Source organism: Odontesthes bonariensis, chromosome 16 (assembly GCF_027942865.1).
Source record: "Odontesthes bonariensis isolate fOdoBon6 chromosome 16, fOdoBon6.hap1, whole genome shotgun sequence".
In the NCBI taxonomy this organism is placed as follows: Eukaryota; Metazoa; Chordata; class Actinopteri; order Atheriniformes; family Atherinopsidae; genus Odontesthes; species Odontesthes bonariensis.
In genome coordinates, this window is record NC_134521.1 from 5,088 (window position 1) to 149,266 (window position 144,179).

A 144,179-nucleotide genomic window follows, 5' to 3' on the forward strand; every position below is an offset into this window, starting at 1 on the left:
ATCCGGGGTTTTAGCCCCTTATCCTAACCCTCTAACCCTAACCCTAACCCTAACCCTAACCCTAACCCTAACCCTACCCCTAACCCTAACCCCTAACCCTAACCCTAACCCTAACCCTAACCCTAACCCTTACCCCCTTACCCTAACCCTAACCCTAACCCTAACCCTAACCCTAGATTACTTACACCTAACCCTAACACCCTTACCCCTAACCCCTAACCCTAACCCTAACCCTAATGGCAGGGGGGTGACATTCGGGGTTTTGTCCCCTTACCCAACAATGGGGACGGACATAGGGGAGTGCTTGTGTACGTTATACTTACCTGGAACCGGAAAAAAAGACCTGGAAAGGAGAAAACAAAGTTAAATTAAATTTGACATGCCTTGGTGGTCCTGTGGACTCTGGGAATTGGGTCTAGTCAGCTGGTCTACTACTGCCGTACCAAACAGCAGTAGACCAGCTGGATACACCCAATCCCCAGAGTCCACAGGACCACCAGGTCACGACCAAAGAGTCCAAATGGTTGCACAATCATATGTGTGGGTTTCCCACACAAAGTGTCCGAAATACAGCATTGTCAGCCTTTCTTTCACACGCCATGCCCACTTACTGTACGAAAGTGCCGTCGGACCTTATATGGTTGGACAGATAAGGCCCTCAGCTATCCGTAGACGTTGGTTTCATGTCTCTAGCACATTCCTATCAAAAGATATGAACTTAACATCCTAACAACATTACACAGGCACGATTTTGGCAAAAAACAATTCCACCAAGTGCATTCCCATTTTTCAATTCAATTCATTTTTATTTTTATAGTGCCAAATACAACAAATGTCATCTCTAGGCACTTAGTAAGTCCAATTCAAGCCAATTGGAATTCAATTCATTAATAATAATCATAGTTCATAAAATAATCCAATTCGTTCATATAGAACCAATTCAAAAACAATTTCCTAGCTAAGAAAACCAACAGATTGCACTGAAAACTATTCCCATGCATGTCAGAGTCCTGTGTGTGTGTGTAAATGTGAGTGCGAGTGATGCATCTCTTCCAGTGAGGATCTTGGTGGAGAGCCTACACAGGTGGAGCTCATTGCCTCATCAGGGTGCTGGGAATAAAGGAGCTGCAGAGCCTTCACTCAGTAACTCCACCGGCAGTCTCTCTGGCCGGCTGTTGTACTTTACCTGTTACAAGTTATTGACTATAATCACTGTTTATGCTACTGAATCACAACTTTTTGGACAAAATAGCTTACAACCTTTCCACCAAATGCGGTCCCATGCATTTCCTATGGAAAATACATTTTATCATGAGCATTTTGTTAAAAAACCATGTCTCCAAAATAGGTACCAATCGACTCCAAATGGCCTGAAACGTGCTCCTAACAACATTCCCAAGGGTCGCTTTTGGCTGTGGGACTTATTGAAAAAAAATTAAAGCCACACTACGCTCATTTCAATGGGGAAACGGTTTATGTTGAATAACTCCCGAACGGAAGGTCCTAGAGATTTGGAAAGTTGATCCGTCCCACATAATTCAGCCATGGGCTTTCCAATGGTACCCCCCACGAGTCTCTACGACATTCACTTCCGGAGTTATGGGCCAATCAGTGACAAGAATGTTAAAACGTCTATATCTCCGGAACGGAAGGTCCAAAACCTTATTCATTGGTACTGTGAGATTCAGCGGGCCCACAAATGGGGGGGTAGCCGAAGTTTCGATGCTGTGAATCACTGTTAAGGGTACTGAATCACCACGTCAAAGGTGGCGCTCAGCGACTACATTTTGCGTCATAACTCCCGAACGAAAGCTCGTAGAGACTCGGAAGTGACTTCCGTCAGACATAATTTGACCCTTCTGAACACGCCTGACTTGTCCCCAGGTCTCTACGACCTTCCGTTCAGGAGATATAGGCGTTTTAACGTGATTGGCTAATAACTCCGGACCGGAAGTTCCCACCCCTTATTCATTGGTACTGCTAGATAGAGCGTCCCCGAAAATGGGGGGGTAGCCAAAGTTTCGGAGCTATGAATCACTGTTAAGGGTTCCGAATTAGACCCTCTGAAGTGGCACTCTTGCCTTATCCTAACCCTAACCCCTAACCCTAACCCTAACCCTAACCCTAACCCTAACCCTAACCCTAACCCTTACCCTTACCCTAACCCTAACCCTAACCCTAACCCTAACCCTAACCCCTTACCCTAACCCTAACCCTAACCCTTACCCTAACCCTTACCCTAACCCTAACCCTAACCCTAACCCCTTACCCTAACCCTAACCCTAACCCTAACCCTACCAAACCGTGAGTATCGTTGGATGCCTCGGGGGGAACTATCGAGACAGAATTCTCATACCTTACCCTTACCCTAACCCAATGCCTAACCCTAACCGGACATAGGGGAGTGCTTGTGTACGTAATACTTACCTGGAACTAGGGTTTTTCACTGTGGGACTTGGTAAAAAATTTGGGAAATTTACCAAGTATTTTGTCAAAAATCATGCGTCCAAAATAGGTACCAATTGACTCCAAATGGCCTGAAACGTGCTCCTAACAACTTTCCCCAGGGTCCTTTTTGGCTGTGGGACTTAGGAACTTTTCGAGAAAATCGAGTTCCACTCATTTCAATGGCGAAACGGTTTTTGCCGATTATCTCGGGAACGAAAGGTCGTAGAGACTCGGAGATGACTTCCGTCAGACATAATTCGACCCTTGTGAACACGCCTGACTTGTCCCCATGTCTCTACGACCTTCCCTTCCGGAGATATAAGGAAAACAAAGTTGTTTCCGGGCGTAGCTCCACCCCCTTGACTCCGCCCCCAATGGTTATTGTTTCAGTGGATAGCCCTTGTCCTGCTGAATCCGAGGATGTGTGTATCTTGTCTATGCCACCTTCCTATCAGGACTTATTGCCTCTTAAGCTTATGCCGGGGTTCGGCATCCGGGGTTTTAGCCCCTTATCCTAACCCTCTAACCCTAACCCTAACCCTAACCCTAACCCTAACCCTACCCCTAACCCTAACCCCTAACCCTAACCCTAACCCTAACCCTAACCCTAACCCTTACCCCCTTACCCTAACCCTAACCCTAACCCTAACCCTAACCCTAGATTACTTACACCTAACCCTAACACCCTTACCCCTAACCCCTAACCCTAACCCTAACCCTAATGGCAGGGGGGTGACATTCGGGGTTTTGTCCCCTTACCCAACAATGGGGACGGACATAGGGGAGTGCTTGTGTACGTTATACTTACCTGGAACCGGAAAAAAAGACCTGGAAAGGAGAAAACAAAGTTAAATTAAATTTGACATGCCTTGGTGGTCCTGTGGACTCTGGGAATTGGGTCTAGTCAGCTGGTCTACTACTGCCGTACCAAACAGCAGTAGACCAGCTGGATACACCCAATCCCCAGAGTCCACAGGACCACCAGGTCACGACCAAAGAGTCCAAATGGTTGCACAATCATATGTGTGGGTTTCCCACACAAAGTGTCCGAAATACAGCATTGTCAGCCTTTCTTTCACACGCCATGCCCACTTACTGTACGAAAGTGCCGTCGGACCTTATATGGTTGGACAGATAAGGCCCTCAGCTATCCGTAGACGTTGGTTTCATGTCTCTAGCACATTCCTATCAAAAGATATGAACTTAACATCCTAACAACATTACACAGGCACGATTTTGGCAAAAAACAATTCCACCAAGTGCATTCCCATTTTTCAATTCAATTCATTTTTATTTTTATAGTGCCAAATACAACAAATGTCATCTCTAGGCACTTAGTAAGTCCAATTCAAGCCAATTGGAATTCAATTCATTAATAATAATCATAGTTCATAAAATAATCCAATTCGTTCATATAGAACCAATTCAAAAACAATTTCCTAGCTAAGAAAACCAACAGATTGCACTGAAAACTATTCCCATGCATGTCAGAGTCCTGTGTGTGTGTGTAAATGTGAGTGCGAGTGATGCATCTCTTCCAGTGAGGATCTTGGTGGAGAGCCTACACAGGTGGAGCTCATTGCCTCATCAGGGTGCTGGGAATAAAGGAGCTGCAGAGCCTTCACTCAGTAACTCCACCGGCAGTCTCTCTGGCCGGCTGTTGTACTTTACCTGTTACAAGTTATTGACTATAATCACTGTTTATGCTACTGAATCACAACTTTTTGGACAAAATAGCTTACAACCTTTCCACCAAATGCGGTCCCATGCATTTCCTATGGAAAATACATTTTATCATGAGCATTTTGTTAAAAAACCATGTCTCCAAAATAGGTACCAATCGACTCCAAATGGCCTGAAACGTGCTCCTAACAACATTCCCAAGGGTCGCTTTTGGCTGTGGGACTTATTGAAAAAAAATTAAAGCCACACTACGCTCATTTCAATGGGGAAACGGTTTATGTTGAATAACTCCCGAACGGAAGGTCCTAGAGATTTGGAAAGTTGATCCGTCCCACATAATTCAGCCATGGGCTTTCCAATGGTACCCCCCACGAGTCTCTACGACATTCACTTCCGGAGTTATGGGCCAATCAGTGACAAGAATGTTAAAACGTCTATATCTCCGGAACGGAAGGTCCAAAACCTTATTCATTGGTACTGTGAGATTCAGCGGGCCCACAAATGGGGGGGTAGCCGAAGTTTCGATGCTGTGAATCACTGTTAAGGGTACTGAATCACCACGTCAAAGGTGGCGCTCAGCGACTACATTTTGCGTCATAACTCCCGAACGAAAGCTCGTAGAGACTCGGAAGTGACTTCCGTCAGACATAATTTGACCCTTCTGAACACGCCTGACTTGTCCCCAGGTCTCTACGACCTTCCGTTCAGGAGATATAGGCGTTTTAACGTGATTGGCTAATAACTCCGGACCGGAAGTTCCCACCCCTTATTCATTGGTACTGCTAGATAGAGCGTCCCCGAAAATGGGGGGGTAGCCAAAGTTTCGGAGCTATGAATCACTGTTAAGGGTTCCGAATTAGACCCTCTGAAGTGGCACTCTTGCCTTATCCTAACCCTAACCCCTAACCCTAACCCTAACCCTAACCCTAACCCTAACCCTAACCCTAACCCTAACCCTTACCCTAACCCTAACCCTAACCCTAACCCTAACCCTAACCCCTTACCCTAACCCTAACCCTAACCCTTACCCTAACCCTTACCCTAACCCTAACCCTAACCCTAACCCCTTACCCTAACCCTAACCCTAACCCTAACCCTACCAAACCGTGAGTATCGTTGGATGCCTCGGGGGGAACTATCGAGACAGAATTCTCATACCTTACCCTTACCCTAACCCAATGCCTAACCCTAACCGGACATAGGGGAGTGCTTGTGTACGTAATACTTACCTGGAACTAGGGTTTTTCACTGTGGGACTTGGTAAAAAATTTGGGAAATTTACCAAGTATTTTGTCAAAAATCATGCGTCCAAAATAGGTACCAATTGACTCCAAATGGCCTGAAACGTGCTCCTAACAACTTTCCCCAGGGTCCTTTTTGGCTGTGGGACTTAGGAACTTTTCGAGAAAATCGAGTTCCACTCATTTCAATGGCGAAACGGTTTTTGCCGATTATCTCGGGAACGAAAGGTCGTAGAGACTCGGAGATGACTTCCGTCAGACATAATTCGACCCTTGTGAACACGCCTGACTTGTCCCCATGTCTCTACGACCTTCCCTTCCGGAGATATAAGGAAAACAAAGTTGTTTCCGGGCGTAGCTCCACCCCCTTGACTCCGCCCCCAATGGTTATTGTTTCAGTGGATAGCCCTTGTCCTGCTGAATCCGAGGATGTGTGTATCTTGTCTATGCCACCTTCCTATCAGGACTTATTGCCTCTTAAGCTTATGCCGGGGTTCGGCATCCGGGGTTTTAGCCCCTTATCCTAACCCTCTAACCCTAACCCTAACCCTAACCCTAACCCTAACCCTAACCCTAACCCCTAACCCTAACCCCTAACCCTAACCCTAACCCTAACCCTAACCCTAACCCTTACCCCCTTACCCTAACCCTAACCCTAACCCTAACCCTAACCCTAGATTACTTACACCTAACCCTAACACCCTTACCCCTAACCCCTAACCCTAACCCTAACCCTAATGGCAGGGGGGTGACATTCGGGGTTTTGTCCCCTTACCCAACAATGGGGACGGACATAGGGGAGTGCTTGTGTACGTTATACTTACCTGGAACCGGAAAAAAAGACCTGGAAAGGAGAAAACAAAGTTAAATTAAATTTGACATGCCTTGGTGGTCCTGTGGACTCTGGGAATTGGGTCTAGTCAGCTGGTCTACTACTGCCGTACCAAACAGCAGTAGACCAGCTGGATACACCCAATCCCCAGAGTCCACAGGACCACCAGGTCACGACCAAAGAGTCCAAATGGTTGCACAATCATATGTGTGGGTTTCCCACACAAAGTGTCCGAAATACAGCATTGTCAGCCTTTCTTTCACACGCCATGCCCACTTACTGTACGAAAGTGCCGTCGGACCTTATATGGTTGGACAGATAAGGCCCTCAGCTATCCGTAGACGTTGGTTTCATGTCTCTAGCACATTCCTATCAAAAGATATGAACTTAACATCCTAACAACATTACACAGGCACGATTTTGGCAAAAAACAATTCCACCAAGTGCATTCCCATTTTTCAATTCAATTCATTTTTATTTTTATAGTGCCAAATACAACAAATGTCATCTCTAGGCACTTAGTAAGTCCAATTCAAGCCAATTGGAATTCAATTCATTAATAATAATCATAGTTCATAAAATAATCCAATTCGTTCATATAGAACCAATTCAAAAACAATTTCCTAGCTAAGAAAACCAACAGATTGCACTGAAAACTATTCCCATGCATGTCAGAGTCCTGTGTGTGTGTGTAAATGTGAGTGCGAGTGATGCATCTCTTCCAGTGAGGATCTTGGTGGAGAGCCTACACAGGTGGAGCTCATTGCCTCATCAGGGTGCTGGGAATAAAGGAGCTGCAGAGCCTTCACTCAGTAACTCCACCGGCAGTCTCTCTGGCCGGCTGTTGTACTTTACCTGTTACAAGTTATTGACTATAATCACTGTTTATGCTACTGAATCACAACTTTTTGGACAAAATAGCTTACAACCTTTCCACCAAATGCGGTCCCATGCATTTCCTATGGAAAATACATTTTATCATGAGCATTTTGTTAAAAAACCATGTCTCCAAAATAGGTACCAATCGACTCCAAATGGCCTGAAACGTGCTCCTAACAACATTCCCAAGGGTCGCTTTTGGCTGTGGGACTTATTGAAAAAAAATTAAAGCCACACTACGCTCATTTCAATGGGGAAACGGTTTATGTTGAATAACTCCCGAACGGAAGGTCCTAGAGATTTGGAAAGTTGATCCGTCCCACATAATTCAGCCATGGGCTTTCCAATGGTACCCCCCACGAGTCTCTACGACATTCACTTCCGGAGTTATGGGCCAATCAGTGACAAGAATGTTAAAACGTCTATATCTCCGGAACGGAAGGTCCAAAACCTTATTCATTGGTACTGTGAGATTCAGCGGGCCCACAAATGGGGGGGTAGCCGAAGTTTCGATGCTGTGAATCACTGTTAAGGGTACTGAATCACCACGTCAAAGGTGGCGCTCAGCGACTACATTTTGCGTCATAACTCCCGAACGAAAGCTCGTAGAGACTCGGAAGTGACTTCCGTCAGACATAATTTGACCCTTCTGAACACGCCTGACTTGTCCCCAGGTCTCTACGACCTTCCGTTCAGGAGATATAGGCGTTTTAACGTGATTGGCTAATAACTCCGGACCGGAAGTTCCCACCCCTTATTCATTGGTACTGCTAGATAGAGCGTCCCCGAAAATGGGGGGGTAGCCAAAGTTTCGGAGCTATGAATCACTGTTAAGGGTTCCGAATTAGACCCTCTGAAGTGGCACTCTTGCCTTATCCTAACCCTAACCCCTAACCCTAACCCTAACCCTAACCCTAACCCTAACCCTAACCCTAACCCTTACCCTTACCCTAACCCTAACCCTAACCCTAACCCTAACCCTAACCCCTTACCCTAACCCTAACCCTAACCCTTACCCTAACCCTTACCCTAACCCTAACCCTAACCCTAACCCCTTACCCTAACCCTAACCCTAACCCTAACCCTACCAAACCGTGAGTATCGTTGGATGCCTCGGGGGGAACTATCGAGACAGAATTCTCATACCTTACCCTTACCCTAACCCAATGCCTAACCCTAACCGGACATAGGGGAGTGCTTGTGTACGTAATACTTACCTGGAACTAGGGTTTTTCACTGTGGGACTTGGTAAAAAATTTGGGAAATTTACCAAGTATTTTGTCAAAAATCATGCGTCCAAAATAGGTACCAATTGACTCCAAATGGCCTGAAACGTGCTCCTAACAACTTTCCCCAGGGTCCTTTTTGGCTGTGGGACTTAGGAACTTTTCGAGAAAATCGAGTTCCACTCATTTCAATGGCGAAACGGTTTTTGCCGATTATCTCGGGAACGAAAGGTCGTAGAGACTCGGAGATGACTTCCGTCAGACATAATTCGACCCTTGTGAACACGCCTGACTTGTCCCCATGTCTCTACGACCTTCCCTTCCGGAGATATAAGGAAAACAAAGTTGTTTCCGGGCGTAGCTCCACCCCCTTGACTCCGCCCCCAATGGTTATTGTTTCAGTGGATAGCCCTTGTCCTGCTGAATCCGAGGATGTGTGTATCTTGTCTATGCCACCTTCCTATCAGGACTTATTGCCTCTTAAGCTTATGCCGGGGTTCGGCATCCGGGGTTTTAGCCCCTTATCCTAACCCTCTAACCCTAACCCTAACCCTAACCCTAACCCTAACCCTACCCCTAACCCTAACCCCTAACCCTAACCCTAACCCTAACCCTAACCCTAACCCTTACCCCCTTACCCTAACCCTAACCCTAACCCTAACCCTAACCCTAGATTACTTACACCTAACCCTAACACCCTTACCCCTAACCCCTAACCCTAACCCTAACCCTAATGGCAGGGGGGTGACATTCGGGGTTTTGTCCCCTTACCCAACAATGGGGACGGACATAGGGGAGTGCTTGTGTACGTTATACTTACCTGGAACCGGAAAAAAAGACCTGGAAAGGAGAAAACAAAGTTAAATTAAATTTGACATGCCTTGGTGGTCCTGTGGACTCTGGGAATTGGGTCTAGTCAGCTGGTCTACTACTGCCGTACCAAACAGCAGTAGACCAGCTGGATACACCCAATCCCCAGAGTCCACAGGACCACCAGGTCACGACCAAAGAGTCCAAATGGTTGCACAATCATATGTGTGGGTTTCCCACACAAAGTGTCCGAAATACAGCATTGTCAGCCTTTCTTTCACACGCCATGCCCACTTACTGTACGAAAGTGCCGTCGGACCTTATATGGTTGGACAGATAAGGCCCTCAGCTATCCGTAGACGTTGGTTTCATGTCTCTAGCACATTCCTATCAAAAGATATGAACTTAACATCCTAACAACATTACACAGGCACGATTTTGGCAAAAAACAATTCCACCAAGTGCATTCCCATTTTTCAATTCAATTCATTTTTATTTTTATAGTGCCAAATACAACAAATGTCATCTCTAGGCACTTAGTAAGTCCAATTCAAGCCAATTGGAATTCAATTCATTAATAATAATCATAGTTCATAAAATAATCCAATTCGTTCATATAGAACCAATTCAAAAACAATTTCCTAGCTAAGAAAACCAACAGATTGCACTGAAAACTATTCCCATGCATGTCAGAGTCCTGTGTGTGTGTGTAAATGTGAGTGCGAGTGATGCATCTCTTCCAGTGAGGATCTTGGTGGAGAGCCTACACAGGTGGAGCTCATTGCCTCATCAGGGTGCTGGGAATAAAGGAGCTGCAGAGCCTTCACTCAGTAACTCCACCGGCAGTCTCTCTGGCCGGCTGTTGTACTTTACCTGTTACAAGTTATTGACTATAATCACTGTTTATGCTACTGAATCACAACTTTTTGGACAAAATAGCTTACAACCTTTCCACCAAATGCGGTCCCATGCATTTCCTATGGAAAATACATTTTATCATGAGCATTTTGTTAAAAAACCATGTCTCCAAAATAGGTACCAATCGACTCCAAATGGCCTGAAACGTGCTCCTAACAACATTCCCAAGGGTCGCTTTTGGCTGTGGGACTTATTGAAAAAAAATTAAAGCCACACTACGCTCATTTCAATGGGGAAACGGTTTATGTTGAATAACTCCCGAACGGAAGGTCCTAGAGATTTGGAAAGTTGATCCGTCCCACATAATTCAGCCATGGGCTTTCCAATGGTACCCCCCACGAGTCTCTACGACATTCACTTCCGGAGTTATGGGCCAATCAGTGACAAGAATGTTAAAACGTCTATATCTCCGGAACGGAAGGTCCAAAACCTTATTCATTGGTACTGTGAGATTCAGCGGGCCCACAAATGGGGGGGTAGCCGAAGTTTCGATGCTGTGAATCACTGTTAAGGGTACTGAATCACCACGTCAAAGGTGGCGCTCAGCGACTACATTTTGCGTCATAACTCCCGAACGAAAGCTCGTAGAGACTCGGAAGTGACTTCCGTCAGACATAATTTGACCCTTCTGAACACGCCTGACTTGTCCCCAGGTCTCTACGACCTTCCGTTCAGGAGATATAGGCGTTTTAACGTGATTGGCTAATAACTCCGGACCGGAAGTTCCCACCCCTTATTCATTGGTACTGCTAGATAGAGCGTCCCCGAAAATGGGGGGGTAGCCAAAGTTTCGGAGCTATGAATCACTGTTAAGGGTTCCGAATTAGACCCTCTGAAGTGGCACTCTTGCCTTATCCTAACCCTAACCCTAACCCTAACCCTAACCCCTTACCCTAACCCTAACCCTAACCCCTTACCCTAACCCTAACCCTAACCCTAACCCCTTACCCTAACCCTTACCCTAACCCTAACCCTAACCCCTTACCCTAACCCTAACCCTAACCCTAACCCTACCAAACCGTGAGTATCGTTGGATGCCTCGGGGGGAACTATCGAGACAGAATTCTCATACCTTACCCTTACCCTAACCCAATGCCTAACCCTAACCGGACATAGGGGAGTGCTTGTGTACGTAATACTTACCTGGAACTAGGGTTTTTCACTGTGGGACTTGGTAAAAAATTTGGGAAATTTACCAAGTATTTTGTCAAAAATCATGCGTCCAAAATAGGTACCAATTGACTCCAAATGGCCTGAAACGTGCTCCTAACAACTTTCCCCAGGGTCCTTTTTGGCTGTGGGACTTAGGAACTTTTCGAGAAAATCGAGTTCCACTCATTTCAATGGCGAAACGGTTTTTGCCGATTATCTCGGGAACGAAAGGTCGTAGAGACTCGGAGATGACTTCCGTCAGACATAATTCGACCCTTGTGAACACGCCTGACTTGTCCCCATGTCTCTACGACCTTCCCTTCCGGAGATATAAGGAAAACAAAGTTGTTTCCGGGCGTAGCTCCACCCCCTTGACTCCGCCCCCAATGGTTATTGTTTCAGTGGATAGCCCTTGTCCTGCTGAATCCGAGGATGTGTGTATCTTGTCTATGCCACCTTCCTATCAGGACTTATTGCCTCTTAAGCTTATGCCGGGGTTCGGCATCCGGGGTTTTAGCCCCTTATCCTAACCCTAACCCTAACCCTAACCCTAACCCTCTAACCCTAACCCTAACCCTAACCCTAGTTATTTCGAGTGAGCAAATCCATTTTCTGGTTTTCATCCTATATCCTAACCCCTAACCCTAACCCTAACCCTAACCTTAGTGCTTGTGTACGTAATACTTACCTGGAACCAGGGTTTTTGACTATGGGACTTGGTAAAAATTTTGGAAAATTTACCAAGTATTTTGTCAAAAATCATGTCTCGAAAATAGGTACCAATAGACTCCAAATGGCCTGAAACGTGCTCCTAACAACTTTCCCCAGGGTCCTTTTTGGCTGTGGGACTTGGTAGAAAATCGCCTCCCATTCATGAAATGCTCAATTTCCGAAGGTCCCTGGACATGGGCAAGTGAGGTGTCTACAGACTCGGGGGGACCTGCTGAGCACGGGGAACCAACTCCCAGCTCGATACGACCTTCCCAGCCTGACCTGCACTTGGGCCAAAAATGAATGGGAGTCTACGGCAGCCATAGGAAGGGAGGGGCCTAGGACCACCAAACTTGGAGGACACCTGGGGGTTCCCCTGGGGACTATACACACCAAGTTTGGTCTCATGAGCACTTGTACTTTTTGAGTTATTTCGAGTGAGCAAATTTTTCATAGAATGGGAGTCAATGACAGCTACGTCATAGGAATAAGCCACACCCACCAAACTCGGTGGGCATGTAGGTCCCCTCCCACAGTCTCTCTGTGCCAAGTTTGGTCTCCCTACCACTTATACTTTTTGAGTTATTTCGAGTGAGCAAATCCATTTTCTGGTTTTCATCCTATATCCTAACCCTAACCCTAAACCCTAACCCCCTTACCCTAAACAGGGTCTGTATCCCATCCCTAACCCCAACCCTGACCCCAACCTCTCTCCTCCCCCCTACCTTAACCCAGACCCAACTTCCTCCCAGATTCCTACCATGGCTGGGGGTGCGATGTGTCCCCACAGCACACCATCACAAATCACCACTGAACAACTCCTCCCCTTAGTCTACACATTCTCTCACAAGATCACCAATCTCCACCAAATAATAAAATCTCATTTTAAAAGAATACAACATCATTACTCACCCATTAAGAACCACAGGGTCATATCTGCCTTCAGAAAGAACCCCAACCTCCAAAACGTCTTGGTTAAATCAAAATTCAACACTAATCTCCAACCCGTCGTAACCCCAGAGAACCGGCATTTCAAAAACAGAAAATTCATCACCAACCCCTACAGCAAATTGTCATCCCCCCCCAGGTTCATTTTCTCTCAAACATAGTAACATAGTCTACATTATCACCTGTACAACCTGCAATAAACACTACATCGGTGAAACGCAAAATAAACTCATCACCCGCCTTCAACAACACCTCAGAAACATCCGATTAAATATACTCACCACTCCATTAGTCACTCATTTCCAAATCCACACCCCAGACTCGATCATCATCTCCGGCCTCGAAGCGAACATCACCTGGACCCTGGGGCAGAGGAGAAGAGCTGAAAGAATCTGGATCCATAGATCAGGCACCACAGTCCCAACAGGTCTCAACGACACTCCATTACTCCTCCACCTCACACAGTTTCCCAAGGTCGCAGCAGGAATCGAACCTGGTTCCCCCGCATGACAGGCGGTTGCCCTCTCCACTTAGCCACAGATTCCAACAATAACTTACCTTCATCATTCTTCCTTCCCCGATTTTTTATGGACCAGGGACACTCTTCTGGCAGGCCAGTGCAATTAAAATCGTAACCGATAACCCTAACCCTTGTATTTGGCGCTATATAAATAAAAATGAATTGAATTGAAAAGTGGAAAGGGTGTCTGCTTCCCGGACATTTACTGGCAGCTTGTTCCACAAGAGAAGGGCCTGATAACTGAAGGCTCCGCCTCCCAAACTGGCAGCTGGTTCCACAGAGAGGGGCCTGATAAATGAAGGCTCCGCCTCCCAATCTGGCAGCTGGTTCCACAGAGAGGGGCCTGATAACTGAAGGCTCTGCCTCCCAAACTGGCAGCTGGTTCCACAAGAGAAGGGCCTGATAACTGAAGGCTCTGCCTCCCAAACTGGCAGCTGGTTCCACAGAGAGGGGCCTGATAACTGAAGGCTCGGCCTCCCAAACTGGCAGCTGGTTCCACAGAGAGGGGCCGGATAACTGAAGGCTCCGCCTCCCAAACTGGCAGCTGATTCCACAGAGAGGGGCCGGATAACTGAAGGCTCCGCCTCCCAAACTGGCAGCTGATTCCACAGAGAGGGGCCTGATAACTGAAGGCTCGGCCTCCCAAACTGGCAGCTGGTTCCTCAGAGAGGAGCCTGATAACTGAAGGCTTTTCAGAGAATATGTGGGACAGCCCAATAATAAAGAATTACAGTAGTCCAATGTTGAAGTAACAAATGCATGGAGCAGTTTTTCTGCATCACTCTGAGACAAGATGTTCCTGATTTTAACAATATTACGAAGATGAAAAAAGGCAGTCCTAGAAACCTGTTTTATATGCGAGTCAAATGATAAGTTCTGGTCAAAAATAACTCCAAGGTTCTTCACTGTAGAAATAGAAGCCAAGGAAATAACATCTAGAGCATGGGTCTCCAACGCGTCACTACCAGTAGCTCGCCGTCCCTTTCCAAGTAGCTCGCCAAAGGGCCAATGAATCATACATTAATTTGAAAACTTGATTGGTCTCTCGGCAAATCTACTTAAATTAGTGTCCAATCAAAATTCACAGTGTCCCGCCCCTTCCAACACTCCCAATACTTATTTGCCAGTCAGTAGTGATGTGAGAAGGTAGCCTAGAAATCTAGACGCCCCTAGCGACCGCAAATTGAATTTGCTCCCGGGCTGGTGTAGTCAGTTGTGGTCGTTTTGCGAGGCACAAAATCGAAACTTAATCGGGCCAATCAAATCGTGAGGAGCGGGGTCGGAAGCCGGGTGACCTAGTGACGACAGAGGTGCTACGTTTCAGTGTGTAGTTCCAGAGAGAGGTGAACAATGGCTGCGCCCAGCGAACTGTCTTTCGATTTGGCTTTGATAGCGACTCTAGAAGATTTAAATATACATTTTTCTTTGCTAGACGAACAGATAACTGCACTTAAGTTTTTCTTGAAAAAAAAGGACGTTTTCCGAGTTTTGCTCACCGGGTACGGTAAAAGTTTAATTTACCAGCTTGCTCCGTTGGTGGCACGACGCTCTGATTGGTTGTTGCGCCATCCTATTGCGTGGCATTGAGACAACCGTTTATCCCGCCCACACTGCTATCCAGCGTCAATAAAAGCTGTACAGGTCTGGCTGGCTAGGCCAGTGAGAAGGAGTTAAGGGTTAGGGCACAAGCAGATTAAAATGTACCATTTTCACCAAGAGTGGGAGACAGAATCTTTTTTTACCAACGTTAACGACAGGTGTGTGAGTCTGATCTGCGGTGCCAGCGTGTCGGTGGCACTTCCCCTCTATCTCAAAGATGCTGGACAGTCACACAGGTGCAGCCAGCGTTTTAAATGTGTCCAAGTCTTGTGACCTCTTATCAAGGCTTGGACAGGAGTTTGCTGACAGATTCAGTGACTTTGAGAAACTTGAGCCCTGTGTGACATTTATGGCCAACCCTTTCATGAATGTGGACATAAGTGAGATTTCAGGACAGATGGCTGAACTTTTCTGTGTCGATCCTGTGGAAATGGAGGTTATAAACCTTCAAAACAATGTGCAGTTAAAGTCGCAGCAGCATTCACAGCATTTCTGGAGCTTGGTAGAGCCAGATAATTATGAAAATCTTCACCAAACCAGCTCTGAAAATGTCTGCTTTGTTTGGGTCTACATACCTCTGTGAGTCAGCTTTTTCTGACATGAATGTCCTGAAATCAAAGCTCAGAACGAGACTGACCGATGAACATTTAAATGACTCCATAAGAGTGAACTTAAGTGGATACACTCCAGCATACACCTCTCTTGTTGACTCCTTGCAGTGTCAGTCATCTCACTAGCTAAAAAGGCTGAACTTCAATTTTTGTTCTTTATTTTTGATGTTTTAATACAGAATGTGAGATGTGGACAGTAACATATTGTAAATGTTCAGGAAAAGAAGGCTTATTGAGTTTGTTTGTTCAAAATGAGCGATGATAATAAATGTTACAAAACACGAGTAGCTCTCGGCCATTTTTATTTTGTTAAAGTAGCTCTCAGAGGGAAAAAGGTTGGAGACCCCTGATCTAGAGTAACTACATAGCTAGACAATTTCTCCCTGAAGCGCTCAGGTCCAAAGATAACGACTTCAGTTTTGTCTGAATTTAGAAGCAGACAGTTCTGAGTCATCCAGGTCTTTGTCTGTAAGACATGCTTGTAGTCTGACCAACCTATTGGGTTCATCTGGTTGTATAGATAAGTACAACTGGGTATCATCAGCATAGCTATGGAACTTTATGCAATGCTGTCTAATAATGTTACCTAATGGAAGCATGTATAAAGTAAAAAGAATTGGTCCAAGCACAGAATCCTGAGGAACACCATGACTTGTGAGGAAGATTCTTCATTTACAAGAACAAACTGAAATCTATCAGATAAATATGACTTAAACCAGCCTAATGCAGTTCCTTTAATCCCAATAACATGTTCAAGTTTCTGTAATAAGATACTGTGCTCGACCGTATCAAATGCAGCACTGAGATCCAACAGGACAAGCACAGACACAAGTCCGCTATCAGAGGCTAAGAGGAGATCATTGGTAACTTTCAGCAGTGCAGTTTCTGTGCTATGATGCACTCTGAATCCTGACTGAAACTCTTCAAACAGATTATTTCTGTGTAAATGATCACAAAGCTGAGCTGCAACTATTTTTTCAAGAACTTTAGACATAAAAGGAAGATTGGATATAGGTCTATAATGAGCCAACACTTCTGAATCAAGAGTAGGTTTTTTAAGTAAAGGTTTAATTACAGCAACCTTAAAAGGCTGAGGTACATATCCTGTCAACAAAGACAGATTGATCAAATCCAATATGGAAGTGTCAATTAATGGGAAAACCTCCTTGAACAGTCTGGTTGGGATTGGGTCTAAAACACAAGTTGATGGTTTATAAGAGACTATTGCTGTTGTTAGCTCAGAGAGATCAACTGGACTGAAGCCGTCTAAATACAAATCAGGTTCTAAAGATGCTTCTAAAGCTGCTGTACTTGATGATACATCACTGATAATAGTGGGAAGGACTACATCAATCTTCTCTCTGATAGAAACAATTTTATTAATAAAGAAGCTAATGAAATCATCACTGCTGAGAGTTAAAGGAATAAATGGCTCAGCAGAGCTCGGACTCTTTGTCAGACTGGCTACAGTGCTGAAGAGAAACCTGGGATTATTCTTATTCTCTTCTATCAATGATGAATAATAAGCAGTTCTAGCTTTACGAAGGGCTTTCTTATACGTGATTAAACTATCTTTCCAGACTAATTGAGACTCTTCTAAATTAAAGGAACGCCACTGTCTCTCCAGCTTTCTTGCAGTCTGCTTTAAAGCAGCTATACCAAGGAGCCAGCCTCTTCTGACTGATTACCTTCCTTTTCAGAGGGGCAACATTGCCCAGTGCTGTACGCATTGAAACTATAGTGCTGTCAACAAGAGAGTCAAGTGCTGCTGGAGTAAAGTTTAGGTAGTCGTCCTCTGTCATATCTGCACATGGCAGTGAAGAAAAGGATGATGGAATTAATTCTTTAAATCTGGTTACAGCATCCTCTGATAGACACCTTCTATATGTAAATTTCTTCTCAGAAACTGTATAGTCAAGTAATGTAAACTCAAAGGTTATCAGAAAATGGTCAGATAAGACAGGGTTATGAGGGAACACTGTTAACTGTTCACTCTCAATGCCATAAGTCAGCACAAGATCAAGGGTGTGATTAAGGCAGTGAGTCGGTCTGTGAACACTCTGAGAAAATCCAATAGAGTCTAATATAGAATTAAAGTTCATATTCAGGCTGTCATTTTCAACATCTACATGAATATTAAAGTCACCCACTACAATGACTTTATCTGTACTCAGCACTAACTGGGATAAAAACTCTGAGAATTCAGACAGAAACTCAGAATAAGGGCCAGGTGGACGATACACAACAACAAACACAAGAGGTTTCTGGGATTTCCACTTTGCGTGGGAAAAACTGAGAATCAGAGATTCAAAAGAGCTCAAACTAATCTTGGGTCTGGGACTGATGAGTAACCCTGATCTGAAGATAGCTGCCACTCCTCCTCCTCTGCCTGTGGTTCCAGGAACGTGAACATTTAAACAGTCAGAGGGAGTTGCTTCATTAATGCTAACATGATCCTCCTGTTTCAGCCAGGTTTCTGTAAGACAAAATATATCAATATGATGATCACAGAAAAACTCATTCACTAACAGAGACTTCGAAAGGAGAGATCTGATATTCAGCAAACCACATTTAATAGTTTGATGTTTTTGTTCAGTTAAAGTTTTTGTTTTAATAATTTCTTTTTGCACAAGAGGATTTGCTCCTTTTGTGTTAATTGATTGGGGGGGTAGCAGCAGGTGGGAAGCTGCAGAGAAGTGTGTAAGACTACAACTCTGCATCCTGGTCTGAGCCCTGGGTTGTCATGTTTTAGGGTGGCAAATAAATTCATCCATATTTCTAGAAATGAGAGCAGCTCCTTCCAAAGTGGGATGGATGCCGTGTCTCCTCATCAGACCAGGTTTTCTCCAGAAAGATTGCCAATTATCTCTGTAGCCCACGTTGTTTGCTGGACACCATCTAGACAACCAGCGATTGTAGGACGACATGCGGCTAAACATGTCATCACTGGTCAGATTTGGCAGGGGTCCAGAGAAAACTACGCAGTCCCACACTGTTTTGGCAAAATTACACACCGATGCAACATTAATTTTAGTGACCTCCGATTGGCGTAACCAGGTGTCATTAACGCCAACGTGAATAACTATTTTACCATATTTACGTTTATCCTTAGCCAGCAGTTTTAAATAGGACAGTGTTGTGCGTGAACGCGTTCATTGAACACGCTCATTTTTTCGTGAACGTTGAACTGAACGCAACACATTTTTTAATAAAGAACTTGAAAGTGAATGAGTTCACATTATGTGTCATGAACGGCAGACATCACTGTAAATGAACGTTGGAATTTGTTTTCCATTGAAAACTGAGTGACATCTGTTTTCTCTTTTGAAACGCAACGAGAGAAAGTTCCTCCCTCCTGTATTCTCGCTGGTGCCTCTTAAATCATGTATCACCAGACAGAAATGGTTTTGACATTGTGTGCGCAATGCATTGCGGGCAACGTAGTGTCCGGCTGAGAATAGTTGAATAACATACTGGCTTCCGCATGACGTTAACCGTGATGAATTGCAGCAGAGCGGGGTAGGCATAGCAACGCCGCGTAGCAGGCAACAGAGAGAGAGAGAGAGAATTTAAAAAAATGGCTAGTGGAGGTGATGGCACGGAGACAGACACCGATTCTCCTTATGAACATTTAAAACAATTTTACACTCTTGCAAACCAAGACCCCGACGGCATTTCATATTATATATTATTTTTTTAATTAAATGCTGGTAGATTTCATTGCACTAAGTATACAACTGGTCTACTTTGTCTGTACTGCTGCAAGTTTCATCACCTGGTAAGAAACCCACAATTGCAGTGTCATGAGCAAATGTCTAATGAGCAGTTTCAAAGAATATATAGTGATTTCTAGCTCGTAGTGTGAAAAAAAGTATTTATTTGAATATCTCACGAAAAAAGTCAAATGAACTGAACTTTGAATTAGTTCAGAATTAAAATTGTGAACTTTGAACGTGAACTGTTTTGAGCATGTATGAACTGAACTTGAACTAGTTCAGAAAGAGCTGTGAACTGGCACAACACTGAAATAGGATTCTATGTCGCCCGCTCTGGCCCCTGGAATGCATTTGACTATGGCCGCTGGTGTCTCTAATGCCACGTTTCTGACTATAGAGCTGCCAGTTACCAGGGTTTTTTCCTCAGCAGGTGTGTCGCTGAGTGGGGAAAATCAGTTTGAAGCGTGGACAGGTCGATGGTGAACAACGGGCTTGACTTTAGAGCTATGCCTCTTCCTGACAGTCACCCAGCCACCTTGTAATCCCGGCTGCTCAGGTTCTGCTAGAGGGAGGCTAATTGAGCTAGCTAGGCTAGGTGGCTCCGCACTGGCTAAACGGACCTGGCTCGCTATCGGTTGATTTTCAACAGTGCAGAGCCGAGCTTCCAATTCAGATAACCTCGCCTCCAAAACTACAAAAAGACTACATTTGTTACATGTACCATTATCGCTAAAGGAGGCAGAGGAGTAACTAAACATCTGACACACGGAGCAGGTGAAAGCAGGAGAAGGAGGAAGAGAACCGGTAGCCATGCTACGCTAGAGAACCAGACACACCATTAAAAAGTGAGAATAAAGATTAAAGATCTGTAGGAGTGTGTTAGAACAGAACGGTAAGCTATAGAGTTAACTATGCAAAATTGTGTAAGTTATAGATAGAAATAAAGTGATTATCAGTACTCCAAGAGGAGCAAGAAATTCCAAAGTGCACAAGCACGGTAACAGGAAGTGATGCAATACGTCTTACCGCAAAGCTAAGCGTGAACTTTTTCTCTTTACATCATGAATTATTTGTAAAACAACATCTTATTATAATTTTTATACACTGTAACCTTTATAAATTTTATACTGGGCTACACCAATGACACTGTAACATTAAGTGGGATTGTTGTAATGTGACAATGGGTGTTGAGAAAGTGTAATGCTGCCATCTAATGACGGCTTGTTTTTGTTTATGTTGACATTCTGAATAAAACACACAGTCATGAACACATACACACACACTTATAAACACACAAACACACACAGTCATGAACACACACAGTAATAAACATGCAGAGTAAGGGTCTTTTTTCCGTTTTTGCTGCAGTGTTTTTCTTTAAAGTTCATTAAATAAAGTGAATGTGTTAAAGTGTGTGTGTGTGTGTGTGTGTGTTAAAGTGTGTGTGTGTGTGTGTGTTAAAGTGTGTGTGTGTTGGACTCAGTTCACTTCCTGTGAGAGGGGGGGGTGCGAACGACAGATTGAAAACAGACGTCGTCTCTCTCTCTCTCTCCCAGTGTAAATCGAGGTCTCTCCCTTTTTTTTTCTTCCAAGCCGCAGTCTCTCTCTCTCTACACCGTGTGTGAAGCTCTCTCGCCCGTTCTCTCCCTCTGTGACTCAGTCTGGTTTCCATTCGTCGTTAGTCTGGAATGAGGAGAGAGCAAGAGGAGCGAAGAAGAGGAGAAGAAAAGGAGCGAAGAAGAGAAGAAGAAGAGGAGGGAAAAAGAGAAGAAGAGGAGAAGAAGACGACCATCTGAAGGTTTGAACAAACTGAACGTTTGGTAACTGAGTACTAACTTTATTATTAACACTGACCCTAACCTACCTTTACCACTGAACACTAACTCTATCCTTTCCATTTATAAACAACTCTACCTTTACCACTGAACACTAACTCTATCCTTTCCACTGAACACTAACTCTATCCTTTCCACTTATAAACAACTCTACCTTTACCATTGAACACTAACTCTATCCTTTCCACTTATAAACAACTCTACCTTTACCACTGAACACTAACTCTATCCTTTCCACTTATAAACAACTCTACCTTTACCACTGAACACTAACTATATCCTTTCCATTTATAAACAACTCTACCTTTACCATTGAACACTAACTCTATCCTTTCCACTTATAAACAACTCTACCTTTACCACTGAACACTAACTCTATCATTACCCACCAACCTAAAATAATTCTGGCCCTTCCTCCCCCTTTACTTGGCACTGTCATCATAGTTACCATTACACCATGTAATGACGAATCTCACCAGTAGCGTGGATCATATTTTGAGTTTAACTCAGCGCTGTTGTTCTATCAGTTATTCATGTCGCACACAGTTGTGTTTTGGAAACAAATGTTCATCTCATTTACATGTGCCATTTTTTGAAGGTCAGAAATCAGTGACAGCTGTCAATCACCTGGTCTGAAACAATCCAGAGGGAAGAGAGGAGTCGTCATGCAGGGGTGACGGACAGCTGGGACACCTGTGGTGCAGGTGAGTGTGACATCATCTGTTCTTCTTCTGGCTGCTGAATGATTGTAGATAATGAAAGGATGATGATTCCTTGGTGTGATTGATCATAGTTTTCTGAGCTGACATATGATGGAGGATCTACAAAGTGATCTTTCATTATTAGGTCTGTGCAGTCAAACCAGAGTTAGACAGAAAGCACTAAAGCTGGATAGTTTCAGGAGAAAGGAAAGCTGGCACATGTGCTCAGGCATCAGGGCCCAGTGAACACATTTGGCTGAGGAGTACCAGGGTCCTGCCGGCTGTCGGCTCCTGCTGTCGGCTGGAAGCTGACCGTTTCACTGCCAGGTTTCAGTTTTTCTGTGCAGCAGATTGTTCTGGATCTGAAGCTGTGATGCACCTTTGTCCAGATTCTGACCTGAGTGTGTCTGTAAGCATCATCATTAATGTAAACTCTGATCTAAAACGTGCTGCAGTCAGAAGCAAACCTTTTCCACTCCTGGTCTTTCTGTTTTCACCAATGATTTGTAAGCTTTGACAACACTTTGGCCTCAGAGCAGATCCTACAGGGCCGAGAGTTCTGAGGAGAGTCTGTCCGCTGCCCACAGGAAATACCTTCCTGTTTATTTTCTTCTTCTGTGGTTGAATCACATTCCTCCTTTACTCAACCAGATCAACCAGACCTGTGATTGGACGTGATCCCTGGGGATGCACACACACAGAGGAATGTGTGTGTGTGCATCTGTTTGAAACATCAGTAAAGAAACGAGTGGGCTGATTTAACATGAGTCAGCTGTTTCTGTTCAGTGGACTGATTTAACATGAGTCAGCTGTAGAGTCCCCCTACAAGCTTGGAGGTAATCAGAATCAGAATCAGAATCAGAATTCGTTTTTATTGCCATTGTTAGTGAACAGTATTCACTAACTAGGAATTTGCTGCGACGTAAGGTGCAAACATGTAACAGGGATATAATGATAAAAATAAAGAATAGAGAATAAAAATATATGATGTAATAATAATGTACGTTGCTTCATCAGTCAACGTCTTCTTCTGTTTCTTCGGTGCCTCTGCCATGATGACCGTACTGACAATGTTGCGCTAGCTTAGCTTAGCCTTATACCTGGGAGCGTGAGAGGGGTCTATTTGTTTTTGCGGTAGGTGTGCCAGAAAGCAAGTCGAAGTACTTCCGCTCAGCTCCCGGGCCGCTCCAGCAAAGTTACATAGCGCAGTTTTTCCACTCAGACCCCCGAAGGGCATAGGAGACAGGCCAATCGTAATATTAAAACTCATTCTAGCTGCACAATTTTTTTTAAACTGTTATTTTAAGGTAGAAATGTTACATAGTATTGCTTTAACACGAGTCAGCTGTTTCTGCTCAGTGGGCTCATTTAACATGAGTCAGCTGTTTCTGCTCAGTGGGCTCATTTAACATGAGTCAGAAACCTGGTGAATATCAGTTCTGATGATGTCACATATAATGCTTCTCAGATCAATGACAATCAGTGACTTTCAGTGTAAAACTACAAGTCCCATGATGCAGCTGGTTCATGCTTCCCTGTTAAGCTGCACCTTGTTAACAGTAACATTCAGTTTAATGATCTCCTTTCAGTTTGAACAGACTGATTATTCTAACATCTCTCCTCTTGGTCAGCAGCCATGATGGCGCCCATCGGAGGACATTCTGGAAATCTGAACTTTCTGCACTTCCTGTTCGGTGAGTAACAAAAACTTCAGTCAGAGTTTAAAGAAGAAAAGAGAGCCGACTGTTAACCTACTATATACTATATACCTACTAACTAATCCATGTTGTTCTACTGCAGGAGTTCTACTGGTTCATCCTGAAGGGGGCGTGGCCCTGGAGCTGCTGCCTTCATCCTCAGAAGTTCTGCTCCAATCAGAGTCCAACTTCACTGTGGTCAGTTACAGCTAACAGTTCAGGTCCCTTTGTTTAGTCTTCTCAGGTGTGATCAGGTCCCTTTGTTTTGTCTTCTCAGGTGTGCTCAGGTCCCTTTGTTTTGTCTTCTCAGGTGTGCTCAGGTCCCTTTGTTTTGTCTTCGCAGGTGTGCTCAGGTCCCTTTGTTTTGTCTTCTCAGGTGTGATCAGGTCCCTTTGTTTTGTCTTCTCAGGTGTGCTCAGGTCCCTTTGTTTTGTCTTCTCAGGTGTGCTCAGGTCCCTTTGTTTTGTCTTCTCAGGTGTGTTCAGGTCCCTTTGTTTTGTCTTCTCAGGTGTGTTCAGGTCCCTTTGTTTTGTCTTCTTAGGTGTGCTCAGGTCCCTTTGCTTTGTCTTCTTAGGTGTGTTCAGGTCCCTTTGTTTTGTCTTCTCAGCTGTGCTCAGGTCCCTTTGTTTTGTCTTCTCAGCTGTGCTCAGGTCCCTTTGTTTTGTCTTCTCAGGTGCGCTCAGGTCCCTTTGTTTTGTCTTCTCAGGTGTTTTCAGGTCCCTTTGTTTTGTCTTCTCAGGTTTGCTCAGCCTGGAGTCAGGTGACCTGGCGGTTACCAGGGTTACCAGACTCCCAGGTAGATGGGGTAATCAAGCAGAATCGGGGCACCAGCAGCACTTTGCAGCTTTTTAATGTCACCTGGAGGAATTCTGGTCGGTACACCTGTGAGGAGCCGTCAGCCAATCAGAGAAGAGACGTTGATGTCTTCATACCTGGAGAAGGTAAAAGTTCCCCGACTCTTCTCCCCCGTCAGGTCCTGATGAATGGTTTGTTCCATTCAGACCCGGTGGTTGTTTGGTTGGTTGGTGGATTGATTGATGGTTGGTTGGTTGGTTGATTGATTGATGGTTGGTTGATTGATTGATTCTTTGGTTGGTTGGTTGGTTGATTGATTGATTGATTGTTGGTTGGTTGGTTGGTTGGTTGGTTGGTTGATTGATTGTTGGTTGGTTGGTTGATTGATTGATGGTTGGTTGATTGATTGATTCTTTGGTTGGTTGGTTGGTTGGTTGGTTGGTTGATTGATGGTTGGTTGGTTGATTGATTGATTGTTGGTTGGTTGGTTGGTTGGTTGGTTGGTTGGTTGGTTGATTGATGGTTGGTTGGTTGATTGATTGATGGTTGGTTGGTTGGTTGATTGATTGATTGATGGTTGGTTGGTTGATTGATTGATTCTTTGGTTGGTTGGTTGGTTGGTTGATGGTTGGTTGGTTGATTGATTGATTGTTGGTTGGTTGGTTGGTTGGTTGGTTGGTTGGTTGGTTGGTTGATGGTTGGTTGATTGATTGATTGATTGTTGGTTGGTTGATTGATTGTTAGTTGGTTGATTGATTGATGGTTGGTTGGTTGATTGATTGATTCTTTGGTTGGTTGGTTGGTTGGTTGGTTGGTTGGTTGGTTGGTTGATGGTTGGTTGATTGATTGATTGTTGGTTGGTTGATTGATTGTTAGTTGGTTGATTGATTGATGGTTGGTTGGTTGATTGATTGTTGGTTGGTTGGTTGGTTGGTTGGTTGATTGATTCTTTGGTTGGTTGGTTGATTGATTGAGTGTTGGTTGGTTGGTTGGTTGATTGATTGATTCTTTGGTTGGTTGTTTGATTGATTGTTGGTTGGTTGGTTGATGGTTGGTTGGTTGGTTGGTTGATTGATTGATGGTTGGTTGGTTGGTTGGTTGGTTGGTTGATTGATTGTTGGTTGGTTGATTGATTGATGGTTGGTTGGTTGGTTGGTTGGTTGATTGGTTGATTGATGGTTGGTTGATTGGTTGATTGATTGTTGGTTGGTTGATTGGTTGATTGATTGTTGGTTGGTTGATTGATTGATGGTTGGTTGGTTGGTTGGTTGATTGATTCTTTGGTTGGTTGGTTGGTTGGTTGGTTGATTGATTGACGGTTGTTGGTTGGTTGATTGATTGATGGTTGGTTGGTTGATTGGTTGATTGATTGATGGTTGGTTGGTTGGTTGGTTGGTTGGTTGGTGATTTCCTCTCACTTTACCCCGACTCTTTTCCCCACCTCCCCCGTCAGGTCCTGATGAATGGTTTGTTCCATTCAGACCCGGTGTGGTGATTTCCTCTCACTTTACCCCTACTCTTCACCCCCCGTCAGGTCCTGATGAATTGTTCGTTCCATTCAGACCCGGTGTGGTGATTTCCTCTCACTTTACCCCGACTCTTCTCCCCCCGTCAGGTCCTGATGAATGGTTTGTTCCATTCAGACCCGGTGTGGTGATTTCCTCTCACTTTACCCCTACTCTTCACCCCCCGTCAGGTCCTGATGAATTGTTCGTTCCATTCAGACCCGGTGTGGTGATTTCCTCTCACTTTACCCCGACTCTTCTCCCCCCGTCAGGTCCTGATGAATGGTTTGTTCCATTCAGACCAGGTGTGGTGATGAAGGAGGCGGAGGAAGCTACCATCCCGTGTTCGGTGTCCGACCCGCAGCTCGGTGTCGCTCTGTACGAGCGTCCTGGCAGAACGCCGGTCAGCGGGATGATTTATGAACCGGCTCGAGGCTTCACGGGTCGTCTCAACGATACGTCGTATGTGTGCGTGGCCACCAGGGGAGCCGATGAGAGAGAATCCCAGGTGTACTACGTCTTCAGCATCGTTGGTCAGTCCAGCTTCTGTACCTACCAGCTCCTCAGGTGATGGAGGTGGACCTTCCTGTGTCTGTAACCTGTCTCCACCTCCACCTCCCAGCTCCTCAGGTGATGGAGGTGGACCTGTCGGTGTCCAGCAGCGTGTTGAAGCAGGGGGAGCTTCTCACCGTGAACTGCACCGTTAAAGATGCTGAGATGGTCTTCTTCTCTTGGAGCTTCCCCCGCAGACAGGTATGTGTGTCTCCACTAGGGGCTGTGACGAGATCTCGTACTACGATATCTCGTGAGATTAAACTCGACGATATTTCTCGTCACGTTAAAAATCTGTCTTGTGAGATTTGTGAGCCACCAAGCAGCCAGAAGGACGTCGGTAAATACCGGTACGGTACAGTATATACGGTATTACCGTTGAAGATGCCCCCACCACTTTCAAATAGGTTGTTTGGCAGCATTTTGGGTACCCGGCGGAAATGATAAATGGCACTAGAGTGACTGATAAGACACGGACAATATGCAAGCTTTGTATGAAAATAATGCCGTACGCCGCGGCTAACACGAGCACGATGCAGAGACATATACAGCAGCACAGCTCGGGACTCAAACCAGCAACTGCACCTGTGAAGAAAACACTGACAAACGCATGACATCTCGTCTCGTCTCGTCTCGTGAGTGTATCGTCACGGCCCTCGTCTCCACCTGTCTTTCTGAACTGCTGAGTCCACTCTGATGAACGGTTGTGCTGAGCTGAGTTTTTCCTTCAGGAAATCGAACCTCTGACAGACTTCCTGCCCAATCAGATCCGCTCGTTTGTCACCATCACTGCTGCCACAGAGGCAGATGCAGGTAGGAGGCTGCCTGACAGACCACACTGTGGGAGCTAAAGCTTGCTGTTCTGAACCAACATTTATCCGTTACTATGGCAACAAACCAGTGATTTGGTGATTTGATGGGCTGTATTTACGACAGGTGTGTATGTGTGTGCGGTTCAGGACACGGTGCAGGGACACACCGAGGAGAGGAACATCACAATAAGAGTGCTGGGTCAGAACACACCAACACATCTACGTGCATGCACACATCTACGTGCTCACACACATCTACGTGCACACACACATCTACGTGCACACACATGCACACACACACACAGGTAAACAGGTAAACAGGTAAACAGCGTCCCTCTCCCACAGACCGAGGTTACGTCTACATGTGGCCCGCAGGTGAGACCAACGTGTCGTCCCTCCTCCATCATGTGGTGGAGCTGAGCGTGGAGGTCGACGCCCACCCCGCCCCCACCGTCCTCTGGACCAGAGACAACCAGACGGTTGCCTTGGAAACAACCTCCATCACCACCACTCACCTAACAGGCAGCAGGTAGATCAGAGAGAGAAGATCGAGGAGATTGGTTGGTTGCTTGGTTGATTAATTGATTTGTTGATTGGTTGGTTGGTTGATTGGTTGGTTGATTAATTGGTTGGTTGGTTGGTTGGTTGGTTGGTTGGTTGATTGGTTGGTTGGTTGGTTGGTTGATTGCAGGTATTGGAGCACACTTACGCTGGTCCGGTTGCAGATGGATCAGACAGGAAGTTACAAGGCAACTGCTTCCAATGATGATGACTTTAAGGAGGTTGTCTTCGACCTGGAGGTCAAAGGTCAGACTTACAGGATGATTGACAGCTTACCTGCTGTTTTCCCGTGTGTTTTCTTGAGTGTGTGTTTACCTGTGGATGTTTTCATGTGTCTAGCGCCCCCAAAAATCACATCTCTGTCAGAGGTTGGTGGCAATGCTGTTCTCTGTGTCAGCGAGGGAGCTCCGCCCCCCTCTGTCACCTGGTACACCTGTCAGAGCTCACAGAGGTAAACATACACGGACAAAACATGGTGAAAAGCTGCCATGTTACCATAGTAACTGATGGTCAACCTGCCGTAGGTGTAGCAATTTGAGTGACGGTTGGAGGAGCGAATCAAAGGCGTCAGAGGGCGTGGCTCTGCAGGAGAACACCACCAAGGTTACGGAGAGGGGCATCACTCAGGTGAGCAGAAACATCATCAGCATGACGTCAGCAGGTGGGAGGAGCCTGAGACAAATATCATCAGCATGATGTCAGCAGGTGGGAGGAGCCTGAGACAGACCGCTGAACATCTGTGTGTGGAACCTGTGCAGGTACGCAGCGTGCTGACTCTCCAGAGTCTGAGCTCCGTGTCGGCTGTTCGCTGCGAAGCTCGAAACTCTGCAGGAGCACGAGCCCGAGACCTGCGAGTCCTGTCCACCTGTAAGTACTACGGCACTACCACAACATCCTTACAGCTGTACTACCAGAGTACTACTAGTACTACTTACCTTCAAATACAAACTATGGTTGAGTTAAATCTCACCTGGATACGTTGTAGCAGTAATGTTGCTGCAGTATGATTGGCCTCCTGTGTTGACCTGAGCAATGAGGCTGTGAGGACTCCCATCCGTCCTGCTGATGTGCTGGGGCTGATTGGGAGGACTGGTTTGCCCAATCTGAGCCTGGGGCTGATTGGGAGGACTGGTTTCCCCAATCTCAGCCTGGTGGGGCTGATTGGGAGGACTGGTTTGCCCAATCTGAGCCTGTGTCTTGTATTGAACTCCTGTGATATGCCAAATCTCCAGTGATGCTTTTCTGGGATTATCTCCTCGATCCCTGAGATCTTATCCCCCATGCTGGGGACATGTTGTCTGAATATTATCCAATGAATGCAATCTGTTGGTTCCCTTAGCTAGGAAATTGTTTTTGAATTGGCTCTATATGAACAAATTGGATTATTTTATGAATAATTATGATTACAATTAATTGAATTCCAATTGGCTTGAATTGGACTTTATTATCTAAGTGCCTTGAGATGACGTTTGTTGTATTTGGCGCTATATAAATAAAAATGAATTGAATTGAAATGAATGAAGACGGCTTCATTTTGGCACTGTAAGAATGTTGGTGATGCCATTATGTCATTAGTTAAGGTCAGGACCAGAAGATGAACATATATTTTCTTTACAAAATAAATACTAACCCGTCACCACTATGCACTAAATGTAAGAAAGGTATTGGAACATATATTCACTATTTTTGGAAATGCCCTGTTATATCCAGGTTCTGGAAATGTGTAACCAAAGAGATAAGTGTGATTCTAAAGACGAGAATTTGTAAAGATCCTGGGCAGTGTCTATTGGGGATTGCCACCCCCAGACAAAAAAAAATAAAAGGGAAAAAACTCCTGCTCACTAATAAATTACTATTCTTGGGTCGGAAATGTATTCTGCAAAACTGGATTTGTGAAAAACCTCCTACGGTAACTCAGTGGTATAGGGAAGTATTTGGAGTTATTCCAATGGAGAGGTTGAGTGCAAAATTAAGTGGTAACACTGAAAACTTTAAAGCTGTGTGGCGACCTCTGATGGACTACCTGCCCGGTGATCTATGCTCTGACCTTCTTAAAGTAGAGCTTACGTTCAACTGGAAATAGTGCCTGTCAGTTTTATGTATTTAACTATAAAGTTAGTTTTTTTTTTTTTTTTCCACATTTCAGTTTGTAACATAACCACACCAATTCTGTGAAGTGTTTGTTCTGTGTTTGAAAAATGAAAAATAAAGTGTTATATACAAAAAGAAGATGAACACTGGCAGAGAAAGACTTGAAGGAGGAAGATCAGAGGGCTGGAACAGGTGGACACACACTGGATTAGACCAACATGTCTTCTGTGGGTGAAGCAGAAATACTCCACAGCTACTCTCCATCAGTATCTGTCTATGCTCCACCAACAGCTCAGTATCGGTATGCAGAATGAGTAAATGTCTCATCCCGTCTCCAGCTCTCCTGTATCAGGTTGCAGTCCTGGTAGCAGTTCTGGTTCTGGTCATAATCGCTGTTATCTTCCTCATCATCCTCATCGTTCTCTGGAGAAAAGTCAGTATTCAGTATTCAGCGTTGTCATACACCAGTACTTGAACAGTAGAACTTTTATTTTCATGACCCCAGTTCTCTCTTCCTGTTTGTAGAAACCTCGTTATGAAGTTGCCTGGAAAGTGATGGAGTCCACGAGTCCTGATGGACAGCAGTATACATTCCTTGACCCTGCAGACCTGCCCTACAGCTCGGCCTGGGAAATATCACGAGACCATGTAGTACTCGGTAACACAACAACCACACCATGTAATATACAAAGTCATTTCACAATACAATGAGATAAGTAGTACCGAGTAATTCTATAACAACACAGCATAGCACCAGGTACAGTTATAGGTAAAAAGTACACCATAAAACTCCTGTAAACGGAGTGAGAATAAAAGTGATGTTCCAAACATCAACCCAGCTAACTTAATCTGTCTCCGTCTCCAGGTCAGGTGTTGAGTTCAGGTGCAATTGGACGCATCGTCGAAGCAACCGTCTCTGGTTTAGTTCCCTCTCATCCTTCAACTAAAGTGGCTGTGAAGATGGTCAAATGTATGTGTCTATCTATCCTTCAGTGTCTTAGACCCGTATCAGACTGAAAACGTGCATCTTTGTTTGTTGGTGCAGCCAGAAGTGATGCAGTTCAGTCCCTGGTGTCCGAGCTGAAGGTTCTGGTTCATCTGGGTCCCCACCTGAATGTTGTAAACCTGCTGGGAGCCTGCACCAGAGGAGGTACAGACTACGATCCTGATTCAGTTTGATTCTATCCGGATCTGATCCTATTCCAACTTTGCACTCTAAGGCTACATTTACACTGCAAGTCTTGATGCCCAGATCTGATTTTTTTCCCTAAATCCGATTTTTTTTAACGTGTGGTTACACGTACTTTAATAATGTGACTCATATCTGATTCATGCGATTACACTTGCCTATCACCTGAAACATCGCGCATGCCTACTTAAGTGTTTACCAAACTCTACTGCTGAGGCAAATGGACGACGTTGACATAGGTGTGATGCTAGTGTTGCGGTACATGAGAAGTTCGCCCAACATTGGCAGGATTTTAAGGCAGAGAAGGAGGAAAAGGGCCATTATTGCATCCTGTGCACACGCTGCAATTATTGCCTCTTCAGCTGTTCAGAGGAGTGTCTGGGTGCGAGACCGATCCCAGATCCTCGCATATTTAATGACGTGTGGAACGCAATGTGTAAGAATATCCGATCTGCCTGTTTACACGGCGGTCGCATTGTCACACATCCGATTCGTATCTGATAAATTTCCACATATGAAGGAGGCCTGTATCCGATCTCAAAATATCCGAATGCATGCGTCCTTGTCCTATTTACATGGTCAAAAAACATCTGTGTCACATGAGAGCAAAAAATCGGAATTGGGATGGAGTAAAGTACGTTTTGATTGATTTCTTGAGACAGATCTTCCTTCAACAATGTTGGTAAAAGCAATTAGGTGAAGTCCAGCAGACCCTCAGACAATCTGTGCCTCATATGCTCAGACCTGCCAGCCAGAGTTAAAACGAGTCAGCTTCGACAGGAGGACTCCTTCTGGTATATCTTTGGTTCATGATGGACAGAGGTGACGAGGGTCAGGCTGCAGCTGCAAAGATCTGGCCAAACTCAAACAAATCTCTCTGACATGCTAAAGGATGACGTTAATGTCTGGGTTAGGTAGACGTCTAACCCAGCTTTGGGAGTCGGAGGACTGCAGATCAGTTGTAGCTCAAACGAGTGCAATAATGACAGAAAAATCTGAAGTTAGGATTTAGGACTGTTAGGATTGTCATATCACCAAGGACCATTATGGGACAGTCATGCTCAGGGATGGAAGAGAGCAATGCGTCTAGTTAATCTAGAAAGTCACTAGCCCCTTTCACACTGAGGAAGAACCTGCGTTTAATTCGCGAATTTAGCGTGTCCGCTGTTCCTTTCACACTGACGATCCGGGCTGCCGCGTCAACTCGACTCGCCATTCGACCCGCGTCGGACCCTAGTCTTTTTGCCGAGCCGAGTTTGATGTGAAAGCAATTGACGCGGGATGGACGTGGGCGTGGCGTGACGTGAGGAGTTTAAAAGACTGAACGGACAGCTGATTCAGAACAACAGCGACAGGTGAGGACAAGTTTCACTCTGTTTTAGCCTACATCAAGTTCGAGACATTTTGCAAGATGGCCAACTGGGGAGACAAGGAGGTCTGCAAGCTCCTCAGCCTCCGAGCAGAGGACGTTATTTACCGCCACATGTCGGGGACAGTGAAAGATGGACCTCTGCTGGAAGGGCTGGCGAGAAAGATGGGAACTCGGCTTCAGGCGGCACGGATCACCCAATACATCAAGCTTTCACATTGCTAAACGCGGGACGAAGTCACTAGCTGTGAAAACAGCTAGTGAGTTGTCCTGGTGGGTGATATGCGACAGATAAGCCAAGTAGTCGACTTCTTGAAGTGTTTGATGTCAGACGATGACCCAGCGTTTGTACGTGTGAAGTCGGCACACAAAACGTTACTCTTGCCAGTGTTGATTTGAAATCCAACTTTCAAAGCAACTTGTTTGAGGGCGACTGTGAGCTCGCACAGGGACCATTGCATTGAGCCAAGGAGAGCAACATCGTCACCAAAGTCCAGATCCCTTTAAGTGTCGACAGCCTCGCCATTTGATCTTGAAGCTGCCCTAACCAATGACATTACCCATGATGGAGAGAAGACAGAGGAACAGTACCTGGTGTTGGGGTGGAAAAAGTCCAAAGTGTCCAGAGTCGTAGCATCTGTCTGAATACAGAGAAGAAAAATTCACAATGTGTAAAATTACATGACCAGAAATACACTTTGAACTCTTCAGTTTGTATTTTTTTCTTTATACTGTGAATTTCTCCAACCTACTGCTGCACATATCTGCACACATCTGCACATATCTGCACACATCTGCACACATCTGCACATATCTGCACATATCTGCTCCGCTGCGTCACGATGAGTTGAACCTTTGCTCTGATTTCTGTGTTGTTTTTATGGTAAATGAATTCTGAGTTTATTCCACTTCTATCTATCCAGGTCCGGTCTATTTGATCACCGAGTTCTGCCATCATGGAGACCTGGTGAGCTATCTGCAGAGGAACAAACACACCTTTCTGCTGGGCAACACTCCCACCAAGAGGTGAATAACCCTAACCCTAACCCTGAGCTCGAGTTCTCTCTCTCCCCATCAGTGCTCTGACTGAGTGTCTCTCGCCCACAGCGACAGTGATGGAGGCTACATGGACATGAACAAGGAGGAGGGCGGCCAGTCTGTGGCCATGAAGGAGCTCAGCTACGTGGACATTGAACCTGCCGTGTGTGAAACGTCACAGCTGACAGCAGGTGGTGCACCTGTTACTGCTCTGTGTTCCAGTTACAACATGAAGTTGTTTTCTGATGGAAAAAAATAGGATAATGATCATTATCTATTCAATGAACCTATTTGTTACTGATTATCCTTCTCCAGACCACCAGGAGGCAGCATCCCTCCTCCTCAGTGACTCCCCTCTCCTCATCCTCAGCGACCTCGTCAGCTTCTCCTTTCAGATCGCTCAGGCTATGAACTTCCTCTCCTCCAGAAAGGTGAGATGAGTCAGCAGCCACAGATCAATACCCAGCGAATCACTGTAAAAACAAACACAATTACTGTTCAGGTGTTAAAGTCTCTGATGGATCAGTCCAGGTTGGGATGTACGTTCACGGGTCATTTTCAATTTGTTTGTCCGTCATGTTTGATTAAATTCAATTAATTCAAAACAACAATTCCCAACAAAATTCTGAAGAAGTTTTAACGGAAGCATAAACTAGTTCAATACAGGTCTATTTAACCCATAAAATATAAATCCATATGGATCCAATTTATTATAGCTGTGTTCATTCAATGCTAATTACAAAGAATTAGCTGAGGAAACTAACAGAACCAGAACCAGGAAGAAACCTCCATCAGAACCAGAACCAGGAAGGAACCTCCATCAGAACCAGAACCAGGAGGAACCTCCATCAGAACCAGAACCAGGAAGAATCCTCCATCAGAACCAGAACCAGGAAGAAACCTCCATCAGAACCAGAACCAGAACCAGGAAGAATCCTCCATCAGAACCAGAACCAAGAAGAAACCTCCATCAGAACCAGAACCAGAACCAGGAATAATCCTCCATCAGAACCAGAACCAGGAGCAAACCTCCATCAGAACCAGAACCAGGAACAAACCTCCATCAGAACCAGAACCAGGAACAAACCTCCATCGAACGTCAGCAGATGGCCGCCATCTTACCACAGGCAGCTCTCTCGCCGACAACATTGTGTTGATGATGAAACATTCAAGACATAACTTGCTTAATTCTCAAACGTTTAGGTTATTATAAACATCAAAGTAGTAAGCTAATTATAACACTACAGACGAAGTCCATATTTATTTTTTTAAATATCCATCCATCCATCCATCCATCCATCCATCCATCATCTTCCGCTTGTCAAGGGATCGGGTCGTGGGGGCAGCAGCTTGAGCAGAGAAACCCAGACGTCCCTGTCCCCGGCCACTTCCTCCAGCTCTTCTGGGGGGACCCCGAGGCGTTCCCAGGCCAGCCGAGAAACATAGTCTCTCCAACGTGTCCTGGGTCTTCCCCGGGGCCTCCTCCCAGTGGGACGGGCCCAGAACACCTCACCGGGGAGGCGTCCAGGACCAGGAGGCATCCTAACCAGATGCCCCAGGAGGCATCCTAATCAGATGCCCCAGGAGGCATCCTAACCAGATGCCCCAGGAGGCATCCTAACCAGATGCCCCAGGAGGCATCCTAACCAGATGCCCCAGGAGGCATCCTAACCAGATGCCCCAGGAGGCATCCTAACCAGATGCCCCAGGAGGCATCCTAACCAGATGCCCGAGCCACCTCATCTGACTCCTCTCGATTTTTAAAAATAAAACATAAATATTTCACATTTATTTTCCCCATGACTCAACTTTATTTATCCCTTGGGATGACTCCCTCAGGGAAATTCAAGTCCCCAGTAGCTCCAAACACACACATAGGATCTCTATAAATCTAAAATACAGTATAATATAGAATAATTAATATAATATATAATTAATTAATATCGAATAATCTAAAACAAAGTGTAAAAAAGAATATAGGCTATACAAGATATACTAAAGAGAGTTAAAATCAAATAAGTTATAGCACTATGGTTGAGTTATTGCCCATATTGCACTACACTTGTGTTAATTACACATTGTATGCACATAGTCTGACCATAAATAGATAAGATATTGCACAGTAGTGACGTGAATTATTGCACAGATGACCGAATAAATAAAATATCGCACAGGGTCTTTTAGTATGTAAAATTATGGAGATTTCTGCGAGATAAGAGTAATAGCGTCAAGGCAGATCACTTACCGTAACTCAGGTTACCTCAGGTTTGACTGTCTCCCGGACATCTCACCCTGTGGTAAGATGGCCGACTTGTGCGGACGTTCTAAAGTCAGACATAACACATCTAGCCATTCTATACATATCTATGGAAACCTCCATCAGCACCAGAACCAGGAACCATCTGCCTGGACCAGCTGGGGGCTGAGAGGACAGGAAAGAGGGGACAACAAGCAGCGTAACACCAGGCCAGGGACACCTGCTGAGAGAGAGAAACACAAGTTAATGACAACAATGATGTCACATGGACATGGAGAGGTGCATCATGGGAGGAGAGGTGCATCATGGGAGCTCCCCCAGCAGGCTGGGCCTATACAGCTTAATTTAGGATGATGTCTTTAAGACATGCTTGTAGTCTGCCCAACCTATTGGGTTCATCTGGTTTTATAGATAAGTACAGCTGAGTATCATCAGCATAGCAATGGAACTTTAGGCCATGCTGTCTACTAATGTTACCTAATGGAAGCATGTATAAAGTGAAAAGAATCGGTCCAAGCACAGAACCCTGGGGAACTCCATGACTTACTCTGGTGTGTGAGGAAGATTCTTCATTTACAAGAACAAACTGAAATCTATCAGATAAATATGACTTAAACCAGCCTAATGCAGTTCCTTTAATCCCAATAACATGTTCAAGTCTGTGTAATAAGATACTGTGATCGACCGTATCAAATGCAGCACTGAGATCCAACAGGACAAGCACAGACACAAGTCCGCTATCAGAAGCTAAGAGGAGATCATTGGTAACTTTCAGCAGTGCAGTTTCTGTGCTATGATGCACTCAGAAATAATCTGAAGAGTTTCAGTCAGGATTCAGTGTAAATGATCACAAAGCTGAGCTGCAACTATTTTATAAAGAACTTTAGACATAAAAGGGAGATTGGATATAGGTATATAATTAGCTAACAGTTCTGAATCAAGAGTAGATTTTTTAAGTAAAGGTTTAATTACAGCAACCTTAAAAGGCTGAGGTACATATCCTGCAAAGACAGATTGATCAAATCCAATATGGAAGTGTCAATTAATGGGAAAACCTCCTTGAACAGTCTGGTTGGGATTCAGTCTGAACTACATCTAGTATTATCCACATTTATATATGTCTATCTTGATCTATTGTTTTTAGCTCAGAGAGTTAACGGAATACATGGCTCGACAGAGCGATGTTGGGTGTCCCTCATGTTGACATGTCCTTCCCATTTCATGTTTTTTAGTGTGTCCACAGAGACCTGGCAGCAAGAAATGTCCTCGTCTGTGAGGGGAAGCTGGTGAAGATCTGTGACTTTGGTCTAGCTAGAGACCTGCAGAAGGATCATAATTACATTGTGAAAGGAAACGTCAGTCAACATGCTTAATTATCTTTGTTGAGTATTGGACACCAACATGTCCCAATTTTGATGATATCACAAGACCTGATGTTCACCTGCACTGCTGCTTTGATTTCAGAGCTTCCTGCCACTAAAGTGGATGTCTCCAGAGAGCATCTTCCAGAACATTTACAGCTCCCAGAGTGACATCTGGTCATTCGGAGTCCTTCTGTGGGAGATCTTCTCTTTGGGTATCAAAGTCAGGCCAGTTTACACCAACACAGACCAGTTTACATTGAAACAGATCAATTTACAGACCAGTTCACACCAACACAGACTAGTTTACAGACCAGTTCACACCAACATAGACCAGTTCACACCAACACAGACTAGTTTACAGACCAGTTCACACCAACATAGACCAGTTCACACCAACACAGACCAGTTCACACCAACACAGACTAGTTTACAGACCAGTTTACACCAACACAGACTAGTTTACAGACCAGTTCACACCAACACAGACTAGTTTACAGACCAGTTCACACCAACATAGACCAGTTCACACCAACACAGACTAGTTTACAGACCAGTTCACACCAACATAGACCAGTTCACACCAACACAGACTAGTTTACAGACCAGTTCACACCAACATAGACCAGTTCACACCAACACAGACTAGTTTACACCAACACAGGCTAGTTTACAGACCAGTTTACACTTACATAGACCAGTTCACACCAACACAGACTAGTTTACAGACCAGTTTACACCAACACAGATCAGTTTACACACCAGTTTACAGACCAGTTTACACACCAGTTTACACCATCACAGACCAGTTTAAACACCAGTTTACACACCAGTTTACACCAACACAGACCAGTTTAAACAAAAGTTTACACACCAGTTTAAAGACCAGTTTATACACCAGTTTACACCCTCACAGACCAGTTTACAGACCAGTTTACACACCAGTTTACGCCAACACAGACTAGTTTAAACACCAGTTTACACACCAGTTTACACACCAGTTTACACATCAGTTTACGCCAAAACAGACCAGTTTAAACACCAGTTTACACACCAGTTTAAACACCAGTTTACACACCAGTTTACACCATCACAGACCAGTTTACAGACCAGTTTACACACCAGTTTACACACCAGTTTACACCATCACAGACCAGTTTACAGACCAGTTTACACACCAGTTTACACCATCACAGACCAGTTTACACACCAGTTTACACACCAGTTTACATCATGCCTCTGCAGTGTCTCTGTCTTGTGTCGCAGGCGGCAGTCCGTACCCAGACCTCCCCATGACCCGAGAGTTTTACTCTGCGCTGAAGAGGGGACACAGAATGGAACGACCAGAACACGCTCCCCATGACATGTACGACAACACACGTACGAAAACACACATACGAAAACACACATGTACGACAACACACATACGACAACACACACGTACGACAACTCACATGTAGACTACACACATGTAGACAACACACATGTAGACTACACACATGTACGACTACACGCATGTACGACTACACACATGTACGACAACACACATGTAGACTACACACATGTAGACTACACACATGTAGACAACACACATGTACGACTACACACATGTACGACAACACACATGTAGACTACACACATGTAGACTACACACATGTAGACAACACACATGTACGACTACACACATGTACGACTACACACATGTACGACAACACACATGTAGACTACACACATGTAGACTACACACATACAACATTTTTAAACATGTTTTTAACATGTTTTTAACATGTTTAACATGTTTAACATGTTTCTGTCTGCAGATATGACCTGATGAAACAGTGCTGGACAGAAGAACCTCAGTCCAGACCAACTTTCTCCTCACTGGTCATCGCCGTGGGCAACATGTTGACTGATGACTACAAACAGGTAACCAGCAGCTGACGGAGGATCATTATTCTGCTTTATATTCCTGCTCCTCCATCACAAACAGAAACTAAATCCTGTTGTTGTTTGTTAGCATTACCTCCAGCTGACTGAAAACTTCCTGAACGGAGAAAATCCGGCCATTGTTCGATCCAGACGGAGTTTATCCAGAAGTGGTGAAGATCAGGCTGAAGGACAAAAGAACTCAGCAGGTTTAACCTTTGATTCACTGCTTTGGATTCAAGAAGCTGTATTTATCCCCAGTGCTGTGCAACAGTTATGATACAAAGAGAAATAAACTAATATTTATTATAAATATAATAAAAATAATAAATATTTATCCCCTAATGTGCGACAGTTATGATATAAAGAAAAATAAAATAAAGCTAAAATAAAACAACAGAAGTAACTAAATACAATCTGTGCAGTTTAGCAGCCTCAATAAAAAACAAACAAACAAGTGACCCAGAGTTAAAGCCCCCCCCCCCACCTTTATCTTTATATTTTTACATTGCACATTGAGTTTCCTGTGGTATGAAATGCGCTATATAAATAAAGATTGATCGATTGATTGATTGATTGATTGATTGATTGATTGATTGATTATCTCCATAGAACATCTGAACTCTGAGGCTGACCTGGGGGAGGCGGGCCCCTCCCACACCACCCATATCATTCCTGTCAGTGACATCACGGCAGAAAGCAGCGGCGGCGCTGTGCTGGACGCAGAAAGGTGAGAACTTTGTGTCATGTGATCGCTTGGCTGAACACACCTCCAGGATGTTACCATGACGATGATGATGATGGTCTGCCTCCTCCGCAGCCCTCTGATGTCAGATCCTGTCGGCGTCTCGCCGTCTCGTGAGGAATCAGGAGCGCAGGTGACATCATCAGAGAAAGCCGCGTCGTCCTGTGACTGCGAAGAAGAAGAAGAAGAAGAAGAAGAGGAGAGCTGTCTGTGAAGGCCTCAGTGCCTGACAGACAGCCGGAGGGGAGAAAGTGTCAGTACCTGACAGACAGCTGGAGGGGAGAAAGTTTCAGTGCCTGACAGACAGCCGGAGGGGAGAAAGTTTCAGTGCCTGACAGACAGCCGGAGGGCAGTAGTTTCAGTGCCTGACAGACAGCCGGAGAGTCCCGTTAACCCTATACATCCTCACAGACTGTAAGGTTACTTTTCAGTGGCTCTGTGCCCTGAGCACAGACTGTCAGGTTACCTTTCAGAGGCTCGGGGCCCTGAGCACAGACTGTAAGGCTGCCAGAGGCACTGATCATTAATGTTTTACATGTAATCAGCTGTGGATAAACAAACATGAAACAGGTCAAAGATATTTTATAACCTTTTATATCACTCATGTATGAATTTGTATCTGTGTTTATCAAACTGCTGACTCCTGTCAGAACTGAAGTCTTAAATAAAATATATTCAACAGCTTCTCTTACATCACAAACTGTCCTGATGAGCAAAAGATCTGAAATGATCTTATTCTTCCTGTTAGAACCCATCCACTCAGACCACCTTAAGATAAGTTTTGTGTTCAAAGAACAAGTTCCTGTTCGGCTGAAATTAAATGAGCTGCATAAAACAACCTTAAATGTTCCTCCCACGAGCTTCTGCTCATCCTGGTGATACTCTACTGCATCTTTTTGAGTTTTTCTCTGTGAAAACACAGATTTTAGAAACTGGTTTGGATGCTGTGCTGCTGGAAGGACTTCTGCTGGTCACCTGTTATGATGCGTAACCATGGCAATGGGACAGTTGTTAACCTGAACCTGTTGGAGCAGCTAACTGAGCCCCAGTAATGCCTGGAATAAGAGCCCAAATGTTGGTGAGCTGCAGACGAGATGTCCAGGAGACAAAGCAGGAACAAAATGGAAGAAAAGGAGGAAATTTAGATCAGATTTATTGTCATGTAGACACAGGGAAATATACAAAATGTCTCCTCCACATTTAACTCATCCAGGTGTGCACCTGTTGAACACACACTCATGGAGAAAGATGCCAGACACTGGAGCGATGGGCAGCCATTCACAGCACCCGGGAGCATGGGGGTGTGGTGCCTTGCTCAAGGGCACCTTGGCTGTGGCAAGGAGGTGGACTGCCACCCCTCCAGCTGTCAGTTCAACAATCTTTGGGCAGTGAGAATTAGAGTCAAACCGCCAACCTTACGGTTATTGTATGACCCATTCTAACCACGGAGCCACAGCCGCTCAGAAAGAAATTAAAAAAATTTCTTCCCCTGATCATCACGGGAAATGTGAGATCAAATATAATTCCTCCAGTGAGATCTGGTTCGGCCCTGGGGCCTCCTCCCAGTTGGACGTGCCCGAAAAACCACCAAAGGGAGGCGACCAGGAGGCATCCTAACCAGATGAACCACCTCAGCTTAATCCTTCCTATGTGGAGCTCCTCCCCCCGAATGGTGGAGCTCCTTCGGGGGGATGGAGCAAAGATGGAGCAAAGATGGAACAAAGATGGAGCAAAGATGGAACAAAGATGGAACAAATATGGAGCAAAGATGGAGCAAAGATGGAACAAAGATGGAACAAATATGGAGCAAAGATGGAGCAAAGATGGAACAAAGATGGAAAAAAGATGGAGCAAAGATGGAGCAAAGATGGAACAAAGATGGAACAAAGATGGAACAAAGATGGAAAAAAGATGGAGCAAAGATGGAGCAAAGATGGAACAAAGATGGAGCAAAGATGGAACAAAGATGGAGCAAAGATGGAGCAAAGATGGAACAAAGATGGAACAAAGATGGAAAAAAGATGGAGCAAAGATGGAGCAAAGATGGAACAAAGATGGAACAAAGATGGAACAAAGATGGAAAAAAGATGGAGCAAAGATGGAGCAAAGATGGAACAAAGATGGAGCAAAGATGGAACAAAGATGGAGCAAAGATGGAGCAAAGATGGAACAAAGATGGAGCAAAGATGGAACAAAGATGGAGCAAAGATGGAACAAATATGGAGCAAAGATGGAACAAAGATGGAACAAAGATGGAACAAAGATGGAGCAAAGATGGAACAAAGATGGAACAAAGATGGAACAAATATGGAGCAAAGATGGAGCAAAGATGGAGCAAAGATGGAACAAAGATGGAAAAAAGATGGAGCAAAGATGGAGCAAAGATGGAACAAAGATGGAACAAAGATGGAGCAAAGATGGAACAAAGATGGAGCAAAGATGGAACAAAGATGGAACAAAGATGGAACAAAGATGGAACAAATATGGAGCAAAGATGGAACAAAGATGGAGCAAAGATGGAACAAATATGGAGCAAAGATGGAGCAAAGATGGAGCAAAGATGGAACAAAGATGGAAAAAAGATGGAGCAAAGATGGAGCAAAGATGGAACAAAGATGGAACAAAGATGGAGCAAAGATGGAACAAAGATGGAACAAAGATGGAGCAAAGATGGAACAAAGATGGAGCAAAGATGGAGCAGCAGGCTGAAAGCTTCTCCTTCTGACTCAGCTTCACCCCAACGGACCGGAGCAGTGTCCTTATTCCTCCTAAAATCAGTTCAACAGTTGCACAAATACCTCTACAACCATGTTAAAGAAACAACTGTAAGATTCACCCGTTACTCCTCTGATGTTTATGTATTAGGGAAGAAAATAATAATTGGTTAACCAAATATTCTTCCCCACAGACCAACTTCTTCTTTCTCAACAGGGATGGGTTTCTGAAAATGACCCAGTGAGCAGCAGCAGTTTCCTGATGGTTCTTGGACGTTCCCCTAATTTAACATGAATGTCTCAGATTCATCTTGGAGCTTTTCAGGCCAAACATTTGAGTCCTTATAACTTTGGTTAGAAATCCCACTTACAGCTGTAAATATCTGTAAGTCATGAAGAAAAAACCTAAAAACACTTTAGTCAGGATTCTCTATCTGGAGGTCTAAGAATAGAAAAACAAAAAGTGGTTTCAACATCAGCTCCATGATCTCTCACCCTGAGGATACTTCCTTAAACTTGTTTTTACGAGTAGATGAAGGCTGGTCCACATGAGATGCAATTTAAACACAATTTGTGTTTCATATGAAATGTTATGAACCCAAAAAACTTTGAGCAACAATTACAGCAACATCAACAATCTGGGTAATGTCAGAGATGAGCAGAAAGTCAGCTAAAGATACCGGGAGGGTTGATGAGTGACCACAGGTGAGTGATTACCAGGAGGAACGAGACCAGGAGACAAAACCAGGCACCTGAGGACAACTAGGGTTAATGACAAGAAAGAATAATCCATCTAAATCTACACTGGAAAAAATCAAAGTCTTACCAAGTATATTTGTGTCATTTCTAGTCCAAATATCTCATTACACTTAATATAAGACACAATTGCCTGACAAGTTCTATTTCAGCCAGATATAGGGACTTGTTTGAAGACAATACATCTGGAATATCTTGTTAAATGAAAAAGTCTTGAAAACAAATTGTTTTGAGTCACATATCATATGAATAAAGCTTTTTTTTTTCCATTTGAATAGGTTTTTAAGTTAATTTCAAGATCACTTTTAACTCAAAAGTCCCAAATATCACATCTTATTTCAAGAAATCTTGACAAGCCGCTTTTCACTAGTTCCATTGGCAGATTTTTTTTGCTTATTTCAAGCAAAAACGTCTTGTATTTGTTGTTTCTTTTACTTATTTTTGGAGGGGCATTTTTTCCAGTGTAACACTGAGGACTGAAAACTAACAGAACACAAGGAATAAAGCTCAAATAAAATACCGAACAGGAACACAGAACAGAGACTAAACCAAGGAACAATGAAATAACCAGAACAGAGAACAAGAAACCAAAAGACAGAAACATGGAGTAGGGCATGTCAGTAAAAACTCTTTCATGCTCAGCCTCAGGACTCTTTTGAAGTTTGTCATTTCCACGTTAATATAAAAGGTTACAGCTGCCTGTGTTACACTTTGTTCCCTACAAACACCAGTGGGTGTGCAGGGAAAGGTGGATTCATGGTTACACACCAGGTCTGAGTCTGTTTCCTGTTGGGCAAAAGCACTGAAATGTGCTGATTGTTCATAAATCCTGCTTATGTCTGCTTCCTCTGCTCAAACGATGATTTTACTAAACAAAAAAGTTCTTCCTCATTTCTTCACTAAAAGTTAAAAACTAGCCTTATTTGGAAAGCGTTTGAGTATTTTAGAGTGCCTGTAGTAGTTGTTAACTTGGTGAGAGCATATTTTCAGGATATTAGATTGTGCCTCAGTACAGCAGGTTTCACAACAGGTTGGCGGAGGCTAGAAATAGGCATTATGGCAGGGTGTACAATTTCTCCATTAGCATTTACAATGGCGATGGAGATCATAATTAGAGCTTCCAAGTGGGTTGTAGGTGGAGAGAGACGTCGGGATGGCATGCGTCTTACATCAATTAGAGCATACATGGATGATATGATGTTGGTGACTACAACAGTACCATGTATGAAGAGAATACTTGAGAGACTTAATAAAAATCTAAAGTGGGCTGGGATGAAAATCAAACCTATTTAGTCTAGAAATATCTCAATAAGTAGAGGGAAATTAAGTGATAGAAAGTTTGTAATAGATGAAGAAAGCATTCCAATAATAAGGGAAAAGGCAGTAAAGAGTTTAGGCAGGTGGTACCAGGCAGACATGAATGATGGAGAGCGGGCAGTGCAGTTTGGGAAAGATGTTGCTGAGGGACTGGATAGAATAGATAAATCCGAGCTTATCTATTAATCAGAGCAGTTTGGATTGTTTCCTAGGTTGATGTGGGCACTGTCTGTGTATGAGATTCCATTATCTGTTGTAGAAAAAATGGAAAGATTAGTTAGTTTTTACATGAGGAAGTGGCTAGGTGTTCCTAGGTGTTTAAGTACTGTGGCACTGTATGGGAAAGGCATTCTCCAGCTCCCAGTATCTAGTCTAGTAGAGGAGTTTAAATGTGCTAAAGTTAAGACAGAGCTCCTGTTAGCTGGGAGTAAAGATGTGGTAGTTAGTCTCATTGCTGAGGGAGCTGGGTGTAAGTGGACAGAGTGTGAGGAAAATAGTGAAGGAAGTGTCAGATGAGGCAGTAAAGTCCAGTCAGTGGATTCGGATTAGAAGAAGCAATAGCAGCTGGGGGCCCAGCAGGGGGAGCACTTAGGGTAAACTATTGGACTATTGGAAGAAGCAAGGAAGAAATTCAGGATATTTAAGTGGAGGGTGTGGCCCATGTGGTTTGAATCCCATTCCTACTTATCTTTACCTCTTCTATTTCTACTCCCTACCCGAACCAGGGTTTGAATCCGTCCTAGGTTTGAATCCGTCCTACTTATCATTACCTCTTCTATTTCTACCCCCTACCCTGAACCAGGGTTTGCATCCCATTTCTACTTATCTTTACCTCTTCTATTTCTACCCCCTACCCAAACCAGGGTTTGAATCCCCACCCCGCTGTGACTGGTGTGCAGTTGGTGAGAGGCTGAGGTAGCAGCAACCTGACGGAGGAGGAGCTGCTGGTGTTTCAGGAGGAAGTTTCTCCTTCAGTCAGACTCAGTTTGACTTCAGTTTGACTTCAGTCTGAACAGAGAAAGAGAGAGATGGGGCTCCATTCTGTGCTGCTGGTGCTCGCCCTTAGCTGGTGCTGCTCTGCTGCAGGTAAGAAAATAGCTTCTATATGTTTATGTTTATTAATCAGCTGATGAGTGTAAACATAAACAAACAGAGACCTGAGTCACATGATGACATTGGGCCAACAGGAGGCTCATTTGGGGTTCACTGGCTTTATTTGTGTTTGAAGGAAAACAAACTGTGACCATGAAGTGATAATAAATATCAAACTCAGTCATAATTATTCATTATTAACTATTAAACATGAACTGTTTACAAACGAGCATGTGTTAGAAGGACATGACGAGAGTTTTTCAAACTTCTTGTTTCTTACTTATATCCATCCATCCGTCTGTACCCGTTGGTCGGGCCGCGGGGTTCACCTGGACAGACCATCACAGTTCTTAGTTATAATACATATATATTAATTACCGTTTAATTATCAGCTGATCATGAGCTGTTTTTTCAGTTATTCATCAGTTGTGTGTTTGTTGGAATGTTTAAATGTTCAAATGGACCTGAGACGGCACCCTAACCCTCTGACTGTACTGATCAATGATCAATGAGCCGTTTGATTAATAATAAAAATAAATAGATAAATAAATAAATAAAATAAAAAGAAGTTTCAGTGCAATCTGTTGGTTTCTTTAGCTAGGAAATTGTTTTTGAATTGGCTCAATATGAACGAATTGGATTATTTTATGAATAATTATGATTACAATTAATTGAATTCCAATTGGCTTGAATTGGACTTACTATCTAAGTGCCTTGAGATGACATTTGTTGTATTTGGCGCTATATAAATAAAAATGAATTGAATTGAATGGAATTAATGACACCATTCGGTTTTATGGCTCCATCTGTTTCTGAATCAAAGTCAAACTGAGCTTCATTGGTCAGTCAGCGGTTCCAGGGCTGCAGGTTCTGAGTTTAACAAGTTCCTGAAAGAGTGAAACAATCAGAGGCTTCAGCATGAGCCTGCTGATGAAAACACATCAGAAGTATGACTTTCATGTTGCTGGTTAATGCTCTGAACCGGCCCAAGTAGCACTGAGGTACCAGCCGTGGGGTTTCAGGGTGTTCTGGGTGTGATGTTCACAGGAAACTGGGCTGAACTCAGATAAACTGTGTTGGGTTACTCTGAGCTTTCAGGTGATTTCAGCTGAAATCAAAAGTGACCCACCACCATGTAGAGCTGTAGAAAAAATACCTTAAACTTATCTTTTTCTTGAAATGTTATGACTTTTCCTAAAGGGACCCCATCATTAGAAAAAGTCAGACTTTATTTTTGTTTATGTTTCCATGTGGGCTGTACACCACTAGGGTACAAAGATTGTCTTTTGGGTAATTTTTGAATTATAAAAACATTTAAACACCAGAAAAAAGTTCACTGTTTTTTTTTTTACCTTTCAATATAATTAATTCAGAAGTAATTACTTCACATTTATATAATAGCAATAATAAACCTTTATTATGTAAAAGAAAACTGAGAAAACAAGAAAACTGTTGGTCCAACTGACAGTTGGTTTGTGGTAAAAAAAAAAGTGTAATCCTGAAAACTGGTGATTGTCTTTTTGTATTGTGTAACAAAACATACATGATAAAAAATGTATTGAATTGAGTTGAATAGATAAATAACAGGTGGTTTCATCATACAAAATAGATTTTGGATTTAAAATTCAATTAAGTTGCTTTATTTTGGGGCTTTGGTAGGGCGGCTCATTTCTGACCCGTAGGACAAAGTGGAGTAAACACAATGTTAAGACCGCACAAAGGGTTAATGAGCTCATATCTGTTTATTCCACCTAATGACTGGCCAGGAAATGGGGCCATTGATATGCTAATCAGTGAAGAACTGATTTTAATTCTCCAGCCGTAAAATGGACGTAAAATTGGTCTAGTGTCTGTGGTAAATACTCATTTAATGCAACTTTCATTGCCTGATATGTAGCACACTTGGTCTTTTTTTCCGTTAACATTTCCCTTGTTTGATGTTGATATATTTTCAGTGTTTTCTACATCACACCCAACACACACAGCCTTCACTGTGCTTCGATTCCTCCATAAAACTCTGATTAATGGTCCTGAGCATGTGTTTAAAGCAGAATTGTTTGGGGAAACTGTGTGTGAAGCCAGTCTTATCCTCACTTTTAATGTTGTGTTTGATGCATTACCTGATGAAAAATAATGGACAGGGATTAGGGTTCTAAAGGGCTAAATTTTCCAGAAACTTTCCACAGGAACTTTGGTTTGAGAATTTTGGCAATTTCCAAATTGGATCATTTACACATAAACAAAGACTTTTCATTAATGTGGTATAAAATGTGTTCACACATCGGATGGCGTTCGTGGCGTTTTTCTCTAGATTAAGATGACAATAAAAATGGGTCAAAAGCACGAATGCACAGGTTTACAGATAGTTAGCTGAAGAAAATATCTTATAACTGATGATGTGTAAAATCTTGTTTGACTACAGAAAAGCATCTACAGGAGGCAGAAGAAACCACGATAAGATCAGAGCCTCTTTAATTAATCGAAGCTAGCTAGCTTACATTTGGCATATTTGGTTAAATACTTCTTGATTTAATAGTTGCTGGTTAAATATAATACCATCAAATATATCTACCTCCTAATATATTCAAAACGTACTTTATGTAGTCTTTGGTCTCACATATGTGGCTTCACTAGTCTCGGTCTAAGTTCAAAAGAGAACTTTTAGTTACTCAGAGTTCTAGAAATCATCAGTGCACGTGAGGCGTGCACAGTGCATGTGATGGAGGCGTGCACAGTGCATGCAGGGGTGGGACCTCAACAGCCCCACAGTAAGAAGCTGTGATTGAGGAATAGCAAAAATATTCAGCTGTATTTGCATTATTGTTTTAGCCAAGATTATGTTAAAAAAAACATCTTTTACCAACTATATTTAAGTTCCCAACCTTCAGTTTGGAACATTTCCAGTTTATTCCTGTTAATTCCCATAAACTTCTGTTAAATATCAAATCAAATCAAATCAAATCAAATTTATTTATAGCACATTTCATGTACAAACAGTTCAAAGTGCTTTACATAAAATAAAAGCATTGCAGCAGGGAGTGGAAGAAGCATTAAAATACATAAAAGAATATAAAGAGAAACAAACAAAATAATTTAAATGAATTTAAAAACAAGCAACAGTCCAGATAAGTTCAAAGATAGCGTGCAGATTTCATGCATAGACACATGAGAACAGAAATGTTTTTAACCTGGATTTAAAAATGTCTCCATTTGGTGAAAGTTTAATCTCCACTGGCAGTTTGTTCCACTTGTTTGCAGCAGGACAGCTAAATGCTGCTTCTCCAAATACATGCAAAGCTTCCAACTTTGAAGATTGCTGGACACACTTTGTTGGGACATGACACACAACACACACACATGAAGGACAGGTGTGCTATTGTGAAAGATATGAAAGAAATTTTAGATGCTACTCGTACGATTCAAATAAAACTGTCTTGCAAGAACCCAAACAGGTTCTGAGCTGTGGCCCTCAGAACCAGAACCTCCTCTCAGCTGAACCCCGTGAGTCTGTGTTTTGGAAAGGCTTGAGGCCCCAGTTTGTTACTACCACCACAACTACAAACTATAAATACCAGACCAGGGTTCTGGAGGGGATGTAAACACGTTGCCGTGGTAACCAGTTCCTCCTCCACTCCCACAGAGTCCTCGACAAAGAAGAACTAAGACGAGGAAGTGGGAGAAGGGACCCACGCACACACACGTTATCCCTGTGTGTGCCTGTGGTTTCTGGTAGAAAATGTGTTTCCTGACTCTGAGGTTTCATCACTCTGACCCCCCGACATGAAACAACCTCCAACTGCAGAACTTTCTCCTGAAAAGGAGCTGAGAGGGAAGCTAAAACAAAGCTGAAACAGAGCTGAAACAGAGCTGAAACAGAGCTGAAACAGAGCTAAAACAGAGCTGAAACAGAGCTGAAACAGAGCTGAAACAGAGCTAAAACAGAGCTAAAACAGAGCTGAAACAGAGCTGAAACAGAGCTGAAACAGAGCTGAAACAGAGCTGAAACAGAGCTAAAACAGAGCTGAAACAGAGCTGAAACAGAGCTGAAACAGAGCTAAAACAGAGCTGAAACAGAGCTGAAACAGAGCTAAAACAGAGCTAAAACAGAGCTGAAAGAGAGCTAAAACAGAGCTGAAACAGAGCTAAAACAGAGCTGAAACAGAGCTAAAACAGAGCTGAAACAGAGCTGAAACAGAGCTAAAACAGAGCTAAAACAGAGCTGAAACAGAGCTAAAACAGAGCTGAAACAGAGCTGAAACAGAGCTAAAACAGAGCTGAAACAGAGCTGAAACAGAGCTAAAACAGAGCTGAAACAGAGCTGAAACAGAGCTGAAACAGAGCTAAAACAGAGCTAAAACAGAGCTGAAACAAAGCTAAAACAGAGCTGAAACAGAGCTAAAATAGAGCTGAAACAGAGCTGAAACAGAGCTGAAACAGAGCTAAAACAGAGCTAAAACAGAGCTGAAACAGAGCTGAAACAGAGCTAAAACAGAGCTAAAACAGAGCTAAAATAGAGCTGAAACAGAGCTGAAACAGAGCTAAAACAGAGCTGAGAGGGAAGCTAAAACAGAGCTGAAACAGAGCTGAAACAGAGCTGAAACAGAGCTAAAACAGAGCTGAGAGGGAAGCTAAAACAGAGCTGAAACAGAGCTGAAACAGAGCTGAAACAGAGCTGAAACAGAGCTAAGAGGGAAGCTAAAACAGAGCTAAAACAGAGCTGAGGGGGAGGCTGAAACAGAGCTAAAACAGAGCTAAAACAGAGCTAAAACAGAGCTGAGGGGGAGGCTGAAACAGAGCTGAAACAGAGCTAAGAGGGAAGCTAAAACAGAGCTAAAACAGAGCTGAGGGGGAGGCTGAAACAGAGCTAAAACAGAGCTGAGGGGGAGGCTGAAACAGAGCTGAAACAGAGCTGAAACAGAGCTGAAACAGAGCTAAATCCTTTAAATATGACTTAAACCAGCCTGATGCAGTTCATTTAATCCCAATAACATGTTGAAAATACACAGAAATACACAGAAACACACAGAAACTCTCTCTGCACTCCTGCTTTCACTTCCTGTTTTTTTCTATGATTGTGAAACTATGACGACGGCCTCCAACTGTCACATGAAGCTTCACAACAAATCTCTTCCTCTGACTGTTTATCATTATTATCTTTTTTTAACTTTATTTTTCTATCTTTTCAGGTTACAACATCAATACAAAAAAACAAAAAACAAAACAAAACAAGATATGGTCACAATCAGATGTGGCGAAACAATTCAAATACCAGCTATGCGACCCCAAAAACAAAAGAGAAACAACAAAAAGAAGGAAAACAAAAAATAGACATGCACACATCCAAATGATTGCAAAACCTCGTCATATAAACATACATGCGCATATTCACAAAAACAAAACATCAGGGGAACCACGGGGTTGCGAGCAGATCGCCATAAACTATAACATCATGGTCATTGCTTTCCATTACCAGAGTACAGAGTACCCCCTCCTGCCATGTAGGTGTCCCATTTACCCCAGAGGGCATCAGCTTTGCCCCTTTGTAACCTGAGGCTAAAAGTCAATAGTTCCATAGTTTGGATGTCTTTAATTATGACTTTCCACTGATTAACCGTGGGAGGTTCTGTGTTGAGCCATCTTCTTGTTATGGCTTTTTGTATCTGTCTTTCTTTGGTAGTTCCATATCCATGTTACCTGTTTAGGTAAAATGATAAACTGGTCAAATCTAGATTATACTGCAGGACTTCTCTAATTATGTTTTGAACTCCTTCCCAGAAGGATTTAAGAGTGGGACAGCTCCAGAATACATGTGTATGATCTGCCATACCATGTCCACATAGGGTTGCCAACCGTCCCTTGTAAACGGAATCATCCCGTATTTAGAAACAAATGTGCGCGTCCCGTATTGAGCTGAAAAGGGACGCACTTTGTCCCGTATTATCGTGAGAATCAAAAATAGTCCATAAAATGTCAGTGGAATAAATAACATGGCGCTTTATATGAAAATGTAAGGTAACTTCCACTGAATTAATAAAGGTGAGCTCATTGTTGAAATGTCTTGCTCAGAGTTTTACTCCGTAGCATTCAAAGACAAACAGCTCAGAGGAAGTACAGATGGAAAAAGTAGCGTTGAGTTGAGTTGTGCATTAAGTTCATAAGTTCTATTTTTTAAATATGTTTACAAGTCTGTTTGCACTTTTGTTATTGTCTATCTATTGTTTTATATTTATTTCTACAGTTTTAAGTTTAAGACAGATTTCTGTTTAAGAAAGATATTTATTTTATTCAGTTTATTTTGTTATTTTATGATAAAGCACATTTCTGGTTAAACATTTGTTTTCCATGTGTTTATATAACTCAAAAATATGCATTTAATTCAATTCAGGTTCGAGTCAAATAGTTAAAAAATCCTTTTACTTACAAAAAAAGAGCAAAAAAAAAAAAATCACCATGCCAGGAAGGGTGAAGGCAATTGGGTCAGCCGTTCCTGCCAATGAGGTGTCCCTTATTTATTTTTCAAGGAGTTGGCAACCCTATGTCCACATCCTCTCCAGCAAGTAGGTTGTAGTCCAATCATATTTGTCCATTCTTCAGAAGTGATTACAGTTCCCAGTTCTTTCTCCCATTTCGCCTTAATATAGTTTGTTGAGTGGCCTCTTAATTCAGCTGTATATCTGTATAGTTCTCCAATGATCTTTCTGGACAGTTTTGTATTATATGCTTTGATAAACATTTCTGTAATACTTGATACATTTTCCTGTATAAGTCCTTTAATGTTCTTATCAAAGTAATGCCGAAGTTGGAGGTACCTATAGAAATCCTGCCTAGCGAGGCCGTATCTATCTGAGATGGTTTAGAAGTCTATGAAATCCTGGTTTTTAATTAGTAGGCATAATGTGGAGAGTTTTTAATTAGTAGGCATAATGTGGAGAGTTTTTAATTCGTAGGCATAATGTGGAGAGTTTTTAATTAGTAGGCATAATGTGGAGAGTTTTTAATTAGTAGGCATAATGTGGAGAGTTTTTAATTAGTAGGCATAATGTGGAGAGTTTTTAATTCGTAGGCATAATGTGGAGAGTTTTTAATTAGTAGGCATAATGTGGAGAGTTTTTAATTAGTAGGCATAATGTGGAGAGTTTTTAATTCGTAGGCATAATGTGGAGAGTTTTTAATTAGTAGGCATAATGTGGAGAGTCCTTTCCTCGCCCATTGAATGAAGCCTCCATCACCCATACCTGGTTTGAAATCTGGATCGTGGGTTGGCCACACCTCTGACTGTTTATTGATCTGTGCAGCGATCAGTGGCTTTGACAGTCCAGACCCTGGGTAACTGGTTCTGACTGGTTCTGACTGGTTCTGACTGGTTCTGACTGGTTCTGTTGACTTTGAGACATGAGCCCAGCCACAGAACATCCTGAGAGTATGGCTGTGTTCGAAACCGCATACTTCTCCCACTACTCCTACTAACTTTAACTTTTTTTAAGTTCCCGGATGCTTACTAGATTCTCCTAAATGTTGGGTATGCATCATGAGGTCACTACTCATACTCAAACTACCCAAGATGCAACGTAACGTGACGTCGCCGATCGTCATTTCTTGTCAAAACGGCAGTTTCAAGCTAGCCACAACGAGGGTAGGTTCACTTCCTGTTTTCAAAACAAAAGCACCAATTGTATGGTAATGGCTTTCCCTATGATAAAAGGCAACGGGTATTTTATTTTGTGAAAATAACAGGAAGTGCGTTGCTCACTGCGGCTAGCTTTAGTAGCGCCGAATTCGTGGGAACAAAATTGTAAACAGCCGGTATTTTGTCAGGTTTTCAACACGTTGGGGATCTAAACGACTACTTACTCGCCTGAAAGTGTTTCAAATGTTGCTAAAGTTTACAGAGTTTGGAGCTTAAGAGAAATCAGCTTCAGGCCAGCTGATTTCAGCTCGGGCAGGAGCGAAATGCATTGTGGGTAAACGCTCTGCATACTGTCTGATCGATTAGTATGTAGTAGGCGGTTTCGAACACAGCCTATGATCTGTCCAAGGTAGTGATGATTATAAACATGTAGTTTGATTGGCCCAATACAAGGGGGAAATGAGAAGGTTTTGTTGTTTTGTTTTTAGATGCTGTGAAGAATGTGTTTTAGCCAAAAGTCAACTAGGAAATGACAGTAAATTGTTTCACTATAAAGTGTCAATAAAGTGTTTCTGGAACATGTTTCAGGAATGTTTCTTAGTAAAAGATTCATGGTGAGTGTTTATGGAAAGTGTTTCAGGAATATGTTTTTTGATATTTTTACCGAATGGGTGTAATCCCAAACTAGGGTTACACGATTACGGCCAAAGTAATGATCCCTATTAATATCATCAACATCAAGATCACAAATATTTTTCACAATTTTTCACAGATTTGTAGTAAAAAACAACCTTTTACACCTCTTTTCTCTAAACATAACACATCCTTCACACACATTCTGCTACATTTCTGCTTCTTCTCATCAGAATTAAACTGGTAATCCTCATTCAACTAAATTCAGAGCATCTCTTACAAAAATATATCAATAAAACATATTCCAATAGAATAAATCAACAGGGCCCTGCTTTCTACTCCACATTGTGTTTAAATCATCCAAACAGAGTCAGTGCTGGTGCTGGTGCTGGTTCTTGGCTTCCATGCATCTGTCATCCTGCAGTTTGTTTTCAGATGCTTCAGTAACTCTGCAGCTCTCTTTACATACGATCTGTTCTTGGTTAACATCTCTTCTGCTTCCACTGCTCCAGCATTTGGTTTCTGGTTCCACATTCTGCTCTCTGTTCAAACTTCACCAGGAAACTTCTAACAGCTGTGATTGGCTCATGTGGGCAGGTGGTCAGCAGGGACCACTTGGTTTGCTTTTGCTATTGGTTCCATTGGCAGTATCTTTTTTTTATTATTCAAATATTTATTAGTGTTTTAGTTGGTACAAGACAAATACAGTATCACAGACCACATGTTTACATTCTGAAGATGAAAAGAAAAAGTCAGTTGGAACCGGGGCTGCCACATGAAAAACCAAGTGTATGCATGTCCAAAAAAAAAAACCAAAAAAGCATACATCATTAAATACACCTCTCAGGTACCAGTAACAATATTTTCAACACGTTTAACATTTTGTTAGGCTTATTTTCCAATCTAATAACTATTTATAGTGATATATGACCAGAAATGATCCCACACTGATACTAGTTTTGTCCCTATTTTTAAGCTTGTTGAGCATGCATTCATAAGAAGCCATTTTAAGTCATTTTATTAGCCCATTCCTTAATTTTTGGAGCACTTTGTGTTTTCCAGTGGGTTAGAACATTGGCAGCATTTTAAATATCAACTGTTTGATTGTAAAAAGTCAAAATTGAGATTGAGGTCATGTGTACATTGAGAGGAAAGAGAGCAGAGGTGCATCATGGGAGGTCCCAGTCTATAGGAAAGAGGAAACAGAACTAAGACGAGACCCAAAGAAAAACTAATGACTAAAAGCAGCTTGAAAAGAAAACTAAAGACTACAATATAAAATTAATAAAACTTGATAACAAACCAAGAACTCAAGAACAATGAACTGTTTTAGTTTCTGTTTGAGTTCTTAGTTTTACCATGTTTTAGTTTTTCATGTCTTAGTTAAGTTTTAGTTTCAGGTCTTGTTTTTAGTTTTTGCCATGAGATGCCTCCTCAGTGTTTCTCCTGCCATCAGCTTCACTTCCCTCACCTGTTTCCCCTCAGCTGCACTCACTCACCAATCAGCCTCAGTATTTAGTTTCCAGGTTTCCACGTGCACTTTGCCAGATCCTCACCGTCACTCATGGTCTCAAGTCATACTAAGCTAAGTCTGTTGTTTTTGTCATCCGGCTCAGCCGCGCTTTGTGTTAACTTTTATTATTTTTTAAATAATAAATCAGTTTGCGTTCACCTCTGAAGTCCGCATCCGTGTCCTTCTACGCCTCGCAGCCACCCAACGGGACACAAACCCAGAAACCCAAGAAAGTTCTGAAAATACACAAACCCTAAAAACAGCTGCTCAAGTCTTCTGTTACAACATCACAGTTAATTTAACTCGCCTGTCTGACATGAGTTAATCTAACTCACCTGTCTGACACGAGTTAATCTAACTCACCTGTCTGACATGAGTTAATTTAACTCACCTGTCTGACACGAGTTAATCTAACTCACCTGTCTGACACGAGTTAATCTAACTCACCTGTCTGACACGAGTTAATCTAACTCACCTGTCTGACATGAGTTAATTTAACTCACCTGTCTGACACGAGTTAATCTAACTCACCTCTCTGACACGAGTTAATCTAACTCACCTGTCTGACACGAGTTAATCTAACTCACCTGTCTGACAAGTTAATCTAACTCACCCGTCTGACATTAGTTAATCTAACTCACCTGTCTGACACGAGTTAATTTAACTCACCTGTCTGACACGAGTTAATCTAACTCACCTGTCTGACGAGTTAATCTAACTCACCCGTCTGACATTAGTTAATCTAACTCACCTGTCTGACACGAGTTAATCTAACTCACCTGTCTGACGAGTTAATCTAACTCACCTGTCTGACACGAGTTAATCTAACTCACCTGTCTGACGAGTTAATCTAACTCACCTCTCTAACACGAGTTAATCAAACTCACCTGTCTGACACGAGTTAATTTAACTCACCTGTCTGACACGAGTTAATCTAACTCACCTGTCTGACACGAGTTAATTTAACTCACCTGTCTGACACGAGTTAATCTAACTCACCTGTCTGACACGAGTTAATCTAACTCACCTGTCTGACACGAGTTAATTTAACTCACCTGTCTGACACGAGTTAATCTAACTCACCTGTCTGACGAGTTAATCTAACTCACCTCTCTGACACGAGTTAATCTAACTCACCTGTCTGACACGAGTTAATCTAACTCACCTGTCTGACACGAGTTAATTTAACTCACCTGTCTGACACGAGTTAATCTAACTCACCTGTCTGACAGGAGTTAATCTAACTCACCCGTCTGACATTAGTTAATCTAACTCACCTGTCTGACACGAGTTAATTTAACTCACCTGTCTGACACGAGTTAATCTAACTCACCTGTCTGACAGGAGTTAATCTAACTCACCCGTCTGACATTAGTTAATCTAACTCACCTGTCTGACACGAGTTAATCTAACTCACCTGTCTGACGAGTTAATCTAACTCACCTCTCTGACACGAGTTAATCTAACTCACCTGTCTGACACGAGTTAATTTAACTCACCTGTCTGACACGAGTTAATCTAACTCACCTGTCTGACACGAGTTAATTTAACTCACCTGTCTGACACAAGTTAATCTAACTCACCTGTCTGACACGAGTTAATTTAACTCACCTGTCTGACACGAGTTAATCTAACTCACCTGTCTGACACGAGTAAATTTAACTCACCTGTCTGACACGAGTTAATCTAACTCACCTGTCTGACGAGTTAATCTAACTCACCTCTCTGACACGAGTTAATCTAACTCACCTGTCTGACGAGTTAATCTAACTCACCTCTCTGACACGAGTTAATCTAACTCACCTGTCTGACACGAGTTAATTTAACTCACCTGTCTGACACGAGTTAATCTAACTCACCTGTCTGACACGAGTTAATCTAACTCACCTCTCTGACACGAGTTAATCTAACTCACCTGTCTGACACGAGTTAATTTAACTCACCTGTCTGACACGAGTTAATCTAACTCACCTGTCTGACACGAGTTAATCTAACTCACCTCTCTGACACGAGTTAATCTAACTCACCTGTCTGACACGAGTTAATCTAACTCACCTGTCTGACGAGTTAATCTAACTCACCTCTCTGACACGAGTTAATCTAACTCACCTGTCTGACACGAGTTAATTTAACTCACCTGTCTGACACGAGTTAATCTAACTCACCCGTCCAGTCAGAGCAAACTCCTTTATAATGGATGAATGGATCTTCAAATGACGAAGTTGCATTCCGGTTGCATGATGGCGCCAGTGTGCTCGTCGGCCTGCCGTCTGCTCCGTGAGCTCTTACCTGTCCGTCTGAAGTTTTGTCTGCTCCTGCTTCTCCTCCTGTTGTACTGGAAAAACTCCGCTGCTCTTCTGATCTATGATCGCCAGTTATTGCTCCACATTAAGGACTCACTGGACCACTTTACCAGTGCTAATCCTGCCGTTCATCACCGGTTTCATCCAACGTTCATCCAGCCGTCCCTGGAGTGCATACGCCGGCTCTCTTGCTGCTCTGCCCACCGCAAGAAGCGTCGTAAGCGTTGAGGCAATCGTGGAGGCCTTCGGGTGAAAATCAGGACTGGGCGAGACTTGCCCACTCGCAGTCAGGACTAGGACCCCACCTGTGCCATGCCTTCTCCTTAGGCCGAGATGACATCTTCCTGACTCGGCGTTCGTGGGATCTGATCTACTCCTGTCATGTCTCTGCTGCTCCACCGAAGTCCTCAGCGCCCGTCATCCCCGCCCAACCGAGGCTACGCATCCGCAGTGGTGGAGTAAACCCCCGAAACATTCGTTCATTGGACTACTCGCCATGTCATCAAGCCGCAGCTCACTTTGTGGCTACTGCAGCTCTTGTCAACTGCAGGTCGGTGCTAAATAAGACTTTCATATTGAACGACTTTCTCTGCCGTCATGACCTGGACTTATTGTTTCTAACGGAGACCTGGATTGTTGCCGGAGCTGGTGAGTCTGCCGCCTTCGGTGAACTGTGTCCCACAAACTATTCATTTGTTAGTACCCCGAGACGTGTTGGAAGAGGTGGTGGCGTAGCTCTTGTATACAAAAATGCCGTGAAAATCCGGTCGCTTCCAACAGAGATTTACAGTACCTTCGAACTTCAATGCATGACAGTGGAATCTAAAACGAACTCGCTGGTGTGTGTGTTGATTTATAGACCTCCTAAACCAGATAAAGATTTTATTGCTGAATTTTCAGGTTTCCTCTCTCATTTTGTGTCATTGCATGACCGGTTACTAGTACTGGGTGGTTTTAATATTCATGTATGCTGCCCAGATAAGCAGAGTTCTGTGATGCTATGAATGCATTTGGTCTCAGTCAACATATTGATCAAGCCACCCACATATTAGGTCATACCCTTGATCTTGTTTTATCTTATGGTTTTTCTGTAGACAATATTATGGTTGAGGAAACGTCCTTCTCTGACCATCTACCTGTTTTATTTAACTTTGTCATCTCTAACCCTGTGCAGGCGGCTAAAGCTACTGGCCGCTACTCTCGCTGTATAAATTCTCAGTCAATAGCTCAGTTCTCTGACTTTTTTGTCAAAGAGTCCATTGCTACTACCATGTCCTCAGCCTCTTCTGTCTCATCCAGCCCAGATGATATTGTTGCTCTCTTCCACTCCTCCTGCCTAGCCATTCTGGATATGGTAGCTCCTCTTTGTCACAAGCGCCCAAAATTTAGATCTCAAGTCTGGTTAGATGATGCCTCCCGCTCACTCAGGCAGGCCTGCCGGAGAGCTGAAAGGAAATGGCTAAAAGACCGTCTTACAATCTCCCATGACATTTTTAAATCTACTTTAGCATCCTTCCAGGCAGCTGCCAAAGCAGCCAGAGCTAAATACTTCTCTGATATTATCAATCAACATGCTAACAGACCCAAAATCCTGTTTCACACTATTAATCAAATCACCAACCCTCCACTCTCACCGGCTCCCTTCACAAATGCTGATGCTTGTGAGAAATTTAAGACATTTTTCATTGATAAAATTGAAAACATCAGAGCACTGTTCTCTCCCCCTCCTCTGCCTTCCCCCGCAGTTAAGGTGTCTTCAGGCCCTTTATTTACTTTTAGTCACTTTACTGATGTATTGCTGGCAGATCTCAAGGACATAGTCCTCTGTATGAAACCCACATCTTCCCCTGGTGATGTTGTCCCCTCTTCTATTTTTAAAGATGCTTTTGATGTGCTGGGCCCTTCCATACAGTTAGTTGTCAACTCCTGTTTGACATCTGGCGCTGTCCCTGCCTGCTTTAAGCATGCAGTGGTCCAACCCCTGCTTAAAAAGCCCAACCTGGATGCAAATTCTTTAAATAATTACCGTCCCATCTCTAAACTTCCTTTCCTTTCCAAGGTACTGGAGAAAGTAGTGCTGGCCCAGTTGCTTCCCTTCCTGACTGAGCATAACATCCTTGAGCCCTTCCAGTCAGGTTTTAGAACACTCCACAGTACTGAATCGGCTCTGCTAAAAGTCAATGATCTGCTTCTCACTTTAGATTCAGGTCAAAATGCGATCCTGGTTCTCAGTGCAGCGTTTGATACTGTGGACCACAACACCCTCCTATCCCGTCTTGAGGACTGGGTAGGCATAAAGGGGACAGCATTACTCTGGTTCAGCTCCTACCTCAGACACAGAACCTTCTCTGTATCCCTTGGTTGCTCCTCTTCCTCCTCAGCTCCTGTTTCTTATGGGGTCCCGCAAGGCTCCATTTTGGGCCCTTTGCTGTTTTGTTTATACATGCTCCCCCTTGGCGACATCATCCGGCGTTATGACATCTCTTTTCACTTTTATGCCGATGACACCCAGCTATACCTGCCCCTAAAATCTGATAACTCCATTCAGCCTCTTCTGGATTGTCTCCAGGATATTAAGCGCTGGATGAGTAGTAACTTCCTTCAGCTAAATGATGGTAAGACAGAGGTCATCATTTTTGGCCCTCCTAAAGCTAGGCCCCTGATCGAAGGACAATTAGCCCACCTCTCCCTTTTTGTAAAGCCACATGCCAAAAATCTAGGTGTCACCATTGACTCAGAGCTCTGTTTTAAAAGGCAGATTAGCTCTGTTATCAAGAGTAGCTTCCATCAGCTGAGAATTATTTCCCATCTCAAACCCTCCCTGTCTCCCAAGGACTTAGAAACAATAATTCATGCATTTGTTACATCCCGGTTAGATTATTGCAACTCCCTCTATCTTGGTCTCCCCCAGTCCCAACTTTCTCGTCTGCAATTGGTACAGAATGCAGCTGCAAGGCTGCTAACTGGCACCAAAAAATATCAACACATCACCCCTGTACTGGCCTCCTTACACTGGCTCCCCATTAGCTTTAGGATCCACTTTAAAGTCCTTCTGATTGTATATAACGCACTGCATGGGTTGGCTCCCTCATATATCTCAGACCTCCTCCATCCCCTCTCAGCATCCAGGTCCCTTAGATCTGCCGACAAGGGTCTTCTCTCTGTGGCCCGCACCCGCCTCAAGCAAAAAGGCGATAGAGCTTTTGCAGTAGCAGCCCCACGTCTGTGGAATTGTCTTCCCCCAGATGTTAGACTGTCTCCCTCTGTGACCACCTTTAAATCAAGGCTCAAGACCCACCTATACTCCCTGGCCTTCCCTGCTTCCTAGCTTTCCATCTCTCTCCTCTCTTTATATTCAAGTGTCTTCTGTTCTGTTGCTATTTATTTGTTAGTGCTGTCTATTTGTCAATTGTATTTCTGTATTTGTCTTTCTTACTCTCTTTGCGTTTGCTTTTATATTTTGCTTGTTCTGATTTGCTTTTATTTTTTTTTATTTTTTTAGCCATATCATATGTACAGCACTTTGGTCAGTGGAAACTGTTTTAAACGTGCTCTATAAATAAAAAATTACTAAATTACTTACTTATAAACGTCCACTGTAACTCCCGAAAGCATTTCTTATGTGAAAGGGAACCAGAACGCTGTCTGCAGTTTGACTTCAGTGGTCTTCACTGCAGGTGATCTCCATGACCACCCAGCAGCTGCCATGACGATGGGCGGTGCCCAGAACCCCGGCCAATCAATTCAATTCAATTCATTTTTATTTATATAGCGCCAAATACAACAAATGTCATCTCAAGGCACTTAGATAGTAAGTCCAATTCAAGCCAATTGGAATTCAATTAATTAATAATAATCATAATTCATAAAATAATCCAATTCGTTCATATAGAGCCAATTCAAAAACAATTTCCTAGCTAAGAAAACCAACAGATTGCACTGAAAACTTTTTGTTTTTCGGTCCAATCTCCCGGCCTGAGCGGCGTGCCTGAGGCGACTGTGGAGAGAAACGACTCCCTTTTAACAGGAAGAAACCTCTGGCAGAACCAGACTCAGGAAGGGTGGCCATCCGCCTCGACCAGCTGGGGTTTGAGAAGACAGAAAAAGGGGGGGGGGAAGGGGGCAGGGGGCCACCGCGACGGCGGCACTGTAACACCATTCAAAGGATATCTGTTGGAACAGGGAAACACGAGTTAATGACCACAATAATATCACATATACATAAAGAGAGTAAAGTGAGGAAAGGTGTGTCAGATGAGGCCCCCCAGCAGTCTAGGCCTATAGCAGCTTAACTATGGGATGTTTCAGGATCACCTGAGCCATCCCTAACTATAAGCTTTATCAAAAAGGAAAGTTTTAAGCCTGGTCTTAAAAGTGGAAAGGGTGTCTGCTTCCCGGACATTTACTGGCAGCTTATTCCACAAGAGAGGGGCCTGATAACTGAAGGCTCTGCCTCCCATTCTACTTTTAGAAACTCTGGGAACCTCAAGTAAACCTGCAGTTTGGGAACGAAGTGCTCTGTTAGGAAAATATCTTACAATGAGATCTTTAAGATATGATGGAGCTCGGTCATTAAGAGCTTTATATGTGAGGAGAAGAATCTTAAATTCTATTCTGAATTTAACAGGGAGCCAATGAAGAGAAGCTAAAACTGGAGAAATATGATCTCTCCTGTTAGTTCTCGTCAAAACTCTGGCTGCAGCATTTTGGATCAACTGAAGGCTTTTCAGAGAATATGTAGGACAGCCCAATAATAAAGAATTACAGTAGTCCAATCTTGAAGTAACAAATGCATGAATTAGTTTTTCTGCATCACTCTGAGACAAGATGTTCCTGATTTTAACAATATTACGAAGGTGAAAGAAGGCAGTCCTAGAAACCTGTTTTATATGCGAGTCAAATGATAAGTTCTGGTCAAAAATAACTCCAAGGTTCCTCACTGTAGAACTAGAAGCCAAGGAAATACCATCTAGAGTAACTATATAGCTAGACAATTTCTCCCTGAAACGCTCAGGTCCAAAGATAACGACTTCAGTTTTGTCTGAATTTAGCAGCAGACAGTTCTGAGTCATCCAGGTCTTTATGTCTTTAAGACATGCTTGTAGTCTGACCAACCTATTGGGTTCATCTGGTTTTATAGATAAGTACAGCTGAGTATCATCAGCATAGCAATGGAAATTTATGCCATGCTGTCTAATAATGTTACCTAATGGAAGCATGTATAAAGTAAAAAGAATCGGTCCAAGCACAGAACCCTGGGGAACTCCATGACTTACTCTGGTGTGTGAGGAAGATTCTTCATTTACAAGAACAAACTGAAATCTATCAGATAAATATGATTTAAACCAGCCTAATGCAGTTCCTTTAATCCCAATAACATGTTCAAGTCTGTGTAATAAGATACTGTGATCGACCGTATCAAATGCAGCACTGAGATCCAACAGGACAAGCACAGACACAAGTCCGCTATCAGAGGCTAAGAGGAGATCATTGGTAACTTTCAGCAGTGCTGTTTCTGTGCTATGATGCACTCTGAATCCTGACTGAAACTCTTCAAACAAATTATTTCTGTGTAAATGATCACAAAGCTGAGCTGCAACTATTTTTTCAAGAACTTTAGACATAAAAGGGAGATTGGATATAGGTCTATAATGAGCCAACACTTCTGAATCAAGAGTAGGTTTTTTAAGTAAAGGTTTAATTACAGCAACCTTAAACGTCTGAGGTACATATCCTGTCAACAAAGACAGATTGATCAAATCCAATATGGAAGTGTCAATTAATGGGAAAACCTCCTTGAACAGTCTGGTTGGGATTGGGTCTAAAACACAAGTTGATGGTTTAGAAGAGACTATTGCTGTTGTTAGTTCAGAGAGATCAACTGGGCAGAAGCCGTCTAAATACAAATCAGGTTCTAAAGATACTTCTAAAGCTGCTGTACTTGATGATACATCACTAATAATAGTGGGAAGGACTCCATCAATCTTCTCTCTGATAGAAACAATTTTATTAATAAAGAAGCTCAGGAAATCATCACTGCTGAGAGTTAAAGGAATAACTGGCTCAGCAGAGCTCGGACTCTTAGTCAGACTGGCTACAGTGCTGAAAAGAAACCTGGGATTATTCTTATTCTCTTCTATCAATGATGAATAATAAGCAGTTCTAGCTTTACGAAGGGCTTTCTTATACATTGTTAAACTATCTTTCCAGACTAACTGAGACTCTTCTAAATTAGAGGAACGCCACTGTCTCTCCAGCTTTCTTGCAGTCTGCTTTAAAGCACGCAGCTGTGAATTATACCAAGGAGCCAGCCTCTTCTGACTGATTACCTTCCTTTTCATAGGGGCAACATTGTCCAGTGCTGTACGCATTGAAACTATAGTGCTGTCAACAAGAGAGTCAAGTGCTGCTGGAGTAAAGTTTAGGTAGTCGTCCTCTGTCATGTCTGCACATGGCAGTGAAGAAAAGGATGATGGAATTAATTCTTTAAATCTGGTTACAGCATCCTCTGATAGACACCTTCTATATGTAAATTTCTTCTCAGAAACTGTATAGTCAAGTAATGTAAACTCAAAGGTTATCAGAAAATGGTCAGATAAGACAGGGTTATGAGGGAACACTGTTAACTGTTCACTCTCAATGCCATAAGTCAGAACAAGATCAAGGGTGTGATTAAGGCAGTGAGTCGGTCCGTGAACACTCTGAGAAAATCCAATAGAGTCTAATATAGAATTAAAGTTCATATTCAGGCTGTCATTTTCAACATCTACATGAATATTAAAGTCACCCACTACAATGACTTTATCTGTACTCAGCACTAACTGGGATAAAAACTCTGAGAATTCAGACAGAAACTCAGAATAAGGGCCAGGTGGACGATACACAACAACAAACACAAGAGGTTTCTGGGATTTCCACTTTGCGTGGGAAAAACTGAGAATCAGATATTCAAAAGAGCTCAAACTAATCTTGGGTCTGGGACTGATGAGTAACCCTGATCTGAAAATAGCTGCCACTCCTCCTCCTCTGCCTGTGGTTCGAGGAACGTGAACATTTAAACAGTCAGAGGGAGTTGCTTCATTAATGCTAACATGATCCTCCTGCTGCAGCCAGGTTTCTGTAAGACAAAATATATCAATATGATGATCACAAATCAACTCATTCACTAACAGAGACTTCGAAAGGAGAGATCTGATATTCAACAAACCACATTTAATAGTTTGATGTTTTTGTTCAGTTAAAGTTTTTGTTTTAATAATTTCTTTTTGCACAAGAGGATTTGCTCCTTTTGTGTTAATTGATTGGGTGGGTAGCAGCAGGTGGGAAGCTGCAGAGAAGTGTGTAAGACTACAACTCTGCATCCTGGTCTGAACCCTGGGTTGTCATGTTTTAGGGTGGCAAATAAATTCTTCCATATTTCTAGAAATGAGAGCTGCTCCTTCCAAAGTGGGATGGATGCCGTCTCTCCTCATCAGACCAGGTTTTCTCCAGAAAGATTGCCAATTATCTATGTAGCCCACGTTGTTTGCTGGACACCATCTAGACAACCAGCGATTGTAGGACGACATGCGGCTAAACATGTCATCGCTGGTCAGATTTGGCAGGGGTCCAGAGAAAACTACGGAGTCCGACATTGTTTTGGCAAAATCACACACCGATGCAACATTAATTTTAGTGACCTCCGATTGGCGTAACCGGGTGTCATTAACGCCGACGTGAATAACTATTTTACCATATTTACGTTTATCCTTAGCCAGCAGTTTTAAATAGGATTCTATGTCGCCCGCTCTGGCCCCTGGAATGCATTTGACTATGGCCGCTGGTGCCTCTAATGCCACGTTTCTGACTATAGAGCTGCCAATTACCAGGGTTTTGTCCTCAGCGGGTGTGTCGCTGAGTGGGGAAAATCTGTTAGAAGCGTGGACAGGTCGATGGTGAACAACGGGCTTGACTTTAGAGCTATGCCTCTTCCTGACAGTCACCCAGCCACGATGTAATCCCGGCTGCTCGGGTTCTGCCTGGGGGCGGCTAATGGAGCTAGCTACGCTAGGTGGCTCCACACTGGCAAAAGGGGCCTGGCTCGCTATCGGTTGATTTTCAACAGTGCAGAGCCGAGCTTCCAATTCAGATAACCTCGCCTCCAAAACTACAAAAAGACTACATTTGTTACATGTACCATTATCGCTAAAGGAGGCAGAGGAGTAACTAAACATCTGACACACGGAGCAGGTGAAAGCAGGAGAAGGAGGAAGAGAACCGGTAGCCATGCTACGCTAGAGAACCAGACACACCGCTAAAAAGTGAGAATAAAGATTAAAGATCTGTAGGAGTGTGTTAGAACAGAACGGTAAGCTATAGAGTTTAACTATGCAAAATTGTGTAAGTTATAGATCGAAATAAAGTGATTATCAGTACTCCAAGCGGAGCAAGAAATTCCACAGTGCACGAGCAAGGTAACAGGAAGTGATGCAACACGTCTTACCGCAAAGCGTCACAGCGTCAGCAAAGCTCATCAGAGGTCAGTACAGCCGGAGCGAACTCCAAACTGATCCTGAACCAGCAACAAGAGGAAGTTTGGAGCGCAAAGGTCCTCAATCTGCTGACCCAACTGGTCCAGATCCAAGAACAGCTGGCCAACCACCAGGCCCAGGTGGTCAAACAGCTCGGCATTCTGGGAACTCAGGTTGGTCCCACTTTAGTTTAATTTACTGTCAAAATGTTTAATTTTTTTTCACTGATTTTAGGTTAATTGATGTTTAATTCAGGATTTGTGTATTAAAACCCTTCGCTTTGGGTAAAAGCGTCTGCAAAATGACCGAAATGTAATGTGATGTAACTCAGATGTCAGCTGGACCAAGTGTACCCTAACCAGTCCAAACTGGTCCAGTCCAGTTTTATTTTTATTTAGTGCCAAATCATAACAAATGTAATCTCAAAACACTTTAAAGGGGAAGTTCGTTTTTTTTTTTTTTTTAACCTGGACCTTATTTCTGGCATAAATACCTTCATCTACTCACCGATAACAGTTTGGTGAAAGTCGGCGTTCATTGCACTGTTAGCTCAGAGCTGCCATGTTGTTGTTATTGGGGGCTTATCAGAGGCGAATCGCCGCCGCAGCATCTTTACACGGAATTTGCTACGGCTGCTGGTAACATGGTTCGTTATTGCGTATTTCCAAATATCCATGTTGCACAAAACTAGCAGCAGAAAAACTCTGTGTAAAGATGGCCGACTGTCACAGAGCACGGAGTAGATGGGTGTGTAGAAAGTCCCCCGTTAGCCCCCGATAACAACAACACGGCAACTCTGAGCTAACAGTGCAATAATTCATTCAATGGTCTTAAAGTGTTGGGGAAATAAAGACAGATAAAGCCTTATTCAGAGGCTGTACTGTCCCCGTTCTCTCTGTTATATGGAGATACGAGGATCTCCAGTGATCTAAATAGCCTCAGAGGGAAGCCGACTTTCACCAAACTGTTATCGGTGAGCAGATGAAGGTATTTTCAAAGTCAACTTTATTGTCAAATCTGTGTACGTACAGGACATACACAGGATTGAAATTACGTTTCTCTCAAACTCAATAGTGCAGCGCAGCAGTAGCATTTAACTTAACACCTAATACACAGCAGAAATAAACTATGGTAACCGGTAAACAGAGTGACAGCACAATGTGGATATATATATATGGATATATATATATATATACAATATATATATTGTATTTTATTGTATATATACAATAAAATATATATATACAAATTTTATGCCAGAAATAAGGTACAGGTTTAAAAAAAAATAACGAACTTCCCCTTAAAGGTACATTCCAAACCCTAACTCAAACCAAGCTAAGAGGAAGTCTTCAGTAAAGTTACCCGAAAAACTTGATGAGCCAGGGAAGGTTAACAGGACAATTATCTATGATCAGTGGGTGACTCAATCTGGTCTGAACTCGCCTGGTTCTGTCCACAGAGCTCCCAGCAGATCCAGGAACTGCAGAACTTGGCCCGGCACCAGAGTCTGCTGGTGGAGAACCACCAGGCTTTGCTGCTGCAGACCTCCCGCATCAGCACCCAGCTGCAGGACATCAACAAGAAACCCACCACTGCCGACCAATGAGGGCCTCCCAACCCCCGCTGGCAGCCAATCGGAGCAATGAGGGCCTCCCAACCCCCGCTGGCAGCCAATCGGATCAATGAGGGCCTCCCAACCCCCGCTGGCAGCCAATCGGATCAATCAGATTGATTAGTGCTTTTTCAAGCTAGTTGATGAAATTTATGATTTTTGAGTGGTTACTTCTGAGATTGTCAGTTATTGTTCAGTTCATCGTGATCATATGTGTTGCAAGTTAATCAATAAATCTATACCACAGTAAATTTAACTGAATCAAAATATTAGTTACAAAATGTTGTAAATCAGCACCGTGGTTGTCTTTTTACCTGTTCTGATTTTAAATAAAGTTACTTTTAATCCTCCCTGCAGGGATGATGTTTGTGTTCAGTTTTGTCACATCTTTAACATCTTTAACATCTAGCTGCATCCAGCATTCAGGCACTCTGTTACCTTCTGTTACCTGCTCAGGTGTTCTTCTTGTCCTTTCAGAACCACCTGGTCCTCCAACAATGCGCCTGAACTCAGACTTGATACCAAACCAGTCAGATGTGGCTCTGACCGTGGGCTCCGCCTTCATTCTCAGCTGCCATGGTAACGGGTCAGTCCGCTGGTCCAGCACGGCGTTTCGCCTGCTGTACCTGGACAAACTGATGGCGCTGCTTGATATCAGATGGGCGGAGCCCAGACACACCGGTACATACCGCTGTGGGTATACCAACGGCAGCCTGGAGCACCTCAGCAGCTGGATCCACCTCTACATCACAGGTGAGAAACACAGGCCACGCCCTCTGAAATCTGCACAGGGTTAGGGTTAGCTTCCTTCAGCAATAGGTGAGGGTTAGGGTTAGCTTCCTTCAGGAATAGGTGAGGGTTAGGGTTAGGGTTAGCTTCCCTCAGCAGTAGGTGAGGGTTAGGGTTAGCTTCCCTCAGCAATAGGTGAGGGTTAGGGTTAGCTTCCTTCAGGAATAGGTGAGGGTTAGGGTTAGCTTCCTTCGGGAGTAGGTTCAATTCAATTCATTTTTATTTATATAGCGCCAAATACAACAAATGTCATCTCAAGGCACTTTAGATAGTGAGTCCAATTCAAGCCAATTGGAATTCACTTAATTAATAATAATCATAATTCATAAAATAATCCAATTCGTTCATATAGAGCCAATTCAAAAACAATTTCCTAGCTAAGAAAACCAACAGATTGCACTGAAAACTTTTTGTTTTTTTGGTCCAATCTCCCGGCCTGAGCGTGCCTGAGGCGACTGTGGAGAGAAACGACTCCCTTTTAACAGGAAGAAACCTCTGGCAGAACCAGACTCAGGAAGGGTGGCTATCCGCCTCCACCAGCTGGGGTTTGAGAAGACAGAAAGGGAGGGGGGGGGGGCCGCGGCGGCGGCAGCACTGTAACACCATTCAAAGGATATCTGTTGGAACAGGGAAACACGAGTTAATGACCACAATAATGTCACATATACATAAAGAGAGTAAAGTGAGGAAAGGTGTGACAGATGAGGCCCCCCAGCAGGCTGGGCCTATAGCAGCTTAACTATGGGATGTTTCAGGATCACCTGAGCCATCCCTATTCAAGGTAAACACAAGAAACTTGTGCAAACGAAAATAAATAAATAAATAAAGGACCAGACTCAGTGAGTAATTCCCTATACTCCCTATATAGATCCATATATAGAGCCATCTTTTACAGCCACAAGCTACCTCAGCCTCTCACCAACTGCACACCAGTCACAGCGGGGTGGGGATGCAAACCCTGGTTCGGGTAGGGGGTAATGAAAGTATAGAGGGTGCCAGAGGTGGAGGCAGGACAAGACACACTAGCAGACACACTATCAGATTCAACAGACCTAACTATAAGCTTTATAAAAAAGGAAAGTTTTAAGCCTGGTCTTAAAAGTGGAAAGGGTGTCTGCTTCCCGGACATTTACTGGCAGCTTATTCCACAAGAGAGGGGCCTGATAACTGAAGGCTCTGCCTCCCATTCTACTTTTAGAAACTCTGGGAACCTCAAGTAAACCTGCAGTTTGGGAACGAAGTGCTCTGTTAGGAAAATATCTTACAATGAGATCTTTAAGGTATGATGGAGCTCGGTCATTAAGAGCTTTATATGTGAGGAGAAGAATCTTAAATTCTATTCTGAATTTAACAGGGAGCCAATGAAGAGAAGCTAAAACTGGAGAAATATGATCTCTCCTGTTAGTTCTCATCAGAACTCTGGCTGCAGCATTTTGGATCAGCTGGAGGCTTTTCAGAGAATATGTGGGACAGCCCAATAATAAAGAATTACAGTAGTCCAATCCTGAAGTAACAAATGCATGGAGCAGTTTTTCTGCATCACTCTGAGACAAGATGTTCCTGATTTTAACAATATTACGAAGATGAAAGAAGGCAGTCCTAGAAACCTGTTTTATATGCGAGTCAAATGATAAGTTCTGGTCAAAAATAACTCCAAGGTTCCTCACTGTAGAACTAGAAGCCAAGGAAATACCATCTAGAGTAACTATATAGCTAGACAATTTCTCCCTGAAGCGCTCAGGTCCAAAGATAACGACTTCAGTTTGTCTGAATTTAGAAGCAGACAGTTCTGAGTCATCCAGGTCTTTATGTCTTTAAGACATGCTTGTAGTCTGACCAACCTATTGGGTTCATCTGGTTTTATAGATAAGTACAGCTGAGTATCATCAGCATAGCAATGGAAATTTATGCCATGCTGTCTAATAATGTTACCTAATGGAAGCATGTATAAAGTAAAAAGAATCGGTCCAAGCACAGAACCCTGGGGAACTCCATGACTTACTCTGGTGTGTGAGGAAGATTCTTCATTTACAAGAACAAACTGAAATCTATCAGATAAATATGACTTAAACCAGCCTAATGCAGTTCCTTTAATCCCAATAACATGTTCAAGTCTGTGTAATAAGATACTGTGATCGACCGTATCAAATGCAGCACTGAGATCCAACAGGACAAGCACAGACACAAGTCCGCTATCAGAGGCTAAGAGGAGATCATTGGTAACTTTCAGCAGTGCAGTTTCTGTGCTATGATGCACTCTGAATCCTGACTGAAACTCTTCAAACAGATTATTTCTGTGTAAGTGATCACAAAGCTGAGCTGCAACTATTTTTTCAAGAACTTTAGACATAAAAGGGAGATTGGATATAGGTCTATAATGAGCCAACACTTAGGTTAGGGTTAGGGTTAGCTTCCTTCAGGAATAGGTTAGGGTTAGGGTTAGCTTCCTTCAGGAATAGGTGAGGGTTAGGGTTAGCTTCCTCAGGGTTAGCTTCAGCTTCCTTCAGGAATAGGTGAATGTACCTGACTTAGCTGCTCCGACTGATGCTTTTTATGATCTCAATCATGTTATAAATATAACCTTGAGTTTCCCATAATGCATTTCTACCAGACCGAGCCGACTCCTCCACCGTATTCGTCACGCCTCGCACCATCCCAAACCCCATGGAGGGCGAAGACTTCCTGTTCAGGTGTCTGCTGACCGACCCGTCCGTCACCAACCTCACCCTCCAATCAGAGGACAGGGGGCGAGGCCTGCCTGTGGGCATGAATGTCACCTTTGACCCCCGGAGAGGAGCCATGATTGGACACTTGAAGAAGTCCTTCAGAGGAAGATACGCCTGTTCAGGCTGGAAGGACGGACGAGAGTACCGGTCCAAACCTGTCGACCTGCTGGTGGTCTCCAGTAAGAGCCGCACACACATCTGAATATCTCCATCTTTCTAACCTCCATCTGTCTGACCTCCACCTGTCTGTCTGACCTCCACCTGTCTAACCTCCACCTTTCTGTCTAACCTCCATCTGTCTGTCTAACCTCCACCTGTCTGACTGACCTCCACCTGTCTGACCTCCATCTGTCTGTCTAACCTCCACCTGTCAGTCTAACCTCCACCTGTCTGACTGACCTCCACCTGTCTGACCTCCATCTGTCTGTCTAACCTCCACCTGTCTGTCTAACCTCCACCTGTCTGTCTGACCTCCATCTGTCTGTCTGACCTCCACCTGTCTGACCTCCATCTGTCTGTCTAACCTCCATCTGTCTGTCTGACCTCCACCTGTCTGTCTAACCTCCACCTGTCTGTCTGACCTCCACCTGTCTGTCTGACCTCCACCTGTCTGACCTCCATCTGTCTGTCTAACCTCCATCTGTCTGTCTGACCTCCACCTGTCTGACCTCCATCTGTCTGTCTAACCTCCACCTGTCTGTCTGACCTCCACCTGTCTGTCTAACCTCCATCTGTCTGTCTAACCTCCACCTGTCTGTCTGACCTCCACCTGTCTGTCTAACCTCCACCTGTCTGTCTGACCTCCACCTGTCTGTCTGACCTCCTCCTGTCTGTCTGACCTCCATCTGTCTGTCTGACCTCCACCTGTCTGACCTCCATCTGTCTGTCTAACCTCCATCTGTCTGACCTCCATCTGTCTGTCTAACCTCCACCTGTCTGTCTGACCTCCTCCTGTCTGTCTGACCTCCATCTGTCTGTCTGACCTCCACCTGTCTGACCTCCATCTGTCTGTCTAACCTCCATCTGTCTGTCTGACCTCCACCTGTCTGACCTCCATCTGTCTGTCTGACCTCCATCTGTCTGTCTAACCTCCATCTGTCTGTCTGACCTCCATCTGTCTGACCTCCATCTGTCTGTCTGACCTCCACCTGTCTGTCTAACCTCCTCCTTTCTGTCTGACCTCCATCTGTCTGTCTAACCTCCACCTTTCTGTCTGACCTCCACCTGTCTGTCTGACCTCCATCTGTCTGTCTAACCTCCACCTTTCTGTCTGACCTCCATCTGTCTGTCTAACCTCCATCTGTCTGTCTAACCTCCACCTGTCTGTCTGACCTCCACCTGTCTGTCTGACCTCCATCTGTCTGTCTGACCTCCACCTGTCTAACCTCCACCTTTCTGTCTGACCTCCATCTGTCTGTCTAACCTCCATCCGTCTGTCTGACCTCCACCTTTCATTCTGACCTCCATCTGTCTGTCTGACCTCCATCTGTCTGTCTGACCTCCATCTGTCTGTCTAACCTCCACCTTTCTGTCTGACCTCCATCTGTCTGTCTAACCTCCATCTGTCTGTCTGACCTCCACCTTTCATTCTGACCTCCATCTGTCTGTCTAACCTCCATCTGTCTGTCTAACCTCCACCTTTCTGTCTGACCTCCATCTGTCTGTCTGACCTCCATCTGTCTGTCTGACCTCCATCTGTCTGTCTGACCTCCATCTGTCTGTCTAACCTCCATCTGTCTGTCTGACCTCCTCCTGTCTGTCTAACCTCCATCTGTCTGTCTAACCTCCATCTGTCTGTCTGACCTCCATCTGTCTGTCTAACCTCCATCTGTCTGTCTGACCTCCTCCTGTCTGTCTAACCTCCATCTGTCTGTCTAACCTCCATCTGTCTGTCTAACCTCCATCTGTCTGTCTGACCTCCTCCTTTCTGTCTAACCTCCATCTGTCTGTCTGACCTCCATCTGTCTGTCTAACCTCCATCTGTCTGTCTGACCTCCATCTGTCTGTCTAACCTCCATCTGTCTGTCTGACCTCCATCTGTCTGTCTGACCTCCACCTGTCTGTCTAACCTCCACCTTTCTGTCTGACCTCCTCCTGTCTGTCTGACCTCCATCTGTCTGTCTGACCTCCACCTGTCTGACCTCCATCTGTCTGTCTGACCTCCATCTGTCTGTCTGACCTCCATCTGTCTGTCTAACCTCCATCTGTCTGTCTAACCTCCACCTTTCTGTCTGACCTCCATCTGTCTGTCTAACCTCCATCTGTCTGTCTAGCCTCCACCTTTCTGTCTGACCTCCATCTGTCTGTCTAACCTCCACCTTTCTGTCTGACCTCCATCTGTCTGTCTAACCTCCACCTTTCTGTCTGACCTCCATCTGTCTGTCTAACCTCCATCTGTCTGTCAAACCTCCATCTGTCTGTCTGACCTCCATCTGTCTGTCTAACCTCCATCTGTCTGTCTGACCTCCACCTTTCTGTCTAACCTCCATCTGTCTGTCTAACCTCCATCTGTCTGTCTGACTTCCATCTGTCTGTCTGACCTCCACCTTTCTGTCTGACCTCCATCTGTCTGTCTGACCTCCATCTGTCTGTCTAGCCTCCACCTGTCTGTCTAGCCTCCACCTTTCTGTCTGACCTCCATCTGTCTGTCTAACCTCCACCTGTCTGTCTGACCTCCACCTTTCTGTCTGACCTCCATCTGTCTGTCTAACCTCCATCTGTCTGTCAAACCTCCATCTGTCTGTCTGACCTCCACCTTTCTGTCTGACCTCCATCTGTCTGTCTGACCTCCATCTGTCTGTCTGACCTCCACCTGTCTGTCTAACCTCCACCTTTCTGTCTGACCTCCATCTGTCTGTCTAACCTCCATCTGTCTGTCAAACCTCCATCTGTCTGTCTGACCTCCACCTTTCTGTCTGACCTCCACCTGTCTGTCTGACCTCCATCTGTCTGTCAAACCTCCATCTGTCTGTCTGACCTCCATCTGTCTGTCTGACCTCCATCTGTCTGTCTAACCTCCATCTGTCTGTCAAACCTCCATCTGTCTGTCTGACCTCCACCTTTCTGTCTGACCTCCATCTGTCTGTCTGACCTCCATCTGTCTGTCTGACCTCCATCTGTCTGTCTAGCCTCCACCTGTCTGTCTAGCCTCCACCTTTCTGTCTAACCTCCATCTGTCTGTCAAACCTCCATCTGTCTGTCTGACCTCCACCTTTCTGTCTGACCTCCATCTGTCTGTCTGACCTCCACCTGTCTGTCTAACCTCCATCTGTCTGTCAAACCTCCACCTTTCTGTCTGACCTCCATCTGTCTGTCTGACCTCCATCTGTCTGTCTAACCTCCACCTGTCTGTCTAACCTCCATCTGTCTGTCAAACCTCCACCTTTCTCTCCATCTGTCTGTCTAACCTCCACCTTTCTGTCTGACCTCCATCTGTCTGTCTAACCTCCACCTTTCTGTCTGACCTCCATCTGTCTGTCTAACCTCCATCTGTCTGTCTGACCTCCACCTTTCTGTCTAACCTCCATCTGTCTGTCTAACCTCCACCTGTCTGTCTGACCTCCACCTTTCTGTCTAACCTCCATCTGTCTGTCTAACCTCCACCTGTCTGTCTAACCTCCATCTGTCTGTCTAACCTCCACCTTTCTCTCCATCTGTCTGTCTAACCTCCACCCGTCAGTCTAACCTCCATCAGTCTAACCTCCACCTGTCTGACCTCCATCAGTCTAACCTCCACCTGTCTGTCTAACCTCCACCTTTCTGTCTAACCTCCATCTGTCTGTCTAACCTCCACCTTTCTGTCTGACCTCCATCTGTCTGTCTGACTTCCATCTGTCTGTCTAGCCTCCACCTGTCTGTCTAACCTCCACCTGTCTGTCTGACCTCCATCTGTCTGTCTAACCTCCACCTGTCTGTCTAACCTCCATCTGTCTGTCTAACCTCCACCCGTCAGTCTAACCTCCATCTGTCTGTCTAACCTCCATCTGTCTGTCTAACCTCCATCTGTCTGTCTGACCTCCATCTGTCTGTCTAACCTCCACCTGTCTGTCTAACCTCCATCTGTCTGTCTAACCTCCACCCGTCAGTCTAACCTCCATCTGTCTGTCTAACCTCCATCTGTCTGTCTAACCTCCACCCGTCAGTCTAACCTCCTCCTGTCTGTCTAACCTCCATCTGTCTGTCTAGCCTCCATTTGTCTGTCTGACCTCCATCTGTCTGTCTAACCTCCATCTGTCTGTCTAACCTCCACCTGTCAGTCTAACCTCCACCTGTCTGTCTAACCTCCATCTGTCTGTCTAACCTCCACCTTTCTCTCCATCTGTCTGTCTAACCTCCACCCGTCAGTCTAACCTCCACCTGTCTGACCTCCATCAGTCTAACCTCCACCTGTCTGTCTAACCTCCATCTGTCTGTCTGACCTCCATCTGTCTGTCTGACCTCCATCTGTCTGTCTAGCCTCCACCTGTCTGTCTGACCTCCATCTGCCTGTCTAACCTCCATCTGTCTGTCTAACCTCCACCTGTCAGTCTAACCTCCTCCTGTCTGTCTAACCTCCACCTGTCTGACCTCCATCTGTCTGTCTGACCTCCATCTGTCTGTCTGACCTCCATCTGTCTGTCTGACCTCCATCTGTCTAACCTCCATCTGTCTGTCTAACCTCCATCTGTCTGTCTGACCTCCACCTTTCTGTCTAACCTCCATCTGTCTGTCTAACCTCCACCTGTCTGTCTGACCTCCACCTTTCTGTCTAACCTCCATCTGTCTGTCTAACCTCCACCTGTCTGTCTAACCTCCATCTGTCTGTCTAACCTCCACCTTTCTCTCCATCTGTCTGTCTAACCTCCACCCGTCAGTCTAACCTCCATCAGTCTAACCTCCACCTGTCTGACCTCCATCAGTCTAACCTCCACCTTTCTGTCTAACCTCCATCTGTCTGTCTAACCTCCACCTTTCTGTCTGACCTCCATCTGTCTGTCTGACTTCCATCTGTCTGTCTAGCCTCCACCTGTCTGTCTGACCTCCACCTTTCTGTCTGACCTCCATCTGTCTGTCTGACCTCCATCTGTCTGTCTAACCTCCACCTGTCTGTCTGACCTCCATCTGTCTGTCTAACCTCCACCTGTCTGTCTAACCTCCATCTGTCTGTCTAACCTCCACCCGTCAGTCTAACCTCCATCTGTCTGTCTAACCTCCATCTGTCTGTCTAACCTCCATCTGTCTGTCTGACCTCCATCTGTCTGTCTAACCTCCATCTGTCTGTCTGACCTCCATCTGTCTGTCTAACCTCCACCTGTCTGTCTAACCTCCATCTGTCTGTCTAACCTCCACCCGTCAGTCTAACCTCCATCTGTCTGTCTGACCTCCATCTGTCTGTCTGACCTCCATCTGTCCGTCTAACCTCCACCTGTCTGTCTAACCTCCATCTGTCTGTCTAACCTCCACCTGTCAGTCTAACCTCCTCCTGTCTGTCTAACCTCCATCTGTCTGTCTAGCCTCCATTTGTCTGTCTGACCTCCATCTGTCTGTCTAACCTCCACCTGTCAGTCTAACCTCCACCTGTCTGTCTAACCTCCATCTGTCTGTCTAACCTCCACCTTTCTCTCCATCTGTCTGTCTAACCTCCACCCGTCAGTCTAACCTCCACCTGTCTGACCTCCATCAGTCTAACCTCCACCTGTCTGTCTAACCTCCATCTGTCTGTCTGACCTCCATCTGTCTGTCTGACCTCCATCTGTCTGTCTAGCCTCCACCTGTCTGTCTGACCTCCATCTGCCTGTCTAACCTCCATCTGTCTGTCTAACCTCCACCTGTCAGTCTAACCTCCTCCTGTCTGTCTAACCTCCACCTGTCTGACCTCCATCTGTCTGTCTGACCTCCATCTGTCTGTCTGACCTCCATCTGTCTAACCTCCATCTGTCTGTCTAACCTCCATCTGTCTGTCTAACCTCCATCTGTCTGTCTGACCTCCATCTGTCTGTCTAGCCTCCACCTGTCTGTCTGACCTCCATCTGCCTGTCTAACCTCCATCTGTCTGTCTAACCTCCATCTGTCTGTCTAACCTCCTCCTGTCTGTCTAACCTCCTCCTGTCTGTCTAACCTCCACCTGTCTAACCTCCACCTGTCTGACCTCCACCTGTTTTTCTGCAGGGCTACGTCACCCCCCAGCCTTGTCTGTCAGTAAGGTAGAATTTGTTCGTCTGGAAGGAGAGCGGTTGGAGGTCACCTGTCGGACCAGCAACCCTTCACATTTCTACAGCGTTGCCTGGACTCACCCCCACATACAGGTGCAGTACGTAGTTTAACTGTCTCTTTACCTGCCGACTCACCTGTTCGTCTGACTGACTGCTCGGCTGGTTGGTCCGTTTCAGAACCTGAACGTCACCGTCAGCCGTCACTATGGTAACAACCGCCTGTACCTGAACAGCACTCTGACGGTCTCTGCCGTCAGACGGACTCACGGCGGACCGTACACCTGCACCGCTACTAACGAAGCTGGGGTCGCCACGGCAACCGCACACCTCAGAGTGCTGGGTACGTCATCAAGAATACATCTAAAATCTGAAATGGGGGGGTCAACTCTATGTTCCCACAGCCCATTGGTCCCACATCGCTAAGAATTTTTTATTCATTTTTAGGCCCATTGGTCCCACATCGCTAAGACTTTTTTATTCATTTTTAGGCCCATTGGTCCCACATTGCTACGAATTTTTTATTAATTTTTAGGCCCATTGGTCCCACAGCCCATTGGTCCCACATCGCTAAGAATTTTTTTTTTTTCAAATTTAGGCCCAATGGTCCCACAGCCCATTGGTCCCACATCATAAAGACTTTTAACATTATTTTTTAGGCCCATTGATATTTTATAGGCCACTTTTTATTGTGTAAAGCCAATTTAGCCATGAAATACATATTATTATTGTTATTATTAGTAGTAGCAGTAGTATTAGTAGTACCAGTGCAGTTGTAGGTGTTTTTCTACTTTTGGAAATTAAGCTTAAAAAAAACAGCTGAGGAAATAATAAAAAAAAATAAAAAAATAAAAAAAAAGGTTAGCATGTGCAGGCCAAATGTCTTTACACCTTTTTCGCTATTAGTTTACTCAGAAATGTGAGAACATGGAGTTGTGGGACATATGGCCTAAGCTGTGGGACCATTGGGCCTAAAAAATAATGTTAAAAGTCTTTGTGACGTGGGACAATTGTGCTGTGGGACCAATGGGCCTAAAAAATTAAATGAAAAGTCTTAGTGACGTGGGACCAATGGGCCGTGGGACCAATGGGCCGTGGGACCAATGGGCCGTGGGACCAATGGGCCGTGGGACCAATGAGCTGTGGGACCAATGGGCCTAAAAAATAAAAAAAAAGTCTTAGTGACGTGGGACCAGTGGGCTGTGGGAACATAGACATGCTCCCGAAATGGGAGAGGGTAAATAAACGGAGTGATGTTTACTCTCCTCTTCATCAGATCATCCCTACCTGAGGATCTACCTTTACCTGCAGAGCAGCAATGCTAACACCGTGGAGGCGTTTGCTAACATTAGCAGCGTGCCAGTGGAGCTAAAGGAGGAGCTAGCAGCAAACATTAGCAGCCGCTCACATGAAGAAGAACTGATTGCTAATGTTACCACTGTTGGAACGGATTTGAATGGGGCTAGCAGTGCTAACATTAGCGGCAGCAACAGGGTGGAGGTTCGGGAAGGTGCCGACGTAACTCTCACCTTTGTGATGGAGGCATACCCTCCAATCAGGGAGCAACACTGGACAACACCAACCAATATAAACAACGACGACTCCACAGTGTACCAGGAGAGCTACGCTGACAATAGCTACAGGTTAGTTCACTAAATTCGGCATACTACAGTGCTCACTGCTGAAGGTCAGACGGAGATCTCCAGAACCAACAAAAATATACCTATACCAGTTTAACAACCACATCAACCAACCACACTACCTTAAAACCAGCAATACTCTTTGAATAAATCATGTAAACCAACCATACTACCTTAACAAACCTTAAAACCAGCAATACTATTTGAATAAATCATGTAAACCAACCATACTACCTTAACAAACCTTAAAACCAGTAATACTCTTTGAATAAATCATGTAAACCAACCATACTATCTTAAGAAATCCTATAGACATTCATACCACCTTAAAAGACCTTAATTGTTACATTATCACTTCATAAGATTTATTTACAATACCCCTTTAAATTGTTATTTTTAATGATGGGTTAGGGACATTTGATGGTATTTTTGGTAATAGTCATTGGGATGATTCCTAAGTTGCCCCTCTGGATTAGGGTAGGGGGTTCGGCCGCTGAATTACCATCTTAACGTGGTGGAGGGGTTTGAGTATCTCCATGATTCTCAGAGCAATGTTGTAAAGACTGTAGCCACTGGGAGGGTCTCTCAATGCAAACTGGTCTCAGGGGAGGGGTCAGACTAAGAGCAGTTCAAAGGCCTGTGCTTTCTTTTTGGATTTCCGTGCTACATTACATCACATTACATTACGGTCATTCTGCAGACGCTTTTATCCAAAGCGACTTACAATCAGCGTGTTCCACATCGGTGGGCAAAAGAACTTCAGGTCACAAGAAATCATAAGTGCATTTCCTTCCAAAACCAAACAGCTAAGAGCAGAACTAGTGCTAGAGTAAGTGCAGTTCTGCAGGATCCGCTTCTGTAAAAAGAAGTCCATAAGGTCATTAGCAATGTCCAGGTTTTGGTGCTGCTCGGTCCGCCCCATCCATCGTTGGTCAGATCCTTCTGTCACATGGGTGGAGTGCGAGGTGTGGAAGCACACGGATGCGGACTTTTCAAAAAGCAAACGGATTTATTTTCAAAAAATAAGGTTTCAACAAAAACCGCCGGATATCAAAAAACGAGGCTGTGAAAACAAAACATGACTGTGACAAAAAGCAAAAGACTTGACTTGGCACGAAAATACTTAGCTGGTGACTTGAGACCATGGATGATGGGGAGGATCTGACAAAGAACATGGAAAGACCTGGAGACTAAATACTGTGGGGGGTGATTAGTGAGAGAGTGCAGCTGATGGGGAAGACACTGAGGCATGCCATCAGCCTCACCTGTGGAAGTGAGGCTGATGGCGTGGCAAGGCAGAACTAAAATGACAACCTGAACCTAAAACTTAAAACAAAGACATGGTAAAAACTAAGAACTAAACACAAACTAAAAACTAAAGACAGTATTTCTTTCCACTGAAGGTCGGAGGCGAGCCTGCTGCTGCGGAGGATTCGTCAGCAGGATAAAGGTCGATATTCACTTCGTTTATCAAACTCTTTCTTCAACGGCTCACAGGATGTGGACCTCCGGATCTTCCGTAAGAAAACTTTCTTCCTGCTTTTGATCACATGATGTACAAGCGGTCCTCGTCTGGTTTCATGCTCTGTGGTCGGGCAAAGTGAATATAATCTCATAAACCTTTCAGACCCGCCATCTGCCTCCATCACCCAGCAGAACGCCACGCTGACCTGCAGCAGCGCCGGATACCCTCCCCCCTCAGTCCTGTGGGTCACCTGCCCCGGAGTTCAGCATTCGTACGTAACGGGGGGGGCATCCAGCATCCCCTCCTCAGGATCCATCATTAATATGTTTAACTGTTGGAGGACTTAAAGCTTTATTTCCCCTCCAGGTGTGCAGATACCCCCGCCTCCCAGGTGTCTCCAGCTGTTGTGACCTCACAGGAGATGGAGGAGGTGAGGTCACACCTCCCACTGTCAGCTGATGATGATGATGTCACCGTGGAGTGTGTCGCCTCCAACCTGGTGGGAACGTCCCGCGGGGTCTTTGTTCATCGTAAGTGTCACAGAGTCAGATTAATCATGTGGTCATTTACCACAGAGACATAATGAGACCATGTTTACACTGTTCCTGTAACATGACTAAATGATCAGAAAATAAAAAAAGTATCATTCAGTACAATAAAGATGGATGATGTTGCTACTTTCAGGCTCCAGACTTCACCCCATGTTCACGCCGGCTCTGATTGGAGCTCTGAGTGCTGCCGCCGTCCTCCTCCTGCTCCTATTGGTCATCTTTTACAAGTACAGACAGGTGAGACGGCTCTCTGTCATGCAAATAAATTCAATTTGATCTATATTTATTAATAATAATAATAATAATAATACATTTAATTTTTTAAAAAGCGCCTTTTTCAACGCTCAAGGACACTTTACAACACATTAAAAACACAATAAATAAAATAACACAAGTTAAAAAAGAGGCTAGAGGGAGAATGCAGCTTGAAACAGATGGGTTTTGAGTTTTGATTTGAAGAGGGGTAAAGAGTCAATGTTGCGGATGTCTGGTGGGAGTGAGTTCCAGAGTTGGGGAGCAGAGCGACTGAAAGCTCTGCTCCCCATGGTGCTGAGACGGGCAGAGGGCCCAGAGAGGTGGAGGGAGGAGGATGACCTGAGGGAGCGAGATGGGATGGAGATCAGACAGATATGGGGGGGCGAGGTTGTGGATGGCCTTGATGTGTAAAGCAGGGTTTTAAAAGTAATTCTGAATTCGACCGGGAGCCAGTGAAACTGCTGGAGGACGGGGGTGATATGGTGAAAGGAGGGGGTACTGGTGATGATGCGGGCTGCAGAGTTTTGAACCAGTTGAAGCTTATGAAGGGATTTGTGAGGGACACCGGAAAGGAGTGAGTTGCAATAATCTATGCGGGAGGTGACGAGGCTGTGGACCAGGATAGCAGTGGTGTGAGGAGTGAGAGAGGGGCGGAGACGATGAAAATATGCAGACCGGGTAATGTTACTGATGTAGGAGTGGAAAGAAAGTGTGCTGTCGAGGATGACACCCAGACTCTGAACCTGAGGGGAGGGGGACACGGTGGAGCTGTCTATGGTGAGGGAAAAACTGTCAACTTTGGAAAGGGTGGATTTGGTGCCAACAAGGAGGAGTTCCGTTTTATCACTGTTGAGTTTAAGGAAGTTTGCGGTGAACCAGGATTTAATCTCAGAGAGGCAGTGGGTGAGGGAGGAGGGAGACTGGCGTCAGGTTTACTGGACAGATAGAGCTGGGTGTCATCCGCGAAGCAGTGGAAATGTATACCAAATTTTCGAAAAATATTGCCAAGTGGGAGGAGGTAGATGATGAAGAGGAGGGGCCCCAGGACGGAGCCCTGGGGAACACCTGAAGTTACAGGGGAGGGCTGAGAGGAGAAGCTTGAGCTGTATGAACTGAGTGCGGCCTGTGAGGAAGGAGTGAAACCAGTGCAGGGGGGTGCTGGAGATGTCTAAGGAGGAGAGTCTATTGAGGAGGATGGGGTGAGAAATGGTGTCAAAGGCTGCACTTAGATCGAGGAGGATGAGAATGGAGATGAAACCGGAGTCAGCTGCCATGAGGAGGTCGTTGGTAATAAGGGCTGTTTCTGTGCTGTGGCATGGACGGAAACCAGACTGGAATTGTTCATAAAGGCTGTAATTGGTGAGATGGGAGTGAAGTTGGGAAGCAACATTTTTTTCCAGGATTTTGGAGATGAAAGGAAGGTGAGAAATGGGGCGGAGGTTATTGAAATCGTTGGGGTCTGAACCAGGTTTTTTCAAGAAGGGACTGACAGCTGCAGACTTGAAGAGAGCGGGAACAATTCCAGTGGACAGTGAGGAATGGATGATGGCTGATATGAGGGGGAGCAGAGAGGGAAGGCAGGATTTGACCAGGACTGTAGGGAGGGGGTCAAGAAGACAAGAAGAGGGTTTGGACTTACTGATGAGGTCTGATATTACTGAGGGATGTGGGAGATCAAAGCTAGAAAATAGTTGACAGGGTAGTAGAAGATCAGAGGAGGGGAGGGGAGAGGTAGAGGAGCCTAGGTGAGGAGTCGTTTTTTCTCCACAGTCGCCTCAGGCACGCTCAGGCCGGGAGATTGGACCGAAAAAGAAAAAGTTTTCAGTGCAATCTGTTGGTTTCCTTAGCTAGGAAATTGTTTTTGAATTGGCTCTATATGAACGAATTGGATTATTTTATGAATAATTATGATTACAATAAATTGAATTCCAATTGGCTTGAATTGGACTTTATTATCTAAGTGCCTTGAGATGACATTTGTTGTATTTGGCGCTATATAAATAAAAATGAATTGAATTGAATTGAATAGGTGCTGGTGGATTTTTTTTAACCTTCTCATTGAAAAACAGGAGGAGAGAATTGCAGGTTTCGGAGGAGTAAAGGTAAAGAGAGAGCTGAGCTGTATAAATGTCTTTATGGATGGAGAGACCAGATTTCCTGTATAGTCGTTCAAGCTGTCGATTTTTAGATTTCATGGAGCGAAGATCAGGAGTGAACCAGGGAGCAGACCGAGTAAAGAAAACAGAACGGGATTTGACAGGAGCAAGTGAGTTGAGAATGTTAGTAAGACCATTGTTGTATTGGGTGACAAGAGCATCAGGGGTGGAAGAAGAATCCAGAGTCAAGGTGGCAATGTGGGAGGAGAGGGAGCCCAGGTTAATGTCTTTGATGTTGCAGAAAGAGATAACACGGCGTGGTTTGGAAATGGTGAGGCGGAGAGTGACATTAAATGAGAGGAGGAAGTGGTCCGTAATATGGAGTTCATCAGCAGTACAGTTGGAGGGGGTGAGACCAGAGCAGCAAATTAAGTCCAGGGTGTGACCTTTTATGTGTGTGGGGAAGTCAGAGAACTGTTTGAGGCCAAAACTATCAAGTGATGAAGAAAAGTCTATGGTGAGGGGAAGAGCAGTATTGTCCATATGTATGTTGAAATCCCCCAGCAGAATTATATAAGGTGAGAGAGTGGAGAGGTGAGTGAGGAGGGCAGAGAATTAATTTAAGAAGTCTTTGTGAGGCTTAGGGGGACGATAGACTGTGGCGACGAAAATGGGGGTGGGTCCAGAAATTTGACAGACAAGGCATTCCAGTGAGGAGAGAGGTGGCACAGCCACCGGCAGGACCTTCCACTTCTCGCGGTAAAGAATCACGAGACTGCCTCCGCGACCCGATCCACGAGGTTTACAGGAGTAAACAAACCCCGGAGGAGTAGAGTCATTGAGCTGGGAAAAGTCACCAGGAACTTGCCAAGTCTCATTTAAGCAGAGAAAGTCAAACTTATGGTCCGTTAGGATATCCTGGATGAGACGTCCTTTGCCCGTGAGGGAGCGAATGTTCAACAGACCGAAGTTATCACCGGTGTTGTCATGGCTGAGAGGAGCGTTTGCCGACCTAGCCAGGCTGGCTAACACGCTGTGATTAACAGTCCGGTAGGTGTTTCTCGGTGCCTGGCGACTGGAGGACCAAAAGGAGGTAATCCTCTTGGAGCTGCCAAAGTGGAAGCCCCCGCCGAGATCCACGGTGGATGTACCTCCGGCGAGGCAGATGGGCGATGTCCGGGTGGAGATGCAGTGATGCCGGTGGAAATCCGGACCATTGTGAGCGGAGGCTGAGAAGCTCAGCGACCGAATACTGGAGGAGTCCTCCCACGGGTCGATGGAAGAGCGATAGGACAGTCCAGACCAGCAAAAACCACACAAAGACATTGATGACCCACATCATAGAGCGCAGAGGCAACGGCGAGTAGCCGGGCGGTGTGCTGAGGAGATAGGCAGCGTTCGCCAGCTAAAGCAGAAACACGGAGCGATGACAGCAAAATGAGGATCAAACAAAAGAGAAGATTAAAATACCAGTTTGAGTTAAAAAAAAAAAAAACGGTCAATTTGTGGCAGGAGTGGCGTAGAAACACGATTTTTAAAAGAAGAGTTGCGGGTGAGTAGCGGCAACAAAATACGCCAGCGTTCACTCAACCCGGATGCACTGATTGTGTGTTTGTGTATTTAGCATCAATTCAGAACAAACGTCATCTCATAGAACTTCAAAGATACAGTTCTATTTAAGCCAATTCATTGTAGTAAAATCAAAATCAAATCAATTCTTTAAAATCCAAATTAGTTAATTAATCTAATTCATACAGTATTGGTTTCATAGATAAGTACGGCTGAGTATCACCACGATAGGAATGGACATTTATGCCATGCTGTCTAATAAAATGACCTAATGGAAGTATTTACAAAGTGAAAAGAATCGGTCCCGGCACAGAACCCTGAGGAACTCCATGACTTACTCTGGTGTGAAAGGAAGATTCTATGGCGTTCCTTATAAGTTTTATAAGAACCCCCCGGTGTCCTAAGGTACCTTTGGAAACTAATGATTGTAGCCTGGAAAAAGCTGTAGCTTCTTATTCCCAAAGAAGAAAATTCCTCAAACGTCAACCAGTTCCACCAGATTAATCTCTTGGACGTGGAAGGAAAAATCTTTTTCAGTCCAGTGGCCCAAAGACTGTCAACATTCCTGATGAACAACAACTCAGTAGCTCAGTGCTACATAAGTATTAATGTTTGGAGCTACATAAACAGCTGTAATAGAAACCACAGAGAACTCAATTGGAAGGTGGTATGGTCTACATTTAACTACCATCATTTCCAGGTCTGATGAACAATGTCTCTCAGTAACAGTTGCATCTGTAGTCCAGCGATTGTTGATAAAAATAAAAAAAAAGCCAAGCAGCCCCCTTATTGTTTACCCGAGGCTTCAGTTCTGTCGCTGTGGTGAGTAGCACGGCCCACAAGCTCAATAGTCAGGAATCTGGAATCAGGAATTCCAGGATGAAGCCAAGTCTGGATGATTATCAAAACACAAATACACACATTTCCTGGATGGTTGATTGTGATGATAATCAGAGTCTTAGGTCGTCCATCTTGTTGCTGAGAGACCTGGCGTTGAGATTATTTAATATCCCAGAAGTCCAACAAACTGACAGATAATCAAAATTTAAAAAAAGATAAAAACATAACCCGTGTCTACTGTTCTTCGTCTGCCAGAAACCCAAATACGAGATTCGCTGGAAGATCATTGAGAGCACGGACGGGAACAACTACACCTTCATTGACCCCACCCAGCTGCCGTACAACCATAAGTGGGAGTTTCCTCGAGACAAACTGCGGCTCGGTATGAAACGTCTGATCCAAAAAGCCCTATCAGAACGTCCTCCATCTTGGTTTTTCATTGTGTTTCTGACCGTCCTCCATCTTGGTTTTTCATTGTGTTTCTGTCCGTCTCTCAGGGGCCGTCTTAGGGTCGGGGGCATTCGGGAAGGTCGTCGAGGCAAAGGCGTTCGGGCTGGGAACTGGGAACAAGGCCACGAGAGTCGCCGTCAAGATGCTTAAACGTCAGTCCATTAACCTTCATCATCATCATCATCATCACCATCATCACTGTAATGGTACAATCTGATTTTTCACGGGTTCATCAACAGCAAGCGCTCACTCTGAGGAACGGGAGGCTCTCATGTCCGAGCTGAAGATCCTCAGCCATCTTGGTTACCATGACAACATCGTCAACTTGCTGGGAGCGTGCACTCAAGGAGGTTAAGATCAATCAATCAATCAATCAATCAATCAATCTTTATTTATATTGCGCATTTCATACTACAGGCAACTCAATGTGCTTTACATAAAGACATACAGAAATACAGAAAAAATACAACACAGAAATACAGGTAAATAAAAACATCAATCAGGTAATGTTAGCTAACAGTAGGATTGGTATAACTATAACAGAGCAAAATTAAATTTAGCTAACAGTAGGATTGGTATAGGGTTGCCAACCGTCCCTTGAAAAACGGAATCGTCCCGTATTTATAAACAAAAGCACCTGTCCCGTATTGAGCTGAAAAGGGACGCACTTTGTCCCGTATTACTGTGAGAATCTAAAAATGGGCAGTAGCATGCCAATGGAAATTAATAACAGGGGGCTTTATATGAAATTGTATGGTAAACCTTTTCCCAGGCCCTGTACTGCTCTCTGACCAATGAGCTGACAGCATATTCACACACGAGAATACGCTGTCAGCTCATTGGTCGAGGAGGTACTGAGAAGATAGCGAAAGACAACAAAGCAGCATACATGGCAGTTACGCAGACTGCCATGTATGCCGACACCACTTTAAGCAGTGGGAGACAAAGTACTCAACTCCAATACTTGAGTCAGTATTGATACTCGTGGTCAAATCTTACTCAACTACAAGTAAAAGTCGCTCAAAATTTTACTTAAGTTAAAGTGAAGAAGAACTTACTTTTAAAAGTACAAACTACATTTTCTAATATCAGTACATTGCTGTATTGTTTTCTGAATGCTTTCACAGAACCATGTAACTCTGAAACCACTTAATGATGAACTCACATGTAGACTTTTTGCACCACTCTGCTACAAAATAACAACAACACAGCAACTATGAGCTAACAGTGCAATAGTACTTTTACTCAAACGGGGAAAAACATTTTTTCATTCATTCGTCTTAAAGTATTGGTGAAATAAAGACACAGGTCCAGGTTAAAAAAAAAACAAAAAAAACTTCTCCTTTAAGAAAGATACTTATTTTATTCTGTTAATTTTGTTATTTTATATTAAAGTGAATTGCTGGATAATAATTAGTTTTCCAGGTGTTCATCTCACTCAAAAATATGCATCTAATTCAAATTAGGTTCGAATCAAATAGTTAAAAAATTGTTTCACTCACAAAAAAAGGGGCTAAAAAATTCAACAGGCTAGGAAGGGTGAAGGCAATCGGTTTCGGCCGGCCCTTCTAATGAGGTGTCCCTTATTTTTTTTTCAGGGAGTTGGCAACCCTAGATTGATATAACTATAACAGAGCAAAAGTAAATTGAGCTAATAGTAGGATTGGTATAACTATAACAGAGCAAAAGTAAATTTAGCTAACAGTAGGATTGGTGTAACTATAACAGAGCAAAAGTAAATTTAGCTAACAGTAGGATTGGTGTAACTATAACAGAGCTAAAGTAAATTTAGCTAACAGTAGGATTGGTGTAACTATAACAGAGCAAAAGTAAATTTAGCTAATAGTAGGATTGGTATAACTATAACAGAGCAAAAGTAAATTTAGCTAACAGTAGGATTGGTATAACTATAACAGAGCAAAAATACAATTTAGCTAATAGTAGGATTGGTATAACTATAATAGAGCAAAAGTAAATTTAGCTAACAGTAGGATTGGTATAACTATAATAGAGCAAAAGTAAATTTAGCTAACAGTAGGATTGGTATAACTATAACAGAGCAAAAGTAAATTTAGCTAACAGTAAGATTGGTATAACTATAATAGAGCAAAAGTAAAGTTAGCTAACAGTAGGATTGGTATAACTATAATAGAGCAAAAGTAAAGTTAGTTAATAGGAGGATTGGTATAACTATAACAGAGCAAAAGTAAATTTAGCTAATAGTAGGATTGGTATAACTATAATAGAGCAAAAGTAAATTTAGCTAACAGTAGGATTGGTATAACTATAACAGCAAAAGTGAATTTAGCTAATAGTAGGATTGGTATAACTATAACAGAGCAAAAGTAAATTTAGCTAATAGTAGGATTGGTATAACTATAACAGAGCAAAAGTAAATTTAGCTAATAGTAGGATTGGTATAACTATAACAGAGTAAAAGTAAATTTAGCTAATGGTAGGATTGGTATATCTATAACAGAGCAAAAGTAAATTTAGCTAAAAATAGGATTGGTATAACTATAACAGAGCAAAAGTAAATTTAGCTAATAGTAGGATTGGTATAACTATAACAGAGCAAAAGTAAAGTTAGTTAATAGTAGGATTGGTATAACTAAAACAGAGCAAAAGTAAAGTTAGCTAAAAATAGGATTGGTATAACTATAACAGAGCAAAAGTAAAGTTAGCTAATAGTAGGATTGGTATAACTATAACAGAGCAAAAGTAAATTTAGCTAACAGTAGGATTGGTATAACTATAACAGAGCAAAAGTAAAGTTAGCTAATAGTAGGATTGGTATAACTATAACAGAGCAAAAGTAAATTTAGCTAACAGTAGGACTGATATAACTATAACAGAGCAAAAGTAAATTTAGCTAATAGGAGGATTGGTATAACTATAACAGAGCAAAAGTAAATTTAGCTAACAGTAGGATTGGTATAACTATAACAGAGCAAAAGCAAAGTTAGCTAATAGTAGGATTGGTATAACTATAACAGAGCAAAAGTAAATTTAGCTAACAGTAAGATTGGTATAACTATAACAGAGCAAAAGTAAAATTAGCTAACAGCAGGATTGGTATAACTATAACAGGTAATTTGAGTAAACTAACAAAAGCTAACAAACATGGATAAACTTTCCTCCAAGAGGAAGCATTTAAAAATATAGCTAATAACAGAACGGTTGAAATAATGAATGATAACAAATCTTTAATATATGAATATGACTAAGTTTTCCTCCTAGTGAAGCATTAATAAGATCAGGAACACAGTAAACCCCAAAGCATGAAACAGATGGAGTGAGACAAGCATAGCCACATGATTATGTCCAGCTAACTGAATGATTATTCTAAATCTGGCACCTGTCCCCACACCAGGCCCCCTGCTGATGATCACAGAGTACTGCAGCCACATGATTATGTCCAGCTAACCCAATGATTATTCTAAATCTGGCACCTGTCCCCACACCAGGCCCCATGCTGATGATCACAGAGTACTGCAGCCACATGATTATGACCAGCTAACCCAATGATTATTCTAAATCTGGCACCTGTCCCCACACCAGGCCCCCTGCTGGTGATCACAGAGTACTGCAGCCACATGATTATGTCCAGCTAATCCAATGATTATTCTAAATCTGGCACCTGTCCCCACACCAGGCCCCCTGCTGGTGATCACAGAGTACTGCAGCCACATGATTATGTCCAGCTAATCCAATGATTATTCTAAATCTGGCACCTGTCCCCACACCAGGCCCTCTGCTGATGATCACAGAGTACTGCAGCCCCATGATTATGTCCAGCTAACTGAATGATTATTCTAAATCTGGCACCTGTCCCCACACCAGGCCCCCTGCTGGTGATCACAGAGTACTGCAGCCCCATGATTATGTCCAGCTAACCCAATGTTTATTCTAAATCTGGCACCTGTCCTCACACCAGGCCCCCTGCTGGTGATCACAGAGTACTGCAGCACCATGATTATGACCAGCTAACTGAATGATTATTCTAAATCTGGCACCTGTCCCCAAACCAGGCCCCCTGCTGATGATCACAGAGTACTGCAGCCACATGATTATGACCAGCTAACTGAATGATTATTCTAAATCTGGCACCTGTCCCCAAACCAGGCCCCATGCTGATGATCACAGAGTACTGCAGCCACGGCGACCTGCTCAACTTCCTGCGGGCTCACGCTCAGGACTTTGTGGCGTCCATGCTGAGCGTGGACAGCATGGAGGCGAACTATAAGAACGTGGCATCGCAGCACGCCAGACTGCGCAGGTGAGACGGCTTCTGATGATGATTATTATTACTATTATTCTGATGATTATTATTATCATTATCATTATCATTATTCTGATTATTATTATTATTATTATTATTATTATTATTATTATTATTATCATTATTATTCTGATGATGATGATGATGATGATTATTATTCTGATTATTATTATTATTATGATTATTATTATTATTATTATTATTATTATTATTATTATTATTATCCTGATGATTATTCCTGACGGTTATTTTACACCAGACTTAGGAACTAAAATAATATAATAAATATTTTTTATAATGAGAATTTAATTTAATTTAATTTAATTTAATTATTTATTTTATGAGATAATTTATTTATTTTATGAGATTATTTATTTATTATCAAATTATATATTTATAATATATTATAAATGTATAATTTGGTGAATAACATCCGATCATGTGTGCCGCAGTGACAGCGGGATCTCGTGTTGTTCAGAGTATCAGGAGATGCAGCCGGTTCTGAGTCCAGGACAAAGTCCTCCAGGTAAGACCCATATTCACCTGAATGTGTCTGATTTGGCCTTCAGGCTCACCTGAGCTCACCTGTCTGTGCTCCACAGGTGGGCTGACAGACAGCCTCTCCGTCTGTGACCTCATGAGGTTCTCCTACCAGGTGGCCCAGGGTCTGGACTTCCTGTCCACCAGGAACGTAAGAACACTCTCATCATATATATATATATATATTACCTGTGTCTCACCTGTGTGTCTCACCTGTGTGTCTCACCTGTGTGTCTCACCTGTGTGTCCCCCCTGTGTGTCTCACCTGTGTCTCACCTGTGTGTCTCACCTGTGTCTCACCCGTGTGTCTCACCTGTGTCTCACCTATGTGTCTCACCTGTGTCTCACCTGTGTATCACCTGTGTGTCTCACCTATGTGTCTCACCTGTGTCTCACCTGTGTCTCACCTATGTGTCTCACCTGTGTCTCACCTATGTGTCTCACCTGTGTCTCACCTGTGTATCACCTGTGTGTCTCACCTATGTGTCTCACCTGTGTCTCACCTATGTGTCTCATCTGTGTCTCACCTGTGTCTCACCTGTGTGTCTCACCTGTGTGTCTCACCTGTGTGTCCCCCCTGTTTGTCTCACCTGTGTCTCACCTGTGTGTCTCACCTGTGTGTCCCCCCTGTTTGTCTCACCTGTGTCTCACCTGTGTGTCTCACCTGTGTCTCACCTATGTGTCTCACCTGTGTCTCACCTGTGTATCACCTGTGTATCTCACCTATGTGTCTCACCTGTGTCTCACCTGTGTCTCACCTATGTGTCTCATCTGTGTCTCACCTGTGTCTCACCTGTGTCTCACCTGTGTGTCTCACCTGTGTCTCACCTGTGTCTCACCTGTGTGTCTCATCTGTGTGTCTCACCTGTGTCCCCCGTTTGTCTCACCTGTGTCTCACCTGTGTGTCTCACCTGTGTCTCACCTATGTGTCTCACCTGTGTCTCACCTATGTGTCTCACCTGTGTCTCACCTGTGTATCACCTGTGTGTCTCACCTGTGTCTCACCTATGTGTCTCACCTGTGTCTCACCTATGTGTCTCACCTGTGTCTCACCTGTGTATCACCTGTGTGTCTCACCTATGTCTCACCTATGTGTCTCATCTGTGTCTCACCTGTGTCTCACCTGTGTGTCTCACCTGTGTGTCTCACCTGTCCCCTCAGTGTATCCACAGGGACGTGGCAGCGAGGAACGTCCTGCTGACAGACGGTCGCGTTGCAAAGATCTGTGACTTCGGTTTGGCTCGAGACATTCGGAATGACGACAGCTACATCGTTCAGGGAAATGTAAGCATTGAGGACAGAAAACTCCACCTGAAGGGATTTTAGTTTCTGCTCTTATTCACTGAGGAAACCAGAAGACTTTCTGAATGAATGACCGTCACTCTTTCATTTTAACATGTTATTCTAACATGTTTGATTTGGACAGATCTGGTGGAGTTATTTTGGAGAAATATGTTTTTTATTTATTTATTTATTTTATTTTTTCTGTTTTTATTAGTTTGTTTGTTTTTTAATTTCTCTGTTAGTTTTTTGTTCATTTGTTTTTATTTGTTTGTTTGTTTTTTATTTATTTGTTTGTTGTTTTTTATTTCTGTTTTTTATTTCTATGTTTGTTTTTTATATCTTTCTTTGTTTTTATTTCTTTGTTTTATTTATCTGTTTTTTATTTCTTTGTTTTTTATTTATCTGTTTTTTATTTCTCTGTTTGTTTTTTTATTTCTTTGTTTGTTTTTTATTTCTCTGTTTTTTATTTGTTTCTCTGTTTTTTTATTTATTTATTTGTTTGTTGTTTTTTATTTGTTTTTTTATTTCTTTGTTTGTTTTTTATATCTTTGTTTGTTTTTATTTCTTTGTTTTATTTATCTGTTTTTTATTTCTTTGTTTTTTATTTATCTGTTTTTTTATTTATTTCTGTTTTTTATTTCTCTGTTTGTTTTTTATTTCTTTGTTTGTTTTTTATTTCTCTGTTTTTTATTTGTTTCTCTTTTTTTTAATTTCTTTCTTTCTTTGTTTGTTTTTTATTTCTCTGTTTGATGGCAGGCCCGGCTGCCGGTGAAATGGATGGCCCCAGAGAGCATCTTTCAGTGCATCTACACGGTGCAGAGCGACGTCTGGTCCTACGGAGTCCTGCTGTGGGAGATCTTCTCTCTGGGTAACTGGGTTCCATCTCTTTAGACTACATTTCCCATGAGCCTCAGCAGCTGTCGCTGTCACATCAAAATGGCTTCACACTGATGCTACTGAGCTCTCTTTGTCTTGGTGTTCACCTGCTCAGGTAAGAGCCCGTACCCCAATGTTGCCGTGGATACCAACTTCTACAAAATGATCAAAGATGGCCGCCACATGGAGCAGCCGGACTTCGCTCCAGCTGAGATGTGAGCAGACGCACCTTCATATATAGTTAAATAGTTCATCTCAGCGGACTTTGCTGTTCATGAACTTGTTTAATCGAACACCACCCATCCGTGCAGGTATTACCTGATGACGCTCTGCTGGACGCTGGAGCCCACCCACAGGCCCACCTTCAAAACAATCGCGCAGCTCATCAACAGGCTCCTCCTCTCCACCAATGACACGTCAGCACGTCACAGTGACCAGGTAAGAAGCTCCTGCTCTCCACCAATGACGCGTCAACACGTCACAGTGACCAGGGCTGTGTTCGAAGCCGCCTACTACATACTACATACTGCATACTACATACTGCATACTGCATACTGCATACTACATACTGCATACTGCATACTACATACTGCATACTGCATACTGCATACTTCCATACTGCATACTGCATACTACATACTACATACTGCATACTACAGACTGCATGCTGCATACTACATACTACATACTGCATACTGCATACTGCATACTACATACTTCCATACTGCATACTACATACTGCATACTGCATACTGCATACTACATACTGCATACTGCATACTACATACTACATACTTCCATACTGCATACTACATACTGCATACTCATTCGATCAGAGAGTATGCAGAGCGTTTACCCACAATGCATTTGGCTCCTGCCCGAGCCGAAATCAGCCGGCCTGAAGCTGATTTCCCTTAAGCTCTAAACTCTGTAAACTTTAGCAACATTTGAAACATTTTCAGGTGAGAAAGTAGTCGTTTAGATCCCCAACGTGTTGAAAACCTGACAAAATACCGGCTGTTTACCATTTTGTTCCCACGAATTCGGCGCTACTAAAGCTAGCTGCAGTGAGCAACGCACTTCCTGTTATTTTCACAAAATAAAATACCCGTTGCCTTTTATCATAGGGAAAGCCATTACCATACAATTGGTGCTTTTGTTTTGAAAACAGGAAGTGAACCTACCCTCGTTGTAGCTAGCTTGAAACTGCCGTTTTGACAGGAAATGACGATCGGCGACGTCACGTTACGTTGCATCTTTGGTAGTTTGAGTATGAGTAGTAACCTCATGATGCATACCCAAAATTTCAGAGAATCTAGTATACATCCGGGAACTTAAAAAAAGTTAGTTAGTAGGAGTAGTAGGAGAAGTATGCGGTTTCGAACACAGCCCAGGTAAGAATCAGAGGAGCACTTCTGGAAAGCTGCTGCTTCATCTGTTCACTCTCACCTTCTTTCTTCAGCAGTTGTACAAGAACATCAATGAGTGCAGAGAGCAAGAAGAAGAAGAGGAGGTCAGAGGGGAAACACTGAAGACAGAAGAAGAAGAAGAAGAGGAGCAAGGTGAGACTTTGTAACCCTGTTTTACTTCATTGTTTATAAATCTACAGACGAGTAGATGCTGCCTTCCTGTTTATTGGGATAATTTACCTTAAGGCAGGTCAGCTGATCTGTCCTAAATCAATTGGTTGCTCTAACCTATGGACCATAGGTTGGTCAGATTCTTTATTGGCTTAAAATAATGATTACTAATAGAAATATATTAGAAATAAAAAAAGTTTAGAATATTTGAACGAAGCACAAAGATTAAAGGTTTGGCATTTAAACAGGGAATGGATCAGAACCAAAGTCAGACACCTGGAGCATGATGCCTGCTGCTGGTAAACCTTTCATAAGGTCATCCACATGGAGATATCTGTTCTGAATCTTACTTACCGTCCTGTGCACAGATCGCCATGACAGCAGTGAAGGTGGAGAGGAAAGGGAGCCCATGATGAAGAACATCTACCAGCTATCCTGATTCTCTCGACCAATCAGAATGCCTCTCACAGTTTGAATCGTGTCGCTAAGGACAGTTGTCCTTTCTCTGGAACTTTAAGGACAAGCACTGATAGTAAAACTTTATTCGCACATTCAATCTCAACAGACACCAAAGCTCTTCCAACCAAACCAAAATAAAAAAACAGCAACAGACCACACTGTTTTTATCAGCATTAAACATCACATAAAACAGCAACAGACCACTCTGTGTCATTTTATCAAAATTTTTAAGGTCATTATTTGTGATTTCCTCAGCTATGTTGAATTGTATTAATATTTTGAAGTCATTTTTTGTTTTTAGTGAACAAATTAACAGCTTTCAACAAAAATTTTAAAGATGTAGATTTTTTTTAATTATTCTTATAATTTTCTTGATGAAAAAGTTTTGTTTTTTTCTTTCATTTCTTTCTTTTTCAATGTTTTCTGTTGTGGATTAAAATCAAATTTTATTTTGATTAATTGTCTTAATTTACTGATAACACACACTGATGTATGTAATACTGTGATTTTGTTAACTGCACAGGAAATTAAGTCTATCAGATTTCAGTGTAAATGTCTGTTTTGATAAAAATGATCAGTGATCTGTTTGATCACTTTTTTTACATTTTTTTTACTCGTTTGTAACATTTTCTTCTGTGGTTGTCATCATTATTTTCTGTATTTTTGTGTGTCAGAATAAATTTTAACGAACAACAGACCTTTTTTCTTTCTTAATTCATCACAGTGCATGCAGGTTTGGTGATGTCAGCATTCTGTTGCACATTCTGCTCAGTCATCAAAAGCCCCTTTCACATTGAGGAATAACCCGCGTTTAATCCGCGAATTTAGCGTGTCTGCTGTTGCGTTCACACTGCCGACCCGGGCTGGCGTGTCAACTCGACTCGCCTTTCGACCCACGTCGGACCCTAGTCTTTTTGCCGAGCCGAGTTTGATGTGACAGCAATTGACGCGGGTCGGACGTGGACGTGGCGTGATGTGAGGAATTTAAAAGACAGAATGGACAGCTGATTCAGAACAACAGCGACAGGTGAGGACAAGTTTCACTCTGTTTTAGCCTACATCAAGTTGGAGACATTTTTGAAGATGGCCAACTGGGAAGACAAGGAGGTCCGCGAGCTCCTCAGCCTCCGAGCAGAGGACGTTATTTACCGCCACATTTCGGAGACGGTGAAAGATGGACCTCTGCTGGAAGGGCTGGCGAGAAAGATGGGAGAGCGTGGTTTCCCACGCAGCAAGACACAGGTGACCAACAAACTAAAGGCCATGAGGAAAAAGTTCAATGCTGTTAATGATCACAACGGCAGGAGTGGCAGAGGGCGATTGGACTGGCCATATTTTGACATGTGCCACGCCATCTGGGGAGGAAGCCACTCTGTATTTAACCCCACCTCCGACGCATGGCTTGTGCCTACGTCATTGTACACGCCCAGCATTTTATGTGTTTCGTGTGACGCTCTGCCACTAGGCCACGCCCCCTGAACTCGGCTTCAGGCGACACGGGTCACCTAATACGCCAAGCATTCACATTGCTCGACTCGGGTCGAAGGTGCAATTTGGACCCGCTAAGGTAGCGGGTCTCAGTGTGAAAGGGGCTAAAGACTCAGCAGACCTCCAAATTTACCATCAATTCCTTTGATTAGTCAGATTCATCAGAGTTTTGGGTTTTAAGAGAAGTTTTAAAGATTTCCAGAGTTTCTGAGGAACGGATATGCAGAGTTAACCCATTTACCAGAGGGGAAGGCAGGGGGGGAAACACACTGTGTGTGTCCTGATGTAGGGTTAGGGTAATGTATGGATGTAGGGGTAAGGGTAATGTATGGATGTGGGTTAGGGTAATGTATGGATGTAGGGGTAAGGGTAATGTATGGATGTAGGGGGATGTTGGGGTTAGGGTAATGTATGGATGTAGGGGTAAGGGTAATGTATGGATGTAGGGGGATGTTGGGGTTAGGGTAATGTATGGATGTAGGGTTAGGGTTGGGGTAATGTATGGATGTAGGGGGATGTTGGGGTTAGGATTAGGGTAATGTATGATGTAGGGGGATGTTGGGTAAGGATAATGCATGGATTTAGGGGGGTGTTGGTGTTAGGGTAATGTATGGATGTAGGGGGATGTTGGGTAAGGGTAATGTATGGATGTAGGGTTAGGGTAATGTATGGATGTGGGTTAGGGTAAGGGTAATGTATGGATGTAGGGGGATGTTGGTGTTAGGGTAATGTATGGAAGTAGGGGGATGTTTTGTGTTAGGGTAAGGGTCATGTATGGATGTGGGTTAGGGTTAGGGTAATGTATGGCTGTAGGGGGATGTTTGGTAAGGGTAATGTATGGATGTAGGGTTAGGGTAATGTATGGATGTGGGTTAGGGTAAGGGTAATGTATGGATGTAGGGTTAGGGTTGGGGTAATGTATGGATGTAGCAGGATGTTGGGGTTAGGATTAGGGTAATGTATGGATGTAGGGGTATGTTGGGTAAGGGTAATGTATGGATGTAGGGTTAGGGTAATGTATGGATGTGGGTTAGGGTAAGGGTAATGTATGGATGTAGGGGGATGTTGGTGTTAGGGTAATGTATGGATGTGGGTTAGGGTAATGTATGGATGTGGGTTAGGGTAATGTATGGATGTGGGTTAGGGTAATGTATGGATGTAGGGTTAGGGTTAGGGTAATGTATGGATGTGGGTTAGGGTAATGTATGGATGTGGGTTAGGGTAATGTATGGATGTGGGTTAGGGTAATGTATGGATGTGGGTTAGGGTAATGTATGGATGTGGGTTAGGGTAATGTATGGATGTAGGGTTAGGGTAATGTATGGATGTAGGGTTAGGGTAATGTATGGATGTGGGTTAGGGTAATGTATGGATGTGGGTTAGGGTAATGTATGGATGTAGGGTTAGGGTAATGTATGGATGTGGGTTAGGGTAATGTATGGATGTAGGGTTAGGGTAATGTATGGATGTAGGGTTAGGGTTAGGGTAATGTATGGATGTGGGTTAGGGTAATGTATGGATGTGGGTTAGGGTAATGTATGGATGTGGGTTAGGGTAATGTATGGATGTGGGTTAGGGTAATGTATGGATGTAGGGTTAGGGTAATGTATGGATGTAGGGTTAGGGTAATGTATGGATGTGGGTTAGGGTAATGTATGGATGTGGGTTAGGGTAATGTATGGATGTAGGGTTAGGGTAATGTATGGATGTGGGTTAGGGTAATGTATGGATGTGGGTTAGGGTAATGTATGGATGTGGGTTAGGGTTAGGGTAATGTATGGATGTTGGGTTAGGGTAATGTATGGATGTAGGGTTAGGGTAATGTATGGATGTAGGGTTAGGGTAATGTATGGATGTAGGGTTAGGGTTAGGGTAATGTATGGATGTGGGTTAGGGTTAGGTTAATGTATGGATGTAGGGTTAGGGTAATGCATGGATGTGGGTTAGGGTTAGGGTAATGTATGGATGTTGGGTTAGGGTAATGTATGGATGTAGGGTTAGGGTTAGGGTAATGTATGGATGTTGGGTTAGGGTAATGTATGGTTGTAGGGTTAGGGTTAGGGTTAGGGTAATGTATGGATGTTGGGTTAGGGTTAGGGTTAGGGTAATGTATGGATGTAGGGGTAAGGGTAATGTATGGATGTAGGGGGATGTTGGGGTTAGGGTAATGTATGGATGTAGGGTTAGGGTTGGGGTAATGTATGGATGTAGGGGGATGTTGGGGTTAGGATTAGGGTAATGTATGATGTAGGGGGATGTTGGGTAAGGATAATGCATGGATTTAGGGGGGTGTTGGTGTTAGGGTAATGTATGGATGTAGGGGGATGTTGGGTAAGGGTAATGTATGGATGTAGGGTTAGGGTAATGTATGGATGTGGGTTAGGGTAAGGGTAATGTATGGATGTAGGGGGATGTTGGTGTTAGGGTAATGTATGGAAGTAGGGGGATGTTTTGTGTTAAGGTAAGGGTAATGTATGGATGTGGGTTAGGGTTAGGGTAATGTATGGCTGTAGGGGGATGTTTGGTAAGGGTAATGTATGGATGTAGGGTTAGGGTAATGTATGGATGTGGATTAGGGTAAGGGTAATGTATGGATGTAGGGGGATGTTGGTGTTAGGGTAATGCATGGAAGTAGGGGGATGTTTTGTGTTAGGGTAAGGGTAATGTATGGATGTGGGTTAGGGTAAGGGTAATGTATGGATGTAGGGGGATGTTAGTGTTAGGGTAAGGGTAATGTATGGATGTGGGTTAGGGTAAGGGTAATGTATGGATGTAGGGTTAGGGTTGGGGTAATGTATGGCTGTAGGGGGATGTTTGGTAAGGGTAATGTATGGATGTAGGGTTAGGGTAATGTATGGATGTGGGTTAGGGTAAGGGTAATGTATGGATGTAGGGTTAGGGTTGGGGTAATGTATGGATGTAGCAGGATGTTGGGGTTAGGATTAGGGTAATGTATGGATGTAGGGGTATGTTGGGTAAGGGTAATGTATGGATGTAGGGTTAGGGTAATGTATGGATGTGGGTTAGGGTAAGGGTAATGTATGGATGTAGGGGGATGTTGGTGTTAGGGTTAGGGTAATGTATGGATGTGGGTTAGGGTAATGTATGGATGTGGGTTAGGGTAATGTATGGATGTAGGGTTAGGGTAATGTATGGATGTAGGGTTAGGGTAATGTATGGATGTAGGGTTAGGGTTAGGGTAATGTATGGATATGGGTTAGGGTTAGGTTAATGTATGGATGTAGGGTTAGGGTAATGCATGGATGTGGGTTAGGGTTAGGGTAATGTATGGATGTTGGGTTAGGGTAATGTATGGATGTAGGGTTAGGGTTAGGGTAATGTATGGATGTTGGGTTAGGGTAATGTATGGATGTAGGGTTAGGGTTAGGGTTAGGGCAATGTATGGATGTTGGGTTAGGGTTAGGGTTAGGGTAATGTATGGATGTAGGGGTAAGGGTAATGTATGGATGTAGGGGGATGTTGGGGTTAGGGTAATGTATGGATGTAGGGTTAGGGTTGGGGTAATGTATGGATGTAGGGGGATGTTGGGGTTAGGATTAGGGTAATGTATGATGTAGGGGGATGTTGGGTAAGGATAATGCATGGATTTAGGGGGGTGTTGGTGTTAGGGTAATGTATGGATGTAGGGGGATGTTGGGTAAGGGTAATGTATGGATGTAGGGTTAGGGTAATGTATGGATGTGGGTTAGGGTAAGGGTAATGTATGGATGTAGGGGGATGTTGGTGTTAGGGTAATGTATGGAAGTAGGGGGATGTTTTGTGTTAGGGTAAGGGTAATGTATGGATGTGGGTTAGGGTTAGGGTAATGTATGGCTGTAGGGGGATGTTTGGTAAGGGTAATGTATGGATGTAGGGTTAGGGTAATGTATGGATGTGGGTTAGGGTATGGGTAATGTATGGATGTAGGGGGATGTTGGTGTTAGGGTAATGCATGGAAGTAGGGGGATGTTTTGTGTTAGGGTAAGGGTAATGTATGGATGTGGGTTAGGGTAAGGGTAATGTATGGATGTAGGGGGATGTTAGTGTTAGGGTAAGGGTAATGTATGGATGTGGGTTAGGGTAAGGGTAATGTATGGATGTAGGGTTAGGGTTGGGGTAATGTATGGATGTAGCAGGATGTTGGGGTTAGGATTAGGGTAATATATGGATGTAGGGGTATGTTGGGTAAGGGTAATGTATGGATGTAGGGTTAGGGTAATGTATGGATGTGGGTTAGGGTAAGGGTAATGTATGGATGTAGGGGGATGTTGGTGTTAGGGTTAGGGTAATGTATGGATGTGGGTTAGGGTAATGTATGGATGTGGGTTAGGGTAATGTATGGATGTAGGGTTAGGGTAATGTATGGATGTAGGGTTAGGGTAATGTATGGATGTAGGGTAAGGGTTAGGGTAATGTATGGATGTGGGTTAGGGTTAGGTTAATGTATGGATGTAGGGTTAGGGTAATGCAGGGATGTGGGTTAGGGTTAGGGTAATGTATGGATGTTGGGTTAGGGTAATGTATGGATGTAGGGTTAGGGTTAGGGTAATGTATGGATGTTGGGTTAGGGTAATGTATGGATGTAGGGTTAGGGTTAGGGTTAGGGTAATGTATGGATGTTGGGTTAGGGTTAGGGTTAGGGTAATGTATGGATGTAGGGGTAAGGGTAATGTATGGATGTAGGGGGATGTTGGGGTTAGGGTAATGTATGGATGTAGGGTTAGGGTTGGGGTAATGTATGGATGTAGGGGGATGTTGGGGTTAGGATTAGGGTAATGTATGATGTAGGGGGATGTTGGGTAAGGATAATGCATGGATTTAGGGGGGTGTTGGTGTTAGGGTAATGTATGGATGTAGGGGGATGTTGGGTAAGGGTAATGTATGGATGTAGGGTTAGGGTAATGTATGGATGTGGGTTAGGGTAAGGGTAATGTATGGATGTAGGGGGATGTTGGTGTTAGGGTAATGTATGGAAGTAGGGGGATGTTTTGTGTTAGGGTAAGGGTAATGTATGGATGTGGGTTAGGGTTAGGGTAATGTATGGCTGTAGGGGGATGTTTGGTAAGGGTAATGTATGGATGTAGGGTTAGGGTAATGTATGGATGTGGGTTAGGGTAAGGGTAATGTATGGATGTAGGGGGATGTTGGTGTTAGGGTAATGCATGGAAGTAGGGGGATGTTTTGTGTTAGGGTAAGGGTAATGTATGGATGTGGGTTAGGGTAAGGGTAATGTATGGATGTAGGGGGATGTTAGTGTTAGGGTAAGGGTAATGTATGGATGTGGGTTAGGGTAAGGGTAATGTATGGATGTAGGGTTAGGGTTGGGGTAATGTATGGCTGTAGGGGGATGTTTGGTAAGGGTAATGTATGGATGTAGGGTTAGGGTAATGTATGGATGTGGGTTAGGGTAAGGGTAATGTATGGATGTAGGGTTAGGGTTGGGGTAATGTATGGATGTAGCAGGATGTTGGGGTTAGGATTAGGGTAATGTATGGATGTAGGGGTATGTTGGGTAAGGGTAATGTATGGATGTAGGGTTAGGGTAATGTATGGATGTGGGTTAGGGTAAGGGTAATGTATGGATGTAGGGGGATGTTGGTGTTAGGGTTAGGGTAATGTATGGATGTGGGTTAGGGTAATGTATGGATGTGGGTTAGGGTAATGTATGGATGTAGGGTTAGGGTAATGTATGGATGTAGGGTTAGGGTAATGTATGGATGTAGGGTTAGGGTTAGGGTAATGTATGGATATGGGTTAGGGTTAGGTTAATGTATGGATGTAGGGTTAGGGTAATGCATGGATGTGGGTTAGGGTTAGGGTAATGTATGGATGTTGGGTTAGGGTAATGTATGGATGTAGGGTTAGGGTTAGGGTAATGTATGGATGTTGGGTTAGGGTAATGTATGGATGTAGGGTTAGGGTTAGGGTTAGGGTAATGTATGGATGTTGGGTTAGGGTTAGGGTTAGGGTAATGTATGGATGTAGGGGTAAGGGTAATGTATGGATGTAGGGGGATGTTGGGGTTAGGGTAATGTATGGATGTAGGGTTAGGGTTGGGGTAATGTATGGATGTAGGGGGATGTTGGGGTTAGGATTAGGGTAATGTATGATGTAGGGGGATGTTGGGTAAGGATAATGCATGGATTTAGGGGGGTGTTGGTGTTAGGGTAATGTATGGATGTAGGGGGATGTTGGGTAAGGGTAATGTATGGATGTAGGGTTAGGGTAATGTATGGATGTGGGTTAGGGTAAGGGTAATGTATGGATGTAGGGGGATGTTGGTGTTAGGGTAATGTATGGAAGTAGGGGGATGTTTTGTGTTAGGGTAAGGGTAATGTATGGATGTGGGTTAGGGTTAGGGTAATGTATGGCTGTAGGGGGATGTTTGGTAAGGGTAATGTATGGATGTAGGGTTAGGGTAATGTATGGATGTGGGTTAGGGTATGGGTAATGTATGGATGTAGGGGGATGTTGGTGTTAGGGTAATGCATGGAAGTAGGGGGATGTTTTGTGTTAGGGTAAGGGTAATGTATGGATGTTAGTGTTAGGGTAAGGGTAATGTATGGATGTGGGTTAGGGTAAGGGTAATGTATGGATGTAGGGTTAGGGTTGGGGTAATGTATGGATGTAGCAGGATGTTGGGGTTAGGATTAGGGTAATATATGGATGTAGGGGTATGTTGGGTAAGGGTAATGTATGGATGTAGGGTTAGGGTAATGTATGGATGTGGGTTAGGGTAAGGGTAATGTATGGATGTAGGGGGATGTTGGTGTTAGGGTTAGGGTAATGTATGGATGTGGGTTAGGGTAATGTATGGATGTGGGTTAGGGTAATGTATGGATGTAGGGTTAGGGTAATGTATGGATGTAGGGTTAGGGTTAGGGTAATGTATGGATGTGGGTTAGGGTTAGGTTAATGTATGGATGTAGGGTTAGGGTAATGCATGGATGTGGGTTAGGGTTAGGGTAATGTATGGATGTTGGGTTAGGGTAATGTATGGATGTAGGGTTAGGGTAATGTATGGATGTAGGGTTAGGGTAATGTATGGATGTTGGGTTAGGGTAATGTATGGATGTAGGGTTAGGGTTAGGGTTAGGGTAATGTATGGATGTTGGGTTAGGGTTAGGGTTAGGGTAATGTATGGATGTAGGGTTAGGGTAATGTATGGATGTGGGTTAGGGTAAGGGTCATGTATGGATGTAGGGGATGTTGGTGTTAGGGTTAGGGTAATGTATGGATGTAGGGGGATGTTGGTGTTAGGGTTAGGGTAATGTATGGATGTGGGTTAGGGTAATGTATGGATGTGGGTTAGGGTAATGTATGGATGTAGGGTTAGGGTAATGTATGGATGTAGGGTTAGGGTTAGGGTAATGTATGGATGTGGGTTAGGGTTAGGTTAATGTATGGATGTAGGGTTAGGGTAATGCATGGATGTGGGTTAGGGTTAGGGTAATGTATGGATGTTGGGTTAGGGTAATGTATGGATGTAGGGTTAGGGTAATGTATGGATGTAGGGTTAGGGTAATGTATGGATGTTGGGTTAGGGTAATGTATGGATGTAGGGTTAGGGTTAGGGTTAGGGTAATGTATGGATGTTGGGTTAGGGTTAGGGTTAGGGTAATGTATGGATGTAGGGTTAGGGTAATGTATGAATGTGGGTTAGGGTAAGGGTCATGTATGGATGTAGGGGATGTTGGTGTTAGGGTTAGGGTAATGTATGGATGTAGGGGGATGTTGGTGTTAGGGTTAGGGTCAGGGGTGGAGCAGTTATCTTAAATGTGGGGGTGTTCCATGGGGGGCACATGAAGCCCATAGACACGACGCTGAAGTTGGCATCCGATTCGCGAATTAAATGGATGGGCATAAAGGGCCATTTCACTGCATTTGTAACTGTTGTAGGTCCTGTATGGAAACTACAATAGTTACACTGCTCAAATCTGGATGGAATTATTCTAAAGAGGTAATAGATTAATTAAAACCTTGTTTGGGATTTGTGAAACCTTTTTCTGATTTGTGAAAATGCAGAACAGGGCCATTTTACTGCAATTTATTTTTTTGCATTCTGATCACCCTAAACTAGGTCCTGTATGGAAACTACAATAATTAGACTGCTCGAATCTGGATAGATATTCTAAAGAGTTCTTTCTTCTTTCTTTTTTATTTTCATTTGGACCATCCAAAACCAGAACCTGTATGAAATATAATTAAATATGGGCTTAATTATTCAGCACAAATGTCCGTTCAGTTTGAACGCCCCCTGAACTCGGCTTCAGGCGACACGGGTCACCTAATACGCCAAGCATTCACATTGCTCGACTCGGGTCGAAGGTGCAATTTGGACCCGCTAAGGTAGCGGGTCTCAGTGTGAAAGGGGCTAAAGACTCAGCAGACCTCCAAATTTACCATCAATTCCTTTGATTAGTCAGATTCATCGGAGTTTTGGGTTTTAAGAGAAGTTTTAAAGATTTCCAGAGTTTCTGAGGAACGGATATGCAGAGTTAACCCATTTACCAGAGGGGGAGGCAGGGGGGGAAACACACTGTGTGTGTCCTGATGTAGGGTTAGGGTAATGTATGGATGTAGGGTTAGGGTTAGGGTAATGTATGGATGTAGGGGTAAGGGTAATGTATGGATGTAGGGGGATGTTGGGGTTAGGGTAATGTATGGATGTAGGGTTAGGGTTGGGGTAATGTATGGATGTAGGGGGATGTTGGGGTTAGGATTAGGGTAATGTATGATGTAGGGGGATGTTGGGTAAGGATAATGCATGGATTTAGGGGGGTGTTGGTGTTAGGGTAATGTATGGATGTAGGGGGATGTTGGGTAAGGGTAATGTATGGATGTAGGGTTAGGGTAATGTATGGATGTGGGTTAGGGTAAGGGTAATGTATGGATGTAGGGGGATGTTGGTGTTAGGGTAATGTATGGAAGTAGGGGGATATTTTGTGTTAGGGTAAGGGTAATGTATGGATGTGGGTTAGGGTAAGGGTAATGTATGGATGTAGGGCGATGTTAGTGTTAGGGTAAGGGTAATGTATGGATGTGGGTTAGGGTAAGGGTAATGTATGGATGTAGGGTTAGGGTTGGGGTAATGTATGGATGTAGCAGGATGTTGGGGTTAGGATTAGGGTAATATATGGATGTAGGGGTATGTTGGGTAAGGGTAATGTATGGATGTAGGGTTAGGGTAATGTATGGATGTGGGTTAGGGTAAGGGTAATGTATGGATGTAGGGGGATGTTGGTGTTAGGGTTAGGGTAATGTATGGATGTGGGTTAGGGTAATGTATGGATGTGGGTTAGGGTAATGTATGGATGTAGGGTTAGGGTAATGTATGGATGTAGGGTTAGGGTAATGTATGGATGTAGGGTTAGGGTTAGGGTAATGTATGGATGTGGGTTAGGGTTAGGTTAATGTATGGATGTAGGGTTAGGGTAATGCATGGATGTGGGTTAGGGTTAGGGTAATGTATGGATGTAGGGGGATGTTGGTGTTAGGGTAATGCATGGAAGTAGGGGGATGTTTTGTGTTAGGGTAAGGGTAATGTATGGATGTTAGTGTTAGGGTAAGGGTAATGTATGGATGTGGGTTAGGGTAAGGGTAATGTATGGATGTAGGGTTAGGGTTGGGGTAATGTATGGATGTAGCAGGATGTTGGGGTTAGGATTAGGGTAATATATGGATGTAGGGGTATGTTGGGTAAGGGTAATGTATGGATGTAGGGTTAGGGTAATGTATGGATGTGGGTTAGGGTAAGGGTAATGTATGGATGTAGGGGGATGTTGGTGTTAGGGTTAGGGTAATGTATGGATGTGGGTTAGGGTAATGTATGGATGTAGGGTTAGGGTAATGTATGGATGTAGGGTTAGGGTTAGGGTAATGTATGGATGTGGGTTAGGGTTAGGTTAATGTATGGATGTAGGGTTAGGGTAATGCATGGATGTGGGTTAGGGTTAGGGTAATGTATGGATGTTGGGTTAGGGTAATGTATGGATGTAGGGTTAGGGTAATGTATGGATGTAGGGTTAGGGTAATGTATGGATGTTGGGTTAGGGTAATGTATGGATGTAGGGTTAGGGTTAGGGTTAGGGTAATGTATGGATGTTGGGTTAGGGTTAGGGTTAGGGTAATGTATGGATGTAGGGTTAGGGTAATGTATGGATGTGGGTTAGGGTAAGGGTCATGTATGGATGTAGGGGATGTTGGTGTTAGGGTTAGGGTAATGTATGGATGTAGGGGGATGTTGGTGTTAGGGTTAGGGTAATGTATGGATGTGGGTTAGGGTAATGTATGGATGTGGGTTAGGGTAATGTATGGATGTAGGGTTAGGGTAATGTATGGATGTAGGGTTAGGGTTAGGGTAATGTATGGATGTGGGTTAGGGTTAGGTTAATGTATGGATGTAGGGTTAGGGTAATGCATGGATGTGGGTTAGGGTTAGGGTAATGTATGGATGTTGGGTTAGGGTAATGTATGGATGTAGGGTTAGGGTAATGTATGGATGTAGGGTTAGGGTAATGTATGGATGTTGGGTTAGGGTAATGTATGGATGTAGGGTTAGGGTTAGGGTTAGGGTAATGTATGGATGTTGGGTTAGGGTTAGGGTTAGGGTAATGTATGGATGTAGGGTTAGGGTAATGTATGGATGTGGGTTAGGGTAAGGGTCATGTATGGATGTAGGGGATGTTGGTGTTAGGGTTAGGGTAATGTATGGATGTAGGGGGATGTTGGTGTTAGGGTTAGGGTCAGGGGTGGAGCAGTTATTTTAAATGTGGGGGTGTTCCATGGGGGGCACATGAAGCCCATAGACACGACGCTGAAGTTGGCATCCGATTCGCGAATTAAATGGATGGGCATAAAGGGCCATTTCACTGCATTTGTAACTGTTGTAGGTCCTGTATGGAAACTACAATAGTTACACTGCTCAAATCTGGATGGAATTATTCTAAAGAGGTAATAGATTAATTAAAACCTTGTTTGGGATTTGTGAAACCTTTTTCTGATTTGTGAAAATGCAGAACAGGGCCATTTTACTGCAATTTATTTTTTTGCATTCTGATCACCCTAAACTAGGTCCTGTATGGAAACTACAATAATTAGACTGCTCGAATCTGGATAGATATTCTAAAGAGTTCTTTCTTCTTTCTTTTTTATTTTCATTTGGACCATCCAAAACCAGAACCTGTATGAAATATAATTAAATATGGGCTTAATTATTCAGCACAAATGTCCGTTCAGTTTGAACGCCCCCTGAACTCGGCTTCAGGCGACACGGGTCACCTAATACGCCAAGCATTCACATTGCTCGACTCGGGTCGAAGGTGCAATTTGGACCCGCTAAGGTAGCGGGTCTCAGTGTGAAAGGGGCTAAAGACTCAGCAGACCTCCAAATTTACCATCAATTCCTTTGATTAGTCAGATTCATCGGAGTTTTGGGTTTTAAGAGAAGTTTTAAAGATTTCCAGAGTTTCTGAGGAACGGATATGCAGAGTTAACCCATTTACCAGAGGGGGAGGCAGGGGGGGAAACACACTGTGTGTGTCCTGATGTAGGGTTAGGGTAATGTATGGATGTAGGGTTAGGGTTAGGGTAATGTATGGATGTAGGGGTAAGGGTAATGTATGGATGTAGGGGGATGTTGGGGTTAGGGTAATGTATGGATGTAGGGTTAGGGTTGGGGTAATGTATGGATGTAGGGGGATGTTGGGGTTAGGATTAGGGTAATGTATGATGTAGGGGGATGTTGGGTAAGGATAATGCATGGATTTAGGGGGGTGTTGGTGTTAGGGTAATGTATGGATGTAGGGGGATGTTGGGTAAGGGTAATGTATGGATGTAGGGTTAGGGTAATGTATGGATGTGGGTTAGGGTAAGGGTAATGTATGGATGTAGGGGGATGTTGGTGTTAGGGTAATGTATGGAAGTAGGGGGATATTTTGTGTTAGGGTAAGGGTAATGTATGGATGTGGGTTAGGGTAAGGGTAATGTATGGATGTAGGGCGATGTTAGTGTTAGGGTAAGGGTAATGTATGGATGTGGGTTAGGGTAAGGGTAATGTATGGATGTAGGGTTAGGGTTGGGGTAATGTATGGATGTAGCAGGATGTTGGGGTTAGGATTAGGGTAATATATGGATGTAGGGGTATGTTGGGTAAGGGTAATGTATGGATGTAGGGTTAGGGTAATGTATGGATGTGGGTTAGGGTAAGGGTAATGTATGGATGTAGGGGGATGTTGGTGTTAGGGTTAGGGTAATGTATGGATGTGGGTTAGGGTAATGTATGGATGTGGGTTAGGGTAATGTATGGATGTAGGGTTAGGGTAATGTATGGATGTAGGGTTAGGGTAATGTATGGATGTAGGGTTAGGGTTAGGGTAATGTATGGATGTGGGTTAGGGTTAGGTTAATGTATGGATGTAGGGTTAGGGTAATGCATGGATGTGGGTTAGGGTTAGGGTAATGTATGGATGTAGGGTTAGGGTAATGTATGGATGTGGGTTAGGGTAAGGGTCATGTATGGATGTAGGGGATGTTGGTGTTAGGGTTAGGGTAATGTATGGATGTAGGGGGATGTTGGTGTTAGGGTTAGGGTCAGGGGTGGAGCAGTTATTTTAAATGTGGGGGTGTTCCATGGGGGGCACATGAAGCCCATAGACACGACGCTGAAGTTGGCATCCGATTCGCGAATTAAATGGATGGGCATAAAGGGCCATTTCACTGCATTTGTAACTGTTGTAGGTCCTGTATGGAAACTACAATAGTTACACTGCTCAAATCTGGATGGAATTATTCTAAAGAGGTAATAGATTAATTAAAACCTTGTTTGGGATTTGTGAAACCTTTTTCTGATTTGTGAAAATGCAGAACAGGGCCATTTTACTGCAATTTATTTTTTTGCATTCTGATCACCCTAAACTAGGTCCTGTATGGAAACTACAATAATTAGACTGCTCGAATCTGGATAGATATTCTAAAGAGTTCTTTCTTCTTTCTTTTTTATTTTCATTTGGACCATCCAAAACCAGAACCTGTATGAAATATAATTAAATATGGGCTTAATTATTCAGCACAAATGTCCGTTCAGTTTGAACGCCCCCTGAACTCGGCTTCAGGCGACACGGGTCACCTAATACGCCAAGCATTCACATTGCTCGACTCGGGTCGAAGGTGCAATTTGGACCCGCTAAGGTAGCGGGTCTCAGTGTGAAAGGGGCTAAAGACTCAGCAGACCTCCAAATTTACCATCAATTCCTTTGATTAGTCAGATTCATCAGAGTTTTTGGGTTTTAAGAGAAGTTTTAAAGATTTCCAGAGTTTCTGAGGAACGGATATGCAGAGTTAACCCATTTACCAGAGGGGAAGGCAGGGGGGGAAACACACTGTGTGTGTCCTGATGTAGGGTTAGGGTAATGTATGGATGTAGGGTTAGGGTTAGGGTAATGTATGGATGTAGGGGTAAGGGTAATGTATGGATGTAGGGGGATGTTGGGGTTAGGGTAATGTATGGATGTAGGGTTAGGGTTGGGGTAATGTATGGATGTAGGGGGATGTTGGGGTTAGGATTAGGGTAATGTATGATGTAGGGGGATGTTGGGTAAGGATAATGCATGGATTTAGGGGGGTGTTGGTGTTAGGGTAATGTATGGATGTAGGGGGATGTTGGGTAAGGGTAATGTATGGATGTAGGGTTAGGGTAATGTATGGATGTGGGTTAGGGTAAGGGTAATGTATGGATGTAGGGGGATGTTGGTGTTAGGGTAATGTATGGAAGTAGGGGGATATTTTGTGTTAGGGTAAGGGTAATGTATGGATGTGGGTTAGGGTAAGGGTAATGTATGGATGTAGGGGGATGTTGGTGTTAGGGTAATGTATGGAAGTAGGGGGATGTTTTGTGTTAGGGTAAGGGTAATGTATGGATGTGGGTTAGGGTTAGGGTAATGTATGGATGTAGGGGGATGTTTGGTAAGGGTAATGTATGGATGTAGGGTTAGGGTAATGTATGGATGTAGGGGGATGTTAGTGTTAGGGTAAGGGTAATGTATGGATGTAGGGTTAGGGTTGGGGTAATGTATGGATGTAGGGGGATGTTGGTGTTAGGGTTAGGGTAATGTATGGATATGGGTTAGGGTTAGGGTAATTTATGGATATGGGTTAGGGTAATGTATGGATGTGGGTTAGGGTTAGGGTAATTTATGGATATGGGTTAGGGTAATGTATGGATATGGGTTAGGGTTAGGGTAATGTATGGATATGGGTTAGGGTTAGGGTAATTTATGGATATGGGTTAGGGTAATGTATGGATATGGGTTAGGGTTAGGGTAATGTATGGATGTGGGTTAGGGTAATGTATGGATGTGGGTTAGGGTAATGTATGGATGTGGGTTAGGGTAATGTATGGATGTGGGTTAGGGTAATTTATGGATATGGATTAGGGTAATTTATGGATATGGGTTAGGGTTAGGGTAATGTATGGATGTGGGTTAGGGTAATGTATGGATGTAGGGGGGTGTTGGTGTTAGGGTTAGGGTAATGTATGGATGTAGGGGGATGTTGGTGTTAGGGTTAGGGTAATGTATGGATGTAGGGGGATGTTGGTGTTAGGGTTAGGGTAATGTATAGATGTAGTAGGGTTAGGGTAATTTATGGATGTAGGGTTAGGGTTAGGGTAATGTATGGATTTAGGGTTAGGGTAATGTATGGATATGGGTTAGGGTTAGGGTAATTTATGGATATGGGTTAGGGTAATGTATGGATGTGGGTTAGGGTTAGGGTAATTTATGGATATGGGTTAGGGTAATGTATGGATATGGGTTAGGGTTAGGGTAATGTATGGATATGGGTTAGGGTTAGGGTAATTTATGGATATGGGTTAGGGTAATGTATGGATATGGGTTAGGGTTAGGGTAATGTATGGATGTGGGTTAGGGTAATGTATGGATGTGGGTTAGGGTAATGTATGGATGTGGGTTAGGGTAATTTATGGATATGGATTAGGGTAATTTATGGATATGGGTTAGGGTTAGGGTAATGTATGGATGTGGGTTAGGGTAATGTATGGATGTAGGGGGATGTTGGTGTTAGGGTTAGGGTAATGTATGGATGTAGGGGGATGTTGGTGTTAGGGTTAGGGTTAGGGTAATGTATAGATGTAGTAGGGTTAGGGTAATTTATGGATGTAGGGTTAAGGTTAGGGTAATGTATGGATTTAGGGTTAGGGTAATGTATGGATATGGGTTAGGGTTAGGGTAATTTATGGATATGGGTTAGGGTAATGTATGGATGTGGGTTAGGGTAATTTATGGATATGGGTTAGGGTTAGGGTAATGTATGGATGTGGGTTAGGGTAATGTATGGATGTGGGTTAGGGTAATTTATGGATATGGGTTAGGGTTTGGGTAATTTATGGATATGGGTTAGGGTTAGGGTAATGTATGGATGTGGGTTAGGGTAATTTATGGATATGGGTTAGGGTTTGGGTAATTTATGGATATGGGTTAGGGTTAGGGTAATGTATGGATGTGGGTTAGGGTAATTTATGGATATGGGTAAGGGTAATGAATGGATGTGGGTTAGGGTAATGTATGGATGTATGATTCTTCTCCAGAATCAAAGGGTAAGCTGTCCGTTAGTCAGACGGTTGCTGGTTTGAACGCAGAAGTTGTTCTTGTCTGCAGCTACTCCTCCGAATGTGAAAAAAAAATGTAACACAGCTGTGAAGAAGTTGGAGGTTAAAAACCCACAACTGTAACCGTCTCCCTGACTGAACTGTGAGGATCCATGTGCTCAGGTGTGCTCAGGTGTGTGTTATGCTGCTGGGTAATCAGGTGATGACCAATCAATCAATCAAACAGCGTCTTTCTGTCTGCTGACGGCTGCGTTATTCTGACATTTATGAAGCATCGATACCCTGATAATCACTACGTGGTTCTGCAGGTGAGCCTTCTACAGGTGGGTGCAGGGGGCGGGGCCAAATGAGCTGACAGCTTTACAGCAGCTGGACTTTAGATTGTGATAAACAACAAACATCAGGTGAGCCCGGTGCTTCAGACCGACGTACGACTGGACATTTAATCTCATTTGATCACGTGTAAACATGTAAGTGAGACGTGTTTTTTGAGATTGGGACTCTGAATGTTGTGTTTTTATGAAGTTAGCAGCAGGATCGCTCAGGTCACCTGGTGTCATTAATCATTCTGAGCTCCATAAAAGCTGATCACAGATCAGGCAGAGTCAGAGAGAACAGACGTTCTGCTTCAGAAACCTCAGAAACCTCAGAAACCTCAGGTTTTCATTCTGAGACACAAACAGAAGAAGAAAAGAACAGCCGGCTGATTGGAGGTCTGCGACAACTGATCCAGGTGAACTGATCCAGGTGAACTGATCCAGGTAAACTCACCTTCAACAGCAGCTAAGCTTAAAGTCAAACTCAAATCTTTTGTTTGCATTTTGTGTGATTCATAAATATGAAGACAGGAGGCAGAGTGTGTATATATGTCACTTCATGGCATCTCACTCTTTTTAATAGATTATATCTCACTCTTTTTAATCGATTTTTCTCACTCTTTTTAATGGATTATATCTCGCTCTTTTTAATGGATTATATCTCACTCTTTTTAATGGATTATATCTCACTCTTTTTAATGGATTATATCTCACTCTTTTTAATGATAGATAGATAGATAGATAGATAGATAGATAGATAGATAGATAGATAGATAGATAGATAAGTACTTTATTAATCCCAATTTGGGAAATTGTTTTGTTGCAGCAGCATACAGTAAAGATATGAAAAACAATTAAAGTAGTAAAAACAAGCCAATAGAATATAATAAAATAAAAAAATAAAATAAAATAAAATCAATAATGGATTATTTCTCACTCTTTTTTATGGATTATCTCACTCTTTTTAATAGATTATGTCTCACTCTTTTCAATGGATTATTTCTCACTCTTTTTTATGGATTATCTCACTCTTTTTAATAGATTATGTCTCACTCTTTTTAATGGATTATGTCTCACTCTTTTTAATCTCAATCTTTTTAATGGATTCTATCTCACTCTTTTTAATGATAGATAGATAGATAGATAGATAGATAGATAGATAGATAGATAGATAGATAGATAGATAGATACTTTATTAATCCCAATTTGGGAAATTGTTTTGTTGCAGCAGCATACAGTAAAGATATGAAAAACAATTAAAGTAGTAAAAACAAGCCAATAGAATATAATGAAATAAAAAAATAAAATAAAATAAAATAAAATCAATAATGGATTATATCTCACTCTTTTTAATGGATTATATCTCACTCTTTTTAATGGATTATATCTCACTCTTTTTAATGGATTATATCTCACTCTTTTTAATCTCAATCTTTTTAATGAATTATTTCTCACTCTTTTTAATGGATTATATCTCACTCTTTTTAATGGATTATGTCTCACTCTTTTTAATGGATTATATGTTGACAGGGCAGCTGCCGGGATGAAGCGGCCTCTGTCCTCTCTGGAGTTCCTCCTTTGCGTCATTACTTCCCTTCTTTTCGTCTGCTGCATCTCCCTGATCATCCTTTCATGGCCCAGCCTGCAGCCTGAAGGTAAACGGGGCAGTTTCAGGTAAACGGGGCAGTTTAAGTCCCCTGATCAGCTGGTGGCAGGTGCTGCAGTGAGGACGTTTGTGTGTCCAGGTGTGACGGAGCAGCTGACGGGTCAGATGGTGATCACAGCCGGGGTGGATTTCTCTGAGGACCTGAGGAACTCCAGCACTCAGCAGTTTAAATCTGTGGCCTTCGACGTGCAGCAGCTGGTGAGCCATCAGCTTCTATTTTAGAAAATAACTTTAACATTTATTCTTCTTCTTCTGAGATCAGGTCATGCAGGTGTCACATTTCAGGCGATCTGATTGGTTGACAGGTGTCTGAGGCATTCGGTCTGGGCGAGCTGGGCCGGGTCTATCGATCCTGTCAGGTTCAACACTTCAGGTCAGACATCGGATCGGTCACATTGGGATCCACCAATCATGTCCTTATAAAACAGAGATGAGTTGAGCTGTCATTGGTCTGTCTTCAGTCCAGGCAGCGTGGTGGTGACCTTTGACCTCGGCTTCGATCAGCTGATTGATGCGAAAGAGGTGGAGCAGCAGCTGGGGGCGGGGCTACAACGGGTGGAGGCCACAGGATTGGTCATCGACCTAAACAGCATTGAGATCACAGGTGAGCCGTTCGTGTTCTATTGTTCAGAGATGATCATCACGAGGGCAAATATGGAAATATTCAATTGAATTCAAAGATACAATCCACTGAAAATCCAATTCATTCCAAAACAATCAGAAACCAATCAAATCCAATTATATAAATTCCAAATTAGTCGAATTCATACAGAGTAAATTTTAAAAAAAGTAGCCTACCTAAGACTGTAAGTAACTGTGAGTAAAGTTTAGGTAGTCGTCCTCTGTCATATCTGCACAGTGAAGAAAAGGATGATGGAATTAACTCTTTAAATCTGGTTACAGCATCCTCTGATAGACACCTTCTATATGTACATTTCTTCTAAGAAACTGTTTAGTCAGTAATATGAACTCAAAGGTTATCAAGAAATGGTCAGATAAGACCATATGAGGGAACTCTGTCGTCCTAAAGCTCCGTGAATAATTATTTTATTGGGGCCTGCCATAGCGTTTGCATGGCAAGGCACCTATTACTATTCCGTTGGCAAAAGTCTATGGGATGGGTCTCTTTATTTATATATATATTTATTCTTCCGTCCACATTAATGCGGGCCCTATGGGCCCGCACATCCCAACAACATATATATCAAAACGACCGGCTCAATGAGTTTTCGCGGGCTATTACTTTTATTGAAGATTGGAGTTACCATGGCGACGTAATAAGCAAAAAACAGCCCCCCAAAGCCCCCCTAGGAATAAACAGGGGGATGACCTGGAAAAAAAAAAAAAAAAACTAAATTTTGAGCAGTTACTGTGTCATCATGCCTTAACCTAGAAACGCCATTCAAATGTCAGTTTGTAGATACGTCCGTGCTGTGTTCAGAAGTGAAGACGCCATGTCGATACCTGCTACGGATTTCCCACAGCATGCCTCCAAGCGACCCAAAGTTTTGGCCAAAATCTGCAAAATTTGAATTTTTAGAGCACAACTGCCATTTCATTAGAGTGTGGGAAGAGCAAGAGTTCTGGCCTCAGATTCATTTTCAAATCGCCCTCACGCCTACAAATATCGCTCCAATGCTATTATGTACTGTCATAATATAGGCACGCATGTTGGGATTCATAAAATGTTTTCATATTTCATCTAGGGCTGACCGTTTGCTCTCAGAGCCCCTCAGAGCAAAGTGATGTCGGGGCTCAAAGACCTCAAATCCGCATTTTAATTCATCCAATTCTCAGAATCTCAGCAGCCCCTGCAGCCCTCCTTTCTCTCATCCGTGCTTTCACTGTGAATGTGCTACAGATCTGAAACGCGGGAATATTGAAGTCCAAAGGCGTCCCTCGCTCATTCTGCGAGAATTTCTTCCGTAGCTCTTACGGTTTCCGAATGGGAAGCATCTGTTCGTAGAGGTTTTTTGGCTCTGAAAAGCCTGAGTCTCATATAATTAGTGTAGCAGCAGCTGAACTGTCAGTTAAATGTTACCATAGAAACAAGGCTATTAGTGGCCCAGCCAGTCCTTTGCCGATTTAAAGGGACAGTTCGCCGCTTTAAAGGGACAGTTCACCTCTTTAAAGGGACAGTTCACCTCTTTAAAGGGACAGTTCACCTCTTTAAAGGGACAGTTCGCCGCTTTGAAGGGACAGTTCGCCTCTTTAAAGGGACAGTTCGCCTCTTTAAAGGGACAGTTCGCCTCTTTAAAGGGACAGTTCGCCGCTTTGAAGGGACAGTTCACCGCTTTAAAGGGACAGTTCGCCGCTTTAAAGGGACAGTTCGCCACTTTAAAGGGACATCTCACCGCTTTAAAGGGACAGTTCGACGCTATGAAGGGACAGTTCACCGCTTTGAAGGGACAGTTAGCCGCTTTAAAGGGACAGTTCACCACTTTAAAGGGACAGTTCGCTGCTTTAAAGGGACAGTTCGCCGCTTTAAAGGGACAGTTAGCCGCTTTAAAGGGACAGTTCACCGCTTTAAAGGGACAGTTAGCTGATGATGGGCTGTGACGCTTTGCTTTGCGGTAAGACGTATTGCATCACTTCCTGTTACCTTGCTCGTGCACTGTGGAATTTCTTGCTCCGCTTGGAGTACTGATAATCACTTTATTTCTATCTATAACTTACACAATTTTGCATTTTTAAACTCTATAGCTTACAGTTCTGTTCTAACACACTCCTACAGATCTTCAATCTTTATTTTCACTTTTTAACGATGTGTCTGGTTCTCTAGCGTAGCATGGCTACCGGTTCTCTTCCTCCTCCTGCTTTCACCTGCTCCGTGTGTCAGATGTTTAGTTACTCCTCTGCCTCCTTTAGCGATAATGGTACATGTAACAAATGTAGTCTTTTTGTAGTTTTGGAGGCGAGGTTATCTGAATTGGAAGCTCGGCTCTGCACTGTTGAAAATCAACCGATAGCGAGCCAGGTCCCTTTAGCCAGTGTGGAGCCACCTAGCGTAGCTACCTCAATTAGCCTCCCCCTAGCAGAACCCGAGCAGCCGGGATTACATCGTGGCTGGGTGACTGTCAGGAAGAGGCATAGCTCTAAAGTCAAGCCCGTTGTTCACCATCGACCTGTCCACGCTTCTAACAGATTTTCCCCACTCAGCGACACACCCGCTGAGGATAAAACCCTGGTAATTGGCAGCTCTATAGTCAGAAACGTGGCATTAGAGGCACCAGCGGCCATAGTCAAATGCATTCCAGGGGCCAGAGCGGGCGACATAGAATCCTATTTAAAACTGCTGGCTAAGGATAAACGTAAATATGGTAAAATAGTTATTCACGTCGGCGTTAATGACACCCGGTTACGCCAATCGGAGGTCACTAAAATTAATGTTGCATCGGTGTGTAATTTTGCCAAAACAATGTGGGACTCCGTAGTTTTCTCTGGACCCCTGCCAAATCTGACCAGTGATGACATGTTTAGCCGCATGTCGTCCTACAATCGCTGGTTGTCTAGATGGTGTCCAGCAAATAACGTGGGCTACAGAGATAATTGGCAATCTTTCTGGAGTAAACCTGGTCTGATGAGGAGAGACGGCATCCATCCCACTTTGGAAGGAGCAGCTCTCATTTCTAGAAATATGGATGAATTTATTTGCCACCCTAAAACATGACAACCCAGGGCTCAGACCAGGATGCAGAGTTGTAGTCTTACACACTTCTCTGCAGCTTCCCACCTGCTGCTACCCACCCAATCGATTAACACAAAAGGAGCAAATCCTCTTGTGCAAAAAGAAATTATTAAAACAAAAACTTTAACTGAACAAAAACATCAAACTATTAAATGTGGTTTGCTGAATATCAGATCTCTCCTTTCCAAGTCTCTGTTAGTGAATGAGTTGATTTGTGATCATCATATTGATATATTTTGTCTTACAGAAACCTGGCTGCAGCAGGAGGATCATGTTAGCATTAATGAAGCAACTCCCTCTGACTGTTTAAATGTTCACGTTCCTGGAACCACAGGCAGAGGAGGAGGAGTGGCAGCTATTTTCAGATCAGGGTTACTAATCAGTCCCAGACCCAAGATTAGTTTGAGCTCTTTTGAATCTGTGATTCTCAGTTTTTCCCACGCAAAGTGGAAATCCCAGAAACCTCTTGTGTTTGTTGTTGTGTATCGTCCACCTGGCCCTTATTCTGAGTTTCTGTCTGAATTCTCAGAGTTTTTATCCCAGTTAGTGCTGAGTACAGATAAAGTCATTGTAGTGGGTGACTTTAATATTCATGTAGATGTTGAAAATGACAGCCTGAATATGAACTTTAATTCTATATTAGACTCTATTGGATTTTCTCAGAGTGTTCACAGACCGACTCACTGCCTTAATCACACCCTTGATCTTGTGCTGACTTATGGCATTGAGAGTGAACAGTTAACAGTGTTCCCTCATAACCCTGTCTTATCTGACCATTTTCTGATAACCTTTGAGTTTACATTACTTGACTATACAGTTTCTGAGAAGAAATTTACATATAGAAGGTGTCTATCAGAGGATGCTGTAACCAGATTTAAAGAATTAATTCCATCATCCTTTTCTTCACTGCCATGTGCAGATATGACAGAGGACGACTACCTAAACTTTACTCCAGCAGCACTTGACTCTCTTGTTGACAGCACTATAGTTTCAATGCGTACAGCACTGGACAATGTTGCCCCTCTGAAAAGGAAGGTAATCAGTCAGAAGAGGTTGGCTCCTTGGTATAATTCACAGCTGCGTGCTTTAAAGCAGACTGCAAGAAAGCTGGAGAGACAGTGGCGTTCCTCTAATTTAGAAGAGTCTCAGTTAGTCTGGAAAGATAGTTTAATAATATATAAGAAAGCCCTTCGTAAAGCTAGAACTGCTTATTATTCATCATTGATAGAAGAGAATAAGAATAATCCCAGGTTTCTCTTCAGCACTGTAGCCAGTCTGACTAAGAGTCCGAGCTCTGCTGAGCCATTTATTCCTTTAACTCTCAGCAGTGATGATTTCATGAGCTTCTTTATTAATAAAATTGTTTCTATCAGAGAGAAGATTGATGGAGTCCTTCCCACTATTATCAGTGATGTATCATCAAGTACAGCAGCTTTAGAAGTATCTTTAGAACCTGATTTGTATTTAGACGGCTTCTGCCCAGTTGATCTCTCTGAACTAACAACAGCAATAGTCTCTTCTAAACCATCAACTTGTGTTTTAGACCCAATCCCAACCACTGTTCAAGGAGGTTTTCCCCTTAATTGACACTTCCATATTGGATTTGATCAATCTGTCTTTGTTGACAGGATATGTACCTCAGACTTTTAAGGTTGCTGTAATTAAACCTTTACTTAAAAAACCTACTCTTGATTCAGAAGTGTTGGCTCATTATAGACCTATATCCAATCTCCCTTTTATGTCTAAAGTTCTTGAAAAAATAGTTGCAGCTCAGCTTTGTGATCACTTACACAGAAATAATCTGTTTGAAGAGTTTCAGTCAGGATTCAGAGTGCATCATAGCACAGAAACTGCACTGCTGAAAGTTACCAATGATCTCCTCTTAGCTTCTGATAGCGGACTTGTGTCTGTGCTTGTCCTGTTGGATCTCAGTGCTGCATTTGATACGGTCGATCACAGTATCTTATTACACAGACTTGAACATGTTATTGGGATTAAAGGAACTGCATTAGGCTGGTTTAAGTCATATTTATCTGATAGATTTCAGTTTGTTCTTGTAAATGAAGAATCTTCCTCACACACCAGAGTAAGTCATGGAGTTCCCCAGGGTTCTGTGCTTGGACCGATTCTTTTCACTTTATACATGCTTCCATTAGGTAACATTATTAGACAGCATGGCATAAATTTCCATTGCTATGCTGATGATACTCAGCTGTACTTATCTATAAAACCAGATGAACCCAATAGGTTGGTCAGACTACAAGCATGTCTTAAAGACATAAAGACCTGGATGACTCAGAACTGTCTGCTTCTAAATTCAGACAAAACTGAAGTCGTTATCTTTGGACCTGAGCGTTTCAGGGAGAAATTGTCTAGCTATATAGTTACTCTAGATGGTATTTCCTTGGCTTCTAGTTCTACAGTGAGGAACCTTGGAGTTATTTTTGACCAGAACTTATCATTTGACTCGCATATAAAACAGGTTTCTAGGACTGCCTTCTTTCATCTTCGTAATATTGTTAAAATCAGGAACATCTTGTCTCAGAGTGATGCAGAAAAACTGCTCCATGCATTTGTTACTTCAAGATTGGACTGCTGTAATTCTTTATTATTGGGCTGTCCCACATATTCTCTGAAAAGCCTCCAGCTGATCCAAAATGCTGCAGCCAGAGTTCTGATGAGAACTAACAGGAGAGATCATATTTCTCCAGTTTTAGCTTCTCTTCATTGGCTCCCTGTTAAATTCAGAATAGAATTTAAGATTCTTCTCCTTACATATAAACCTCTTAATGACCGAGCTCCATCATATCTTAAAGATCTCATTGTAAGATATTTTCCTAACAGAGCACTTCGTTCCCAAACTGCAGGTTTACTTGAGGTTCCCAGAGTTTCTAAAAGTAGAATGGGAGGCAGAGCCTTCAGTTATCAGGCCCCTCTATTGTGGAATAAGCTGCCAGTAAATGTCCGGGAAGCAGACACCCTTTCCACTTTTAAGACCAGGCTTAAAACTTTCCTTTTTTATAAAGCTTATAGTTAGGTCTGTTGAATCTGATAGTGTGTCTGCTAGTGTGTCTTGTTCTGCCTCCACCTCTGGCACCCTCTATACTTTCATTACCCCCTACCCGAACCAGGGTTTGAATCCCATTCCTGCTTATCTTACCTCTTTTATTTCTCCCCCTACCCGAACCAGGGTTTGCATCCCCACCCCGCTGTGACTGGTGTGCAGTTGGTGAGAGTGAGTTGTATGGCTTTGTTTTTGCTGGTATTTTTAGTGATTATAGGACTGTTTAGGTGAGTTTGTCTGCTGAATCTGCTAGTGTGTCTTGTCCTGCCTCCACCTCTGGCACCTTCTATACTTTCATTACCCCCTACCCGAACCAGGGTTTGAATCCCATTCCCGCTTATCTTACCTCTTTTATTTCTCCCCCTACCCGAACCAGGGTTTGCATCCCCACCCCGCTGTGACTGGTGTGCAGTTGGTGAGAGGCTGAGGTAGCTTGTGGCTGTAAAAGATGGTTCTATATATGGATCTATATAGGGAGTATAGGGAATTACTCACTGAGTCTGGTCCTTTATTTATTTATTTATTTTCGTTAGCACAAGTTTCTTGTGTTTACCTTGAATAGGGATGGCTCAGGTGATCCTGAAACATCCCATAGTTAAGCTGCTATAGGCCTAGACTGCTGGGGGGCCTCATCTGTCACACCTTTCCTCACTTTACTCTCTTTATGTATATGTGATATTATTGTGGTCATTAACTCGTGTTTCCCTGTTCCAACAGATATCCTTTGAATGGTGTTACAGTGCCGCCGCCGCCGCCCCCCCCCCCCCTTTCTGTCTTCTCAAACCCCAGCTGGTCGAGGCGGATGGCCACCCTTCCTGAGTCTGGTTCTGCCAGAGGTTTCTTCCTGTTAAAAGGGAGTCGTTTCTCTCCACAGTCGCCTCAGGCACGCCGCTCAGGCCGGGAGATTGGACCGAAAAAACAAAAAGTTTTCAGTGCAATCTGTTGGTTTTCTTAGCTAGGAAATTGTTTTTGAATTGGCTCTATATGAACGAATTGGATTATTTTATGAATTATGATTATTATTAATTAATTGAATTCCAATTGGCTTGAATTGGACTTACTATCTAAGTGCCTTGAGATGACATTTGTTGTATTTGGCGCTATATAAATAAAAATGAATTGAATTGAATTGAATTAGCCCCTTTAAAGGGACAGTTCGCCACTTTGAAGGGACAGTTAGCCGCTTTAAAGCCGTGATTGGTTGAGTGATACGCACACTTTGGCAGGCCCCTTCTTCAGAAATTTTTTTTTTCAGAAATTTTCTAGTTAATATTATTATTATTATTATTATTATTATTATTATTATTGTTATTATTATTGTTATTATTATTATTATTCTCCGGTATCATTGTTTTGTTGTTCACGTGTTTTCAGTAACAAACCAACACGTTTGTTTTCTCTGCAGAGAAACCGGACCCGACCACACCTGGGGCCACCAGCATCACACCTGTAGCTACCAGCATCACACCTCCAGCAGGGGGCACACCTTCACCCTCGGTGGTTTTATGCCCCCCGGAGGAGACGTCCTGTACTGATGGATCAATGTGTGTTCGGATTGATCGGCTCTGCGACGGAATCCAGGACTGTTCCGATGGGTCTGATGAAGCTGCTGCTCACTGTGGTCAGAAATGATTTATGTTACCTATTGTACATACTACATTATATATAGTATATAATATATATATATACTACATAATACATAAACTTATTATCAATGCTGAGACCACCTGAAGGTGGCAGCCAACTGGACGTCCCACATTTCAGCTGTTTCACACAGGTTCCCACCTGAAAAGTCTCTGCAAGGCCCAAAATTCCTAAGACAGGTCTGATGAAGACAGTTATGTTTTTTTTATCAAGGGCCAGTTTAAAAAAAAAACAACGTTTTTTTGGCATTTTAAAATGCATTTTGGTGCTATTTAAGGGCTTTTCAATCGATTTTCCAATTGAATTTTGGGCCTCTGCAACACCCAAAATTCCTAAGACAGGTCTGATGAAGACAGTTATGTCATTTTTTATTAAAGTCCTGTTTACATTACAGCTTTAATGGCATTTTCAAAATGACCTCATTTTGTGCTTTTCAATTGATTTTCTTCATTCCATTTTGCGCTTCTGCCAGTCCCTAAATGGAGGAGACTGCTATGTCATTTTTATCAAGGTCCCATTTAAAAAACAGGTTTTTTAGCATTGTAAAATGCATTTTGGGGCTCGTTAAGTGCTTTAAATGGCCTCATTTAGTGCTTTTCAATCGATTTTCCCATTGAATTTTGCGCCTCTGCCAGTCCCAAAATGGAGGAGACATTTATGTCATTTTCATCAAGGTCCTGTGTAAAATACAACTTTTATGGCATTTTCAAAATGCTTAAATAGTTAATGCTAACTGCTTTTCGATGCATTCACCCCCCTGAAGGTGGTAGCCTAACCCTAACCTGATGTAACCTCCTGTGTTCTGATCCATAGCTACATCATGTGATGCCCAGTTTGTGCTGAGAGGACCGAGCGGATCATTCAGTTCATCAAAGTCTGAGACGTACAACAGCAGCAGCTTCTGCCGCTGGATCATCAGGTCAGAAAAACAGCCGTTCTGAGATATATACATTTATATATTATGTATTTATACTTTATATATCTCTATAAATAGCTCAGTGAGCTTTAGTTGCTGGTAATAATGTTATATCTTTATATCTGCTGGTATTAGACCCTCACAGGAGCTGTAGAAATGTTATATGTTTACAGAAAGAAATGTTGTCCAGCTCAATTTCACACAGAATAAAACTTTAAATCATTTAAGAAATTTAACTCATTTAACTCAGTTTTTCTCATTTTCAGGGTTGATCGAGGATTTTCAGTTCAGGTCAACTTCCTTCAGTTTGAAACCGAACAAAACATTGATGTCCTGAGACTCTACGAAGGAGTTGGACCAAACAAACTGCTCACAGGTGACTTTGATCTTTGAAGCCTCGCACATAGCCTGGCTGTGGAAGCCTCGCACATAGCCAGGCTGTGGAAGCCTCGCACTTAGCCAGGCTGTGGAAGCCTTGCACATAGCCAGGCTGTGGAAGCCTCGCACATAGCCTGGCTGTGGAAGCCTCGCACTTAGCCAGGCTGTGGAAGCCTCGCACTTAGCCAGGCTGTGGAAGCCTTGCACATAGCCAGGCTATGGAAGCCTCACACATAGCCAGGCTGTGTAAGCCTCACATATAGCCAGGCTATGGAAGCCTCACACATAGCCAGGCTATGGAAGCCTCACACATAGCCAGGCTGTGGAAGCCTCACACATAGCCAGGCTGTGGAAGCCTTACACATAGCCAGGCTATGGAAGTCTCACATATAGCCAGGCTGTGTAAGCCTCACATATAGCCAGGCTATGGAAGCCTCACACATAGCCAGGCTGTGGAAGCCTTTCACATAGCCAGGCTATGGAAGCCTCACATATAGCCAGGCTATGGAAGCCTCACACATAGCCAGGCTGTGTAAGCCTCGCACATAGCCAGGCTATGGAAGCCTCACACATAGCCAGGCTGTGTAAGCCTCGCACATAGCCAGGCTGTGGAAGCCTCGCACATAGCCAGGCTGTGTAAGCCTCGCACATAGCCAGGCTGTGGAAGCCTTGCACATAGCCAGGCTGTGGAAGCCTCTCACATAGCCAGGCTGTGGAAGCCTTGCACATAGCCAGGCTATGGAAGCCTCACACATAGCCAGGCTGTGGAAGCCTTGCACATAGCCAGGCTATGGAAGCCTCACACATAGCCAGGCTATGGAAGCCTCACATATAGCCAGGCTGTGTAAGTCTCACATATAGCCAGGCTGTGTAAGTCTCACATATAGCCAGGCTGTGTAAGTCTCACATATAGCCAGGCTGTGGAAGCCTTGCACATAGCCAGGCTGTGAAAGCCTCGCACATAGCCAGGCTGTGGAAGCCTTGCACGTAGCCAGGCTGTGTAAGCCTCACACATAGCCAGGCTGTGTAAGCCTTGCACATAGCCAGGCTATGGAAGCCTCACACATAGCCAGGCTGTGGAAGCCTCGCACATAGCCAGGCTGTGGAAGCCTCAAATATAGCCAGGCTGTGGAAGCCTCACACATAGCCAGGCTGTGGAAGCCTTGCACATAGCCAGGCTGTGTAAGCCTCACACATAGCCAGGCTATGGAAGCCTCGCACATAGCCAGGCTGTGGAAGCCTCGCACATAGCCAGGCTGTGGAAGCCTCACATATAGCCAGGCTATGGAAGCCTCGCACATAGCCAGGCTGTGGAAGCCTTGCACATAGCCAGGCTGTGTAAGTCTCACACATAGCCAGGCTGTGGAAGCCTCGCACATAGCCAGGCTGTGGAAGCCTCGCACATAGCCAGGCTATGGAAGCCTCACACATAGCCAGGCTGTGTAAGCCTCACACATAGCCAGGCTGTGGAAGCCTCGCACATAGCCAGGCTGTGGAAGCCTCACATATAGCCAGGCTATGGAAGCCTCGCACATAGCCAGGCTGTGTAAGCCTCACATATAGCCAGGCTATGGAAGCCTCACACATAGCCAGGCTGTGGAAGCCTCACACATAGCCAGGCTGTGGAAGCCTTGCACATAGCCAGGCTGTGGAAGCCTCGCACATAGCCAGGCTGTTCTTTAGCTTTGTTCTTTAGCTTCGTTCTTTAGCTTCGTTCTTTAGCTTCGTTCTTTAGCTACGTTCTTTAGCTTCGTTCTTTAGCTACGTTCTTTAGCTACGTTCTTTAGCTTCGTTCTTTAGCTTTTTTCTTTAGCTACGTTCTTTAGCTACGTTCTTTAGCTACGTTCTTTAGCTTCCTTCTTTAGCTTTTTTCTTTAGCTACGTTCTTTAGCTACGTTCTTTAGCTACGTTCTTTAGCTTCGTTCTTTAGCTACGTTCGTGGAACACCTTCCTGGTTGCATCGAGCCAACAACATGAAGAAAGCTGAGCTGAACCTGCTCCTCCAGATAAGCAGAAGATGTTGACTCACAGCACAGATCTCTGATGCTCAGGCGTCTGATTTGTTCATATGATTGTCAGCTGAGCTCTCAGGCTCCATCCCTCCCCGGACCGTGTGGCTGCTGACTGACCAATCAACTGTGGAGTTTACTTCTGATGATGTCAACAGCCTGTCGGGGTTCAAAGCTAGCTTCAGTGCTGCCAACACCTCCGGCCTCTCTGGTAAGCTGTGACCACAGACCCGAACAGAACCAAACACACCCGAACAGAACCAAACACACCCGAACAGAACCGAACAGAACCCAACAGACCCGAACAGAACCAAACACACCCGAACAGAACCGAACAGAACCCAACAGAACCCAACAGACCCCAACAGACCCCAACAGAATCCAACAGACCCGAACAGACCCCAACAGAACCCAACAGACCCCAACAGACCCCAACAGAACCAAACACACCCGAACAGAACCAAACAGAACCCAACAGACCCGAACAGAACCCAACAGACCCGAACAGAACCCAACAGAACCCAACAGACCCGAAAAGACCCGAACAGAATCCAACAGACCCGAACAGACCCGAACAGAACCCAACAGACCCGAACAGAACCCAACAGACCCGAACAGAACCCAACAGACCCGAACAGAACCCAACAGACCCGAACAGACCTGACCAGAACCCAACAGACCCGAACAGACCCGAACAGAACAGAATAGAACCAAACAGAACCGAACAGAACTGAACAGACCCAAACAGAACCGAACCGAACAGAACTGAACAGAACCGAACAGAACCGAACTGAACAGAACAGAACTGAACAGAACCCAACAGACCCGAACAGAACCGAACCGAACAGAACTGAACAGAACTGAACAGAACCGAACAGAACCGAACAGAACTGAACAGAACCGTACAGAACCGAACAGAACTGAACAGACCCGAACAGAACTGAACAGAACCAAACAGAACCGAACAGAACCCAACAGACCCGAACAGAACCGAACAGAACTGAACAGAACCGAACAGAACCGAACAGAACTGAACAGACCCGAACAGATCCGAACAGAACCTAAAAGAACCAAACAGACCCGAACAGACCCGAACAGAACCCAACAGACCCAAACAGACCCGAACAGAACCCAACAGACCCCAACAGAACCCAACAGACCCGAACAGACCCGAACAGACTCGAACATAACCGAACAGAACTGAACAGACCTCAACAGAACCCAACAGAACCCAACAGAACCCAACAGACCCGAACAGAACCCAACAGAACCCAACAAAACCCAACAGACCCGAACAGAACCCAACAGAACCCAACAGACCCGAACAGAACCCAACAGAACCCAACAGACCCGAACAGAACCCAACAGAACCCAACACACCCCAACAGAACCCAACAGACCCGAACAGAACCCAACAGAACCCAACAGACCCGAACAGAACCCAACAGAACGCAACAGAACCCAACACACCCCAACGGAACCCAACAGAACCCAACAGACCCGAACAGAACAGAACCCAACACACCCCAACGGAACCCAACAGAACCCAACAGACCCGAACAGAACCCAACAGAACCCAACAGAACCCAACAGAACCCAACACACCCCAACAGAACCCAACAGAACCCAACAGACCCGAACAGACCCGAACAGACCCGAACAGAACCCAACAGACCCGAACAGAACCAAACCACCCGAACAGAACCGAACAGAACCCAACAGACCCGAACAGAACCGAACAGACCCGAACAGAACCCAACAGACCCGAACAGAACCAAACACACCCGAACAGACCCGAACAGAACCAAACACACCCGAACAGACCCGAACAGAACCAAACACACTCGAACAGACCCGAACAGAACCCAACAGAACCCAACAGACCCGAACAGAACCCAACAGACCCGAACAGACCGGAACAGAACCCAACACACCCGAACAGAACCCAACACACCCGAACAGAACCAAACACACCCGAACAGAACCGAACACACCCGAACAGAACCGAACAGAACCCAATAGACCCGAACAGAACCGAAAAGACCCAAACAGAACCCAACAGACCCGAACAGAACCAAACACACCCGAACAGAACCCAACAGAATCCAACAGAACCCAACAGACCCGAACAGACCCGAACAGAACCCAACAGACCCGAACAGAACCCAACAGAACCCAACAGACCCGAAAAGACCCGAACAGAATCCAACAGACCCGAACAGACCCGAACAGAACCCAACAGACCCGAACAGAACCCAACAGACCCGAACAGAACCCAACAGACCCGAACAGAACCCAACAGACCCGAACAGACCTGACCAGAACCCAACAGACCCGAACAGACCCGAACAGAACAGAATAGAACCAAACAGAACCGAACAGAACTGAACAGACCCAAACAGAACCGAACCGAACAGAACTGAACAGAACCGAACAGAACCGAACTGAACAGAACAGAACTGAACAGAACCCAACAGACCCGAACAGAACCGAACCGAACAGAACTGAACAGAACTGAACAGAACCGAACAGAACCGAACAGAACTGAACAGAACCGTACAGAACCGAACAGAACTGAACAGACCCGAACAGAACTGAACAGAACCAAACAGAACCGAACAGAACCCAACAGACCCGAACAGAACCGAACAGAACTGAACAGAACCGAACAGAACCGAACAGAACTGAACAGACCCGAACAGATCCGAACAGAACCTAAAAGAACCAAACAGACCCGAACAGACCCGAACAGAACCCAACAGACCCAAACAGACCCGAACAGAACCCAACAGACCCCAACAGAACCCAACAGACCCGAACAGACCCGAACAGACTCGAACATAACCGAACAGAACTGAACAGACCTCAACAGAACCCAACAGAACCCAACAGAACCCAACAGACCCGAACAGAACCCAACAGAACCCAACAAAACCCAACAGACCCGAACAGAACCCAACAGAACCCAACAGACCCGAACAGAACCCAACAGAACCCAACAGACCCGAACAGAACCCAACAGAACCCAACACACCCCAACAGAACCCAACAGACCCGAACAGAACCCAACAGAACCCAACAGACCCGAACAGAACCCAACAGAACGCAACAGAACCCAACACACCCCAACGGAACCCAACAGAACCCAACAGACCCGAACAGAACAGAACCCAACACACCCCAACGGAACCCAACAGAACCCAACAGACCCGAACAGAACCCAACAGAACCCAACAGAACCCAACAGAACCCAACACACCCCAACAGAACCCAACAGAACCCAACAGACCCGAACAGACCCGAACAGACCCGAACAGAACCCAACAGACCCGAACAGAACCAAACCACCCGAACAGAACCGAACAGAACCCAACAGACCCGAACAGAACCGAACAGACCCGAACAGAACCCAACAGACCCGAACAGAACCAAACACACCCGAACAGACCCGAACAGAACCAAACACACCCGAACAGACCCGAACAGAACCAAACACACTCGAACAGACCCGAACAGAACCCAACAGAACCCAACAGACCCGAACAGAACCCAACAGACCCGAACAGACCGGAACAGAACCCAACACACCCGAACAGAACCCAACACACCCGAACAGAACCAAACACACCCGAACAGAACCGAACACACCCGAACAGAACCGAACAGAACCCAATAGACCCGAACAGAACCGAAAAGACCCAAACAGAACCCAACAGACCCGAACAGAACCAAACACACCCGAACAGAACCCAACAGAATCCAACAGAACCCAACAGACCCGAACAGACCCGAACAGAACCCAACAGACCCGAACAGACCCGAACAGAACAGACCCGAACAGAACAGACCTGAACAGAACCAAACAGAACCGAACCGAACCGAACAGAACTGAACAGACCCGAACAGACCCGAACAGAACCAAACACACCCGAACAGACCCGAACAGAACCAAACACACTCGAACAGACCCGAACAGAACCCAACAGAACCCAACAGACCCGAACAGAACCCAACAGACCCGAACAGACCGGAACAGAACCCAACACACCCGAACAGAACCCAACACACCCGAACAGAACCAAACACACCCGAACAGAACCGAACACACCCGAACAGAACCGAACAGAACCCAATAGACCCGAACAGAACCGAAAAGACCCAAACAGAACCCAACAGACCCGAACAGAACCAAACACACCCGAACAGAACCCAACAGAATCCAACAGAACCCAACAGACCCGAACAGAACCCAACAGACCCGAACAGACCCGAACAGAACCCAACAGACCCGAACAGACCCGAACAGAACAGACCCGAACAGAACAGACCTGAACAGAACCAAACAGAACCGAACCGAACCGAACAGAACTGAACAGACCCGAACAGATCCGAACAGAACCGAACCGAACAGAACTGAACAGAACCGAACAGATCCGAACAGATCCGAACAGACCCGAACAGAACCAAACACACCCGAACAGACCCGAACAGAACCCAACAGACCCGAACAGACCCGAACAGAACCCAACAGACCCGAACAGAACCCAACAGACCCGAACAGAACCGAACAGAACTCAGCAGACCCGAACAGAACCCAACAGACCCGAACAGAACCGAACAGAACCCAACAGAACCCAACAGATCCGAACAGACCCGAACAGACCCGAACAGAACCCAACAGACCCGAACAGAACCCAACAGACCCGAACAGAACCCAACAGACCTGAACAGACCCGAACAGAACCAAACAGAACCGAACAGAACCAAACAGAACCGAACAGATCCGAACAGAACCAAACCGAACAGAACCGAACAGAACCGAACAGACCCGAACAGATCCGAACAGAACCGAACAGATCCGAACAAAACTGAACAGACCCGAACAGATCCGAACAGAACCTAACAGAACCAAACAGACTCGAACAGACCCGAACAGACCCGAACAGAACCTAACAGACCCAAACAGACCCGAACAGAACCCAACAGACCCGAACAGACCCGAACAGAACCTAACAGACCCAAACAGACCCGAACAGAACCCAACAGACCCGAACAGACCCGAACAGACTCGAACAGAACCGAACAGACTCGAACAGAACCGAACAGAACTGAACAGACCCGAACAGAACCCAACAGAACCCAACAGAACCCAACACACCCCAACAGAACCCAACAGAACCCAACAGACCCGAACAGAACCCAACAGAACCGAACAGAACCCAACAGAACCCAACAGACCCCAACAGAACCCAACAGAACCCAACAGAACCCAACAGAACCCAACAGACCCGGACAGAACCCAACAGAACCCAACAGAACCCAACAGAACAGGGTGTTCTCACTTTTTTTCCCTCTCAGACCAGGAGAAGCTGAGCTGCAGCTTTGAGCTCGGCCTTTGTTTCAGAACCCAACAGAACCGAACAGAACCCAACAGACCCAAACAGACCCGAACAGAACCCAACAGACCCCAACAGAACCCAACAGACCCCAACAGACCCGAACAGACTCGAACATAACCGAACAGAACTGAACAGACCTCAACAGAACCCAACAGAACCCAACAGAACCCAACAGACCCAAACAGACCCGAACAGAACCCAACAGACCCCAACAGAACCCAACAGACCCCAACAGACCCGAACAGACCCCAACAGAACCCAACAGTCCCCAACAGAACCCAACAGACCCGAACAGACCCCAACAGACCCCAACAGAACCCAACAGACCCGAACATACCCGAACAGAACCTAACAGAACCGAACAGACCCCAACAGAACCCAACAGACCCGAACATACCCGAACAGATCCTAACAGAACCGAACAGACCCCAACAGAACCCAACAGACCCGAACAGACCCCAACAGAACCCAACATAATCCAACAGACCCGAACATACCCGAACAGACTCGAACAGAACCGAACAGAACTGAACAGACCCGAACAGAACCGGGTGTCTCACTTTCTTTCCCTCTCAGACCAGGAGAAGCTGAGCTGCAGCTTTGAGCTCGGCCTTTGTTTCTGGAGGCAGCAGCCGGACGATGACGGCGACTGGATCCAAACCAGCGGCGCCACCTTTCCTCCGTTCACGGGCCCGAGCGCTGACCACACGCTGGGAAACAGCTCAGGTGGGTTTCACCTGGTGGTCATCATCATGACATCATCAGGCACACTTTTGTCTCAAAAACATTGAAAGGAACATTTTCAACAAAACCCAGCATTGATTGATTTGTATTACTCTCCGACAGGCTTCTACATCGTGACTCCTCCGAGTCCCGGCCAATGGCTGAAGAGCTTCAGGATCCACAGCCCCCTTTTGACACCACCCACGCAGCCCATGTGTTTGAGCTTCTGGTAAACAACAAATACTTGTAAACATCTGGAATGACCACATAAATGCACAAACAAAACATGCATCACTGAAAACACCAAAGGAATATGTAAACAAAAGGGCAGCAAGTTTTCAAGATGTATAAAAAGGATGAAAATAATTAGTTATAAAAAGTAAAAAAGTGATCAATCGATCTATTTTTTAAATATTTAAAACAGCATCCCATTTGTTTTTTAGGAAATCAGGTTGTATTAACAGATTTAAACATAAAATCACCAACTAATCACCTGCATGAGGTGTAAACATGTCTGTCTGCAGGTACCACATGTTTGGCGAGGATGTCCATCGTCTCAGAGTCCTGCTGCACTCCTCTCAGCCAGAGTCCGCCGTTACCGTGGTGTTCCAGAGAGGCGGTAACTATGGCAACGACTGGAACTATGGCCAAGTGACCCTGAACCTGACCTCAGAGGCCACGGTCAGTGACATCACACAGACCATCACACTAAAGAACGTAGCTAAAGAACGTAGCTAAAGAACGTAGCTAAAGAACGAAGCTAAAGAACAAAGCTAAAGAACGAAGCTAAAGAACGTAGCTAAAGAACGAAGCTAAAGAACGTAGCTAAAGAACGAAGCTAAAGAACAAAGCTAAAGAACGTAGCTAAAGAACGTAGCTAAAGAACGTAGCTAAAGAACGTAGCTAAAGAACGAAGCTAAAGAACAAAGCTAAAGAACGAAGCTAAAGAACGTAGCTAAAGAACGAAGCTAAAGAACAAAGCTAAAGAACGTAGCTAAAGAACGAAGCTAAAGAACAAAGCTAAAGAACAAAGCTAAAGAACGAAGCTAAAGAATGTAGCTAAAGAACGTAGCTAAAGAACGTAGCTAACCTCTGAATGATCATGTGACCTCTGCAGGTGGTGTTTGAAGCTCAGAAGAGAGGAGGCATGAGGAACGACATCGCTCTGGATGACATCACACTGACATCTGATCCCTGTGGCCCCGCCCCCCCTGAACCAACCAATGTACCCCCACCAACCACCACACCTCCCTTACCAGGTACCCCCACCGACCACCACACCTCCCTTACCAGGTACCCCCCACCCAACCACCACACGTCCCTTACCAGGTACCCCCACCAACCACCACACCTCCCTTACCAGGTACCCCCCACCAACCACCACACCTCCCTTACCAGGTACCCCCCACCCAACCACCACACGTCCCTTACCAGGTACCCCCACCAACCACCACACCTCCCTTACCAGGTACCCCCCACCCAACCACCACACGTCCCTTACCAGGTACCCCCACCAACCACCACACCTCCCTTACCAGGTACCCCCACCAACCACCACACCTCCCTTACCAGGTACCCCCCACCCAACCACCACACCTCCCTTACCAGGTACCCCCACCAACCACCACACGTCCCTTACCAGGTACCCCCCACCCAACCACCACACCTCCCTTACCAGGTACCCCCACCAACCACCACACGTCCCTTACCAGGTACCCCCACCCAACCACCACACCTCTCTTACCAGGTACCCCCCCACCCAACCACCACACGTCCCTTACCAGGTACCCCCCACCCAACCACCACACCTCCCTTACCAGGTACCCCCACCCAACCACCACACCTCTCTTACCAGGTACCCCCCCACCAACCACCACACGTCCCTTACCAGGTACCCCCCCACCGACCACCACACCTCCCTTACCAGGTACCCCCCACCCAACCACCACACGTCCCGTACCAGGTACCCCCACCAACCACCACACCTCCCTTACCAGGTACCCCCCACCCAACCACTACACGTCCCTTACCAGGTACCCCCACCAACCACCACACGTCCCTTACCAGGTACCCCCCACCCAACCACCACACCTCTCTTACCAGGTACCCCCACCAACCACCACACCTCCCTTACCAGGTACCCCCCACCAACCACCACACCTCCCTTACCAGGTGAGACACAGACCAAACCACCAGAGACCGCCCCCTGATACCCAGTTACAGGTAGACCCAGGTTGGGGTTTGGTTCTGGTAGAGTCTGGATCCTGTTTGACGCCACTTCCTTTTTTCTCTGATTGGTTTAGCTGACTGTGAAGGACCGTTTGATCTCTGGGAGTCAAACTCCACCTTCAGCTCACAAAACTACCCTCAGTCCTACGCAAACAGGGCAAACTGTGAGTGAACCTGTTTGTTCTACTTCTGACTCGTACCTGAATCTTTGCACGTTTTTTTAACCACATCGTCCACATTAATTACCCATGATTCTCTGTGTCAGGTCTTTGGACTCTGCACGCCATGGAGGGTCAGAACATCCGGCTCCACTTCCTGGACTTTGATGTGGAGGCCACCTTTGACATGGTGGAGGTGCGGGACGGGACGGGAACTAACTCCACCTTACTGGGTGAGGAGCTGTGTAAATGACTTTCTTCTTCAGGTGTTATCTTGTTGTTTTCTCCAGCTGTCCTCACCTGCAGCTGTGTAAATGACTTTCTTCTTCAGGTGTTTTTTTGTTGTTTTCTCCAGCTGTCCTCACCTGCAGCTGTGTAAATGACTTTCTTCTTCAGGTGTTCTCTTGTTGTTTTCTCCAGCTGTCCTCACCTGCAGCTGTGTAAATGACTTTCTTCTTCAGGTGTTCTCTTGTTGTTTTCTCCAACTGTCCTCACCTGCAGCTGTGTAAATGACTTTCTTCTTCAGGTGTTATCTTGTTGTTTTCTCCAGCTGTCCTCACCTGCAGCTGTGTAAATGACTTTCTTCTTCAGGTGTTTTTTTGTTGTTTTCTCCAGCTGTTCTCACCTGCAGCTGTGTAAATGACTTTCTTCTTCAGGTGTTCTCTTGTTGTTTTCTCCAGCTGTTCTCACCTGCAGCTGTGTAAATGACTTTCTTCTTCAGGTGTTATCTTGTTGTTTTCTCCAGCTGTCCTCACCTGCAGCTGTGTAAATGACTTTCTTCTTCAGGTGTTATCTTGTTGTTTTCTCCAGCTGTTCTCACCTGCAGCTGTGTAAATGACTTTCTTCTTCAGGTGTTCTCTTGTTGTTTTCTCCAGCTGTCCTCACCTGCAGCTGTGTAAATGACTTTCTTCTTCAGGTGTTATCTTGTTGTTTTCTCCAGCTGTCCTCACCTGCAGCTGTGTAAATGACTTTCTTCTTCAGGTGTTATCTTGTTGTTTTCTCCAGCTGTCTTCACCTGCAGCTGTGTAAATGACTTTCTTCTTCAGGTGTTATCTTGTTGTTTTCTCCAGCTGTTCTCACCTGCAGCTGTGTAAATGACTTTCTTCTTCAGGTGTTTTTTTGTTGTTTTCTCCAGCTGTCCTCACCTGCAGCTGTGTAAATGACTTTCTTCTTCAGGTGTTCTCTTGTTGTTTTCTCCAGCTGTCTTCACCTGCAGCTGTGTAAATGACTTTCTTCTTCAGGTGTTCTCTTGTTGTTTTCTCCAGCTGTCTTCACCTGCAGCTGTGTAAATGACTTTCTTCTTCAGGTGTTTTTTTGTTGTTTTCTCCAGCTGTCTTCACCTGCAGCTGTGTAAATGACTTTCTTCTTCAGGTGTTATCTTGTTGTTTTCTCCAGCTGTTCTCACCTGCAGCTGTGTAAATGACTTTCTTCTTCAGGTGTTTTTTTGTTGTTTTCTCCAGCTGTCCTCACCTGCAGCTGTGTAAATGACTTTCTTCTTCAGGTGTTCTCTTGTTGTTTTCTCCAGCTGTCTTCACCTGCAGCTGTGTAAATGACTTTCTTCTTCAGGTGTTATCTTGTTGTTTTCTCCAGCTGTTCTCACCTGCAGCTGTGTAAATGACTTTCTTCTTCAGGTGTTATCTTGTTGTTTTCTCCAGCTGTCCTCACCTGCAGCTGTGTAAATGACTTTCTTCTTCAGGTGTTATCTTGTTGTTTTCTCCAGCTGTTCTCACCGGCAGCGCCGTCCACGACTTGTTTTCCACAACCAATCAGATGACGGTGTGGTTTCATACGGACAGCTCGGGACACGGCCGAGGATTCAGGGCCAACTTCACCTGCGGGGTCAGCCTGGGGTCTCCAGGTGAGGTCGGGGTCTCAGGTCCATTCCATTGATCTGTTATTGATACTGATCAGTCATGTGTTTGTGTACAGCTCCATGTGCAGTTGGCCAGTTCCAGTGTCAGACAGGAAGTTGTATCCATGGTAACGGTCAATGTGATGGCGTTGTTGACTGTCCCGATGGCTCTGATGAAGCTGACTGTGGTATGTGTGGTGTACATGTACAGGGATGGGGGAGTTTAGGGGTAAGATGGCACCTTTCATGTGGGTGACCTGGGTTCAAATCCCCTGCATGAAAGGTACAACCTCCAGTTGGGGTCTTTACCCTACCTGCCTACCTCAGCACAAAATAGTCCCTCAGCTGCCTTTAACACACCCTCACCTGTGCATGTCACAGTTGTGTTGCAGGTGAACGGTTCCAGTCGGCTCCAGGTGCAGCTCATTTCCTCTCTGCTCACCGTGTGTGCTGACGGCTGGAGCTCTAACCTGTCAGACTTCACCTGTCGCTACCTTGGATACAGGTAACTCACCTGTCTACATGTTCCAATGACAAATGAATTCAGATGAAAGACTGGTCATTTGAAGATTTTCCAGCAAAAGGCAGAAAGGGATATCTTTGTTTTACTCTGAAGTAAGAGGTTAGGGTGGCACCTCCATGGATGGATGAATTAAAGTTCTAAGCCTGATCTTAAAGGTAGAGAGGGTGTCTGCTTCCTGAAGCCAAAGTGGCAGCTGGTTCCTCAGAGAGGGGCCTGATAACTGAAGGCTCTGCCTCCCAAACTGGCAGCTGGTTCCACAGAGAGGGGCCTGATAACTGAAGGCTCTGCCTCCCAAACTGGCAGCTGGTTCCACAGAGAGGGGCCTGATAACTGAAGGCTCTGCCTCCCAAACTGGCAGCTGGTTCCACAGAGAGGGGCCTGATAACTGAAGGCTCTGCTTCCCAAACTGGCAGCTGGTTCCACAGAGAGGGGCCTGATAACTAAAGGCTCTGCCTCCCAAACTGGCAGCTGGTCCCACAGAGAGGGGCCTGATAACTGAAGGCTCTGCCTCCCAAACTGGCAGCTGGTTCCACAGAGAGGGGCCTGATAACTGAAGGCTCTGCCTCCCAAACTGGCAGCTGGTTCCTCAGAGAGGGGCCTGATAACTGAAGGCTCTGCCTCCCAAACTGGCAGCTGGTCCCACAGAGAGGGGCCTGATAACGGAAGGCTCTGCCTCCCAAACTGGCAGCTGGTCCCACAGAGAGGGGCCTGATAACGGAAGGCTCTGCCTCCCAAACTGGCAGCTGGTTCCACAGAGAGGGGCCTGATAACTGAAGGCTCTGCCTCCTAAACTGGCAGCTGGTTCATCAGAGAGGGGCCTGATAACTGAAGGCTCTGCCTCCCAAACTGGCAGCCGGTTCCACAGAGAGGGGCCTGATAACTGAAGGCTCTGCCTCCCAAACTGGCAGCCGGTTCCACAGAGAGGGGCCTGATAACTGAAGGCTCTGCCTCCCAAACTGGCAGCCGGTTCCACAGAGAGGGGCCTGATAACTGAAGGCTCTGCCTCCCAAACTGGCAGCTGGTTCCACAGAGAGGGGCCTGATAACTGAAGGCTCTGCCTCCCAAACTGGCAGCTGGTTCCACAGAGAGGGGCCTGATAACTGAAGGCTCTGCCTCCCAAACTGGCAGCTGGTTCCACAGAGAGGGGCCTGATAACTGAAGGCTCTGCCTCCCAAACTGGCAGCTGGTTCCACAGAGAGGGGCCTGATAACTGAAGGCTCTGCCTCCCAAACTGGCAGCTGGTTCCACAGAGAGGGGCCTGATAACCGAAGGCTCTGCCTCCCAAACTGGCAGCTGGTTCCACAGAGAGGGGCCTGATAACTGAAGGCTCTGCCTCCCAAACTGGCAGCTGGTTCCACAGAGAGGGGCCTGATAACCGAAGGCTCTGCCTCCCAAACTGGCAGCTGATTTTGTTACGTAATGGAAGGATGTATAAAGATTAAATTTGTGACTTCAGGTGTGATTTCTGATTTCCGGCAGGTCTGGAGAGGGATCGCTGCTGCCTGCTGTGCCACAAGATTCCCCGTTTGCCACAGTCACTGTCAGCAGTAACGGATCAGTGGAAACCAGTGTCAGGTGAGCAGGACCAGAACCAGAACCAGAGCAAGACCTGAAACTACAGCTAAAATACAGATTCAAGCAGAACTCTCATTAAAACATCAGACTTGGTACTAAAGCAGTGTGGGTGAGAGGGTGATGATTCTGGTCATGGTGACAGGAAGCTGTGAAGAGTCTGACCAAGATGGCGGCATGCTGCAGCTCAGCATTGGGACATAAACTGGGCATAAACTGGACATAAACTGGACATAAACTGGACATAAACTGGGCATAAACTGGGCATAAACTGGGCATAAACTGGACATAAACTGGACATAAACTGGACATAAACTGGGCATAAACTGGACATAAACTGGACATAAACTGGGCATAAACTGGGCATAAACTGGGCATAAACTGGGCATAAACTGGACATAAACTGGACATAAACTGGTCAAACTGTGTTTGAAGCTTCACGTGCCGCAGAATGTAAAAAAAGCCCATCAGCGTGTGCATCTGTATTGTCAGAAATGTTTTTTCACAGAGCAATGGGAGGTTATTCAATCGGTACAGGGTTCTGAGGTTGTTGTCCACAATTATTCCGAGATATTTTATACCATTGGAAAGCCTAAATCTAAATGGACTGGCACGCTTCAGTTTGGAATGATCGAAGTTCGTCAATTAATATTTTCTCATTTGTAAAGGGACAGGGTCCTTTAAATAAAAAAGAACATCTCCAATAATTTTCAACATAGGTCCTGAAATGATCTGAAGGTTGAATATCAAACACATATTACCCGTTCCTGGTTGAATTCTGATTTATTGGAACATGAAGGAAAGCAACATAATCAACTAATAAACATGACTCGCAAATCTTGGTCAAACTCACAGGTAGATTCTGTATTTTAATAACGGTATATTATATATTTTATATTGTCAGACATTATTAAATCTGGCTTTTTCTGACCATTGGATGTGGGTCAAGAACCAGAACCATCTGTAGTCGTTCTTTTCATGGTTCATGTCTGTTCTGTATGTGTCGTATCTGTCTTACATTGATGCGTACTGCATAAATCAACATATTTTGAGACTTATACTGAGGTTTAGTTTTTAACTTCTAACTTCTGTCAGTGTTGTGCCATAGTTAATGAGTTTCATTGATCATTTTTTTAATATTGATAACTTTCCTTGGACACTTAATATTTGCTGATCACTAAGCTAGCTGCTTCATTCAGCCTTTAATGGTGTTAACATTTCTGATGTTTTTTACAGTGAAACCTGCAGGAGTGGAGAGGTGATTTCACTGAGCTGTAGCAACCAACGTGAGTAAACCCCTGAACACTGACCCACCCTAAACCATCTGCCACAGGTGGGCAGTGGGGTACACCTGGACAGTCGGTTGGTCCAACCAACCCTAACAACCCTATGCACATAAACACTGACTTACATTTTCCAGATTGACTCCAGATGTTTCATGTTTGAAGAATTAACAAACCTTTGTGTGTTTCAGCATGTGGGCAACGTCTGGTCACTAATGTCACAAGTGAGCTTAACCAATCAGAGGACAGGGAACCTGGTGACGGTGAGAAAATTAAATCTGCTGAGTTTAGAGTTTGAGCTGCAGCTTTTGCTTAGTTTCATTCTCACTGTTGTTTGACCTGTTTCTATCAGGTGAGGTCAAAGTGGTGGGCGGGGTCAATTCAGTCAAGGGGGCGTGGCCGTGGATCGTGTCTCTACACTGGAGAGGGCGTCATGCTTGTGGAGCCTCACTGATTGGGCGTGATTGGCTGCTTACTGCTGCGCACTGTGTCTATGGGTGAGATTATTTTACAGACAACTACACATCCAAGCAGGTAAGGGTTAGGGTAGGGTTAGGGTTAGGCTTCAGCTCTGTCCCGCCTCTGTCCTGCTCGGTGCAGCTAGGTACCTGATGGGTTTCCTTTTCTATGCGTAGTGCCAGTGCTGGTTCAGTGCACAGATGGACGGGTCCAGCCTTTATTTTCAAAGTTTACGCCACAGACACAAATGTGGACAGATTCTATTCAGATTCTATTCAGATTTTATTCAAATAACTTAGATTGCATGTAAGAAAGCTCCCCGTTAAAGCAGGGATGAATCAACATGTATCAATATGTGGGTTATCAGCAGATAAAAATGAGCAGAAGCATTTTGAGCTCTGCACGAACACATTAAAGAGAAATGTGTTGCAGATTGATGGGTTGAGGAGGCTGAGGAGGAGTCGCAGACAGCAGATTGGAGGCAGACTGAAAACTAACTGAAGGTTTTATCTAGATTTAGGTTTTATCTAAACCAGGCTGAATAACCAGAAAACTAAATTCATCAGTAAAAACAAAAGACCAAACTAACCAGAAGAAAACCAGGACACAGACAATCAGTAACAACAACAGCAAGAATCTGAGAGAAACCACAGAGATGATATACTATAGACAGCAGCTGAGACCAATTAACCAGAGACAGGTCTGTCTGAGAGCTGAGGAAACCAAACCAAGAAAGGCCAAACCATCTAGGACTACAGTAAGGAGGTGCACACCAGAGGCATACAGAGGCATGGACATTCTTCAGGACTGCATGGAGATGCTTTCCTTGCCTTTCTGAGGGCACAGACAACCACTCATGATTAGTTTTATCCTTAAGATGATGCCCATTTCCCCAGTCAGGGTTAGAATGAGTCCAAACATACTGATCAGCTGGAGCAGCTGCATGACCAACAGTTCTGACTTGCTGTTCTGTTAGATAAGTAGCAACACAAACAGGAATAACATTTTTAAATTGTTCCAAAACCATCAGATCACACAGATCTTTAAATGTTTCCACATCAGAAGCTGTTAGCGAGTTAGCGAGTTAGCGAGTTAGCGGGCTTAGAAATAGGGTGAGGAGCCACTGTTCCTCCCATAGAAAGGAGTCAGTTGGTTCATCTTGTTAGGGTTGCCTCCTTTGTTGCCTCCTTTGTTGCCTCCTTTGTTGCCTCCTGGTCACCTGTTTTTTTTAAGGCAACTGGGAGGAGGTTCCGTGGCAGGCTCAGAATTCACTGGAGAGATTATATATCCCATCTGGCCTGTGAATGGCTCAGGATCCCCCAGGATTAGCTGGAAGAGAGGGATGTCTGGGTTTCCCTCATGGACCTGTTGCCTGTGCAACCCGACCTTGGATAAGAGCAAACTGGAATCTATCAGATAAATATGACTTAAGCCAGCCTAATGCAGTTCCTTTAATGCCAATAACATGTTGAAGTCCCTGTAATATGGACTGTACGGTACTTGTAAAGAGCTTTTCTAGTCTAACAGACCACTTCAACACTATATGGCGCATTCAACCATTCACTCACACTCATACAGCACGTCTTAGTCTAGAACAGGCATCACCAAATGGCGGACCTCGGTCCGGATCTGGACGGTCGTGGCTAATTGACAGCGGGCGCTGCTACTCCAGTTAATACGACAATAGCTTCATTCAGTTGAGCCAATACAATTGTTAGTTTAACCAGTGCATCACAGTAGAACAAGAAGCAGAGAAGAACAGTTACGTTAAGAGACACTACCGAGGTAACACGGCTTGCTCCAAAAGGTGGAAAGTAGACGAAGAAAATCGTTGTTTTAAAGATGACTGGACGGAGAAATTTATGTTCATTCTTCCGGCAAACAAATCAAAACCAGCGCGCCTCATATGCTCCGAAAACGTGGCATTAATTAAAAGGGGCAACGTGAAGCGCCACTATCAATCAAAGCACAGCTCCTTTGAGCAAAGTTATCCCCTGAAGTCCGAGCTGAGGGCACTGAACTGCAAGCACAGTATGACAGGTCGACCCGACTCATCACACATTCATTTACAGCCCAGCAACGTGCAAACGGTTTTTTGTCAAAAACAAGTTCCGTTCTAGGCTCAATGATGAACACCTACATGTCTGCATGATAATGGCCAAGATTTTAATTACTGGCAAGTCAGCCACATGCCCATTTTTCTGATTAAGAAAAGTAAAAGAAGAAGAATTAAAAGAGAAAAGTTCAAAGAAAAATGTTCTGTTTGCATTTGCCCCCCTAAAAAGCCACTTGTTTTCTGAAGATGTGGACTTTTTTTTCTTGAAAAGTATGCCCTCATTACCTCCTTATTTTAAGAACAAAGAAGAGAAAATGTTAAGTTAATGTTTGAACTTTTTAGTTGTTTTCTGAGTTGACTTTTTTAATGAATTGTAGGCCTTTGATTCCTCAGGTTGGGACCTCTTTAATTTAAGAGAAAAATTAGTCATTCCACTCGGTTTGCACTTTTTTATTTATTTTTATTTATTTTGTCTTTAATCTGAAATAAAGGCCTTGAATTTATTTGATTGGGACCACTTTTATTTATGATAAAAGAGATAGTTAACTTAATTTCCTGCATTGGAAATTAACCATAGATATTGTTGAAACCATATGAAAATGGGGACATGGGGAAGGCTATGAAGCTGGACTTCGGTTCGGACAAAAAATAATAATTGGACCTCAGTGACTTTCAATTGAATACCCCTGGTCTAGAACTTCATGTTTTCTACTCATTCACACACATTCATACACTGATGGATGCATCGGTAGGCAACGGGGGGTTCAGCGGCGTGCCTAAGGACGCTTTGACATACAGAAGCCGGAGTCGAACAGCCGACCTTCCGATTGGTGGGCGACTGCTCTTCCTCCTGAGCCAGAACGCTTTGATCCATCCTATCACATGTCAGATGGAAGGTCTTGGTCTGTGTCTGCAGGAAGAACGTCCACCTCCAGTTCTGGTCGGCCATCCTGGGCCTCCACGCTCAGAGCGACCAGAACTCTGAGGACGTCCAGACCCGACGAGTCGATCGCGTTTTCATCCACAGAGCGTACGACAGAAGGACCAAACAGGCCGACATCGCCATGATGCATCTGCAGCAGCCGATCACCTACAGCCGTCAGTTCTCTGTGTGCACGTGCTGTTTATCCACAGGGATTAAAGAGAGAAACGTTCATTCAGCATTAAGCATTTGTGTGTTTTAAAACGTGTAATCCACACAGATCCTGTGTGTGTTTCAGAGTGGGTTCAGCCGGTGTGTTTACCAGCTGAAAATCAGAGTTTCCCAGCAGGAAAGAAATGTTTCATCTCAGGTTGGGGACGAGAGGCTGAAGGAGGTGAGACACAACCTGACAACATGACCTGATGTAACCCCGCCCCCTGACGCTCACACCACCTGGTTGGTTTATGTAGCCCCGCCCCCTGAAGCTCACACCACCTGGTTGGTTTATGTAGCCCCGCCCCCTGAAGCTCACACCACCTGGTTGGTTTATGTAGCCCCGCCCCCTGACGCTCACACCACCTGGTTGGTTTATGTAGCCCCGCCCCCTGACGATCACACCACCTGGTTGGTTTATGTAGCCCCGCCCCCTGAAGCTCACATCACCTGGTTGGTTTATGTAGCCCCGCCCCCTGACGCTCACATCACCTGGTTGGTTTATGTAGCCCCGCCCCCTGACGCTCACACCACCTGGTTGGTTTATGTAGCCCCGCCCCCTGACGCTCACACCACCTGGTTGGTTTATGTAGCCCCGCC

The 144,179-nt window shown here is 44.2% G+C and overlaps 3 protein-coding genes across 10 annotated transcripts in view; all 3 read left to right on the plus strand.

Annotated features, from left to right (window-relative positions):
• Nucleotides 1-20,927: 20,927 nt before the first annotated feature.
• LOC142401760 (platelet-derived growth factor receptor beta-like) lies at nucleotides 20,928-40,406 on the plus strand. Of its 7 annotated transcripts, XM_075487221.1 has the most exons (29): nucleotides 20,931-21,092; nucleotides 21,728-21,833; nucleotides 23,465-23,524; nucleotides 23,631-23,725; nucleotides 24,267-24,468; nucleotides 24,501-24,533; nucleotides 26,133-26,360; nucleotides 26,450-26,580; nucleotides 27,111-27,192; nucleotides 27,316-27,390; nucleotides 27,537-27,720; nucleotides 27,883-27,998; nucleotides 28,092-28,203; nucleotides 28,277-28,379; nucleotides 28,511-28,619; nucleotides 30,182-30,276; nucleotides 30,369-30,501; nucleotides 30,709-30,813; nucleotides 30,889-30,993; nucleotides 33,325-33,427; nucleotides 33,509-33,630; nucleotides 33,755-33,870; nucleotides 36,929-37,051; nucleotides 37,161-37,272; nucleotides 38,324-38,423; nucleotides 38,878-38,983; nucleotides 39,075-39,192; nucleotides 39,596-39,713; nucleotides 39,804-40,406. In XM_075487221.1, exons 3-29 carry the CDS (start codon nucleotides 23,467-23,469, stop codon nucleotides 39,940-39,942), a joined length of 3,123 nt encoding a protein of 1,040 aa, XP_075343336.1. In that variant the 5' UTR covers nucleotides 20,931-21,092; nucleotides 21,728-21,833; nucleotides 23,465-23,466; the 3' UTR covers nucleotides 39,943-40,406. The 7 variants fall into 7 exon arrangements, with proteins under 7 accessions (XP_075343340.1, XP_075343336.1, XP_075343335.1 ...); XM_075487220.1 differs by lacking the exon at nucleotides 24,501-24,533 and having other exon boundaries at nucleotides 23,462-23,524; nucleotides 26,100-26,360; XM_075487219.1 differs by lacking the exon at nucleotides 24,501-24,533 and having other exon boundaries at nucleotides 26,100-26,360.
• A 4,864-nt stretch (nucleotides 40,407-45,270) lies between these two features.
• On the plus strand, nucleotides 45,271-96,035 carry LOC142401765 (macrophage colony-stimulating factor 1 receptor 2-like). Of its 2 annotated transcripts, none has more exons than XM_075487228.1 (22): nucleotides 45,271-45,601; nucleotides 68,283-68,558; nucleotides 71,206-71,499; nucleotides 77,468-77,604; nucleotides 77,689-77,851; nucleotides 78,785-79,151; nucleotides 80,552-80,667; nucleotides 80,776-80,884; nucleotides 80,980-81,143; nucleotides 81,298-81,401; nucleotides 86,180-86,306; nucleotides 86,422-86,526; nucleotides 86,614-86,724; nucleotides 90,500-90,653; nucleotides 91,109-91,182; nucleotides 91,259-91,347; nucleotides 92,358-92,480; nucleotides 93,237-93,348; nucleotides 93,472-93,571; nucleotides 93,668-93,794; nucleotides 94,819-94,918; nucleotides 95,305-96,035. In XM_075487228.1, exons 1-22 carry the CDS (start codon nucleotides 45,544-45,546, stop codon nucleotides 95,373-95,375), a joined length of 3,081 nt encoding a protein of 1,026 aa, XP_075343343.1. In that variant the 5' UTR covers nucleotides 45,271-45,543; the 3' UTR covers nucleotides 95,376-96,035. The 2 variants fall into 2 exon arrangements, with proteins under 2 accessions (XP_075343343.1, XP_075343344.1); XM_075487229.1 differs by having other exon boundaries at nucleotides 94,822-94,918.
• Nucleotides 96,036-114,368: 18,333 nt separating this feature from the next.
• Nucleotides 114,369-144,179, plus strand: part of tmprss15 (transmembrane serine protease 15) — a 30,864-nt gene continuing 1,053 nt past the window's right edge. The window contains exons 1-23 of the mRNA XM_075487318.1: nucleotides 114,369-114,480; nucleotides 114,571-114,689; nucleotides 114,797-114,864; nucleotides 114,953-115,095; nucleotides 122,649-122,864; nucleotides 123,701-123,806; nucleotides 124,070-124,179; nucleotides 126,261-126,401; nucleotides 132,166-132,315; nucleotides 132,436-132,541; nucleotides 132,837-132,993; nucleotides 133,430-133,571; nucleotides 134,616-134,705; nucleotides 134,807-134,932; nucleotides 136,420-136,557; nucleotides 136,629-136,739; nucleotides 136,933-137,056; nucleotides 138,554-138,649; nucleotides 139,883-139,932; nucleotides 140,121-140,192; nucleotides 140,282-140,426; nucleotides 143,361-143,542; nucleotides 143,665-143,760. Of these exons, the coding sequence (XP_075343433.1) occupies nucleotides 114,369-114,480; nucleotides 114,571-114,689; nucleotides 114,797-114,864; nucleotides 114,953-115,095; nucleotides 122,649-122,864; nucleotides 123,701-123,806; nucleotides 124,070-124,179; nucleotides 126,261-126,401; nucleotides 132,166-132,315; nucleotides 132,436-132,541; nucleotides 132,837-132,993; nucleotides 133,430-133,571; nucleotides 134,616-134,705; nucleotides 134,807-134,932; nucleotides 136,420-136,557; nucleotides 136,629-136,739; nucleotides 136,933-137,056; nucleotides 138,554-138,649; nucleotides 139,883-139,932; nucleotides 140,121-140,192; nucleotides 140,282-140,426; nucleotides 143,361-143,542; nucleotides 143,665-143,760 (2,800 nt within the window). The remainder of the gene's footprint in view (nucleotides 114,481-114,570; nucleotides 114,690-114,796; nucleotides 114,865-114,952; nucleotides 115,096-122,648; nucleotides 122,865-123,700; nucleotides 123,807-124,069; nucleotides 124,180-126,260; nucleotides 126,402-132,165; nucleotides 132,316-132,435; nucleotides 132,542-132,836; nucleotides 132,994-133,429; nucleotides 133,572-134,615; nucleotides 134,706-134,806; nucleotides 134,933-136,419; nucleotides 136,558-136,628; nucleotides 136,740-136,932; nucleotides 137,057-138,553; nucleotides 138,650-139,882; nucleotides 139,933-140,120; nucleotides 140,193-140,281; nucleotides 140,427-143,360; nucleotides 143,543-143,664; nucleotides 143,761-144,179) is intronic.

Excerpts from the sequence above, each read along its gene's own strand:
- LOC142401760 (XM_075487220.1), top strand. The coding sequence starts at position 23,467 with ATGATGGCGCCCATCGGAGGACATTCTGGAAATCTGAACTTTCTGCAC. Across the intron at positions 30,277-30,368 it reads TCATCGTTCTCTGGAGAAAA|AAACCTCGTTATGAAGTTGC; the intron begins GTCAGTATTCAG and ends TCCTGTTTGTAG. Across the intron at positions 33,428-33,508 it reads GGCAACACTCCCACCAAGAG|CGACAGTGATGGAGGCTACA; the intron begins GTGAATAACCCT and ends TCTCGCCCACAG.
- LOC142401765 (XM_075487228.1), top strand. The coding sequence starts at position 45,544 with ATGGGGCTCCATTCTGTGCTGCTGGTGCTCGCCCTTAGCTGGTGCTGC. Across the intron at positions 93,795-94,818 it reads CAGCACGTCACAGTGACCAG|CAGTTGTACAAGAACATCAA; the intron begins GTAAGAAGCTCC and ends TTCTTTCTTCAG. Across the intron at positions 94,919-95,304 it reads AGAAGAAGAAGAGGAGCAAG|ATCGCCATGACAGCAGTGAA; the intron begins GTGAGACTTTGT and ends TCCTGTGCACAG.